Source organism: Nerophis ophidion, linkage group LG02 (assembly GCF_033978795.1).
Source record: "Nerophis ophidion isolate RoL-2023_Sa linkage group LG02, RoL_Noph_v1.0, whole genome shotgun sequence".
In the NCBI taxonomy this organism is placed as follows: domain Eukaryota; kingdom Metazoa; phylum Chordata; class Actinopteri; order Syngnathiformes; family Syngnathidae; genus Nerophis; species Nerophis ophidion.
This window is the reverse complement of record NC_084612.1, coordinates 24362298-24480350: the sequence shown is the minus strand read 5'-3', so window position 1 is coordinate 24480350 and position 118053 is coordinate 24362298. Positions and strand designations below refer to the sequence as shown.

Sequence of the window (118053 nt, the reverse complement as noted above, 5' to 3'; positions counted from 1 at the left end):
TATATATATATATATATATATGTATATATATATATATATATATATATACATACATACAGTGGGGCAAAAAAGTATTTAGTCAGCCACCGATTGTGCAAGTTCTCCCACTTAAAAGGATGACAGAGGTCTGTAATTTTCATCATAGGTACACTTCAACTGTGAGAGACAGAATGTGAAAAAAAAAATCCAGGAATTCACATTGTAGAAATTTTAAAGAATTTAATTGTAAATTATGGTGGAAAATAAGTATTTGGTCAACCATTCAAAACTCTCACTGATGGAAGGAGGTTTTGGCTCAAAATCTCACGATACATGGCCCCATTCATTCTTTCCTCAACACGGATCAATCGTCCTGTCCCCTTAGCAGAAAAACAGCCCCAAAGAATGATGTTTCCACCCCCATTTTTCACAGTAGGTATTGTGTTCTTGGGATGCAACTCAGTATTTTGCTTCCTCCAAACACGACGAGTTGAGTTTATACCAAAAAGTTCTGTTTTGGTTTCATCTGACCACATGACATTCTCCCATGTGCTCTCTGGCAAACTTCAGACGGGCCTGGACATGCACTGGCTTAAGCAGGGGGACACGCCTGGCACTGCAGGATTTGATTCCCTGTCGGCGTAGTGTGTTACTGATGGTAACCTTTGTTACTTTGGTCCCAGCTCTCTGTAGGTCATTCACCAGGTCCCCCCGTGTGGTTCTGGGATTTTTGCTCACCGTTCTCATGATCATTTTGACCCCACGGGATGAGATCTTGCGTGGAGCTCCAGATTGAGGGAGATTATCAGTGGTCTTGTATGTCTTTCATTTTTTGATAATTGCTCCCACACTTGATTTTTTCACACCAAGCTGCTTGGCTTTTGTAGATTCACTCTTCCCAGTCTGGTGCAGGTCTGCAATTATTTTCCTGGTGTCCTTCCACAGCTCTTTAGTCTTGGCAATAGTGGAGTTTGGAATCTGACTGTTTGAGGGTGTGGACAGGTGGGTGTCATTTATACAGATAACAAGATCAAACAAGTGCCATTAATACAGGTAGTGAGCAGAGGACAGAAGAGCTTCTTAAAGAAGAAGTTACAGGTCTGTGAGAGCCAGAGATCTTCCTTGTTTGAAGTGACCAAATACTTATTTTCTACCATAATTTACAAATAAATTCTTTAAAATTCCTAAAATGTGAATTCCTGGATTTTTTTTTTCACAGTTGAAGTGTACCTATGATGAAAATTACAGACCTCTGTCATCATTTTAAGTGGGAGAACTTGCACAATATGTGGCTGACTAAATACTTTATTGCCCCACTGTATATATGAAATATATATGAAATACTCGAGTTGGTGAATTATACTCCTCCCCTCTTAACCACGACCCCAGCAGAGAAGTTAAGTCCCTACCTTTAGTCAAAAGTGATTTATGACCCCCCATAAAACAATGATTTATGACCCTCAAGGTCAAAGGTCAATGATTTATGAGGGGTCAAGTTCAAAGGTTAATGATTTATGAGGGGGTCAAGGTTAAAGGTCAAGGTTAAAGGTCAGGTTCAAATGTCAGGTTCAAATGTCAAGGTCAAGTGGGTGTGGCTTACCCGGAAGAGGGTGGAGTTAAGACCTGCGGTGGGAGTGGTTAAACCAGGAAGAGGGTGGAGTTTTAAACAGAAAGAGGGCAGAGTTAAGACCTGCGGTGGGAGTGGTTAAACCAGGAAGAGGGTGGAGTTAAGACCTGACAGGGAACAGAGGAGGGATCAGTTTTTTTAAGAAAGCAATGTCATCTGAGCAGCATGTGACCATATATTTGATAGTTTAAATGTTTACGATCGTTTGAAACAACTTCCAGATTTCGATGTATTGATGGTTGGGAATGTTACGTGTGGAGATGTGGACACGCACGCACTTCACACACACACACACACACACACACACACACACACACACACACACACGCAGAGGAGGTGGAGCTTTATACGTTAGCGTAAAGACTTTGTTCGATTCGGTCATGATTAGTGAAACGCCTGTTTCGATTTATAAAAATAATAAAACTTACATTGACGCTCCGCCAAAAAGTCGAGTGTTTCTAAATCGTATTCAGATGCCGCCGACCGAATCTTTGCGTGAGAAATGGGATTTGGAAGGGGAGGGATCTTTTGGATTTGTATTCAGATACGAAATGGGGGATATCTGCTTATTTCAGCTAAAAGAAAGAAGAGACGGAAGCCCTTTCTCGATATTTTCATCGTTATCTATCGTGGATTGGGAAGTTTTTGGTGGACACGCACACACGCACACACACACACACTTCACACACACACACACACACACGCACGCACGCACGCACGCACGCACGCACACACACACACACACACACACACACACACACACACACACACACACACACACACACACACACACACACACACACACACACACACACACATTCGTACGCACTGAAACAACTTCCGTACCTCACGAAAACATATTTAAACAGATGGAAAAAACTATCGCAGAACACAGTGTCACGTAGCAACTGGTCTTTACGGTCGTTTGAATCAACAGGTCAGTTTGGGGGACAAAAGGAGGGTTCAGTTTTTACTGACTTCCCATCTGACAGTTTAAATGTTTATGACCGTTTGAATCAACAGGACACGCACGCACACACACACACACGCACGCACACACACACACACACACACACACACATACACACACACACACACGCACACACACACACACACACACACACACACACACACACCATTACCTCTGCTTTACCATGTTATTAGACATTGGTTTAACTCCATTTAAGCATTTAAACGTTAAAAGCATTACACTTGTACGACGATGTAATACCTTTTTTTTTTTTAACAGCCGATGACGACGAAGTGAAAGACGATGAACTTTGCTTAAACGGTCTTACAAAGTTGGAAGATGATTTTCGAGGTGTGTTTAAACCTTCAAATTATTTAATATTATGTGTATTCATTATTTAGTTTCATAGAGGATTTGCCGTAAGATCCTAACGCGATCGTTTTAACACAATCGCAGTCTGGTGAGTCAAATGATTCTCATTTTACAAGAAAAAAAACATGCGGTATACGATACATATATACATATATTTACTTACAGATTTTCCGTTTACATCTCTTGCTCACTGGTCTCCCTTAAAGCTGGCGGGTCCGTCAACGGCCGTTCCAGGCAGAGGAGAAGGTTTGATTGCGCCAAAGACTCCAGACATCGAATCCTTGCTCCGAGGGGAAATCATCGAAAACGACGGTGAATGTCCGACAGGCACCCGCTGTAAGTTTCTGTAAGCTTTTTAAGATTCTCAGGAGCTTTAAAGAGCTCCTCTCATTCCAATGTCTTTCGCTCAAATGAATTTCGCGCCTAAGGGGAATGGGCGGGGACTGATTCCGGAGGTGGGCGGTTGTTTCCGCCAAGCAACCTTCTGGTTGAAATGGAGTGTGGATCAAGATGGATCCCTACTCTATATTCTTTTATTTAACCCAATGTTTTTTAAATACGTGTATAATGCTTTATATCCTATGGGTTGTGAATTCCATCCTACAATATCTTCCAAGGAACCCAAAGAAATGTTACCACACCTCCCGCTTTATTTATTCTATAGATTGCCTGAACTATTTCATAAACTAAATCTTGTCTTGTTTCTGATGCTATGTTTTTTATGCTCATCAATGCACTGTTGGACTGCGAGCACACAACTACTTTCCTTGCTTTGTTTTCCTCTATCCAGTTAACCGCCATATAAATTGCTACCAATTCCCCCGTAAAAACAGATAGTTTATCACTGATTATTTTATTTAATACTATGTTTCCTTGTGGGATAACTGCTACAGCTCTTACCTTTATTTTTTTTTATATAGTTTTTGATGCATCCGTATATATCATATCTCAATCCATTTTTCTATCCGGTAACTATTTAAATTTCTATTCTTTAGTAATTGCATGTTTTCTTTTGGGTTATCAAACATCCACGGTGGTATTGCAGGCATTGGTACTGTAGGACTAACTTTAATATTGTCAATTTTAACTTTATTACATATGTCTCCTATAATCCACCCAAAACTATTCTTTTTTGTTTTCTCTTTTTCTTGGCAGATTGGTAGCACTGGACAAGTCGGATATCCTTGCTTGGATCCTTTTAAAGTTGCCCGATAAACTGCTGAGAGTTGATCTCTCCTCTTGTCCAAAGGTTTTTCGTTCATTTTTACTTGTAATACTGGCACTAGGGTTGATGTAGTAGCTCCACAACATAACCTTAAAGCCTGTGACTGGATCCGGTCTATTTTCCCAAGTCATGTTTTTGAAGCAGATTGGTAAATAATGCATCCGTAATCAATAACAGATGGAATTAAAGTTATAAATATATACATGTATTGTTTTCAACGTTAACCTATCAGCCCCCCAATCATTACCCCTCAAAGACCTCATTATATTTAACACCTTTTTACTTTTCCCCCTATTTTTTTATTTTCCGGAAGGAACACTCCTGAAGGAATAAATAAAGTACTATCTAATCTAATCTAATCAAATCTATTTTGCTGTTGTGGGTTGACTAGTTCATATTTTTATCAAACCATATTCCTAAATATTTAAATACTTGTACCTCTTCTATATTTTCACCTTAGAGTTTTTATTTGGAGCTTGTTTGGTACTTTTGTCTTTGTAAAATGTATGACTTTTGTCTTTCCAACAGAGAATCTTAAACCTCAAGCCGTTCCCCAGTCTTGAACATTATTTACCACTTTGTTAGTTTTTTGATTATTTCTTTTGACTCTAAATAATATACTAGTCTTTCATTAATCTTTTTTTTTTTCCATTACTTTTCCCCAAATTTATAATTTCCTGCCTCTTCCGGGTCTTACCCTGACTTGCATATTGGAATTGTTACCGCTAATTTTCCCCTCTGCCGGTCATTCTCCTTCTTCATATATCCTGTCATATCATTTCAAGACCACTTCTTTGACGATGCCACCTAAGTTTTTGATCATTTGATAACCCGCTAGGTCTTTCCCCGGTGACGTATTTTTAACCTTTTTCAAAATTCGAACCATTTCATTCAAAGAAAATGTCATATCCATAGTGTTGGTAAAGCTATTAACGTTGTCTTCCATCATTTCCCCAATATTTAAACTCATTGTTTTTTCTCTCTTTTGTTTTTCCACATTTCTCAAATTATCATTACCGTGCACTTTAACAAATGTTTTTGCTAAAGGTTCTGCTGTTTCTTTACCCGTGACTACATCTTCTTTGATAAATGTGACACATCATCCTCTTTACCCTTCATTCCTATCTTTACGAATCGTTATATATCCTTTTATTATAAAGTTTAATTTTGGCTTCAGCCCTGTTTCTTGAATACAAATTATACGTGGTTTAGTTTTCATATTTTTAATATATCCCTTTAATTCATGTTCGGTTGCTATCAAACTTCTGGCATTCCACCGGACCATTAACAGGGTGTTGGAATGTGGTAACATGACTCCGTCACGTCTACTCTCCGTAGTACGGCTTGCACCCGGTACCAAGATAGTTCTTTCAACAACTTTGATGCTGCTTTGACAATTATTTTGATCTTCTCAGTCTTATTTTTACTTTCATTTTGTATCAAAGCTGAGTTGTGCTCTCTGGTTTATTTTGCAAATGAACCGACAGAACATGATCATGTACAAGACTCGCCTACCCACAATGCACTGCAGCCCAACGCTCCTGGTCGGATGTTTTTTTGGGGTTCATGGAGAGATGCAGTAAAGAGTGGTAGCCAAGACACACGGTCACACACGGTCACACACGGTCACACTCGGCAATTATTTTGACCTGGGGAGCAGATATAGAGGAAAAAATGTGTCTGGGGGGCCGGGATATCTGATTTTCAGGTACAAAAAACTTCACAATGACACAAAATAAACACAACAGTTAAACCTCACACTAAAAACAAGACATTGACTTGTACGTTCAAAAGACAGAATAGAACAAGTCAAGACCTGCAATGCCATCTACAAAATGTTATGTAAATGTTAGTCATTACACACGCGGCTATGGTTTTGATGTATTTGTTACAGACATGTTTACGTCAAGTAACATCACATGGTTCCATTTGCACCTTTCAACAAATCTGAAAAGGAATATTAAGAAGTAAAACTTATATTTAATCCTACCTCTTCTCCGAGCACACGGTGACCGTACATACGGGTCGAAAAATGTTGACCTAATTCAGCATTTCTCAAAGTGTGGGGAATAGAGACATGACAGGTGGGGCTCGAGGAAAGGGAGGAAATTTTTTATTTTTTATTTTTTTTTTACTATGCTTTCATTTTCTATACACACTGTAAATCACTTTGTGATTCTGTCTGTGAAATCCGCCGTATAAATAAATGTAAATTACTTATTTTTCCTGTAGGCTTTAAATTTCTCGGCAGGAGCGAAAGTTTGACAGACATAGCAACAGTAACTTTTGCAGGCAGGGCTAAGAGGAACAAACTTTCGCGCGGATGGGTAGCAGGCTAATGTGCGAACCACAATTACACAAAATGGATACATTTGCAACTCGCACCTCAAAGGTCTGCGGAGAAACAAAAATATGACGGGTCTAATCAACCAAAAAGTCAACCTAAAAGAAAATATGGCGAAGGGTATCTTGCTCTTGGATTCACGGCAGCGGAGGTGGGGGCAGAGGAGAGACCCCTGTGTGTTCTTTGTCTAAAACGGCTAGCAGCAGACAGCCTGAGACCCAACAAAGCAAAGAGACAACTCGAGACCACACATGATGTCCAATAAATTGTTTTGTTGGGGCGATGGGGGTAGGTGGGCCTTGAGTCTAAAGTGGTGATGACAGAAAAAAAAAAAAGTTTGAGAAGCCCTGACCTAATTGTACGGATCTCACTTTAAACGGCAAACCGATCATTTAAATGTTTTCACTTTGAATATGAAACGAGGAGTAAAATGTACAATATTATCAATTACTTCACAAGGACATGTTTTAAGGATATTGTACAGTATCATTAAATCTAAAATGAATGTGATCACTTTCAGGATCATTTTATTTTTAGCCAGTAAACAACTGTTATGTACTTTTGAATCGGGTTTTCAAAAAAAAAAAAAAGGGAGGGACAATCAAGGATCAACAATGGCACGACTTTCACTAACTTGCATGAGGTCAAAAGACAAGAGATTTTAGACCAATGCTGCTTTGGATCTGTTCCTGCTAAACTAGTAAGTGACTTTCAATGCTCAAATCAGAATAATAATACAAATTTTAGCTACTGGAAATTTGTGTGGTAGCAATAAATACCCACCAGCGCGATACTTTGCAGTTCCACACTGACCAACCACGCAACAAACTCAAAAGAACTGTACAAGGAAAAAACAATGCAGTGACTTCAAACTGCAAATATAAGGTTTGAGTAAAATATGTAGGTTGGTGTGAATGTTGTCCGTCTATATTGACCCTGCAACGAGGGGGCGACTTGTCCAGGGTGTACACCTCCTTCCACCCGATTGTAGCTGAGATAGGCGCCAGCGACCCCCACGTCCCCAAAAGGGAATAAGTGGTAGAAAACGAATGTAGGTTCCTACTGTGGAAAGTTCAGTAATACAGAATCATTGTGGCATTATCGTGTCAGTTGGACGCTATATGCGCTAGTCCTCATGGTAAATGTGGTTTTCCTTTTGGGAAAACGCCATCGCTTTGGTTCACTGGTGCGGCCAATATAAACCAAAACTGAAAGTTCTTAAGTGGGGGTTTAAGTAGAGTTTATAAATCTTGTATCTGTGCCACATATAGCCTTATTTCAGTGTCAACAGTCTCCAGCTTACTTGCTACACATGTTTTGGCTCTGCCCATCCCTGTGCAGTTATTGGACCGACATTTTTAATACTTTGTCTGTTGTTGTAATTACCTACTAGGCCTTCTTTGCCTTTATTTGTTGTTGTATCTTTATGTTAGCAATTGGGACTTTTTGAATGAAATTGTCTGTGGCTCCATGTTAACGAAGTTGCCTGTACTATTTGACTGATGCATTTTATTGATTGATTTATTAGCAGTAATTGCACAAAGGCATTCTTCTTCTTTTAGTTTTCTGACAGCACGTAGGCGTTCGCATCAACTTTCGTCTTTTTAACAAATGGGTAAAGGGGGGATGATGTATGCCGTAAAACTAGTTGGCACATTTAATATTTAATAATAATGAATATTGTAAAATTCTATAATTTTTGTTATTTAAAGGGGAAAACCCGATTCAAAAGTACATAACAGTTGTTTACTGGCTAAAAATAAAATGATCCTGAAAGTGATCACATTCATTTTAGATTTAATGATACTGTACAATATCCTTAAAACATGTCCTTGTGAAATAATTGATAATATTGTACATTTTACTCCTCGTTTCATATTCAAAGTGAAAACATTTAAATGATCGGTTTGCCGTTTAAAGTGAGATCCGTACAATTAGGTCAGGGCTTCTCAAACTTTTTTTTTTTTCTGTCATCACCACTTTAGACTCAAGGCCCACCTACCCCCATCGCCCCAACAAAACAATTTATTGGACATCATGTGTGGTCTCGAGTTGTCTCTTTGCTTTGTTGGGTCTCAGGCTGTCTGCTGCTAGCCGTTTTAGACAAAGAACACACAGGGGTCTCTCCTCTGCCCCCACCTCCGCTGCCGTGAATCCAAGAGCAAGATACCCTTCGCCATATTTTCTTTTAGGTTGACTTTTTGGTTGATTAGACCCGTCATATTTTTGTTTCTCCGCAGACCTTTGAGGTGCGAGTTGCAAATGTATCCATTTTGTGTAATTGTGGTTCGCACATTAGCCTGCTACCCATCCGCGCGAAAGTTTGTTCCTCTTAGCCCTGCCTGCAAAAGTTACTGTTGCTATGTCTGTCAAACTTTCGCTCCTGCCGAGAAATTTAAAGCCTACAGGAAAAATAAGTAATTTACATTTATTTATACGGCGGATTTCACAGACAGAATCACAAAGTGATTTACAGTGTGTATAGAAAATGAAAGCATAGTAAAAAAAAAATAAAAAATAAAAAATTTCCTCCCTTTCCTCGAGCCCCACCTGTCATGTCTCTATTCCCCACACTTTGAGAAATGCTGAATTAGGTCAACATTTTTCGACCCGTATGTACGGTCACCGTGTGCTCGGAGAAGAGGTAGGATTAAATATAAGTTTTACTTCTTAATATTCCTTTTCAGATTTGTTGAAAGGTGCAAATGGAACCATGTGATGTTACTTGACGTAAACATGTCTGTAACAAATACATCAAAACCATAGCCGCGTGTGTAATGACTAACATTTACATAACATTTTGTAGATGGCATTGCAGGTCTTGACTTGTTCTATTCTGTCTTTTGAACGTACAAGTCAATGTCTTGTTTTTAGTGTGAGGTTTAACTGTTGTGTTTATTTTGTGTCATTGTGAAGTTTTTTGTACCTGAAAATCAGATATCCCGGCCCCCCAGACACATTTTTTCCTCTATATCTGCTCCCCAGGTCAAAATAATTGCCGAGTGTGACCGTGTGTGACCGTGTGTGACCGTGTGTCTTGGCTACCACTCTTTACTGCATCTCTCCATGAACCCCAAAAAAACATCCGACCAGGAGCGTTGGGCTGCAGTGCATTGTGGGTAGGCGAGTCTTGTACATGATCATGTTCTGTCGGTTCATTTGCAAAATAAACCAGAGAGCACAACTCAGCTTTGATACAAAATGAAAGTAAAAATAAGACTGAGAAGATCAAAATAATTGTCAAAGCAGCATCAAAGTTGTTGAAAGAACTATCTTGGTACCGGGTGCAAGCTGTACTACGGAGAGTAGACGTGACGGAGTCATGTTACCACATTCCAACACCCTGTTAATGGTCCGGTGGAATGCCAGAAGTTTGATAGCAACCGAACATGACTTAAAGGGATATATTAAAAATATGAAAACTAAACCACGTATAATTTGTATTCAAGAAACAGGGCTGAAGCCAAAATTAAACTTTATAATAAAAGGATATATAACGATTCGTAAAGATAGGAATGAAGGGTAAAGAGGATGATGTGTCACATTTATCAAAGAAGATGTAGTCACGGGTAAAGAAACAGCAGAACCTTTAGCAAAAACATTTGTTAAAGTGCACGGTAATGATAATTTGAGAAATGTGGAAAAACAAAAGAGAGAAAAAACAATGAGTTTAAATATTGGGGAAATGATGGAAGACAACGTTAATAGCTTTACCAACACTATGGATATGACATTTTCTTTGAATGAAATGGTTCGAATTTTGAAAAAGGTTAAAAATACGTCACCGGGGAAAGACCTAGCGGGTTATCAAATGATCAAAAACTTAGGTGGCATCGTCAAAGAAGTGGTCTTGAAATGATATGACAGGATATATGAAGAAGGAGAATGACCGGCAGAGGGGAAAATTAGCGGTAACAATTCCAATATGCAAGTCAGGGTAAGACCCGGAAGAGGCAGGAAATTATAAATTTGGGGAAAAGTAATGGAAAAAAAAAAAGATTAATGAAAGACTAGTATATTATTTAGAGTCAAAAGAAATAATCAAAAAACTAACAAAGTGGTAAATAATGTTCAAGACTGGGGAACGGCTTGAGGTTTAAGATTCTCTGTTGGAAAGACAAAAGTCATACATTTTACAAAGACAAAAGTACCAAACAAGCTCCAAATAAAAACTCTAAGGTGAAAATATAGAAGAGGTACAAGTATTTAAATATTTAGGAATATGGTTTGATAAAAATATGAACTAGTCAACCCACAACAGCAAAATAGATTTGATTAGATTAGATTAGATAGTACTTTATTTATTCCTTCAGGAGTGTTCCTTCCGGAAAATAAAAAAATAGGGGGAAAAGTAAAAAGGTGTTAAATATAATGAGGTCTTTGAGGGGTAATGATTGGGGGGCTGATAGGTTAACGTTGAAAACAATACATGTATATATTTATAACTTTAATTCCATCTGTTATTGATTACGGATGCATTATTTACCAATCTGCTTCAAAAACATGACTTGGGAAAATAGACCGGATCCAGTCACAGGCTTTAAGGTTATGTTGTGGAGCTACTACATCAACCCTAGTGCCAGTATTACAAGTAAAAATGAACGAAAAACCTTTGGACAAGAGGAGAGATCAACTCTCAGCAGTTTATCGGGCAACTTTAAAAGGATCCAAGCAAGGATATCCGACTTGTCCAGTGCTACCAATCTGCCAAGAAAAAGAGAAAACAAAAAAGAATAGTTTTGGGTGGATTATAGGAGACATATGTAATAAAGTTAAAATTGACAATATTAAAGTTAGTCCTACAGTACCAATGCCTGCAATACCACCGTGGATGTTTGATAACCCAAAAGAAAACATGCAATTACTAAAGAATAGAAATTTAAATAGTTACCGGATAGAAAAATGGATTGAGATATGATATATACGGATGCATCAAAAACTATATAAAAAAAAATAAAGGTAAGAGCTGTAGCAGTTATCCCACAAGGAAACATAGTATTAAATAAAATAATCAGTGATAAACTATCTGTTTTTACGGGGGAATTGGTAGCAATTTATATGGCGGTTAACTGGATAGAGGAAAACAAAGCAAGGAAAGTAGTTGTGTGCTCGCAGTCCAACAGTGCATTGATGAGCATAAAAAACATAGCATCAGAAACAAGACAAGATTTAGTTTATGAAATAGTTCAGGCAATCTATAGAATAAATAAAGCGGGAGGTGTGGTAACATTTCTTTGGGTTCCTTGGAAGATATTGTAGGATGGAATTCACAACCCATAGGATATAAAGCATTATACACGTATTTAAAAAACATTGGGTTAAATAAAAGAATATAGAGTAGGGATCCATCTTGATCCACACTCCATTTCAACCAGAAGGTTGCTTGGCGGAAACAACCGCCCACCTCCGGAATCAGTCCCCGCCCATTCCCCTTAGGCGCGAAATTCATTTGAGCGAAAGACATTGGAATGAGAGGAGCTCTTTAAAGCTCCTGAGAATCTTAAAAAGCTTACAGAAACTTACAGCGGGTGCCTGTCGGACATTCACCGTCGTTTTCGATGATTTCCCCTCGGAGCAAGGATTCGATGTCTGGAGTCTTTGGCGCAATCAAACCTTCTCCTCTGCCTGGAACGGCCGTTGACGGACCCGCCAGCTTTAAGGGAGACCAGTGAGCAAGAGATGTAAACGGAAAATCTGTAAGTAAATATATGTATATATGTATCGTATACCGCATGTTTTTTTTCTTGTAAAATGAGAATCATTTGACTCACCAGACTGCGATTGTGTTAAAACGATCGCGTTAGGATCTTACGGCAAATCCTCTATGAAACTAAATAATGAATACACATAATATTAAATAATTTGAAGGTTTAAACACACCTCGAAAATCATCTTCCAACTTTGTAAGACCGTTTAAGCAAAGTTCATCGTCTTTCACTTCGTCGTCATCGGCTGTTAAAAAAAAAAAAGGTATTACATCGTCGTACAAGTGTAATGCTTTTAACGTTTAAATGCTTAAATGGAGTTAAACCAATGTCTAATAACATGGTAAAGCAGAGGTAATGGTGTGTGTGTGTGTGTGTGTGTGTGTGTGTGTGTGTGTGTGCGTGTGTGTGTGTGTGTATGTGTGTGTGTGTGTGTGTGTGTGTGTGCGTGCGTGTGTGTGTGTGTGCGTGCGTGTCCTGTTGATTCAAACGGTCATAAACATTTAAACTGTCAGATGGGAAGTCAGTAAAAACTGAACCCTCCTTTTGTCCCCCAAACTGACCTGTTGATTCAAACGACCGTAAAGACCAGTTGCTACGTGACACTGTGTTCTGCGATAGTTTTTTCCATCTGTTTAAATATGTTTTCGTGAGGTACGGAAGTTGTTTCAGTGCGTACGAATGTGTGTGTGTGTGTGTGTGTGTGTGTGTGTGTGTGTGTGTGTGTGTGTGTGTGTGTGTGTGTGTGTGTGTGTGTGTGTGTGCGTGTGTGCGTGCGTGCGTGCGTGCGTGTGTGTGTGTGTGTGTGTGAAGTGTGTGTGTGTGTGCGTGTGTGCGTGTCCACCAAAAACTTCCCAATCCACGATAGATAACGATGAAAATATCGAGAAAGGGCTTCCGTCTCTTCTTTCTTTTAGCTGAAATAAGCAGATATCCCCCATTTCGTATCTGAATACAAATCCAAAAGATCCCTCCCCTTCCAAATCCCATTTCTCACGCAAAGATTCGGTCGGCGGCATCTGAATACGATTTAGAAACACTCGACTTTTTGGCGGAGCGTCAATGTAAGTTTTATTATTTTTATAAATCGAAACAGGCGTTTCACTAATCATGACCGAATCGAACAAAGTCTTTACGCTAACGTATAAAGCTCCACCTCCTCTGCGTGTGTGTGTGTGTGTGTGTGTGTGTGTGTGTGTGTGTGTGTGTGTGAAGTGCGTGCGTGTCCACATCTCCACACGTAACATTCCCAACCATCAATACATCGAAATCTGGAAGTTGTTTCAAACGATCGTAAACATTTAAACTATCAAATATATGGTCACATGCTGCTCAGATGACATTGCTTTCTTAAAAAAACTGATCCCTCCTCTGTTCCCTGTCAGGTCTTAACTCCACCCTCTTCCTGGTTTAACCACTCCCACCGCAGGTCTTAACTCTGCCCTCTTTCTGTTTAAAACTCCACCCTCTTCCTGGTTTAACCACTCCCACCGCAGGTCTTAACTCCACCCTCTTCCGGGTAAGCCACACCCACTTGACCTTGACATTTGAACCTGACATTTGAACCTGACCTTTAACCTTGACCTTTAACCTTGACCCCCTCATAAATCATTAACCTTTGAACTTGACCCCTCATAAATCATTGACCTTTGACCTTGAGGGTCATAAATCATTGTTTTATGGGGGGTCATAAATCACTTTTGACTAAAGGTAGGGACTTAACTTCTCTCCCAGCCCCAACCAGGACCCCAACCACGCCTCCACCCCACCTCCCGAAATCGAAAGTCTCAAGGTTGGCAAGTATTAGGTAATGCCAACAATCTGTCCAAACTAAAATATTGCTGCGTAACGTACGAATACATTTGGCTAATCGATATTAATAAAGTGTTGCATAATTACTTAGTAAACCATCTTGCAAGAAGCATAAGCAGGAGAAACCTACAGCGTAGGACTCGTCCATTGCCATTTGAAGTTCCTTGGACTAGGAGTAGGATTCGGCTGCGTATCTGGCAACCTCGGTCATGGAGAGTGGGAGGGGATTAAATAATTTTGACCATCATTGCAGTACCATTTCCCAGTACCAATTCCCATTGGGTTGAGTTTTTTCCTGCCCTGATGTGGGGTCTGAGCCAAGGATGTCATTGTGACTTGTGCATCCCTTTGAGACATTTGTGATTAAGGGCGATATAAAGTAAGTTAATTTTGATTGATTGATTGATTTGTTTCTCAGATGTATTTGTATTTGACAAATTCTATAATATTTTAACAAATCATCACCTTTACAGAAGCAATATTGTTTGTTTTATTTATTCTGATGCTCAGCTCATCAGAGCACTGGAACACATGAATCTTGTTTCTGAATGGATTTTTCCTTTGAACCAGATCATCACTAGCGTGCACACTATAGTCTGCCACCTTTTCATAGCATTCCAGTGTTCATGCATGAATCATGACACTTGGACTCTGTCTTTCTCGTTCGCCTTTTCCCCTTCGGGCTCCTGTTCTTGTCCCAGTCTCTCTCACCTCCAGTAACGCTTTAAAGCTGTACAGATGTCTTTCTGCTGTGCCTTCCTCTGAAGTTCTCCATGGGTCACATGCATGAAGATCCAGGTTAACCGACAGACAGATCGGGGAGGTGGGTAAAGAGGGTCATGGTCAAAGGTCGGCATGACATGCATTGGGCCAATCATCCTTTTTTGTCAGGCGACCTCTTAAAGAAGATCTGCTTCTTGATGCCTTATCTATTATATTTCTTCAAATAGTGACTTCCACTCTAATAGAAGCTATGTCACAATGAATCCCCCACTTAACAAACATGAGCACCTCTTTTTTTGCCAACCAAAACAGCAGCACCTACAGAGAGAGGCATGTTGACATTCTTTAAGTGTGAAGTCTTATCTGCTGGTATTCAGATGTTGTAAAAAAGCTTCCTGTGTGAGGACTGTGTGGCATAACGATGCCGGATTTGTTCCTCCGTGGATGCGTCGGCAAGAACACAGCAAAAGGTAAGAAATAATAATTTATTAAACTCAAAACAGGCTAAAACAAAACACTGGTGCTAATAGAAAAAGGCAAACAAATGGCGCTAGCATGGAGGCTAGGAATAACAAACGGAACACAAACACTTGGCACAAAGAGAGAAAACAAAACAACTAGCATGAAAGCTAGGAATAAAATAGAGCTTAGCGTGAGAGCTAGCGAGAAATCGAATCAATAGCAGTCGTCACTAGTTGCGTATAAACAAATTAGGATCCCAGGCAGAAATAACGAAAGGGGCGAGCTTAAATAAGGGAGGTGATTAGTAAAGCAGGTGTGTGGGAACCGAGAGTAGCAGGTGGAAACAATATGAAACCATGGTGACAGAATAAACAGGAAATAAGGAGGTCAAACTACCGAAAGTGATACAAAAATTCAACAATGCAAAAATATGTGAAGATCCGAGCAGCGGATCGCAACGTCATGTGTCGAATAAAAATGTTTTACCATGAAAATGTACCAGGCTTACACAGTATATACCAGTATCATTTCATTGTCAAAATATACTGTAACCTTCCAATAATTTACTGTAAACATTACAAGTATCCTTATATGTCACAGCATTTAACTTCACTGCAATTTACTGTACAAGTAATGTAAATATTAGTCAGTAATTTACTGTAAATTTACAATTGATATTTTTTACCATGTTACCTCATGTACTTGAAAGCGTTGCCACTGGGTTGTATCCACAGTTTATTATTACTAATTCACATAATGTTTGTATAATATTTGCCCCCAAAAAAACTGGATTGTAAAAGACTGTTATAGAAACAAAACATCAGCAACTAGGCCGACCGAACTAAGTTATAGGATTGTTTTTATTTGGAAAATGAGTCAACAATATACAGTGTACTGTATGTAATAATAAAAATGTAAATTTGTGTCTATACAATTACTGCCTCACCCTAAAAGTGCCCCACATTGCTCCTAACAGCCTGGTCCTCTGTTTGCTGTCAAAGAAATAAACATTCCTGGTCATTCTCGGAAACGAGCAACTCCTTTAAAGGGGAACTGCACTTTTTAAAAATTTGGCCCATCCTTCACAATCATTATGAGGGACAAGAACACGTATGTCTTTTTTTTTTTTTTTTTACGATTTTAAAGAGGAAAATAAAACACATGAAAAAGGCCAGTAATAGGAGTTACCTTTGTAGCCTTTAAAGTCCTCAAAAAAACTTCAAAACCCTCTAGCAACGTTTTATAGACACACTGCAAGTAATACACACATTCATAACAATATTTAATATGCTCAGTATTTACCGTACTTTGATCATTTTAATCATTTCTGGGACAAATTCATACCACACATTGATTTCTGTTTCCATAGCAGCGCATGTCTGATTTCTGGCAACACATGTTTTTTCTACTTTTGGAATCAAACACAAGTGTGTTTTCTAATCATGGCAGACTTGGTAACAGACAACCATGACTATTTTTTTCATACATTGTACTACCTTCATTTATTTTCATGTAAAAAAACCACACATTTTTTAAGGCATCGTCATTTTTATTTTTATTTTGGAGTGGTAGCAACTTCCTCCTGGTCAACTTCCTTTGTTTTCACTTTATTTAAGTGCGCATGCACAACACTAAATGGTCCCTAATGTGTGAATGTTGTCTATCTGTGTTGGCCCTGCGATGAGGTGGCGACTTCTCCAGGGTGTACCCCGCCTTCCACCCTGAATGCAGCTGAGATAGGCTCCAGCCTCCCCCGCGTCCCCAAAAGGGACAAGCGGTAGAAAATGGATGGATGGAAGTGCGAATGCAATGCAAGTGACGTCAAGACCACATTGGGGCCTGTGCGTCTACACTGGAGTCGAAAAAAATATCACATTTTACTTGCAGTGTAAACAGTCCGCTGGAAAAAATCTGATTTAAAAATAATCAGATTTGGGCCACTTTGGCCTGCAGTATAAATTGTAGTCTCTGATACACATTATACACTAAATCACAACCAGTACATGCTAAGGTTTTTAATAAAACATCCCAGCTTTTGTGTTATAGGTGACGAAGCAAATAGTTTAAATATATTTTCAGAACATGTCACGGACCAAAAAAAAAAAACCAGCTGCGAGCCAAAATTGGTGGACACTCCTGGTTTAGCTAAAGTACAAACCCTGTTTCCATATGAGTTGGGAAATTGTGTTAGATGTAAATATAAACGGAATACAATGATTTGCAAATCATTTTCAACCCATATTCAGTTGAATATGCTACAAAAACAGCATATTTGATGTTCAAACCGATAAACATTTATTTTTTTGCCAATAATCATTAACTTTAGAATTTGATGCCGCCAACACGTGACAAAGAAGTTGGGAAAGGTGGCAATACATACTGACAAAGTTGAGGAATGCTCATCTAACACTTATTTGGAACATCCCACAGGTGTGCAGGCTAATTGAGAACAGGTGAATGTCATGATTGGGTATAAAAACAGCTTCCGTGAAATGCTAAGTAAATCCCAAACAAGGATGGGGCGAGGGTCACCACTTTGTAAGCAAATTGTCGAACAGTTTTAGAACAACATTTTTCAACAAGCTATTGCAAGGAATTTAGGGATTTTACCATCTACGGTCTGTAAAATCATCAAAAAGTTCAGAGAATCTGGAGAAATCACTGCATGTAAGCGATGATATTACGGACCTTTGATACCTCAGGCGGTACTGCATCAAAAACCGACATCAGTGTGTAAAGGATATCATCACATGGGCTCAGGAACACTTCATAAAACCACAGTCAGTCACTACAGTTGGTCGCTACATCTGTAAGTGCAAGTTAAAACTCTACTCTGCAAAGCAAAGCCCATTTATCAACAACACCCAGAAACGCCGCCGGCTTCGCAGGGCCCGAGCTCATCTAAGATGGACTGATGCAAAGTGGAAAAGTGTTCTGTGGTATGACATGTCCACATTTCAAATTGTATTTGGAAACTGTGGACGTGGTGTCCTCTGGAACAAAGAGAAAAATATCCATCCGGATTGTTATAGGCACAAAGTTCAAAAGCCAGCATCTGTGATGGTATGGGGGTGTATTAGTGCCCAAGGCATGGGTAACTTACACATCTGTGACGGCACCATTAATGCTGAATGGTCCATACAGGTTTTGGAGCAACATATGTTGTCATCCAAGCAACGTTATCATGGACACCCCTGCTTATTTCAGCAAAACAATGCCAAGTCACGTGTTACAACAGCATGACTTCGTAAAAAAAGAGTGCGGGTACTTTTCTGACCCGCCTGCAGTCCAGACCTGTCTCCCATCGAAAATGTGTGGCACATTATGAAGCGTAAAATACGACAGCGGAGACCCCGGACTGTTGAATGACTGAAGCTCTACATAAAACAAGAATGGGAAAGAATTCCACTTTCAAAGCTTCAACAATTAGTTTCCTCAGTTCCCAAACGTTTATTGAGTGATGTTTAAAGAAAAGGTGACGTAACACAGTGGTGAACATGCCCTTTCCCAACTACTTTTGCATGTGTTGCAGCCATGAAATTATAAGTTAATTATTATTTGCAAAAAAAAAATAAAGTTTTTGAGTTTGAACATCAAATATCTTGTCTTTGTAGTGCATTAAACTGAATATGGGTCAAAAAGGATTTGCAAATAATTGTATTCCGTTTATATTTACATATAACACAATTTCTTAACTCATATGGAAACGGGGTTTGTAGAAGTGTGGTGTGTTCAGTGACACTATGGACACGCGGCTTTCTTTTTTTTGTTTGATTAACCTTTGATTTTGCTATACTGTGGAGGTCTTGCTCTTCCGGGTTCTTCAGACCACCAAGGACGGAGAGGACAGTCTTGTTTATCATTGTGAACAATGCTTTATTTTTCAATATAGAGTTCTTCATATGCTTTTCAGCCATTAGGTTGAGTGTCAGTCCTCGCTCTCTCTCGTGCACGTTCTCCCTCATCTTCCCTCTCCTTCCCGGCCGCTGCCTTTAACAGAGCGACAGGTGATTAAATAAACGCGCCTGTTGCTGATATCGAAGCTGGTCCTGGCACACCCAACTTCGCTGCAGGTCGGCAGCCCCCCCCTCCCCATACATATATACTTTTTATTATTATTATTTTTATCATTTATTATCACATAGTATTTGGCTCTTGCTGGTCTCTTATCCCCTCTGTAGCACTTTTACATTCTCAAAGTATAAAGTGCATTCGTTATAAATAAAACTGATAGTTTTATTAATACTATTATGTATGCTTTTACTTTATTTGGCTGTATGGTGGGTTATTTTGAAGTCATACGCAGTTAGAAAAGAACAACCCCAAAAAACCCCACGAAAGTCTGAGTCACCAACGTGTGTTTAGTCGTACTAAAAATGGGACTAGAGTGAGAGTGTATGAAAACCAAAACTTACCTAAAATCAATTTGTACTAAAGCCGGAGAGAATTACAACTGAGTTGGCACTGTACTGAAATAATATCCGGTTTGCTGCATCATACTGATACACAACAGAGACAAAATATTACAAATCATTAGGTAGAATGCAACGCAAACTACCATCAAAGTAACAACTGATTGTGTTTCTAAATGCATGTTAAGAAATACTGTAAATACATCTCTATCTACAGTATACAAGTGTTAACTCCTACCCAACATTGCATTCACATCCTCCAAATACAGACATCACATTTGAAATCTGCACGTCAGCCAGTAATTATACTGTAGTGTATAGAGCGACTGCAGGCCTCTCCATACATCACTTTGAAGTGCAGCATTGGGGGTAAAATGGCCTCTGAGTTCTTCACACAACAGTGACTTCTTCTTGTTCTCCGTCTTGTGCATAAATCAGCGTCATGGCCGTAAACGTCTTGACTGGAAACACTTTGATCAGAGATGACAAAAAAACTAATTAAGAGTTAGACATATTTTTCACATGACTTTTTTAGATTAGTTCATCTCAACTTTTGGTATCCCCTCACCTCACATTTGAATATGATCCAATGCGTGTGTACAATACACGTTTCGATTGGCAGTATTGTTTATTATAATGGTTTGTGCAGTAGTGGTGCAAAACCGATTGCAATGTTCCTAATGTTGTAAACATGAACATTAACTCATTCTTTTTACAACCTTAAACAGGCCTCCTCCACCAGGGGAAATACTTCTGGTAAGATAGTTGAAATCCACACGCACGCACACGTCAGTGCAGGAGGTCACAGCCCTGTAAAAGAGCCGAGAGTGCTTCAGCAGGTACATGTCACCTCATCCTGCTCTTTGATTTGCACAGACACTTCCCTTTAGCATAGGACTGACAAATACACACACATACTCACAAAACCACACTCCTTTTGCTGTGTTCCACAAAATAACATCTACACTGTTTGTAGCAAGAGATGCATGTAATACCACTTTGAATGCTGGTATGTCTAAAGTGAAGGAGTGTTTATATTCATTTGGAGCCCTGCCTTCATACATTATTTGGTATTTTGTAGTAAAATAGGCCTCCTCAATCTAAAGCACATGAAGATGCTCTCAGGAAGAAGCAGGACTTAACACAGAAACCTTAAATATTACAAATGAGTCCCAATCTCCATTTAGCATGTCACCGCCAAAAAGGAACAGGATGTAGAAGAAGGAGAGCACACTGCAGGGTCACACTGTTAATCAATCTTTATCTCATACCTCTCATACTGTACTTCAAAAATCATCAAATAATATTATATGTCCACAACTTATTATTTGTACTTGTTTTTTGTTTAGTTTTTTTTACTCCATAGAAAACTTCTCATTCCATGTTAGTATTATTAATTTACTTTATAGCATGGATTTTTATAGCATGTTTATATACTGTGTATAATATACTGATTGATTGATTGATTGATTGATTGATTGATTGATTGACACTTCTATTAGTAGATTGCACAGTTCAGTACATATTCCATACAATTGACCACTAAATGGTAACACCCGAATAAGTTTCTCAACTTGTTTAAGTCGGGGTCCACGTTAATCAATTCATGATAAAATATGATATATATTTATGATATATTTTCTGGACGTGATATATTTATTGATATATTTATTGAGTCTCCGATTGTCAGGCACACATAGCTTTTTGTCATTTTTAATGTTTGTATAGTCATGTTAATATATATGATAGATTACTTAGTGTTGTGATCCGGCTTCCGGATCACACATCTCTAGCATGTTTGTCTTTTTTGTATTGTCCTACTAGGTTTTGATCATGTTTTGGACTCTACCGATCCCGTTTGTTAGCGCACTTCCTTATTTACATTCATCACCATGACAACTTATTTGCTCCTCCTGCATGGCTCATTCACACACCGGTTTGTAATTATGTTTTCTGTATTTAAGCCCCTCTGCTACCTAGTTCGCTCTCGCCAGTATGTTTGCACCTGCAACCGTTACGTGAGTGGTCTCTGATTATTTTTCTGCTTGCTAAATGTAGCTTGCCTCCGCGCGCTGGGCTCGCGCTTTATGGACTTCGAACTCTGTCTTCTGTGTATATTAGCATTTAGTTTTCTGTGCTCAGACACGCCTTTGATTTGCTCTTTTGTACCAGTGTTCTTTTGTAACTTCATATTAAAAGGCTGTTCATACCTTCATTCCTGCCTGCTGTGATCCTGCGCATCGAGAGGCGACACTCCCCGCGCATCCACGATGCCGCGCAAACGTAACACTTAGCTCTTCATTTGTATGCATTTTATTCATTTTACAAAAGAAATGTATATTTAAAAAATAAATACATAAATACATTAAAATAGCTAATAATAATAATAATATTAAAAGAATACAGGTCAATTATAAATATTTGAATCCGGAAAAAAAATAATTTTTTTGTTAAAAATGAAATGTGTTTTAAAAAATCTAAGAAGATCATATTTTTGCTCTTAAAAGGGAGGGGAAATTATATTTGGTTACATTTGGTATCCAAAGTGCTGCAATAGGGGAAAAAAGCTGCGGCACATTCTAAAATAAAACACATCCTGGATTAGAATATTAAACAGAAAAAATAAATAATAAAAAAATGTATCTATGATTATTACAGTGATGTTGATATTTTAGTGACTTTAAATATTAGTATTATTAATACAATATTGGTTTAAAATATCTACAAAAAAGTCACTTATATATTTTTTGGTACATGTTTTTTTTCTTCTAAAACATAAACTATGTATGTATTTTAATCTTTGAAAATTAGATTTTAGCTCTTTATTGGACAAGGAGGCATATTTGGTGACTTTTGTGCAAGTGTCCAAATGGCGGTCCGGGGGCTATTTGTGGGCTGCAGTATGTTTTTCATTAGCACGCATGCTGAATTAAAGCATCACACAAAAAAAGAAAGACAAAATTGAACTGAACTAAATCCCCCCCTAAAAAAATTAGACCTGAAAACCAAAATGGCCAAAAACTTGTGTGTGTTGTTGTATGTGGTCTGTGATGATTTCTGTGTATACATTACTTGCCAGATATGGTAAATTTGAGTGTGCTAAAGCCCGCAAAAAAATTTTAGTTAGTGGAATAATAATGTAAGAACAGAATAATTACAAGTAATTAAATATGTCTTGGAGTTTAGTATTTAGTATATATTACACTAATTACTAATAACACAAAGCTAAATTGTGGAGGTTATGTTCGGATAATTTAGCATGTACTGATTGACCTAAATGTAATTGGTTTTAGTATTTTTAATGTACAAAATATATCTACAAAGATGTTATGAAAATGGCCCCCACATCCTTAAATTTTTCTGTATGCCACCCTTGTCGTATAAAGTTTGGACAACCCCTGCTCTAGTGAAACATTCAAGCAGTAGAATCATGTATCTCCTCCTAGCCCATGATTAACGTCAAATATTAATTTAGACTACTTACTTAGGTCAAAATAGCATGTGCTAAATAGCGTGGGCAAACTATAAAATTATAAGCCTGATTTACGAAAGAGAGCTAACGTTAGCAGCTAACGTTAGCATGGCTAACGTTAGCTGAGGCAGGTCGAGTTGCATTTAGCTGCGTGCTTTACATTATTGGCCTTTGTCACTCCTCCTCGTCTCTCATTCTCACGGAGATGGAAAACAAGCCTGCCTTCTTACAAACGTCACATACTCTCGGACGTCTAGCGTCATAGCTCTCGCCAATCAGAGAGAGAGAGATGGTGCGAAACTTATCACAAATGGAGGAAGAACAATAAATGCCCAACATAGAGAGCAGGGGGTCCATCATCTGGCGGTGGTTTGGCTCCAAGTGGGAAGATATTCAGCAGACAACAGCAATGTGCTGTTCAATGTACATACTATGACGATTAACCTGTGTGATGATTGTATTATGCTGATAGTATATATTTGTACCATAAATTGATTAATGTGGACCCCGACTTAAACAAGTTGAAAAACTTATTCGGGTGTTACCATTTAGTGGTCAATTGTACGGAATATGTACTGTGCAATCTACTAATAAAAGTATCAATCAATCAATGCAAAGTATGGAGCAGAAGTGTTACTACAAAAAGGTAGCAACACCATTAATTTGTTCTTTCATTTAAAAAGTCACCCGTGAGAGAATCAAGAGTATTTAATGAATACAGTTTTGGTCAATTGACTTAGTTGTGATTTCCCTCTCTGCATGAAAGTTTAAAAGTAGCATACAGTATATTAATGCAGTATGAAGAAGAATGTTTTAATGTAGACACATAAAATCATCATACTGCTGTGATTATATGCATCAAGTGTTCATTCAAGGCCAAGGTAAAATATCATAATATATATTGTATATCGCAATATGGCATACAAATATCGCAATATTAATAAAAGCCAATATCGCCCAGCCCTACTGCATCATTATTTTTGTTAAATAGATGTTTGTACCTTAACTGGGTTCCAGAGGCAGTTTCTATCTTTCGGGAAGTGGAGTTTAATCGGGAGTTTATTCCATTATGCATCTGTAGTCGAGTGCTCGCATGTGAGCTCTGTTTTCGTAGCTCTGTTAGCTCGGTAATTTGGACAACAGATTGTTGACAGAATAAAGTTAGCGTCCCGATGAAAAGGTTAAATCAAGGCTTGTGTAGTTGTGTCAAATTTTATGCACTTGTGGGAGTTATTTAGTTTGTTTAAGTTATTCTTGTCTTTCTCAGACAGCAAGATGTAGGCTATGAACTAGTTAGCCTTATCATAGCTTCCCGTCACTCATTAACTCAGCTGAAACTCTCTATAAAGATTTGGGGAACCAAATAGAAAAGAGTGCTACTGCTGCTGAGCCATCTTTGGGTGCTCCAAGTTCTGTGTGGAAGCATTTTACAGTCAGTGTTGCAGATGTAAACCAATGCGGTATGTAATGTGTGCAAAAGTCAAATCAGCAGAGGCAGAGATATCAAACATCTGTCAACATCTACAGGCATCGTCTCCTGTGACTGTATGCCAAACCCCCCACCAGCACCAAATCATCATCACAGCCCTATTTTGCCCCTGCAAGTTAGCTTCCATCAATTATATTAGCTGCAAAACAACTACTGTAACAAACACTGTGGGAGAAATGCTTTGCCTTCCAACAGAAGCTATCCAAACTGTTACTCCTCGACAACCTTGTTCTGCTTACATGACCTCAGTTTCATTTTTTGGCCACAACTTTCCACTCTCTCCCTCCATTACAAACCTTGGGGTCAGGTTTGACACCCACCTCTCCTTCGACAACCATATCAACCACATCTGCAAAACCTATTTCTTTCACCTCTGTAACATCTCCAAATTCCACTTTTTCCTCTCCTCTCCATCTGCAGAGAAGCTTGTCCATGCTTTTCTCTCCTCCAGGTTGGATTACTGTAACTAGATCTGACCAATCTAAGTCTATGAGCACAAACTGATAAAGCCTACTCGGATGAGCAGCGGAAACGTCTTGTAAGACAAACCAAACAGTCCAGTTGCGATCGATTGAAAGCCCTGAGATGACAATGACCTGGATGAATGAGGACATTCATAGACATTACTGTAGCACACTCCTTATCTGGGTTCTAGGCAGGAACCTTCCAAAGCTCCAGTATGTTAAAGGGGATCATTATCACAATTTCAAAAGAGTTAAAAACAATAAAAATCAGTTCCCAGTGGCTTGTTTTATTTTTTGAAGTTCAGTCTCGGAATATCCCTAAATAAAGCTTTAAAGTGCCTTATTTTCGGCTCTCTGCGAAGACACTGGCCATCTCCCTGTGACGTCACACAGTGCTGCCAATGTAAACAAACAATGGGAATACCACAGCAAGATATAGTGACATTAGCTCGGATTCAAACTCGGATTCCAGCGACTTAAGCGATTCAACAGATTACGCACGTATTGAAACAGATGGTTGGAGTATGAAAATATTGAAGAAGAAACTGAAGCTATTGAGCGGATAGCTATTGACGCTATTCATAGCCATAGCATGGCCGAAATAGCTGCGTTAGCATCGCCGGTAAAATGTGCGGACCAAACGATCAGGACTTTTGCATCTTTTGACACTGGAGCAACTTAAATCCGTCGATTGGTAAGTGTTTTTTTCGCATTAAATGTGGGTGGAAGGAAACGTAATATAGTTGCAAATGCATCTGCAGGTTATCCATACATCTCTGTTCCATGTCTGCTTTAGCACCGCCGGTAAATAGCATGTTAGCATCGATTAGCGTAGCATGTTAGCATCGATTAGCTGGCAGTCAACATCAACAAAACTCACCTTTGTGATTTCGTTGATTATCGTTGCAAATGTATCTGCAGGTTATCCATACATCTCTGTGCCATGTCTGCCTTAGCATCGCCGGTCAAATGTGGAGACACTCTGGCACATTCAATGGGGGTCTGGCGGCAGACACTTTGGCATCTTCAGGCCAGTGGTGCAACTTCAATCCCTCCCTGTTAGTGTTGTTACACCCTCCGACAACACACCAACGAGGCATGATGTCTCCAAGGTTCCAAAAAATAGTCAAAAAACGGAAAATAACAGAGGTGAGACCCGGTGTTTGTAATGTGTTGAAAATGAAAATGGTGGGTGTGTTACCTCGGTGACGTCACATTCTGACGTCATCGCTTCCAGCGCTATACACAGAAAGGCGTTTAATTCGCCAAAATTCACCCATTTAGAGTTCGGAAATCAGTTAAAAAAATAGATGGTCTTTTTTCTGCACCATCAAGGTATATATTGACGCTTACATAGTTCTGGTGATAATGTTTCCCTTTAAGAACACCACTGCCAGGGTCCTGATGAGAGTGTAAAAGTATGAGCACTTCACCCCAATCCTCTGCACCCTTCACTGGCTCCCCATCAACATCCGCATCGAGTACAAGGTCCTCCTGCACACCCACCACTGTCTGCCCGGTAATGCCCTCCCTTACATCACTGACCTGATCACACCACACACCTCAGTTAGGACCCGGTCAGGCCAACAGCACCGTCTCCACGGACCCAGGACACGGCTCAAGACCATGGAGATAGAGCTTTTGAAGCTGCTGCTCCCCGTCTGTGGAACGCCCTTCCTCACCACCTCAGGGCCCCACAAGCAGTGGATGCCTTTAAAAGGGACGGCGTGGCGCATTGGTAGAGTGGCCGTGCGCAACCCGAGGGTCCCTGATTCAATCCCCACCTAGTACCAACCTCGTCACGTCCGTTGTGTCCTGAGCAAGACACTTCACCCTTGCTCCTGATGGGTGCTAGTTAGCGCCTTGCATGGCAGCTCCCTCCATCAGTGTGTGAATGTGTGTGTGAATGGGTAAAAGTGGAAGTACTGTCAAAGTGCTTTGAGTACCTTGAAGGTAGAAAAGCGCTATAGAAGTACAACCCATTTATTTATTTATTTATTTAAAGAAGGGCCAAAAACCCACATAAAAAGAGCTTGTAGATAATTTTTAATATTGTTATATGATGTTTTTACTCCGTAGCACGTTGAGATTTGTTGTTCAAATGTATAGTGCGATACAAATCAACTCTATTATTTGTATTACATATCCTATATATGACAAAAACTTCATGAAATATGCATTTTTGAGTCTTGAGCAGAGTAGTGCAGCTCCCTCCCATGCACCTTTAGCGGTAAAAAAAATCAAGCACAGCTTTTTCTCATATGCCAATAAAACGTAGTACATCTCCTGACTGTTTACATCTCCTGTACATCTCCTGACTTTAAATAAGGCGGTCTGCACCACTTAAGAATTGCACACGCGGTGTTAGTAGATTGCATGCAGCACACTCACTAATATTACACACTTTTCTATATATTACACACACTGTTTAGCAAGAGGTATATGGATCTTAGTAAATTAGGCCCTGTCTGTACTATTAGCGATTTACTAAGACTAGGTATACAATTTATAACTGCTGCAGACCGCCTTATTTACACAAGTTTTTCCATGTACTACTCCCTGTGGCCATGGAAATACTCACTTTCCACCACAGTCACCTGTTTGCCATTTTTTTCTATTAGCAGTACACATCTATTATCTGTAATTGTCACGATCCGTGACTCGGATCGTTAATGGTTTTGCCCTATTTATGTCTTTGTTCATGTTTCGTTTCTGGACTCTGCCGATCCTTGTTTGAGCACTTCCTTGTTTGTGTTAGTCACCATGGCAACGTATTGTGTTCTTCCTCACGGGCTCCTGTCACACACCTGTTTCTAATAATTATTTGTGTATTCAAGCCCACCTGGTTCCTTAGTTCGTCCTCGGTCCATTACTTGCTTTTCGCAACACGTCACATTTTGTATCCTTTTGCCCTCGATTATTTTGTGCTAAGTTCCACCTTAGCTTCACGTGCGTGTGGCACGTCGTTTAATGTTTTCTGTTTCCTGCTACGTTTTTAGCATTAGCTTTCCGTGCATTGGCACGCGCTTTGTTTTTCCCCTTTTTTGCACCAGTGTTCTTTTGTTTTATTATATTAAAACGTATTCTTACCTGCAATCCTGCTGACTGGTAGTGTGTGCATCCACGAAGTGGCAACTCCGCGCAACAAGTGCGCCGAACGCTTGACAGAATGGACCGAGCCAAAAGCCACTTCGCACTCCTCCAGCCCCAGCAAGAACAGGTGTTCCTCTCCGATGAGGAAAAATCGGAGATCTTTCGGGAGCTCCGAGCAGACTCTTGTCCATGGGAGAGCGAGGACGACATTGAGCTGCCGGAAGAGGATCTCCCAGCCGAAGCAGTGGAGGCCTGCGAGCTATTCATGGCGAGGATAGCGGACGCGGAGGAATGCTTTCGCTCCCAGTCTCAAGCCACCCCGACATTCCCCTCAGCGCGCTACACGCCGCGCGGTGACGTCACACCACCCAGGAGGAGAGCACTCCAGCGGCGACCAGGCGCCGCGCAGGGTCGTGCACAAAAGGAGTGCAGGACTTTCCCCTCAGCAGCGACTGCCAGGTGCTTTCCATGTGGCTTTTCCTCCCCGGCACCTGCTGTAAATCTGCCTGAGGGACGCGTGCGACGCACAAGGCCAGCTCCCAGGCTTCCAAGCGCCCACCCTCCCACGCCCTCGACTGCCTCCAAGCTCGCACAAACCTCTTCCATTGAGGTTGCTGCCTGCCTTGCCGCTGGCTCCGCCCGCGTCAACAGACAAGCCACCTGGCCCAGTGCCAGCACCACGTCAACCTCCAACGCCAAGTCCACGGCTAAGGCTAATCCCAGTACCGGCACCACGCCAACCTCCCACGCCGGCACCACGCCAACCTCCCACGCCGGCACCACGCCAACCTCCCACGCCAGCACCACGCCGGACTCGACCTCAAAGTCTAGGTGCAAGCCGGCCTCCGAGTCCGAGTCCAGGTGCAAGCCGGCCTCCGAGTCCAAGTCCAAGCCGGCCTCCGAGTCCAAGTCCAAGCCGGCCTCCGAGTCCAAGTCCAAGCCGGCCTCCGAGTCCAAGTCCAAGCCGGCCTCCGAGTCCAAGTCCAAGCCGGCCTCCCAGTCCGAGTCCAAGTCCAAGCCGGCCTCCCAGTCCGAGTCCGAGTCCAAGCCGGCCTCCCAGTCCGAGTCCGAGTCCAAGCCGGCCTCCCAGTCCGAGTCCGAGTCCAAGCCGGCCTCCCAGTCCGAGTCCGAGTCCAAGCCGGCCTCCCAGTCCGAGTCCGAGTCCAAGCCGGCCTCCCAGTCCGAGTCCGAGTCCAAGCCGGCCTCCGAGTCCGAGTCCAGGTCCAAGCCGGCCTCCGAGTCCGAGTCCAGGTCCAAGCCGGCCTCCGAGTCCGAGTCAGAGTCCAAGCCGGCCTCCGAGTCCGAGTCAGAGTCCAAGCCGGCCTCCGAGTCCGAGTCAGAGTCCAAGCCGGCCTCCGAGTCCGAGTCAGAGTCCAAGCCGGCCTCCGAGTCCGAGTCAGAGTCCAAGCCGGCCTCCAAGCCGGCCTCCAAGCCGGCCTCCAAGTCCAAGTCGACGTCCAAATCGGCCTCCAAAACGACGCCCGAGTCCAAGACGATGTCCAAGTCAACGTCCAATACGACGCCCGAGTCGACGTCGATGTCGGCGCCCGGGTCCACGCCGAGCATCAGGTCCGGAACCGCGCCGGGCGCATCTCCCTCCGCGTCGGATGTGGGTGTGGCCGTGCCCAGGTCGTCCTCCTCGCAGGGCGCTTCCACCTCCACGGGTGTGGCCGTACCCCGGGCGTCCTCCTCAGCGGGTGCTTCCACCCCCACGCCGGCCACGGTGGTGGCCCTTCCCAGGGCGTCCTCCCCGCAGGACGCGCCCTGGCCCTCGTCAGCCACGGATGTGGCCTCTGCGGGCCCGCCCACGCCGCCGCCGCCTGTGGTGTCCTCGGTGGATTCGGGACACGGGACTTTCCAACCTTCCACCGGGTCCTCCCTCCGCCCTCCCTTCTCTTTTGGACTGTCTTGTTGTGGGGGGGGGGGGGGGGGGGGGTTCTTTGTACTTTGGGGTTTTTGGGGCATCTGGGATCTCCCCCTTGGGGGGAGGGGGGTAGTGTCACGATCCGTGACTGGGATCGTTAATGGTTTTGCCCTATTTATGTCTTTGTTCATGTTTCGTTTCTGGACTCTGCCGATCCTTGTTTGAGCACTTCCTTGTTTGTGTTAGTCACCATGGCAACGTATTGTGTTCCTCCTCACGGGCTCCTGTCACACACCTGTTTCTAATAATTATTTGTGTATTTAAGCCCACCTGGTTCCTTAGTTCGTCCTCGGTCCATTACTTGCTTTTCGCAACACGTCACGTTTTGTATCCTTGTGCCCTCGATTATTTTGTGCTAAGTTCCACCTTAGCTTCACGTGCGTGTGGCACGTCGTTTAATGTTTTCTGTTTCCTGCTACGTTTTTAGCATTAGCTTTCCGTGCATTGGCACGCGCTTTGTTTTTCCCCTTTTTTGCACCAGTGTTCTTTTGTTTTATTATATTAAAAAGTATTCTTACCTGCAATCCTGCTGACTGGTAGTGTGTGCATCCACGAAGTGGCAACTCCGCGCAACAAGTGCGCCGAACGCGTGACAGTAACACCTTTTCTGCAATAGATAATCGCAATGTCGACAACAAAAACTAGTTTTAGCTGTTCTGCAAGAAAAGACTGAACCATCACAACACATCAGCGCATTCATGCATCTGGAATCATCCAAATGCAAAAAAATGCATATTGCAATACGTTTTTACAATATAAGGTATATTATAACAATGGCCTGCGATGAGGTGGCGACTTGTCTAGGGTGTGCCCCGCCTTCCGCCCATGTGCAGCTGGGATAGGCTCCTGCATCCCCCACCCCGACCCCAAAAAGGACAAGTAGTAGAAAATGGATTGATATTATAATAATACATTTCTTAAATTAAAAAAATATTTTGCATTAAAAAAAATGCCAGCAGACACCAAAACGCATCACTTCATTTTGTTTTAATCATCCCCTTAAAGTACCAGTAGAGTGGAAAAACAAGTTGACTTTTTATGCTTGTATTTCATTGTATCTATTAAACTATATTCAATTGTATTTACAAATCCACAAAATTTGTGAAAATGCCATCTAAACATCACTAAAGGCCACAAAATCATTCTGCCATTTTTAAGATTACGGAACAAATATCCTCGGCAACTTCCATGGATTTTACGTAGCTGACTTAACGCTTCTGCACTCTGACCATATTATCAGATCAGTCGTACTGGAAATACCCAGAAATCGGAAAGAGATGTGCTGTTTATCATTCACAATCTTTATGTGAGACAAGAACACATATGTCTGGCTTTTTTTAGGCACTCAAAATCTTAAATAAATAGCTAACTATTCATTCAACAGATCGAGTGTCCTCTATTGCGCCCATTATACCCGTCTGAAAACATACAGAAAGCACCAACAATACTCCCATTGCATGTCGTGACCTGAAAATTAACAAAATATGAGTGTTACTTTATTAAAAGCGCCGATGCAGACAGACTATTTTAGTGGCGCATTGATAGCAGTGAGCTAATGCTACTTTAGAATGCTATTGTTGACACACTGAGCCGACGGCTGCTTCTGTTTCGTCTCAAATGTGTAATAGTAAATTGTAGATTATAATTCAGGCATCTCTCACATGGTGGTAGACAAATGTGGCCATGGACATATAGGCTTGTCAACTTCGACATCTCTTGAGATGGTTGAAAAAGTCGTAGTTCCGCCAAGATTTTTTCAACCCTTTGTGAGTATTGCAATTGAATCTTCTAAACAGAATTATGTGAGCGTCCCTTCAATCTGCATCCCAGCAGGAGTGTAAATATTACAATAAGTGTTTGTTTTATTATGGTTTATTATGGTTAGTTTGTATGTTTAGCACCTAGCAATGCTGCTGATGCTGTAGTGTTACAATAAAGCTGCATCCGTTTAGCACTCGGCTTGTAAAACTTATTGCTCATCCTCCTTGTGTTTGGGCTCAAAAACATAAGGTTCTGGATCATAATTTGTCCCAAAGTAATCGTTGTTGGCTCTCACAAAGTCTGCTTGATTAGCATTGTTGTTGATGGGGAAAGGATCTGTGGTTCCTAACACTACGTCACGGAGCACGTGACTGGCTTCCTCATTAACTCTCAAAATGGCTCGGGGAATCTCCATGAGATTGTTACTGTGTTGATCATATCTATTTTATTCACAAACTTTCAAAGTCTTTTGGTGTCATACATCAGATATATATGATAATAGCTTCAATATTGAATGACGTCATTAAGAACATATCCCCGAAGGAACATCTCATAATCCTTGGTGACTTCAATACGAGAGTGGGAGCTGACCATGACTCATGGCCTTCCTGGCTTTGACACTTTGGAGTTGGCAAAGTCAATGAGAACGGGCAACGGCTACTGGAGTTGTGTTCCTACCATAACCTTTGCATGACCAACTCCTACTTTCAGATGAAACCACAGCACAAGGTGACATGGCGTCATCCCCACTCAAAGCATTGGCATCAGCTAGACATGATCCTGGTCTGACAAGCCAACCTCAAATTTGTGCTCGTTACTCGTAGTTACCACAGCGCAGACTGCGACACCGACCATTCACTTGTCTGTTGCAAGATCAAGCTACAACCAAAAATGTTTCACAACTCCAAACAGAAAGGCAAGCCCCGCATTGATTCCCCCAGCATGCATCTTCCAGAGAAAGTAGAAGAGTTTGCCTAGTCCCTCAACAACACCCTATCTGAAGAACACCAGCACTACTCCGCCTCAGAGAAATGGGGCCGCCTCAGGGAGGCCATTCAGAAAACAGCCCTTGCAACCTTTGGGAGGAAGATCTTCAAAAACAACGACTGGTTTGTTGCCAAGTCCAGCGAGATGACCCTTGTCATTGAAGCAAAACGTGCTGCCCTTACTGAATACAAACACTCCCCAAATGAGAAGTCCCTGCAATCACTGTGAACTACAAGAAGCAAAGTGCAACAGACTGCAAGACATTGTGCCAAAGAACACTGGCAACAACTCAGTGAATCCATCCAGTCTGCAGCTACCTCAGGTGACATCAGAGGGATGTACGAGGGCATCAAGGCTGCTCTGGGCCCAACACAGAGCAAAACAACCTCCCTAAAGACCACCAGTGGGGAAGTTATCACTGACAAGGGCAAGCAGATGGACAGATGGGTATAGCACTATTCAGAACTCTACTCCAGAGAGAATACTGCCGTCGCCTCAGCCCTTGATGCCATTGAACGATTGCCCATCATTGAGGAATTAGATGCTGAACCAACACTTGCTGAACTTCACAAAGAGATCGACAACTTACGGATTGGCAAAGCACCTGGTACTGATGGCATCCCCCCAGATCTCATCAAGCGCTGTAAAGACACACTTCTGCAGCCTTTGCATGATGTCCTCTGCTAGTGCTGGAAAGAGGGAGCCGTGCCGCAGGACATGAGAGATGCCAAGATTGTCACCCTTTACAAAAATAAGGGCGACAGGAGCGACTGTAACAATTATAGGGGCATCTCTCTCCTGAATATGGTAGGAAAACTCTATGCCCTTGTAGTGCTTGTGCGCCTTAAGAAACTTGCTGAGCGTGTTTACCCGGAATCTCAATGCGGCTTTCGCACCAAGCGCTCTACAGTGGACATGATATTCTTCCTACGCCAACTTCAGGAGAAATGCAGGGAACAACAGAAGCCCCTGTACATACTCTTCATTGACCTGACCAAGGCTTTCGACCTGGTTAGCAGAGAAGGGCTTTTCAGCATCCTACCCAAGATTGGATGCCCCCCAAAGCTCCATAGTCACATTAGATCTTTCCATGACGACATGAAGGCAACCATCCAGTATGAGTAGCATATCCAACCCATTTGACATTAAGAGCGGAGTCAAGCAGGGTTGCGTCCTTGCTCCTACCCTTTTCGGCATCTTCTTTGCCCTGCTCATCAAACAAGATTTTGGTACTGCAACAGAAGAGGTATATCTACGTACAAGATCTGACGGCCGACTTTTAACCTAGCCTGTCTTAAAGCAAGGACCAAAGTCCGGGACATGCTCTTTGCTGATGATGCTGCTGTCATTTCGCACACTGAACAAGAACTCCATTGCCTTATGGACGGATTCTCCCAGGTTTGCAAAGACTTTGGACTTTCCATCAGCCTAAACAAGACCAATGTGCTGATTCAGGAAGTGGACACTCCCCCAGCCATCACAATCGATAAGCACCAACTCGAAATCGTACACCAATTCACTTACCTGGGATCCACCATCAATGACAATCTGTCCCTTGATGGTGAGATCAACAAACGTATCGGCAAAGCTGCCACAACCTTAGGGCGCCTCACAACCCGCGTCTGGGAGAACCGAAAGCTGACAACTCCTACCAAAATGTCAGTGTACAACACCTGCATTGTCAGCACTCTTCTCTACGGCAGCGAAACATGGACAACATACTCCAAACAGGAGCGCAAACTGAACACCTTCCACATGCGCTGCCTTCGCCGCATCCTCGGCATCCATTGGAGTGACAAGGTGACGAATGCCTAAGTCCTCCAACGCGCTGGTATTCCTACCATGTTCACGCTGCTCAGACAATGCAGGCTGCGTTGGCTTGGCCATGTGTGCCGTATGGAGGATGGACGTATGTCAAAGGACATCCTGTATGGCGAACTTGCCTCTGGCAAGAGATCTGTTGGCCGGCTGAAACTGCGTTTCAAAGATGTCTGCAAGCGGGACATGAAAGCCCTGGACATAAAGACTGAACATTGGGAAGATGTAGCGGCTGACCGCAGCAAATGGCGCAGTGTCCTTCACAAACAGCTGAAGACTGGCGAGGAAAAGATCTACGCCACAGCCAATGAAAAAAGAACCAAGCGGAAGACAAGCAGTTGCGCCTTCCAGTCAATATATAGAAAATAATATTGCTGAATAGACTAATATTTTTTATTTCTGACAGGCCAAATGTAAATGGTATACGTGAATGGAAGATTCTTAGTCTATCGACTGTCTTTACAACACAGTCACCTCCTTTCTCACAGCCGTGTAATCTTATCAGTTTGCGCGTACTCTTCGGACATGTTAAATAAAGATGCAAAATACCGCACGCAGACAGTTTTAGCTTTGATAAATCTTATTGCGCATGCTGAATAGTTATACTGTATTTTCACCTCCAGCTCCCAGTAATGTGTTTTTTCTGATTATCAGCATATTTTCTGCATATTCATGAAGACAGACACACTACATGGATTGCACTCCTTATTCTGCTCACTTTAGAGGCACAATCCATTGCGCACAAGTTTAGTACATAATCTTTGTGTGTGCTATCAAGTTTGCACGTGTTTAAGTACAAATGTTCAAAAGTTACTTAAGTAACCTGAGATTTCCGTGCATCATTCCGTCATTGATGAAAACACATTCCAATTTCCCTAGTAGGCCTACTAGTATTTTCCCTGTAAGTCATGTGACTTGTATTCTTCAATAGGAATAACACATGTTATTTAAAGCAGCCACTACAGAGGGTGTCCCAAATGAGACGGTGTGTTTGCGTGCGTATTAGGAGGTTAGTTAGAGGATCATCTCCTACCGTCAATGAGGTGTGAAGCCTGGATTTGTCATGTACGCCTCCCCCCCTTTCTCCTTTTTACACCAGCCCAGGTGTCAAAGCCCCCACTGAGGTGACACTTTTCACCGGTCCGGGAAAGACACACACATACCAAAGGCTGGAAAGCGTCTCCCCTTATCATATCAGGTCACAACAAGAGCAAACTACACGACGAAGTAACATGTTGGCTTTTAGCACTCACTAATAGACTGATAGTCTTGGAGCTGCTCCGCGATGGAGACATTCCCTGATCGTTTATCTTGGACTACCTGATTGACTTCTGTTTTTAGGAAGCTTGTCTCACCCTGCACATCCTCCTCCTTTTCTTTCACTGATAAATATATCACGCAGGTTGCCGAGATTGTGTGTGCGTCCGTGCGTGCATGCGTGCGTGCGTGCGTGCGTGTGTGTGTGTGTGTGTGTGTGTGTGTGTGTGTGTGTGTGTGTGTGTGTGTGTGTGTGTGTGTGTGTGTGTGTGTGTGTGTGTGTGTGTGTGTGTGTGTGTGTTCTTGTATTTCTGTCCTTCTTGAGACCTCAAAAAGGAAATGTACCTTGCATATGATGTACTTGCACATGGTTAACAAGTTAGGACCGAAATCATGGCCCCAGTACAGAAAACCATTGCATCTAAAAGAGAATGTCTCATTTGCACCCCTGGTGGTGAAATGTATCAAAAATAGGGTGGTCCAAAAAGGGAGGGATTTTTCAAATAGACCGTGTGTCGGTTTTGAAAGGGCTCCCTCTCTGGTCAACATATGAAATAGCAAGTGTGTGTAAACATTTGAAGTGCTCCCCCTCTGGCCAACATATGGAATAACAAGTGTGTGTAAGAAATTGAAATGCGTCCCCTTACGCCAAAATGAATATCAAAAATAAAATAAATATCTATATAGAGACATACTGTAATAACTTGAAGTAAATAATGAAGATTAAAAAACAATTACAAACAAAAACTAAAAACTATAAAGATAACTAAAAGCTTATCTTTTTTACTTTTACATAGTATGTATGTATTATTGATGTTGTAAATACAAATCTTTAAATATCGCGAAAGGGTGGTCCTAGAAGGTATGCATTTTTCGGAGGTCTCAAGGAGGTAAGAAATACAATATTCTGTATGTCTTTGTGTGTGTGTGTGTGTGTGTGTGTGTGTGTGTGTGTGTGTGTTTGTCTCTTGTTTACTTGCGAACACATTCTTCGCTAAAATCTTAAAACGTTACATTTATGAAGTCTTGACCATTCAAATATACCGAAAAGGTTCTCAAAATCAATTTTCATAAGTAATGCATCAAATTCAACGGTTTACAACATAATGCACCCAATTTACATTGTAGTAACATAAAGAAGTGCAACACCTGCATTTTCAAATAACCTTTGCGATGTGTAACAGGTTATTACAGAAGGAACAAAATAATGTTTTAAAGGCATCAAAGACAGAAATGTTTTTGCCAGACATTTTCCTTTCCAAATAAACCTTAATGACCCTGATGAGAGCATCTACGCAGCTCCCCCTCCCATCGCAGACAACGTTTGATGTGTCGACACATGGCCTTCTCATGTAAATGATATTTAATGCAGGGATGTTAAAACACTCTTCACACTCGCCTGGAGTCTTTATGTGGTTACCATTTAAAAACTATTCAAATGACCCTCTATTTAAATTCCAGCCATTGATCATCTCATCCCTGACTGAAGAGCTTTAGACATTATTGTGATCAAACAAGTAGTCATTGTGGAGCTATTATACTTTTAATACATACTTCTAAACAAGTATTATATGTTCACCTACTCCAGTATTACTACCAAAATGCATACTGCTGTGATGATAGTTTTATATAGTTTTGACAAGCAATATTCACCTAAAAAGAAATTCCTACTGTCACCTGTTGGCAAATTGAAATATATGCATGTGTGTACTGCTGTGTTCCACGAGACCCACGCATGATGAAGTGTTAAAAAAAGAGGGCTTGCGTCATCTAGCGTAGACTGGATAGAATTACAACACATAACTTTCTACCAAAAGGATTATACTTCTGTTTTAAACAAGGTGATGGTACGAACTCAAAACGAAAAATAAGCCTTATGTCAGTGGTTCTCAACCTTTCTTCAGTGATGTGCCCCCTGTGAACGTTTTTTTAATTCAAGTACCCCCTAATCAGAGCAAAGCATTTTTGGTTGAAAAAAAGCGATAAAGAAGTAAAATACAGCACTATGTCATCAGAGTCTGATTTATTAAATTTTATAAAAGTGCAAAATATTGCTCATTTGTAGTGGTCTTTCTTGAACTATTTGGAAAAAAATGTATACAAATAACTAAAAAACTTGTTGAAAAATAAAGATTTCTACACATAGTAGTCATCAACTTAAAGTGCCCTCTTTGGGGATTGTAATAGAGATCCATCTGGATTCATGAACTTAATTCTAAACATTTCTTCACAAAAAAATAAATCTTTAACATCAATATTTATGGGACATGTCCACAAAATAATCTAGCTGTCAACACTGAATATTGCATTCTTGCATTTCTTTTCACAGATTATGAACTTACATTCATATTGTGTTGAAGTATTATTCAATAAATATATTTATGAAGGATTGTTGAATTGTTGCTATTTTTAGAATATTTTCAAAACATCTCACGTACCCCTTGGCATACCTTCAAGCAGGGGCGTCACTAGACCTAATACTGTACTGGGGCACACCTGGGGCACAAATAATTCATGTGAGCGTGCAAAGCGCGCAAGCAAAAACATTTTTAGCACTTATTTATCATAAATAGTGCTTTAAACTATGAAATCATATCAATTATGTTGTATGGATCTTTGATTAACCACCTGAAATTAACTAATGCATTTGACCTACTTGTGCACTTTTTTACTCCAGACTTCTAAACTGCTACTGGTAAAAGCAAAAAGGAAGAGCAATGAATCTTTTTGAAATATATATTGCAGTAATCATCTGCAAATTTAACATCTACAAAAGTAAAACAAAAAATAAAGCACCCCTACATCTCTGGGTTCTTTTATATTATTTAATTTCCATTTATGGCAATGTGGCTAATCCTATTTCAGATACACAAAACTATAAAATATACACAAAACAATAAAGCCACAGTAGTAGAATAAATGAACAACTGTTGTGTGTCTGTTCAGGGAATCATTTTCTGAGAAGTAAACTGTAACGTCTCGTTTTCATTTTTGCAAAGTGGTCAATCACTCTGGACAGACATGGAAATATTACAGTAACTGTTATACGGTTGACCAGTGGTTCCCAACTGCTGGGTCGTGACATAAAAGTGGATTGTGTGTCATTTTCAGTGAGTCGCAGTCAAATGTGTGCATGAAAAAAAAAAAGTTTAGGGAGAAAAAAATCAAATTGTGGCAACAAACCAGATTATTTTAGCCTTTTTTCTAGTGACTATTAGTGAGTATTTTAGCAAAAGGCAAACCGACTAACAAGTTGGAGGAGGACTCAGGACAGACATGGAAATACATTTTTAAAAAATCTAAATGGGGCAACAAAACCCGATATTTTCAGTCATCTTTCTGAAAACAAATACAGAAATGTTACTATGTTTTCTGGAAACAAAACCAGATGCTTTAGCTGTATCCATTTTTCTGGTGACAAAACAAGATTATTTTAGTCAAAGTCACACCGATTAACAAGACAAGTCTACTGTGCTATTTTTCTGTGAAATAAACTTGAATGATTTAAAAATTTGGCTCACAACTTGATGATATGGAAAAATGTTTTCTTCCTGAAGATAAACCATTTGAGAAGCACTCAACTCACACATGCTTACTCCAAATCATCATTGATGCAGAAGCAGCAGACAATAACCAACATTATGTTTCATGTTCATTGGAAATTCCCCCGACAGCTCGTACAGCAAATTAATATGTTTGTCTTGATACAAGGAAGAACGTTAGCTAACTTAGCATCAACTTAAGACAATGATGTTGCCTAGCTAGCTAGGACTTCACTTACATCTCTCATTCCTCGCTGCTTCTGCTCTGCTACGGGCGAATAACTTTCTGATATCCATCTAGGAGTTACAGTTTGAGTCAAATCAAAATCAAAATAATGTAATTAACAAATTGTTGTTGGCTAACGTTACGTACCTCACGCAGTGATTTGCATCGCCTCTCTTTCTCTCAACCGAAGTCTCGATCCACACGTGAATAAATTACCATATTAATTAGCCATGTGCTCATTGTTAGTGGAGTGAATACAGTAGCAATCAATTACCATACTAAGTAGTATGTGCGCTGTTGTCTATGTTATGTAGACTTAAAAATCTGAAGCGTTTTTTTTTTTATTATTGGTGAAATTTATACTGGTGCACTGCAGATCAACAGTGGGGCACGTGCCCCAGTGAAATATGTCTGGCGACGCCCCTGCCTTCAAGTACCCCCAGGGGTATGCGTACCCCCATTTGAGAACCACTGCCTTATGTTATCCTAATGGCAGCAGACATTATACAGATGTTTTACTATGTTTGTTGTCTCTCGTGAAGTCTGCAATGAACAATAATCGGTGATGTCGTCGAAGGAAAATGCAAACGTGATGCACTTTTTAAATGAATGTGCCGCCGTATTCTTAAAATAATTAAAAATTACGTAAATATTAAATGTTATCATAAATGTGCATGTTACTACATTAAGTTAGGTTAAAGTTAAAGTACCAATAACTGTCACACACACACTAGGTGTGGTGAAATCTGTCCTCTGCATTTGAACCATCCCCTTGTTCACCCCCTGGGAGGTGAGGGGAGCAGTGGGCAGCAGTGGGGAGCAGCGGTGCCGTGCCCGGGAATCATTTTTGGTGATTTAACCCCCAATTCCAACCACTTGATGCTGAGTGCCAAGCAGGGAGTATTGGGTCCCATTGTTTATAGTCTTTGGTATGACTCGGTCGGGGTTTGAACTCACAACCTACCGATCTCAGGGCAAACACTCTAACCCAGTGGTTCTTAACCAGGGTTCGATCAAACCCTAGGGGTTCGGTGAGTCGACCTCAGGGGTTCGGCGGAGATCAAAACACACCCTACTCTTCGTGTAAATACAAAATTCTCCCTGTTGGCATTTTACGGATACGACAACAGCTGACTGATTTGCAGGTGTGTAATTTGTTGTGAATTTATGCACTGTCTTAGTTTTGTTGTTTGAACAAAGTGATGATCACGCACGGTTCATTTTGTGCACCAGTAAATTATACATGGTAACACTTTAATTATTTGCTTATTAACATGCAAATTAGTAACATATTGGCTCTTAACTAGTCATTGAGTACTAACTAATGCCTTATTCGGCATGGCCTAACCCTCTAACCATGACCCTAACGCTAACCAAATAACTCTAAATTAAGTCTTTATTACTTAAAATATGTTCCCCCTAGTGTCCAAATAACCCTTTTAAATTAAGTCTTTGTTACTTAAAATATGTTCCCTATACCAAAGTGTTACCAAAAACATACAACTTTGTCTTGAATTTGAAAAATAAATACACTTTATTTTTCACTAAAGAAGGGTTCGCTGAATGTGCTTATGAAACTAGTGGAGTTCAGTACCTCCAACGAGGTTAAGAACCACTGGTCTAACCATTACATACTGTATGCCGGTATACTTACATCATGTATATAAAATGTTGTTGGAAGTATTTGGATGTTTTTTAAGCATTTTATAGGCAGAATAGAGCGACTCTCATTGGCTCCATTTTAAGCAGACTTTTGCTCACATTTATTTACAAGTTAGAATGCATATAAAAAAGAAAAATATGTGTTCTTGTCTTACCTCAGGATTGTGAATGATAGGCGACCTTTAAGAGAAAAATCTGTTGGAATTTACAGTAATTTGTTGGGAACTTAGAGCACTGTGATTACAGTATTTTACTGTGAAATAATTGCTGTGAATTATAAGGATGTACATTTTTTACAGTCACTTGCTGTAATGTTAGAATCAATTTTGATTGTTTTTACCATGAAAAAATATTGTTAAATGCTGTGAAATCCTGGTATTTTTTTTACAGTGTAGTGCAGTTTGCACACTGTTTTTATTTTTGTGCATTTCTTTTGATCCTATGAAAGTAATTCATTCCTACAAGCTCCTTCCTGTCTGTCCGATCAGGAAGTACTGTACATTGCATTTGCACTCATTCACATCTTCATTTATTTATAGCCCATAAACCGTAAACCTATCCCAACTCTCCTCTGCTTTCCTTCCGGTGGAGATGGACCTTTCAGCCACCCTCCTCCCGCATCCCTCTCTTTGCCTCCCTGGATGTGCCCTCCCCCTTCTCTCTCTCATTGGGTGCTGTGTGGGGAGATGCTTGTGGTTTCTGTCTGTGATGTCTCCACAGCGTATACAGGCTTACTGATGCAAAACAACTGCAAATGGATAAATAGAAAGATAGATGTATGCATGTATATAGATACGTAGATCGATCATACAGTGATATCTGTTGGTTTGTGTTTCCAGGAAGTAGAACCAAGCCCCTTGGACAATTTTTACACAGTCATTGCAGGAGTGGAACAGACTGCCATCACTCATTGCTAAGGTGAGAGAAAGTAAGCCAAGATTATTTTCAAACTTGCAATATTCACTCACGACTAAGATGCATTCCACCTCTGCATCGCAGATAAGGCCAACCTCATACTAAACATCTATTCACAGAGCCTTATTGATTAGTTGGCGGATCCAGGTGTGGTGGACAGCTGTGTCATGCTTGTAAAGTAGAATTGTATAGTCGGTGTAAAAGTAGCATTTAAGAGGGGCTAAGAGAGAAGTGGTTGTAAGAGGCAGCAGATAGAGAATGCTTTTTTTTTCAATTATTGATGGCTTTAAGTGTGAGAAACTGCAGTACCGATTAGTGAAAGAATAGGGCCGATACAACTTTTTCGCTTCCGATACAATGCCGATATTGTTACCTTGAGTGTTGACGGATAACGATAATGATCCTATACGATACCAGCAGGAGTCATAGTACACACCTTTAGTGTTTTATAATGTGGAATGTTAGAAAAGGTGTTATCATGTGATATTAGTCAAACATAGAACAATGATTGGCATTGAAAACTAAACAAAAAAAGTGGAGTGTCATTTGTGTTTTGGTGACACCAAGTGGTCACAATATTTCATGAAGTTAAGATCATGACGCAGTAAGATGAATTATGCGGACACGTTTGTTACTGTATACTTTCTTCTGGTGTGGAGACTTTGTATCTATAGATATGCAGCTATATGTATTTAACATTTGCTTGTATCTACAAATGTTGTGTGTTATAATACAATATTGTACAATTAAGGAACGCATTTATGTACGTCTAGCTTGTGTGCTATTGTGTGCTTAGCTGTTGTATGGCCGCTAGCTCCAAGTAGCCTATAGCCGAGCATGTTTACCTTTTGTAAATTACTTGACTAGAATACAAGAAGGACCAAACTTGTGTGCAAATTGGAGGACACTTACTGTAGATTTTAACTGGCTGCCCAGCTGCTTATAATGGATATTATATCAGGCATTATAGATGCAGGCGGATATCCTCCTATACTGTGGTGCGGTTTAGCTCGGTTGGTAGAGTGGCCGTGTCAGCAACTTGAGGGTTGCAGGTTCGATTCCCGCTTCCACTATCCTAGTCACTGCCGTTGTGTCCTTGGGCAAGACACTTTACCCACCTGCCACCAACGTTGGTTTGAATGTAGCTTAGATATTGGGTTTCACTATGTAAAGCGCGTTGAGCCACTAGAGAAAAAGCGCTATATAAATATAATTCACTTCACTTCACTACTGATATCGGTCCGATATCTGATATCAAAATCTCATCAAGGCCAAACCAAAAATCTAACAAATATTATCAGCGGTCTTTAAAAAAAGTTTGAATGTTCACCATACTGTATACAGTAAACTAAAAAATTGATATTTTTGCTATTCATTGTTGAGTTTGAAAAATAGTCCATTTAGGCATAAAAGGTGATAATTTAGAGTGTGTTCACATTGGTTTGCCCTTGTTTTAATAAACTCTACTTAGTTTGTTCTGCTGATACGGTTTGTTTGGCCAGAAGTGTGTCGAGGACCAAACCAATGGGTAAAGTAATACATGTCAATCTGCCAGAAAAGATGCATGTGTGTGACGCACACACTTAATGCAACTAAACACCAAACATGATATCATCGAATGTAACCCCAACCAGGCGATGCATAGTAACACCCAACCAAAACAAAGGTTCAAGAAATAGGAGTTCTATATGTGTAAATACAGTGGTTGAAGTTGAACATACCGCTTATAAAAGTGTCATAAGTCAGCAATAAATATTATTTTTACATTAATTGCTTTAAATTCTTATCAACATTTTTATTAATGTTACGTTATTCTATGTTTTATCAAAAGCTTTTACCAAAAAAAAATACCAGGTTTTTGTAGTTATGGGAATTTGCAAAATATGCAATAATCGAACAAAATAAGTTTTAGAGTTTCAATAACTCATGACACCATTGATATTGTGCATGTGTCAGTGTGCGTGTGTATGCTATTGCATAAACAGTAGGGGTGTGGGGGAAAATCGATTCGAATACGAATCGAATTGTTTACGTTGTGCAATTCGGAATCGATTCTCATTTATCAAAAATCGATTTTTTTTAAAATGTATTTTAAATTTATTTTTTTATTTTTTTAATCAATCCAACAAACCACTACACAGCAATACTATAACAATGCAATCATATTCCAAAACCAAACCTGACCCAGCAACATTCAGAACTGCAATAAACAGAGCAATTGAGAGGAGACACAAACACGACACAGAACAAACCAAAAGTAGTGAAAGAAAAATTAATATTATCAACAACAGTATCAATACTAATTATAATTTCAGCATAGCAGTGATTAAAAATCCCTCCCTGACATTATCATTAGACATTTATAAAAATAATAAAAAAGAACAATAGTGTCACAGTGGCTTACACTTGCATCACATCTCATAAGCTTGACAACACACTGTGTCCAATGTTTTCACAAAGATGAAATAAGTCATATTTTTTGTTCGTTTGATAGTTGAAACAAATTTACATTATTGCAATCAGTTGATAAAACATTGTCCTTTACAAATATAAAAGCTTTTTTTTTTAAATCTACTACTCTGCTAGCATGTCAGCAGACTGGGGTAAATCCTGCTGAAATCCTATGTGTTGAATGAATACAGAATCGTTTTGAATCGGAAAAATATCGTTTTTGAATCGCGAATCGAGTATCGAATCGAATCGAAAAAATCGATATATTATCGAATCATGACCCCAAGAATCGATATTGAATCGAATCGTGGGACACCCAAAGATTCACAGCCCTAATAAACAGTGTATGTATAATTGCTCCAAGATCATTTTCATTACATTTGAGTGTTTGAATAGCAGTTTAACTCATTAACGCTGATCAAAGTTCTGAAAATGTTGCTCATGGTTTTCTGGCACTTTCAGGTGGTTGAGGAATGCAATTATCCCCCAAAAATATTATCTTGCTTTTCAACTGGCAAGAATTAGATTAATTAGGTTTTTGTGGAAAAATCATAGTAATATACCTGGATTACAGTCCATTTCAAAATAATAGTTATAATGGGAGTCAGTGTGGTCAAAAGAGTTCTTAAGAGACAATTGCATACTTAATGTTTATATCTTATTTTAAAAGCGTTGTTATAAAAAAAAAACATGCAATTTTACTTTTTTTTAAACTTGAAAAACTCCCTGGTAAAAGATAAGACTGCTAACTTTCAAACTGAACAAACATAATCATAAGAAACACATGTAACAGCCACCCATTTTGGGCCCTAAGGGTACACAAGGGTTAATGAGTATGCCTATTAATATGGATCAAATCCGGACCACATGGAGTGCCTGGAACTTTAAATAAGCGGACATAGTTTCCGCATGGCCACTGCAATAGATGATAGTGTGTGAGTGCCATGATCTGTGTGGTGGCAAAAAGCGGAGATATATATATATACTTTATAATTTTATTTTATATTAATGTACACATATTGAAAGTGACATTTCAATGTTGATGATCTGCATTGATTAGAAAAAAAAACAGAATGAAGATTATGGAAAGTAGAAAATATTTAGTTTATTTTCACTACATTCCTTGTAATACACATTGAGGCTTCAAAGTGTGTTTCATCTGATAACTCAATTAATCGAAGAAAATAATCGATAAAGTACTCAAATAATCGATTGCTTTAGCTCTGGTCAAGTACGCCAAAGTTGTCGGAAATGCAGTCTTGACTCAATGCAACTTCGCAACTTCTCAGCTGGTAAAATGTAAGATACTATAAAATCTGTGTTAGGTGGTCAGACAATATACTGTGTTGCCTTGTTTATCGCTGTTAATTGGTACCAGACATGACATGCCATGAGTTTCCATGAAAGCGGAAAATCATTCATTATAAATCACATTTTTTCAAAGTGAGCTCACAAAAAACGTATTCACATTTAATATACATCTTTGAAAATGATGACAGACATCTAGACATGAAATAACACCCTTCAGTCACCTTTACACTATTTTAATCCAATATATTAATGCTCTTCTGATTGGTTTGTTCTCTTTTAGTGGACAATACTAATTTAGTGTTGATATTTTTAGTTTACTTAGCCATTTTTATGCTTGAAAGTGCTTAATGTGTGTCAAAGTTAGTTTGTGACGAACCCCAAGATGCAGAGATGGAGGCAGGTATGGAGTGAGAAAACATGATTTAATAAAAATACTAAAACAAGACCAAATCAAAGAGGTACAACAAAAAGCGCGTACGAGGGGGATCCATCCATCCATCCATTTTCTACCGCTTATTCCCTTTTGGGGTTGCGGGGGGCGCTGGCGCCTATCTCAGCTATAATCGGGCGGAAGGCGGGGTACACCCTGGACAAGTCGCCACCTCATCGCAGGGCCAACACTGATAGACAGACAACATTCACACTCACATTCACACAAACAAAAAGGCCTAGCGTGGAAGCTAGCAGATATCGAGCAAGAAACAGAAGTCGTACTTATAATATGAAAACAAACTTGGAAGCAGGGAACAAAAGACAGTAAGCTACAAACCACTATCAAATATAGCTTACCGCAACGCTGCATTGACACGATATGATACGACACGACACGACAGGTAGCAACGACAAGTAGCAACGACAAGCAGTAATGACATTGACAGGACAGGAGCGACAGGTCACAACATAATGCGACAGGAGCGACGATACATGACAATAATCCAGCATTCGACTGGAGGACAAAACAGGTTCAAATAGGAGTGGGCTGATTGAGAACAGGTGTGGCCAGGTGCCAATCATTCGCAGCTAAGGGGAAGCAGCGCTCAGGGAGAAAAATAGGAAATGACCAAAATAAAAGCGCTGTCAGGAAACAAAGACATACACAGAGGAAAAACTAGAACAAAACCAAACTGTCAGGCGAACCTGACAATGTGCTCAATTTATGACCAAAACGATTGTAAAATATGCCTTTTAAAATTCTAAAATAGTTTTTAAAAATTGTGATGTAGTAAAGCCGCAATATTTGAAGCGCGATGTGGCAAGATACGATTGTACATGTCACATATACGCCATCCACTTGAAATGAAACTTCATGCATATGCTTATCTTGACAAACACACCCGTATAAAAACTAACTAAACAGCACAAATTGTCTTCATTGTGGTCCGGACCAGAGTATTGTAAAGTGTACCTACTGTATCGTACTACAGGTAAGAACACACTCTTAAAAATGCTGTATTAGACGCGAACCAATATTTTTGCACATTAACAGTTAAAGGGAAACTTAACTTTTTGGGGAACTTGCCCATCATTCACAATCCTTATGAGGGACAAGTAGACCAAAGTTTGGGGTTTTTTCGGATAATTTGTAGTAATCTGCTAATTTTAAGGTGGCGAACAATGCAGCTAGTGCCACTAAATCACTTTTAAAATTCATCCAAAAACCAGCAACAATACTTCCTTTACATTCTGTAACCTGTATAATAACAAAGCTGTCGCGACTTTATTATTGTAAGAGCGAACACTGACGAACTCTTTTTCTAGCATACTAACAGATCGCATTGTGATGGCATGTTACGGCATGCTACGGCAATTAACCATAAAATAGCGTTCAGCCCAGCAGCTGAATAATTTTTGAGTTTGTAATTCACAACACAATGTGATTGGACGCCAAACTGTACGGAATAAAAAACATGAACAATAATATTACAGTGTCTGTAAAGTATTAGCCCACATTACATGTTTTCTTTGTACACTGCCAGCTCAACAGTTTATGTAATTGTAATAACAATAGCATGACGTGTTGCATGTAACATGATCAATATTGTAGTGACTCACTTGATGGACTGTTTGGTTTGTGTCTGTTTGGTCAACCTAGCCGGGGAAGTTTTTTCCAGTTGATTTGGGGTAAGCATGCCATTTATGTCGGCATAGCTTAGCTCTGTGTTACACATATACGCCGTCAAGTTACGCCAAGATCACTTCAACGTGTCACTCTCTTTTCATGCTCGCTTCTATAACCAGTAGTTCAGCCCTCATTTACTCAGCTTCAAAAATAAAAGGTTGTGAATCCTCATTTGTCCCAAAAAAAGTTGCCTTTGTGGTCTGTTACCAAGTCTGCCATGATGAGAACACACAACACACGTGTTTGTTTCCAGAAGTAGGAACACACGTTTGTTGCCGGAAGTCATAAGTGTGTTGCCATGGTAACCGAAATAAATGTGCTGCACAAATAACCAAAATGTGGTAAATATTGTACATACTACATTTTGTTATGGATGTGTCTGTTACTACATTATATATAGACTTAGAGTGTGTATTTAAAACATTGATGGAGCGTTTTGAAGTTGTTTTAGAGGACTTTGAAAGTAACAATGTTGACTTCCGTTTTTTGGTCATCTTTAGATTCATAAAAAAAAAACGTGTGTTCTTGTCCCTCATAATGATTGTAAACTGTAGGCAAAATTCCAAAAAAGTACAGTTCGGCTTTAAAGTTTTGCCTTAAAAAAAACATTTTTTTAATATTAGCATCTCCTAAATTTAATTAAAACTTTATTTATATTTTCCTCAAGCTGCTACCACTCCCCACATGTCTTCTAGTCCTAGTAGAAGCGCCATTGTACTTTGAAAACCAGTGGTCAAATAAATACCTTACTGAACAAGCCTTTTGCCGTTTACGTATTCATCATTGCTTAGCTTTTGGATTTAACTCAGATGTTGTATTAATGTCCAAATACTGTACACATATCAAATTTACTGTCATCACCCAAAGGCATAACATGGAAAGTTCTTGCAGAGCTCCCACACTACGAAATCTTGTGTTGCAGACAAGACAAAATACAGTTACAAAGTTACAGTTACCTAATCGAGAGATCAGGTTTTCAAGCGCGTAATATCGGTGTGTTTCCGGTTTCTCAAAAGCCAAACATGTTCAGATTAAGGTATGTCCATGGATTTTAAAATGAAATTAAAGGTAGTGTGATGGAGTAGTGGTAGGCAATATCAAGACATGAACCATGTTTTTTTTTTCTTTGCAGGGACTTATAACACAGTCAATCAGCAAGGATCTGCAAGTATACCCGTCATATGATCTCTGGTCAGCCATAAACTATTAGAGGCAGAATGGGAGAGAGAGCTAAGCTGCACTTTATAGAGAGTCAATGCAACCGAGGGAGGAAAAGAGCATATCATTGTGTTCTGATGGCTGCATCCATATTGTGTATTGTAAGGGGGACTTAATGCTATCACTGGATGGGTTCACTTTCATAAAATGAGGCGATAAACATTAATTAGATTTTCATTAACGCGCAAAAAGTTCAATGTATATCAGGTATGTGTTGCATTGCAGGGCTAAGAACACGCATCTTTCTCTATTTAGAGACTTCCCAGTAAACCTGACTAACAATCGAGGAACTTAAGGAGGCTGTCGCTGGCCATGTACTCCCCTCAGAGCCTCCATCGATGGGGCATCACTCACAGCGAGAGCATGGAGCGCTTAGCCTACAGCCAAGGTAAGCTTTCACTATAATGCTTTCAGTATTGTGTGACATTACACAGGTCTATGAATTTCCTCTTTCATCCAGGTCATTGTAATCTTAGGGCATTCAATCGTTCGGAACTGGACTGTTTGGTTTGTCTTAGAATACGTTTTACTTCTCATCCACCCGCCTCGGGAAAAGCTTTATCCCTGCAGCTATAGCCGCCCTAAACAGCAGGCCTGGCCGACCTGTCTGACAAGCCTGTAAATGCGTTTGTCATGTATAATGTCTTTTTGTTATTTTTGTTTGTGATGTGTAATGTCTATTGTTCAAATGTACGGCAGTGAAAATGAATTTCCCCAACGGGGACGAATAAAGTTAAAGTACCAATGATTGTCACACACACACTAGGTGTGGTGAAATTTGTCCTCTGCATTTGACCCATCCCCTTGATCACCCCCTGGGAAGTGAGGAGAGCAGTGGGCAGCAGCGGTCCCGCGCCCGGGAATCATTTATGGTGATTTAACCCCCAATTCCAGCCATTGATGCTGAGTGTCAAGCAGGGAGGCAATGGGTCCCATTTTTTTTTTTATAGTCTTGGGTATGACTCGGCCGGGGTTTGAACTCACAACCTACCGATCTCAGAGCGGACACTCTAACCACAAATCTAAATCAAATCATATCAAATCAAATCAAATCAAATCAAGTCAAATCAAATCAAATCCAAGCAGGCTTTATCAGTTCTTGCTCATTGACTTAGGTTGGTCACTTTCTTGTGGTCTACATAACATGTAATGGTGGTTCTTTGGTGAAAATGTTGCATAGATTATGTTCTACTGACTGTTTTCAAACGGTCTCTTCAGGATGCCAAATTTTGTGGGCGGTCTTATTTACATGCCTCCACTTTTTATATATTCAAAACTATATGTAAAGTCCCAGTGTCTATGCACACTCTCTAATGTGACTATTGGTATTATCCTGTGTGCATGCACTGGGAAGGGGTGGGGGGTGGTATGTGCGCTTATTTCCTTTTAGCGCAGATTAATGTACCGCCTTTGATGTTATACCAAAACGAGGCATCTGTGGCTATTACAGCCTAGCTCCATAGGAAGGGTCCCCTCTGGCAGCCCAGACCCACTTGAGAGATCCGGTTTTCAAGCGCGTAATATAGGTGTGTTAGTCCGGTTTCTCAAAAGCCAAACATGTTCAGATGATGGTATGTCCATGGATTTTAAAATGTTTCTTTACAGTTGAATTATTTGAAAAATCTGACTAATTTAGAGCATGGAAATGTAGTCACTGGCTAAATAGTGCAAAGCACTTCGGGGAAAACTTTGCCAAATTTGGTTATACTGTTAACGTCACAAATAAGAAAAATGTCACAAATTTTGAAAATTTCTGATGGCTTGTTTGGAGAAAGTATGAAGGTAGGCAAGACTGTTTTATAAATATCTCCACCATGCCTCCACGGTTTGATTTTAAATTGCAGATTACAAATGCACAAAAACTGGTACAAATAGATTAGAAAAGTTGATTTTGCATACCAAGGTCTCCTTTAAATATAATTATAATGCCATAAATAAGCCCTATTTGAAAGCAACAACATTTTTAATACAGCAGGTACGCTTAATGTTGTACACATTTGTACTTTACATCACCTTGTACTCTTTTTAGTAGTATAAATTGGGGACGACGTGGTTTGGTTGGTAGAGCAGCTGTGTCAGCAACCTGAGGGATCCTGGTCCGATCCCTGGCTTCCGCCACCCTATTCACGTCTGTTGTGTCCTTGAGCAAGACACTTCACCCATGCTCCTGATAAGTCATGGTTCGGGCCTTGCATGGCAGCTCCCGCCATCAGTGTGTGAATGGGTGAATGTGAAAATAGCGTCAAAGCGCTTTGGAGTACCTTAAAGGTAGAAGCACTATACAAGTATAACCCATTTACCATAAATGTATACTTCTGACCTCTTAATGACCAATATTGCACTTTTTTTTTTTTACTTTCAAGACTTAAATATCTATGGACCAACTTCAGATCCATCCAATGACATAACTTTTTTTTTTTTGCTTAATGAAAATGTTCAAAGTGGAATGTTTGATGTAATTAAAGCCCTAAATTAAAAACATTCCTAACAACATTTTTTTTGATTTATTATAATTTTTTTTTAGCAATGAGATTAAAAAAAACACATCAGACTAAAGGTCACAACAATACAAAAGGCCCCCACTCATAAAACTGTTAAAAATAAGTCATGTATCAATATATCATATTTTTCCTTTCAATGCTTAAATCTCTAGATCAACTTCAGATGATTGAAAGTTTTTATTATTTTATAAGCAATGCCAGTTTTGAAGTAAAAACAACTGGCTACATGGCAATTGTGTGTTATCAGTATCAATATTGCAACATTTTCTTTTTACATTACACCTGTTTGTGCTTTTATTACATTTTTTATGCTTTTTTTGTAATTTCATTTTTGAAAATGTTAGCGTGTGAATGTGAGTGTGAATGTTGTTTGTCTATCTGTGCTGGCCCTGCGATGAGGTGGCGACTTGTCCAGGGTGTACCCCACCTTCCGCTCCTATGCAGCTGAGATAGGCTACAGCACACCCCGTGACCCCAGAAGGGCCAAGCGGTAGAAAGTGGATGGATGAAGGGTGTTGTGGGCCATAAAAAAATCAGCTCTGAGACGCAAATTACCCATGGGCCGCACTTTGGACACCTCTGCTTTAAACTATACTCTTTAAAACTATTAAGACATTGAAAAAATATTTTTTTTAAATGTCACCTTGTGTGCAATGATGACTAATGTTGCGTGTTCGCGGGTCATTCAGCTAAACAAGTAGAGAAATACTAAAATATTACATGGATAGATTTACCTAGAAGAATACTGTATCTACCCACAGCAGCTCCTAACATTTATTACAAATATGTATTTATTTTTGCACCTGCAGCACAAATCCTTTGAGTGGCATTTTTTTTTGTAATAACACAGAAAGCAAATACACTATATTGCCAAAAGTAGTTGGCCACCTCCTTGACTCACATATGAACTTGAAGTGCCATCCCATTCCTAACCCATAGGGTTCAATACGATGTGGGTCCGCTTTTTGCAGCTATTCCAGCTTCAACTCTTCTAGGAAAGCTGTCCACAAGGTTGCAGTTTGTTTATAGGATTTTTCCACCATTCTTTCAAAAGCGCATTGATGAGGTCATACACTGATGTTGGTCGAGAAGGCCTGGCTCTCAGTCTCCGTTGTAATTCATCCCAAAAGTGTTCTATCGGGTTCAGGTCAGGACTCTGTGCAGGCCAGTCAAGTTCATTCACACCAGACTCTGTCATGCATGTCTTTATGGACCTTGCTTTGTGCACTCGTGCACAGTCATGTCGGAAGAGGAACGGGCCCACTCAAAGCTGTTCCCATAAGGTTGGGAGCATAGAATTGTCCAAAATGTTTTGGTATCCTAGAGCATTCAAAGTTCCTTTCACATGAACTAAGAGGCCAAACCCAACTCCTGAAAAAAAACCCACACCATAATTCCTCCGCTGAGCCCTCTGTCAGTTTACATGGCCTACAACTTTATAATAAAGCCGACAGTTGACTTTGGAATATTTAGGAGCGAGGACATTCCATGACTGCATTTGTTGCACAGGTGGCATCCTATGACAGTTCCATGCTGTAAATCACTGAGCTCCTGAGTGCGGCCCATTCTTTCACAAATGTATGTAGAAAAAGTCCATCCATCCATCCATTTTCTATCGCATGTCCCTTTCGAGGTCGTAAAAGTCTCCAACCCTAATTAAGTGCTTGATTTTAAACACCTGTGACCGGGCCAATTGATTAGAACACCTGATTCAATCAATCAATCAATCAATCAATCAATCAATCAATCACTGTTTATTAATATAGCCCTAAATCACCAGTGTCTCAAAGGGCTGCACAAACCACAACGACATCCTCGGTAGAGCCCACATAAGTGCAAAGAAAACTCACCCCAGTGGGACGTTGGTGACAGTAACAATGATGACTATAAGAAACCTTGGAGAGGACCGCATATGTGGGCAACCCCCCCGCCCCCCAACCCCTAGGGGACCGAAAGCAATGGATGTCGAGCGGGTCCAACCTACTGTGAAAGTTCAATCCATAGTGGATCCAACACAACCGTGAGAGTCCAGTCCAAAGTGGATCCAACACAGTAGCGAGAGTCCCGTCCATAGTGGAGCCAACAGGAAACCATACCAAGCAGAGGCGGATCAGCAGCGCAGAGATGTCCCCAGCCGATACACAGGCGAGCGGTCCATCCTGGGCCCCGACTCTCGACGATCGGATTCTGATGATTCTGATCATTCGGATGGGCGGCCAAATACTTTTGGCAATATAGTGAAGTGATTTTCAACCTTTTTTGAGCCGCGGCACACTTTTTACATTTACAAAATCCTGTGGCACACCACCAAAAAAATGACACTCTAACACAGTATATAATACATATAGTTTCTAAACGTATTTATAGTCACCTAGTGTGAAACCTGGGCCTGTTTCGATTAACACAAAATGGATATCCTCTTCCTAAACCGCTCTCAGCAGAGCCGGCCCAAAGGCATAAGCGAACTAAGCGCTTGCTTAGGGTCCCGCGGCCACCAGGGGGCCCCCAAAAGCAATTAACAAAAAATTCTTATTTTTTATTTTTTGCATGTACGAGTCTGCACTCTTCCTGTGACTGTTGCATCTGCAGAGCAGAGCTTTTCTAAGCTCAAATAAATAAAAAAAAAGATTTGAGATCTGCCTTGGCTCAAGAAAGACTGAGTGGACTGGCAGTGATTAGTATTAATAACAAAGTCGGCCATCAGATTTCTTACAGTGATGTCATAAATGACTTTGCCTCCAGAAATGCCAGGAAGCACAGGTTTTAAGGAGTGGGTGTAGTGGTGTGGGTGGTGAAGAACAGAGGAACAAAACTGTGATGTGATGGTCAAATGTGTGAATTAAGGTAGTTTATTTAGATTTTTCCCCCCCAAATTTTTTGCACATTGTTATGTACATTTACATGGTTTTAATATGTAGTAACTTTACATTTCTTTATAAACTGTTATGTTACCTTGTTTCTGGTAACTCTGTTCATTATTATTATTTAAGTATTTGCTTGATATTTAATTTAATTATGTTGTTTTTTGTACAATTGAATTTGTTCCTTTTTATACATATTTAAGTGATTTTATTGTTGCACTTTATTTTTTTTCTTGCACTACGAATTATTTTTGCACATTGCTGTTTCAGGTTTTTGTTACCAAAAATAATAAAGTGAATCAGAATCAGCTTTATTGTCCAGTTATGTTTAACACACATGGAATTTAACTTCAGTAGACTGCGCTCTCGTTGTACAAAGTAAACATTAATTTGAACAATTAACTAAAAATATAAACTAGTAATTAAAGACTAACATGTACAAGACTGATGAGACAAGATGACACTTTTACTGGAAATACAAAGCTTTATCACTTGGACTGTTCAACCCCAGTCCACTCTTGTAGCTGAATGTTTTCTACATTTTAAAATTAGGAACCATATGTGGCACTCTGGACATCATTTGTTCATTCATTGGTATTATTTATGTTCTTAACAGGGCCACCACCATATCTTTATAAATGACATGTCATTTGTGAAGACATGCCAGGCTGACAATAGGATAATGTAAACAACACTGCCAGAGCCGTAATGAGTTTATAGTAGGTGTGTGAATGATCAACAATCAATATTATTGGCAGAAATAGAGGGCCCCCAAAATCAAATTTTGCTTAGGGCCCCAAAGAGGCTTGGGCGGGCACTGGCTCTCAGTCTCTCTCTGTTTTTAGTTTTTATCGCAGTCAAGCTTGAGAAGCTCAGCTCACATAGATATGTGGTTGAAAACAGGAGCAATGTCAAAATGGCTTAATTGGCCAGAATGGGGAACTCCTTGGCAAAAGACAACCAAAAACTGTCCAAAGGAAGATCAACAAAGTTTAGCATTAAACCCCGATCTTGTTTCAGTTCAATGAGTATTTACATTTTCCCTTCTCAAAAACTTCTCCATCACTGTCACCCAGGGGCACCGAAAAGGGGGGGGGAGACGGATTCTAGGGGCCCATGATGGAGGGGGGCCCATAGAGGCCCCTAAGGATGATGAAATTATATGAAATTATGTGTTGGGGGCCAGGGGCGGTTCTAGGCATGCTTATATGAGGGGCAGTCAGAAATGTGAAGGGGGCATCATGTGTACACATCATGCTCCAGCACTTTTTTTTCTGTGCTTATAGTAACAATGCTTTCTTCATTGAAATGGGTCTTTAGCTATGTGTCCAACCCCAACCTGGACTAGTGGATTGCACTTTGTCAGGCCTCTACCTTCAGACCTCTCCAACTTGGGTGTCCCACCTGAAGACTAAGCTCCTGCTGGTATAGCTCTTACGGTCACTGAGGCACGCAAACCCCCTGACCACAATAAGGTGGCAATCCCTCAGGGGGGGAAACATTAACAGCGCTGCCATATTTCCGACAGGGGAAACAGAAGCAGGCGTCTCGCACCACAGAATACTCTAGCCATGGTCGTGTGCGGTACCAGGCAGGATTGAATGATCGTAATGTTGTACCAAATGCACGCTTTGGGTAGCCACCCAGTATTGGCTGAGATGGTGCGTTGCCATTTAAGTCACTTGGTAGCTGAGCAGGCTGCTTTGGGGGAGCGCTTGTTGGGGGGACGGAGGGAGCTGGTGCAGGAGAAACAGTGCTTGCTGGTGCTAAAGGTGCAGTATTGCTAGCTGCTGTCCCTGATGTACTAGCAGTAGCATCATTGCTACTACTACATGCAGGAGCAGGACTAGACTTTTTAAATGCTCTGAAAAATGGATGCATTACAGAGCATTAACTTTCTCTTTGTGAGCTGCTGGAAGCTGAAGCAGAAAATAAGTAAGCTTGAACAACAACAGAAAAAACCTGCTGTGATTACATGAAAAAAAAACAACAACAGTACAGGACTACAGCCTTGGGCGGGGCTTTACGTAGGGGTCTGGCAGACACAGGTCACGTGTTTTCAGTTTGTCACACGCAGTGGACGTGGGCACTCATCTGGGCACAAAATTCATTCACTCCAATGTATGTGTGTTGCCCACTTGCTTGTAAATTGATTAAAACGGCAGTGTTTTTGTTTTTAGGTGTCTTGGTCATATCACATGAAACTTATAATTTGTTTATTACAAAATGTAGACCAAAACATTAAAGGTTGACTATGTAGAATTACAAGAAAAACAACAGAAAAAGAATTCCAGCAGTCGATTGCCAGACCGTTGCTAAGTAAAACGGGCCGTTGCTAGGGACTCCGCTCTGAACAGAGGACGGCAGAGGAGGACTGCTAAGCAAGATATATACCTTATGTTTCATTTTTACCCTCATTAACAGCATCATAAATGACTTGTAGCTTGTTACAGGGACAGTGGAGGCTCTCTGCCTTCCAAACCACTGCTGCTCAGAGCCTCCGCTGTCACTGCTCTCGTCAAGTTGTAAAAAAAAAAAAAAAAAAAAAGAACTCGGTAGCACCGAAAGTCCGTGACGATAAACGTGTTTATGACGGATAAGACTACACAAATACACCCATCCTAACAAGTATATGATAAATGTAGACAACTTTTCCTTTTCTTTTACTTTCATACTGCAACAGTGATTGGATGTTTACTGAGAGCTGAGGGGTGTGTGCAGGCGTGTGTCTGCTGCGCAGCCTGTGGAATGTTGAATACACGCACAGCGGAGGGAGGAATGAGAGGGAAGCCGACACTACTATATCGTGTGTGTCCCTTTTTCGGCTGATTTTTCCGCTAGTGCAGATAATTTTGTCAACTTGTAATGTAGTAATTTTGTGAGTTTATTAAAAGTTGCTTTCTCAAATTTTGATTTGAGGGGGCAAGACATTTATTTAAGGGGGCTCTGCCCCCTCTTGCCCCTGCGTAGAGCCGGCCATGGTTGGGGGCCCTGTAAAGATTCTTTTCATGGGGCCCAAAATCCCTAGCGGTGCCCCTGCTGTCACCTGCTCGCCCCCTCTTGCTGCGATCTCACACTGTCACTGTCACGCAGCGCTAACTCGATTGTCTTTACAGGTATTTATCGCCCTCTGCTGTCACCTACTGAAATAGAAGAGTATTACATTATCTGCCGCACTTTATTACAGCAGGCACCCGACAATGGTTAATTAGGAGATATTACATAATTTCCCACGGCACACCTGACGATCTCTCACGGCACACTAGTGTGCCGCAGTACACTGGCTGAAAATCACTGATATAGTGTATGTGGCCCAATCCGTGGCCACATTGCATGTTCGAAATAAACTCAAACTCAAACATTTATGTTTGCAAGTTCCTACAGTCTCGCGAGAAAGGCCTTGCCCACGCCGTGCGTTTCCGACTGTAACCAGCGGGAGGCGGTATAGCGGCAACAACAGCCATGACGTAGTGTTTCCTTTTGTGTGTCTCGTGAGTGTGTTGTTGACGCCGCCCCTCCGGAGCAGCAACGGACACCGCCACTAGCGGTCTGACGGTCACATCTGGCCGGGTATATACGCGTCTCCACCGCGGCAACATGTGCGGAACAGAAAACATTACCGAGGAGAAGCAAGAGCATTGTTTTGTGCCGCTATTTGTACGGGTGCTCACTATGTAGACCTCCGACGCCTAGATACTCACCTGTTATTAATTAGCCGATGCTATCGCCGCTATTTCTAATATACGGCTGTCATCGCGGCCGCCGGGTGAGCTAAGCGTCGAGCTAACCCGTATAAGTGAGCTTAAACCCGGGCTAAGTGGCGCTAGACCATCGGCTAGCATAGCACGAGAGGGGACCAAACATGGCATCTCCCGCCGAGCACGACCTGGCTCTGTCTGAAGCTGATAGCAGCAAAGATAAAACGCAGGTGTTTGGAATATTGAGGTTTCAAGAGGAAAAATCTAGCGGCGTGGATAAACCCAACATAAGCGGCACAGTGAGAGGCGGTGGCGGGGGAGGAGATGGACGATGGCAAGCTCCCATCTTCGCGTTAGCCAGGAAAGCATCCGAAACCATTTCAGGGAGCATTCATGTCCTGCCTAAAGTGTCAGAGAACAGAGCATCCATGCCTGGCGAGTGGACCGTGCAAGGTAGAGTACCATGTCGATCTGCTAACATTGGCTAACATGACCACACATAACCGAGGGCACCATGAGACGTTCATGGACAAGCATGGCCAAGGATGAATATGACAGCCAACATTACGTCATACTTCCAAATGTGCAGCCAATCTGGCTACTGTCGTCTAAAGCAGTGGTTCTCAACCTTTTTTTCAGTGATGTACATTTGTTTAATTCAAGTACCCCCTAATCAGAGCAAAGCATTGTTGTTTGGAAAAAAGAGATAAAGACGTAAAAAACAGCCCTACGTCATCAGTTTCTGATATATTTAAATTCTATAACAGAGAAATATATTGCTCATTTGTAGTGGTCTTTCTTAAACTATTCGGAAAAAAAGATAAAAATAACTAAAAACTTGTTGAAAAAAAAGTGATTAAATTATAAATACAGATTTCTACACATAAAAGTAATCATCAACTTAAAGTGCCCACTTAGGAGATTGTAATAGAGATCCATCTGGATTCATGAACTTCATTCTAAAAATTTCTTCACAAAAAAAGAAATCTTTAACATCAATATTTATGGAACATGTCCACAAAAAAATCTAGCTTTTAACACCAAATTTTGCATTGTTGCATTTCTTTTCCCAGTTTATGAACTTACATTCATATTTTGTTGAAGTGTTATTCAATAAATATATTTATAAAGGATTTTTGAATTGTTGCTATTTTTAGAATATTTTTAAAAAATCTCACGTACCCCTTGGCATACATTCAAGTACCCCCTGGGGTACACGTACCCCCATTTGAGAACCACTGGTCTAAAGCAGTGTTTATCAACCTTTTCTGAGCCAAGGCACATTTTTTTCATTGAAAAAATTCCGAGGCACAACACCAGCAGAAAACAAAAAAATTAAACTTTGCAGCCGATACTAATAGCAAAAAGTTGTTGTCGCAATGATATGAATTCAAACCATAACCAAGCATGCATAACTATAGCTCTTGTCTCAAGGTAGGTCTACTGTCATGACCTGTCACATCACGCCGTAATTAATTTCAAAGTTTTTGGTGTTTTCTTGTGTGTAGTGTTTTAGTTCTTTTCTTGTGCTCCTATTTTTGGTGGCTTTTCCAGTTTTGTTGGTATTTTTCTGTTCCAGTTTCATGTCTTCCTTGAACGCTATTCCCCGCACCTGTTTGTTTTCGCAATGAAGACTATTTAAGTTGTGCCGAAGCTATCCTTCTTTGTGGGGACATTGTTGATTGTCATATCATGTAAGGGTGTACTTTGTGGACGCCGTCTGCTCTACACGCTGTAAGTCTTTGCTGCCATTAAGCTTTAGATACCTTTTTACCTGCACTATGCCTCCCGCTGTCATCTGTATATTGTGATCACGACAAACATCTACAAAGCAATTAGCAGCATACGCGGCTGAGCTCTAGACAGTGCAGACGCTTAACAACGCCATACGGATTATAATTACTAGTTAGCAAGAAATATTTTTAACCCAATTAGGTGAAATTATATAATCTCCCACGGCACACCAGACTGTATTTCACAGCACGCTAGTGTGCCGCGGCACAGTGGTTGAAAAACACTGGTCAAAGGGATGCGGTTGTGTTGCACCCTTTATTACAATGCTATTGTTGTTGCTTGGGTTTTCAAATGTAGTGCGTGTCGTTCTTTTGCTCTATAGAACATTGCATTATAAATTCACAAAACGTTCCATTCGATTAGGATTATATCACGAGTATTTGCTCAATTGAAGAAGAAATGCGATGAATGAATTTTTATTATTGCTGTCAAAGTTGACGCGATAATTAGTTAACAAAACTTTCTTTTAACGGCACTATTTTTGTAATAGTGTGTTTAACGTGCGTCCTATGTGACCCTCAATCCATGCCTAAACTGTGGAAAATTGGCAGCGTTTCATCTGATGTTGAGTCAAAGAAAGGGATAAGGAGCATAAAAAGACAGAGAAAAATGCATGTCAAGTTTAGCTTTGATGCCTTGGCAGGTCACTCTCTCCACATCCCCAAATTATTTCCATCCACATCGCTGCAAGTTATCACCGGCGTTTCTAACTGCTGGCAGCAGTGTTGCCAAGTCCGCTTGTTACAGTACTTTTTTTTTGTTTGTTTTTTTTCAAAAGTCGCTTGCAAAGTCACAAGTTGTGTTTTATTGGTCTTGCTTGTCCAGTCCCCACGATAACCTAAAACATAACTGCGTGCGTGTGTGTCCATTTATGTTGAGCTGTTAAAGAAAGCATAATGTTTAACGAACATCTGCATAAATTAAACAAATTCCCCAGTCCCATGTTTGGTGTACATTTTTATAAGTTTTACTAATTAAAGATGAAACGTTATATTTGTGATTAATTATGAGTTAACTGTCGATGACATGCGATTAACCGTAATTAAATAGTTTATTACTTTGACAGCCGTTATTATTAGTAATAATTGCCTTTTGATATGTGATAATATTGCTTATTGTTACACAAACTGGTTATGACTTCATATTTGTTGAATGTATGTTTTCCCTCCTTAATACTGATTTATTCTTGTAAAATACATTTTTGATCTTTAACTCTCGAACTTTTTAAAATTGCAAAAGCAGTTATTTTCAACAAATGACGACTTTATTCTCTTACTCTATCAACTTGCTTGTAATTACGTCTTCATTTTAGTAATTCTGTAACTTAATTTACCTAACAATTTTTTTGGGGAAGGAAGCAGCCAAGATTGATATTTAAAAACGTGTACTGTCTTTTAATACTGATAGATATCACACAATGTTGCATGCACTCAAATGTTTTCCTCATAAGCAGACATTACAATTATAAAATGTATGCATTTCATATTAAATATACATTTTTGTCCTGATATGTTTTACATGTATTTTTGTATGATTCCAATCATTTTAAACATTTTCTTAGGAAAAAAATCAATCCAATTGCATGTCATACAAATCGAAGACAAATCAAAAAGCACCTTACTTCTGAATGTGCAATCTTTTAAAAACTGGGTTGTGTAACTTATGCCTATTTCTTTTTCCTCAACATTTAACCAAAGTAATGTTTCCGAAAATATACATTTGTAACAATCTATAGCCTGTGTAATATGTTTTATGAAAGGAAGTATATGACATCATCATACTTGCTCATTTGACAAACAGCAAAGACAAGTCATGACGCATTCAGCCATACCAGCCAGCCATGCTTTACGGTGTATCCTTGAACTAAGAGCATATTCTTAATGACAATCTTCTCTGTGGTGCAGCCTTGCGGGACCCCATGACCATGGAGCGAGCCAACCTGCTCAACATGGCCAAGCTAAGTATTAAAGGTCTGATCGAGTCTGCTCTGAGTTTTGGAAGAACGCTGGACTCGGACTACCCACCACTGCAGCAGTTCTTTGTTGTCATGGAGCACTGCCTCAAACACGGTCTGCGAGGTAAGGCTGTCAGTCATGCCGCTGTGGCTCTGAGTGCGTGTAGTGCAGTTCTCTCCAAATAAATGGCATGTGTCTATAGTGTCTCATTGATATTTTTTAGTGAAAAAGTCCTTTCTGGGATTTAATAAGTCTTTGTGGGGTCCTCTGGAGCTCGTGGAAAAACTGTGTCCTGAAGCAGCAGAGATTTCAGCCTCAGTGCGAGATCTGCCAGGACTCAAGTAAGGAATACTCACGGGTGCACAATATGTGTTTTTAACTAATATTCTTGAAAACATGCCTTAAAGGGTTCAGAACTCATGCATGATGGCATTTGGCAGATGTATATTTTTTTAAGGATGGACATTTTTACTACTTTTCTGGACCTACAAATGTGGAAATGTGTCTGTTTCCTTTTGTGTTTTTTGAGTCTGCCTAAAAATGGAACAATTAAAAATTAACAATTTCTCTGCACTCAGGACTCCTTTAGGACGGGCCCGTGCGTGGTTGAGATTGGCTCTCATGCAGAAGCGGCTGGCCGACTATCTGCGACTACTCATTTCTAGAAAAGACCTGCTCTGGTACTTGCAAGCACACACACAAATTAACAAACATGAGTGAGTAGTTTTCAGCATGGTGTAGTGTAGAGAAAAATAGTGAGTTGTTCTGCTGCAGTGACTTCTATGAGAACTCAGCGCTGATGCTGGAGGAGGAGGGGGCCGTCATAGTGGGTCTGCTGGTGGGCCTGAACGTAATTGATGCCAATCTGTGTGTCAAAGGCGAAGACCTGGACTCTCAGGTAACTAAATACGCACCAGACAGTGTTGCATGTGTCCTCACTTAATCTTCTAAACCATCTCAAACCACGCTTTTTAGATTGTTGCTATTATTTCTGTTGTGAATGAAGGCAGACACATGTAATTAATTTTGCCATGACGTTTTTTTTTTTTGGCTGTGTTAAAATTTTGGGTTTTTTCTAACTCTTGTGAATATCATTGATATTAGTGAAATAGATAACCCTTTCAATTTAAAAAAGGCAGTATCCATCATACTTGCTAACCCTCCCGATTTTTCCGAGACACTCCCGAATTTCATTGCTCCTCCCGAATATCTCCCAGGGCAATCATTCCCCCGAATTACTCCCAATTTCCACCCGGATAACAATATTGGGGGCACGCCTTTTAACGTCCTCTTCAACTTGTCGTCACATCCGCTTTTTCTCAATACAAACAGCATGTCGGCCCAGTAACATAAAATATGCAGCTTTTACAGTCTCACAAGTGAATGCAATGCATACTTTATCAACAGCTTTACAGATCACACTGAGGGTAGCTGTATAAACAACTTAAACACTTTTACAAATATGCGCCACACTGTGAACCCACACCAAACAAGAATGACAAACACATTTCAGGAGAATATCCACACCGTAACACAACATAAAGACAACAGAACAAATACACAGAACCCCTTGCAGCATTAACTCTTCCGGGACGCTACGAAATACACCCCCGCTACCATTTATGTGATAATTTTTTAATAACCCATGAAACAAAAATGTGTTTTTGGTCCTTTTCTAAAACTAAATATATTTGGCATGGGATTCTATGGTTTGTCTTTTTACTTTATCTTTGAATCTTTGGGGATACATGCTGTCCTTTACAAACGTGAAAACACACTTTTAGAGAATGTGCATGTTTTGTAGTTGAATATTATTGTGCCTGTGGGTAAAATGAAGTGAATTATATTTACGTAACACTTTTCTGTAGTGACTTAAAGCTCTTTTACATAGTAAAATGCATTCTCTAAGTTACATGTAAACCAGTGTTGGTGACACTTGGAGCAGGTGGGTAAAGTAGTTTGCCCAAGGACAGAGCGGCAATGACTAGAATGGCGGAAGCGGGGATCGAACCTGGAACCCTCAAGTTGCTGGCATGGCCGCTCTACCAATCGAGCCACTCTGCCCCATTTATGGAGTTTATTGTTGTTATTCTCGGGGCATTCAACTGATCAGTTGACTGTTCAGTTTGTCTTTGAAGACGTTTGGCCTCTCATCTGAGTAGTTTTCATCAGTTCATGCTCATAAATTTAGATCGGACTGATCTACTGTGAGTGCTTGGTGCCAAGTTTCTAACTATTTGTCCTCTAACAGGAAGCGAAGCGTTTGTACATTAAGGAATGCCTTCGTTCTTATGTGGTGTAAAAAATAACTTGTCCGTCAACAAATCTTAACACTGGAGTCATTCATACTCTTTATTGAACTTTATAAAATCTTTCAAAAACGGTATCGAATTGTTCTGTTTTTAAACTATATCGGGTTTTTTTCCGCATTGTAACCAATGTACCTAGATGCGTATTAAATCGTCCATCACAAAGAGATGTACAATTCTAGAACGCTCAGATTTTAGGGTACCTTCACCCAGTGCGAGCATTTGGTTAAAGGCGGGCACTGACAGACTTATGTCGAGAGGGAAAAAAATGCACATCTTTTTCTGGTAGAAAAGGGTCCTTAGTGAATAGTCCTTAGTCATTGTCATTGTCTATTTTTAGGTTGGGGTGATTGACTTCTCCATGTACTTTTTAGGTTGGGGTGATTGACTTCTCCATGTACTTAAAGAACGACATTGATGATTACAGGAGTGAAGAGAGGTACATTTTTATATTATTTTATCTCCCTCTTCTATATAAACTCTGTTTTAAGGCCCCCCTTAAATTACAATGCCTGTTTCCATGACAACAGGAACAGCCAAATAGCATCCATCCTGGATCAAAAGAACTATGTAGAAGAGCTCAATCGGCAACTAAAGTAAGACATTTTTCTAATGAAAAATACACTTTATAGGTAATAAAAAGAATCATTCGATGTTTTAAATGCTGTCCAGTTCTACAGTTCATGGACTTCAAGGCAGAGTAGACTCTCTGGAAAAGTCCAACTCTAAACTCATAGAAGAGGTGAGACTCACTCTTAGGGTGTTTTGTGTTCACGATGGAGATGATCAGTCTTTGTGTTCTTTGTGTGTGTTTGCAGTTAGCTATAGCCAAAAACAACATCATCAAACTACAAGAAGAAAACCAGCAACTGAGGAGTGAAAACAGCATCATTATTCTGAAGGCACAACAACATTTAGAGGTACACTCACACACAATACCACATGACTTTGATTGATTGAGGATGCATTAATTGTATGATTGATTATTGAGCAGTACGATATAGAACACGCTAATATTAGTATCTTGTTGGTTTCCCATACAGTTGTCTCAAGGTGACGTGTCCCTGGAGCGAGACACATACAAACAATCCCGTCAAGGATTGGATGAGATGTACAATGAGGCACAAAGACAGCTGAAGGAGGAGTGTCAGCTAAGACAGGTAAAACAACACCTCGGTGTGACCTAAATGTATGTGTATCTTGTGTGTTCATTGTGTGCTATTATTTTCAGGATGTGGAGAACGAGCTTGTGGTCCAGGTGTCAATGAAGCAGGAAATGGAGTTGGCTATGAAACTTTTTGAAAAAGATATTCATGAAAAACAGGTACAGTATATCACACGTCGGTTGTGTGCAAAAGCAAATGTGGCGGGGTGGCGGCAAAGCGTGGTAGCAACTCCGGACACGCGCTCGACCCTTCCCGCATGCCGGACACTTCGTCAGCTATAGTGCCTGCCGGGCTCCCGGCGGCGGCGCGCCACACCGGCCGCAAACGGCTGTAACAAATGCACATCAAAAGATACTGGTATGGCGGGATTGTGTCAAATATATATATATACGTACGTATCTATATCTTTCTAAAATACTGTACACCGATATCAACTCTTATACTGACCAGCCTTGCACATGTGATACTAGTGAACTGAAGTGAATTATATTTATATAGCGCTTTTCTCAAGTGACTCAAAGCGCTTTACATAGTGACACCCAATATCTAAGTTACATTTAAACCAGTGTGGCTGGCACTGGGAGCAGGTGGGTAAAGTGTCTTGCCAAAGGACACAACGGCAGTAACTAGGATGGCACAAGCGGGAATCGAACCTGCAACCCTCAAGTTGCTGGCACGGCCACTCTATCAACCGAGCTATGCCTAGTGTTTCGTATTTAAAAGTATAAATAATAAGTGAAGTGGATAAAGAATAACCACTTTCCCAGCATAGGAACTGTTGACCCCCTCGTGTAGTGTTGGTCGCTTGTGTACAGTATATTTCCATATATATCTTCTGCTTAGCTTTCAAAACTTCAGTTTTTTGTTGGGAAAGCCAGTTTTTTTCTTCTTTCCCAGCAACTTACCGGTTCCGTTTTGTTTGTGTCGCAATTTCTGCCTCCGTCCGCAACACTCGTGTGTGATCTCATTAAACGAACGTGGCGAGTTTCATTCATGTTCCGGGATTGAATGAAATAACTCGACACAGATGGATGGACATAGAGAGGACAGAAAATATATATCAGCCAAAATATCCAAACTTTGTGTCAATATTTTGACAAATAGGAGACATATTATACAAGTAAAGAAGAGGAGGCAGCCTTCTCATACTTTTTGTAACATCAGGAAGAAATAATGTCAGCCAGTTTGAAAAACGTCTCACCAATAATCTACGTGAAGGAGCCTAGAATTGATTTGATTTAAATGTTGGCAATATTTCAGAATTCCTCACGAGGAAACCTTACAATCTATTAAATCCATAAACTACCACCAGATTTTATGAGATTGGGTAAATGACGTGTTATTGTGATGTAGAGAAATCTCATATTTTTGCCAATTTTCCCAAAAGATTTCCCAAACTTTGGAATTCAAATGTTGATGCTCCTCTGATCCGCAGTATTAGACACATGTAATAAAGGTGCCTGTTAGGGCTCCGTGGTGTACGTGGTATGATGGTAGAAACAATTTAAATTTGGCTACAGTAGAGATTTGTGCGCTCCCGTCATACAGTCGATAGAGCTGGGCCGATAAAACTAAATCAATATATATAGTGATAGGCACATAACCGATATTCTTATAAAATCCGTTTGATAAACTTATGATATATAGTTATTATGGGTGCAAAAAATCGATTACTGAATGAATCCCGATTCTTATTGTAACTATTCTTAATCGAATAATTGTTTTATTTTTTATTAAAAACATAAATAAATACAGATTTTTAATTTTTTTTATTTTTATCTGTTTTCTCTAGCCACTCAGGAAAATCATATTGTTGATGTAGATGCCCAAATCTGCTGTACAGGTTATACTTCTCTTGTTGCCTTGTTTGTGTTTATTTGACATTATTAATTATTTGGGTAGAATTTTATTTAAACAAAACCATTTTTTTAAGGAATATAGAAACATAAGATTACAATTTAATTACACACAGTTTTACATTTCTTTTCAAGTCACTAAATAAGCGTTTATCACTTGCAACTTTTAAAAACAGTACATTTGTAAAACGAAACAGTTAAATTAATTCTCACATTAATAAATTAATAGTGTGCAAAACTGGAAAATAAGTGCCCTAAAATAAAGGATCCGGTCGAATTTGTTAGTGAGGTGGCTCGCTGCAGTCAGACAAATTTTGGAACTGTCTATAATATTCTGTCTTGGTTGACAAGACTCTGCAGCATCGCGTGGACATCGGGGGCGGTACCTCTGGATTGGCAGACCGGGGTGGTGGTCCCCCTCTTTAAGAAAGGGGACCGGAGGGTGTGTTCCAACTATCGTGGGATCACACTCCTCAGCCTTCCCGGTAAGGTTTATTCAGGTGTACTGGAGAGGAGGCTTCGCCGGATAGTCGAACCTCGGATTCAGGAGGAACAGTGTGGTTTTCGTCCTGGTCGTGGAACTGTGGACCAGCTCTATACTCTCGGCAGGGTTTTTGAGGGTGCATGGGAGTTTGCCCAACCAGTCTACATGTGCTTTGTGGACTTGGAGAAGGCATTCGACCGTGTCCCTCGGGGACTCCTGTGGGGAATGCTCAGAGAGTATGGGGTACCGGACTGTCTTATTGTGGCGGTCCGTTCCCTGTATGATCAGTGTCAGAGCTTGGTCCGCATTGCTGGCAGTAAGTCGGACACGTTTCCAGTGAGGGTTGGACTCCGCCAAGGCTGTCCTTTGTCACCGATTCTGTTCATAACTTTTATGGACAGAATTTCTAGGCGCAGCCAAGGCGTTGAGGGGATTAGGTCTCTGCTTTTTGCAGATGATGTAGTCCTGATGGCTTCATCTGGCCGGGATCTTCAGCTCTCACTGGATCGGTTCGCAGCCGAGTGTGAAGCGACCGGAATGAGAATCAGCACCTCCAAGTCCGAGTCCATGGTTCTCGCCCGGAAAAGGGTGGAGTGCCATCTCCGGGTTGGGGAGGAGACCCTACCCCAAGTGGAGGAGTTCAAGTACCTAGGAGTCTTGTTCACGAGTGAGGGAAGAGTGGATCGTGAGATCGACAGGCGAATCGGTGCGGCGTCTTCAGTAATGCGGACGTTGTATCGATCCGTTGTGGTGAAGAAGGAGCTGAGCCGGAAGGCAAAGCTCTCAATTTACCGGTCGATCTACGTTCCCATCCTCACCTATGGTCATGAGCTTTGGGTCATGACCGAAAGGATAAGATCACGGGTACAAGCGGCCGAAATGAGTTTCCTCCGCCGGGTGGCGGGGCTCTCCCTTAGAGATAGGGTGAGAAGCTCTGCCATCCGGGAGGAGCTCAACGTAAATCCGCTGCTCCTCCACATCGAGAGGAGCCAGATGAGGTGGTTCGGGCATCTGGTCAGGATGCCACCCGAACGCCTCCCTAGGGATGTGTTTAGGGCACGTCCAGCTGGTAGGAGGCTACGGGGAAGACCCAGGACACGTTGGGAAGACTATGTCTCCCGCTGGCCTGGGAACGCCTCGGGATCCCCCGGGAAGAGCTAGACGAAGTGGCTGGGGATAGGGAAGTCTGGGCTTCCCTGCTTAGGCTGCTGCCCCCGCGACCCGACCTCGGATAAGCGGAAGATGATGGATGGATATAATATTTTATTTACAATAAATATATAGATTATTGGCGTTTACTATTCGATTTTATAATTGTCCTTGTCCGTATTGCGATGCATTTAAAAATGTTTTACAAACCCCGTTTCCATATGTGTTGGGAAATTGTGTAAGATTTAAATATAAACGGAATACAACAATTTGCATATCATTTTCAACCCATATTCAGTTGAATATGCTACAAAGACAACATATTTGATGTTAAAACTGATAAACATTTTTTTTTGTGCAAATAATCATTAACTTTAGAATTTGATGCCAGCAACACGTAACAAATAAGTTGGGAAAGAAGGCAATACATACCGATAAAGTTGAGGAATGCTCATCAAACACTTATTTGGAACATCCCACAGGTGTGCAGGCTAATTGGGAACAGGTGGGTGCCATGATTGGGTATAAAAGCAGCTTCCATGTAATGCTAAGTAATTCACAAACAAGGATGGGGCGAGGTTCACCAATTTGTAAGCAAATTGTCGAACAGTTTTAGAACAACATTTCTCAACGAGCTATTGCAAGGAATTTAGGGATTTTACCATCTACAGTCCGTAAAATCATCAAAAGGTTCAGAGAATCTGGAGAAATCACTGCACGTAAGCAATGATATTACGGACCTTTGATCCCTCAGGCGGTACTGCATCAAAAACTGACATCAGTGTGTAAAGGATATCACCACATGGACTCAGGAACACTTTATAAAACCACTGTCAGTAACTACAGTATGTTGCTACATCTGTAAGTGCAAGTTAAAACTCTGCTACGCAAAGCAAAACCCATTTATCAACAACACCAAGGAACGCCGCTGGCTTCGCTAGGCCTGAGCTCATCTAAGATGGACTGATGCAAAGTGGAATAGTGTTCTGTGGTCTGACGAGTCCACATTTCAAATTATATTTGGAAACTGTGGACGTGGTGTCCTCTGGAACAAAGAAGAAAATAACCACCCGGATTGTTATAGGCGCAAAGTTCAAAAGCCAGCATCTGTGATGGTATGGGGGTGCATTAGTGCCCAAGGCATGGTTAACTTACACATCTGTGAAGGCGCCATTAATGCTGAATGGTCCATACAGGTTTTGGAGCAACATACGTTGTCATCCAAGCAACGTTATCATGGACGCCGCTGCTTATTTCAGCTAAACAATGCCAAGCCACGTGTTACAACAGTGTGGCTTCGTAGTAAAAGAGTGCGGGTGCTTTCCTGGCCCGCCTGCAGTCCAGACATGTGTCCCATCGAAAATATGTGGCGCATTATGAAGCGTAAAATACGACAACAAGACCCCGGTCTGTTCACCAACTTAAGCTGCACTGTAAGAAATTTCACCGTTTAATTACAGTAACCTACTGGCAGCTAATGGTTCCAGTATAAAACTGTTTTTCTACAGCACACATACTGTGATTTATCACTACAGTATATTACTGTAAAAGGTATCACAGTACTGTGCTGTATCAAATATACGCTTCACAGTTTAGCGGCATTACACTCGTATTTCAGTGTATCTACTGTAATATGCATGACAGTTAATTACAGTAAAATAATTGTAAGCACTATAGACTGAGCTTTACAGTATAATGCCACTAGAAGTTAATAAGTTGAACTTTTAATTTTTCAAAATCAAAACCTCTGCAATCTGCTGGCATAAAAATTACTGGAGAAATGGCCTTGCAAGTTAATGCTTTTATTAACCAATTATTTTTAAGCGCATCAAACACATTCAATGTACATTGAGTGCATTCTTCTTTTTTTCAGTGAAGCATTTTAACATTTAGAACAATGTTAAGCAACTTTAGCATCAGAACAGTCCATAGAACTAGATAATCAAAATGAAAATGTCCATTTAGATATCCTCCCACCAGGACACACCCAAACCCCCAAACATAGTGCCTCTGTTGCACCATCCGAGAGAGCACACACATTTTAAATTAACATTTAAAACAATGTTAAGCAACTCCTGCAATCGGAACAAACGATGGCATCAGAGAACGTGGTTCCTACATCCAGATAACGATCAAAACGCTCAAAATGAAAATGTCCATTTGGATATGATGTAAACACCCCCCCGCCCCCACACACACCTCCATACATAGTGCTTCTGCTTCACCGTCAGAGAGGGCACACACATTTTCAAAGAACATTTTTAACATTTAGAACAAAAGAAGTTGGGATCATGTGCAATAGAAAAATTTGTAAAACAAAACTGAACTGCACAATTTACTAAACTAACTGAACATGAGATACCCAGTGTTCAGTGGTCGGGCAACATAAAGCCCCACCAAAGTCTGTGAGAATTTTTATAAGGGTGGCTACGTGAGGATTTACTGTTGCTGCCTTTTTCTGGACCAGCTTCCTGGTCTTCTTGGACACCACCTTTCCCTGGCTAGCCTTTGTTCCCCTCTCAGGGTTAATGCCGATGATTCGCCTAAAAAACAGAGAAAGCATATAAGATATTCTGTCGTGATTGAAGATTACTTGCAGTCGATACAGAACTCCCCTCACATTGTTAATTTATGAATATGCACTGCACAAATATTCATATCAATTTTAGGATATATGTGAGCCTATACCATAACCACAGCTATAGATGAGTGAATGCTCTAAAACCCATTAAGACAAATTCAGAGAGGAAGGCAATGCTAAAACCTCCCAAATCCCTCTCTCTATTTAAGTATTTCTCTCTGTCTATCTTTTGCCATCTGTTGATAGCACATTTATAATTCCTTCATTGGCATGGATACTTCTTTGACACGTTTACATATTTACCTCTGCCTAGGAGGTTATGTTTTTGTTGATGTTAGTGGATTTGCAAAATTTGGAAACAGCTCAAACGGATTTTGTTCATATATTCGCACAAGGTGGGTATCCAGATAAAGAACTCCTCTCTGAGCTGCAACTTTATCGTGGTAGAGGAGTTTGCGTGTCCCAATGATCCTAGGAGCTATGTTGTCCGGGGGCATAAATCCCCCTGGTAGGGTCTCCCAAGGCAAACAGGTTCTAGGTGAGGGATCAGACAAAGAGCAGCTCGAAGACCTTTATGAAGAAGAAAAAGCATGGACCCAGACTTACCTCGCCCGGACGCGGGTCACCGGGGCCCCCCTCTGGAGCCAGGCCCGGAGGTGGGGCACGATGGCGAGCGCCTGGTGGCCGGGCCTGTTCCCATGGGGCCCGGCCGGGCACAGCCCGAAGAGGCAACGTGGGTCACCCCTCCAATGGGCTCACCACCCATAGCAGGAGCCATAGAGGCCGGGTGCAATGTGAGCTGGGCGGCAGCCAAAGGCAGGGCACTTGGCGGTCCGATCCTCGGCTACAGAAGCTAGCTCTTGGGACGTGGAACGTCACGTCACTGGGGGGGAAAGAGCCTGAGCTAGTGCGCGAAGTCGAGAAATTCCGGCTGGATATAGTCGGACTCACTTCGACGCACAGCAAGGGCTCTGGAACCACTTCTCTCGAGAGGGATTGAACCCTCTTCCACTCTGGCGTTGCCGGCAGTGAGAGGCGACGGGGTGGGGTGGCAATTCTTGTTTCCCCCCGGCTCAAAGCCTGTACGTTGGAGTTCAACCCGGTGGACGAAAGGGTAGCCTCCCTCCGCCTTCGGGTGAGAGGACGGGTCCTGACTGTTGTTTGTGCTTATGCACCAAACAGCAGTTCAGAGTACCCACCCTTTTTGGGAACACTCGAGGGAGTATTGGAAAGTGCTCCCCCCGGGTGATTCCCTTGTCCTACTGGGAGACTTCAACGCTCACGTTGGCAACGACAGTGAAACCTGGAGAGGTGTGATTGGGAAGAATGGCCGCCCGGATCTGAACCCGAGTGGTGTTTTGTTATTGGACTTTTGTGCTCGTCACAGTTTGTCCATAACAAACACCATGTTCAAACATAAGGGTGTCCGTATGTGCACTTGGCACCAGGACACGCTAGGCCGCAGTTCCATGATCAACTTTGTAGTTGTGTCATCGGATTTGCGGCCTTATGTTTTGGACACTCGGGTGAAGAGAGGGGCGGAGCTTTCTACCGATCACCACCTGGTGGTGAGTTGGCTGCGATGGTGGGGGAGGATGCCGGACAGACCTGGGAGGCCCAAACGCATTGTGAGGGTCTGCTGGGAACGTCTGGCAGAGTCTCCTGTCAGACAAAGTTTCAATTCCCACCTGCGGAAGAACTTTGAACATGTCACGAGGGAGGTGCTGGACATTGAGTCCGAGTGGACCATGTTCCGCACCTCTATTGTCGAGGCGGCAGATCGGAGCTGTGGCCGCAAGGTAGTTGGTGCCTGTCGGGGCGGAAATCCTAAAACCCCTTGGTGGACACCAGCGGTGAGGGATGCCGTCAAGCTGAAGAAGAAGTCCTATCGGGTCCTTTTGGCTCATAGGACTCCGGAGTCAGTGGACAGGTACCGACAGGCCAAGCGGTGTGCAGCTTCAGCGGTCGCGGAGGCAAAAACTCGGACATGGGAGGAGTTCGGGGAAGCCATGGAAAACGACTTCCGGACGGCTTCGAAGCGATTCTGGACCACCGTCCGCCGCCTCAGGAAGGGGAAGCAGTGCACTATCAACACCGTGTATGGTGCGGATGGTGTTCTGCTGACCTCAACTGCGGATGTTGTGGATAGGTGGAAGGAATACTTCGAAGACCTCCTCAATCCCACCAACACGTCTTCCTATGAGGAAGCAGTGCCTGGGGAATCTGTGGTGGACTCTCCTATTTCTGGGGCTGTGGTCGCTGAGGTAGTTAAAAAGCTCCTCGGTCGCAAGGCCCCAGGGGTGGACGAGACCCGCCCGGAGTGCCTTAAGGCTCTGGATGCTGTGGGGCTGTCTTGGTTGACAAGACTTTGCAGCATCGCGTGGACATCAGGGGCGGTACCTCTGGATTGGCAGACCGGGGTGGTTGTTCCTCTCTTTAAGAAGGGGGACCGGAGGGTGTGTTCCAACTATTGTGGGATCACACTCCTCAGCCTTCCCGGTAAGGTTTATTCAGGTGTACTGGAGAGGAGGCTACGCCGGAGAGTCGAACCTCGGATTCAGGAGGCACAGTGTGGTTTTCGTCCTGGTCGTAGAACTGTGGACCAGCTCTATACTCTCGGCAGGGTTCTTGAGGGTGCATGGGAGTTTGCCCAACCAGTCTACATGTGCTTTGTGGACTTGGAGAAGGCATTCGACCGTGTCCCTCGGGAAGTCCTGTGGGGAGTGCTCAGAGAGTATGGGGTATCGGACTGTCTTATTGTGGCGATCCGTTCCCTGTACGATCAGTGCCAGAGCTTGGTCCGCATTGCCGGCAGGAAGTCGAACACATTTCCAGTGAGGTTTGGATTCCGCCAAGGCTGTCCTTTGTCACCGATTCTGTTCATAACTTTTATGGACAGAATTTCTAGGCGCAGTCAAGGCGGTGAGGGGTTCTGGTTTGGTAACCGCAGGATTAGGTCTCTGCTTTTTGCAGATGATGTGGTCCTGATGGCTTCATCTGACCGGGATCTTCAGCTCTGTGTGAAGTGTGAAGCGACCGGAATGAGAATCAGCACCTCCAAGTCCGAGTCCATGGTTCTCGCCCGGAAAAGAGTGGAATGCCATCTCCGGGTTGGGGAGGAGACCCTGCCCCAAGTGGAGGAGTTCAAGTACCTTGGAGTCTTGTTCACAAGTGAGGGAAGAGTGGATTGTGAGATCGACAGGCGGATCGGTGCGGCGTCTTCAGTAATGCGGACGTTATACCGATCCGTTGTGGTAAAGAAGGAGCTGAGCCGGAAGGCAAAGCTCTCAATTTACCGGTCGATCTACGTTCTCATCCTCACCTATGGTCATGAGCTTTGGGTCATGACCGAAAGGATAAGATCACGGGTACAAGCGGCCGAAATGAGTTTCCTCCGCCGTGTGGCGGGGCTCTCCCTTAGAGATAGGGTGAGAAGCTCTGCCATCAGGGAGGAACTCAAAGTAAAGCCGCTGCTCCTTCACATCGAGAGGAGCCAAATGAGGTGGTTCGGGCATCTGGTCAGGATGCCACCCGAAGGCCTCCCTAGGGAGGTGTTTAGGGCACGTCCAACCGGTAGGAGGCCACGGGGAAGACCCAGGACACGTTGGGAAGACTATGTCTCCCGGCTGGCCTGGGAACGCCTCGGGATCCCCCGGGAAGAGCTAGACGAAGTGGCTGGGGAGAGGGAAGTCTAGGTTTCCCTGCTTAGGCTGTTGCCCTCGCGACCCGACTTCGGATAAGCAGAAGATGATGGATGGATGGATGATGGATGTTAGATTTTGGTGGAAACCCGGATCACTGTCTGGATCCAGTATTTTCTTTTTAAGGATTCTGTCAGAGACCCCACTGTTATAAGCTGTGATAGAGGCTAAGAGCCAGGAGTAGTCCCCAGCGCACTATAAAATAATTTCCTACCTAAAGTCATATCTGGACACACCAAAATATCGGTGCCAGTGACCCTATTGTGGTGGTCTGCACTCTTCACATGCTTTTCTAGTTTGTTATGTAGTGTTTTGGAAACTTACCTACTGTAATACAACTTAATCCGTTGTAATGCATGCCAAAACAAAAACCAAAAGGCAGGGTATCAAAAGAGGGAGGGCAGAGACGGATTCATTTTCTTCACTTGGCTTTATGTCCATTTCAAAGCACAACCCGCCTCATTTTGGTAACCATGTTGGTCGACTGGATTGTTCAGACCGGTTGGAACAAGTTGCACAAAGATGAGGTAGCTGTGGTTTGAGATGCTGATATGTTTGACAGACTTAGGTCTGGTGGCCAAAAAGAATTACTCTAGATCAAAAAACATTTAATGTGGTAATAATTCATTCACTCTGAATCCAGCATCACACTTTGGATGAACATGCCATCTTCAACTTGCTATCAAAAGAAATATTTGTAATAAGAAGGTCCACAAAGGAACAGAAGAGTCATTGATTTAAGGCACAAAATTGGGGAAATGACATGTAAAATTCCTGAACAGAGGTGAGAAAAGGGGCAAAATATCCTAACAGTATTTAACAGTATCAAGAGGATTTACCTTTGAACAAATTCCAATGTCCGATCACCTTCCTCTTGGTATTCCAAGTTAAACACATAGTAGGTGGCAAGAAGGGCAGCAAGCCTTTAGATGAAGCTAGGTTGGACGCCTTCGCAGATGACATCACCTTCCATGCTGGTCATCTAACGTTTTATTGTGACTTTGTCACCAGCAAGTGGAACAGTCAAGAAATACAGTTTATGTTCCTAAACAGTATCCAATATGGGTAGCATTTTAAAGTTATTTTGTATGGCCACCTTACACCCAAAAATATATCGCTTTCTCTTTACTCTGTTTACATCTAGTCTCCCAAGGCAGTGTTTCTCAACCTTTTTTCAGTGATGTACCCCCTGTGGACATTTTTTTAATTCAAGTACCCCCTAATCAGAGCAAAGCATTTTTGGTTGAAAAAAAGAGATAAAGAAGTAAAATATAGCACTTTGTCATCAGTTTCTGATTTATAAAATTGTATAACAGTGCAAAATATTGCTCATTTGTAGTGGTCTTTCTTGAACTGTTTGGATTACAAAGATACAAAAAAAAAAAATTTTTGAAAAATAAACAAGTGATTCAAGTATAAATACAAATTTCTACACATAGAAATAATCATCAACTTAAAGTGCCCTCTTTGGGGATTGTAATAGAGATCCATCTGGATTCATGAACTTAATTCTAAACATTTCTTCACAAAAAAAGTTATCTTTAACATCAATATTTATGGAACATGTCCACAAAAATCTAGCTGTCAACACTGAATATTGCATTGTTGCATTTCTTTTCTCAGTTTATGAATTTACATTCATATTTTGTTGAAGTATTATTCAATAAAAACTGTGATGAGGTGGCGACTTGTCCAGGGTGTACCCGTCTTCCGCCCGATTGTAGCTGAACTAGGCACCAGTACCCCCCGAGACCCCAAAGGGAATAAGCGGTAGAAAATGGATGGATGGATTATTCAATAAATATATTTATAAAGGATTTTTGAATTGTTGCTATTTTTAAAATATTTAAAGAAAAATCCCACATACCCTTTGGCATACCTTCAAGTACCCCCAGGGGTAAGCGCACCCCCATTTTAGAACCACTGTCCTAAGGCACTGGTTCTCAAATGGGGGTACGTGTACCCCTGGGGGTACTTGAAGGTATGCCAAAGGGTATGTGGGATTTAAAAAAAAAACTTTCTAGAAATAGCAACAATTCAAAAAATCCTTTAGAAATATATTTATTGAATAATAATTCAACAAAATATGAATGTAAGTTCATAAACTGTGAAAATAAATGCAACAATGCAATATTCAGTGTTGACAGCTAGATTTTTTTTGTGGACATGTTCCATAAATATTGTTTATGTTTAAAACATTATTTTTTTGTGAAGAAATGTTTAGAATGAAGTTGATGAATCCAGATGGATCTCTATTACAATCCTGAAAGAGGGCACTTTAAGTTTATGATTACTTCTATGTGTAGAAATCTTTATTTATAATTGAATCACTTGTTTATTTTTCATCAAGTTTTTAGTTTTTTCTATATCTTTTTTTTCCAAATAGTTCAAGAAAGACCACTACAAATGAGCAATATTTTGCACTGTTATACAATTTAATGAATTGGAAACTGATGACATAATGCTGTATTTTACTTCTTTAATCCTATTTTTTTCAACCAAAAATGCTTTGCTCTGATTAGGGGGTACTTGAATTAAAAAAATTTCACATGGGGTACATCACTGAAAAAAGGTTAAGAACCACTGTCCTAAGGTGTACTGCTGCAAATCATTACTTTCCAATGTTCGAAATGACAAAAACAACAATGATACAAATACATCTAAAGGAGAGCATAATGTACATATGTTTAGGACAAACAGACTTATGTTCTGCGCTCCATGAGACACTTACCTAGCAGTATCAGTCGTGGACTGGTCGGGAGGGTCAGTGTCCGCTCCACATCGCCTGCAGTGGCAGACATCTGTAGAAAAAATAGGTCACCATGATGACTTGTGACAAAATATAACATGGCAGTTTGGACCATCATTTAATTAAAATTCAAGAATGCATAGTGCTAAACTTACATCTGCAAGGAGTATCAGTGCACCTCTTCTTTCATCAAAATAGGCCATCAACAGCTGGATGATATGAAGAGTCAACTCCCCATCTTCATCCACAGGAAGGGTAGACTGAGCATTATGGTTCATAGCTTTTTTTCTCAAATACAGCTATACTCAGTCAGGGAAAGCACACTTAAACGATGCATTGGGCATAAAACTATGACTTTGCATGTGTCTAACATACGCAAACACATTGCTGCAAGTTGTAGCACATATGTTGCAAGTTATCTTTTTTTTATAATCACGCTGACAAAAATGACGAAAACTTACCTATGTGATGCTGTGTGGCGCTATGTAATTTTGTACATTATAAATATATGTATATAAAGCAATTCTAACAGAAAATGACACATCAAGGTACAAGTGACCTTAACTGCACGGGAATTACCTTGTTATCAAAAAGAGACCAGTAGGATGGATGTAGCTCCGGCGGCCAGGTGATCGTGTAGCTGGAGGTGGATCGTCCATCCATGAGTACTTGGCAACTTCAGACTAGTTAAGATGTGCGGAATGATACTTGAATATCAATAAAAAGGAGTGCCAGATCTTAATGCTCTAAAATTGAATTTCAAATCAAAATGTTGATACTTTGATCGTACATGTTTTGAGGTAAAAATATCAACAGCAACACAATGGGAAGTACTATTGAAATCTTGTATAAATGACACGGTTTAGTTGGAACTACTTTTTCTTCCGCCTGGGTACGTGTTATGCGTGAAAGCAGCAGACAGCGCGAAAAGGAGCTCGGTCTGACAATTGTGGGCGGACCCAAGAAACAAGTCTGGAAAAATACTGTATTATACTGTAGGTTGTGCAGTAGCTTACTGTTGGTCGATATTTTTTGTAAAATGCAACACAAAAAACAGTACTTAACTGCATTTAAGAAGAACAGTATATAACTGTGATTTTTTTTTTGTATTTTTACAGTAATTTTTTACAGTGTGTACATCAAGCAAGAATGGTAAATAATTCCACTTTCAAAGCTTCAACAATTAGTTTCCTCAACTCCCAAACGTTTGAGTGTTGTTAAAAGAAAATGTGATGTAACACAGTGGTGAACAAGCCCTTTGCCAACCACTTTGGCACGTGTTGCAGCCATTAAATTGTAAGTTAATTATCGTTTGCAAAAAAAAAACAAGTTTATGAGTTTGAACATCAAATATCTTGTCTCTGTAGTGCATTCAATTGAATATGGGTTGAAAAGGATTTGCAAATCATTGTATTCCGTTTATATTTACATCAAACACAATTTCCCAACTCATATGGAAACGGGGTTTGTATTTGCGCCGCCTCTAACAGTAAATATCACTGAGAAATGGTAGGGACACGCTAACAGCAAATTAAGTAACGGTATCAACGATCATGTTTGGTTTCGCCGTCTTTTTGTCTAACTGTGGATTCTCTGCATAGAGTGAGAAGAGAAACTAATACCTAATCAGTGGCCTTGTGGTTAGAGTGTCCGCCCTGAGATCGGTAGGTTGTGAGTTCAAACCCTGGCCGAGTCATACCAAAGACTATAAAAATGGGACTCATTACCTCCCTGCTTGGCACTCAGCATCAAGGGTTGGAATTGGGGGTTAAATCACCAATAATGATTCCCGGGCGCAGCCACCGCTGCTGCTCACTGCTGTCCTCAGGTAAAATGCAGAGGACACATTTCACCACACCTCGTGTGGGTATGACAATCATTGGTACTTAAACTTTAACTTTAACTTGATTTATCAAGTCAATAGCAGAAACTTGTCTTTTAGTTTTGTTGGTTTTAATGCAGACAGTGCAGCAACATCCTAAAACTTTCAATGTGTCAGTTTAACTTGTAGCTTCCCAAATTAATCTGTGTAGTGTTCAGTAGCTTGTCCCAATACAAGAGGATAGAGAAAAATAAGGAGCTTATTGACTATGGCGCGGACTACAATGGCGGATGCGCACACATTTTCCGGACTTTCGCAGATACACACAACAGCAGATGCCAGTAGGTAAGAAAAGTTGTTTTTTCATAATATTGTGAAACAAATAGCCAAACAATGTCTCTTAATAGGTTCCGTTTTTGGGTCCTTATACACACACCACAATAATACCCGTGTGTTGAAGCACAGTAAGTCTGACTGCGATTGCCGTAATGCTCCGAGTTCCATCAAGCGGTGCGGCCTTATAGCTTACCAATGTCGTACTAAAACACTTTGACAGATTTTTGAGCATTCTAAATTCTATATTCTCAATATATTCTGGGCTTGCTTTCTTATGGGTACTTGCTAACGTCATGTATATTATTGAACAGAGTTCAACCTGCAGTCCACACTTTTGTGTGTGACTGACATCTACTGGTCACACTTATCATTACACCATGTACCCAAAAAATGCTTCGAAGTCAGTAAGCACAACCAGAATTAATCCATACATTAGGCGCACTGGATTATAGGGCGCACTGTCAATTTTTGAGAAAAGGAAAGGATTTTAATGTTGCCTTATAGTCTAAAAAATACTGTACCGGTAAATACATTTTGTTTGTACTTATTTGTGCAACTGTTCTGCACCATTAACAGGACACACTGATTGGGTTGAGACACCAACTGGATGAGGTCAAAGCCATCAATGTAGAGATGTACCAGAAGATGCAGGTATGCTACACACATGAGTGGATGAATGAAGCACAGCTGCCAACTTTTACGGATTCTCCAGAACTCTTCCGGGAATTGAACTTGTCTTTTGAATTAAAAAAAACTCCCGGATTGCGTTTTTGTGAGGCTAAAAAATACTCAAGTTTGTCAGTCAAATTGTGTAAATAACAACATAAATATTGTGTCAATGTGGTATGTTATTTCTGTGATCGAAGCAGAATTACAGACAAGCATAAAAAAAATACTTTTTGACTAAACAGTATTGTTCATTTGATGAAATTAAAACATAAACGTCTTGCATTACATGTACAAAATTTAATAAAATACACACGCTAAAAGTCTGGCCCGTAGGTCTTTAGCTTTCTGAAAATATGACTCCCATAACAGTTTTTTTGAATACTCAGTAAAACGAAAATTACATATATCCTGATTATCTTTTTGTGTTTTATAATGTTTTTGAAATGTAAACTGATGTGTCTGGTTAGTTTTTATTACAACATGAACTTTTGTATCCGTAACACAGGTATATAATTAATTCTAAAACTCCCATACACAATAAGTTTAATATCAGATGCATTACAAGTGCATATTATTATTATTATTATTATTAAATATTAAGATTCTGTTAGAAATGTAAATAGTGGGGGAGGCAACTATTTAACTCTACAGCTGGATTTTAAGATAAAATAGAGATGCAGTACTAAGTTCTAAGTTAAAAAAAAATCAAAACTAAACATTATGGTCACTTATTTACTAATATGAGGGGGTTGGAGGAAGCTCTACAAGATTGCCCATCCATCCATCCATCCATCCATCTTCTTCCGCTTATCCGAGGTCGGGTCGTGGGGGCAACAGCCTAAGCAGGGAAACCCAGACTTCCCTCTCCCCAAGCACTTCGTCTAGCTCTTCCCGGGGGATCCCGAGGCGTTCCCAGGCCAGCCGGGAGACATAGTCTTCCCAACGTGTCCTGGGTCTTCCCCGTGGCCTCCTACCGGTTGGAAGTGCCCTAAACACCTCCCCAGGAAGGCGTTCGGGTGGCATCCTGACCAGATGCCCGAACCACCTCATCTGGCTCCTCTCGATGTGAAAGAGCAGCGGCTTTACTTTGAGTTCCTCCCGGATGGCAGAGCTTCTCACCCTATCTCTAAGGGAGAGTCTCGCCACACGGCGGAGGAAATTCATTTCGGCCGCTTGTACCCATGATCTTATCCTTTCGGTCATGACCCACAGCTCATGACCATAGGTGAGGATGGGAACGTAGATCGACCGGTAAATTGAGCGCTTTGCCTTCCGGCTCAGCTCCTTCTTCACCACAACGGATCGGTACAACGTCTGCATTACTGAAGACGCTGCACCGATCCGCCTGTCGATCTCACGATCCACTCTTCCCCCACTCGTGAACAAGACTCCTAGGTACTTAAACTCCTCCACTTGGGGCAGGGTCTCCTCCCCAACCCGGAGATGGCATTCCACCCTTTTCCGGGTGAGAACCATGGACTCGGACTTGGAGGGGCTGATTCTCATTCCGGTCGCTTCACACTCGGCTGCGAACCGATCCAGTGAGAGCTGAAGATCCCGGTCAGATGAAGCCATCAGGACCAAATCATCTGCAAAAAGCAGAGACCTAATCCTGCAGTCACCAAACCGGAACCCCTCAACGCCTTGACTGCGTCTAGAAATTCTGTCCATAAAAGTAATGAACAGAATCGGTGACAAAGGACAGCCTTGGCGGAGTCCTCCAAAAGAGAGGAACCACCACCCCGGTCTGCCAATCCAGAGGTACCGCCCCCGATGTCCACGCGATGCTGCAGAGTCTTGTCAACCAAGACAGTCCCACAGCATCCAGAGCTTTAAGGAACTCCGGGCGGACCTCATCCACCCCTGGGGCCTTGCCACCAAGGAGCTTTTTAACTACCTCAGCGACCTCAGCCCCAGAAATAGGAGAGTTCACCACAGATTCCCCAGGCACTGCTTCCTCATAAGATTGCAAACACCAAAATATTGGCCGCTATATTATAAAGGGAAATGTTTGTCTTCTGTCAGACTTTTAAGTCTAGAATTCCTGTCTTGTAGTCCTCTGACGAGGAGATGAAGAAGAAGAACAACATGATCAGCCGTCTGGAGGAAAAGACCAATCAGATCACTGCAACTATGAAGCAGCTGGAGCAGAGGTGAGCAACATTTGCTGTCCTGACCATGCATTAACTAATCAGCACGGGAAAGTCATTCATCCTCTTCTATCTCCTCAATTATTTTAGTGTATTAAAGCTTGTAAATAATAATGCAGTCACAAAATAATCTTCGTAACAAATGTGACTAATAAAATAATTTATCTTAGGGGTGTCCAAAGTGTGGCCCAGTGGCCATTGCGATCGGTATTTTATTGGCCTCGACACACTACAGACACGTCCCGGAACTAAACACAAATAAAAAAATGGAGCCGGCTCATATCCCCCTAAAAATGGGACCTGATAAACAAAATATTCGACAACCTGTGTGTCTCACTTAGAGGTGGCAATCTTTGGGAACTTCACAATTCTATTATGATTACGATTCAAGCGCCATGATTCGATTAAAAACGATTATTAATGCATTTGTTTTTGTTTCACTATATATGCCTTTATCACTTGCCACTTAAAAAATATATATATTTGGAATAAGAAGCAGTAAATTAACTCCCACATTTATTAAATTCATGAAAATGAAAAGGTGCCGGTATAATCTCTTGCTGAGTTGGCTTGCTCCAATCAGACACATTTTAAAACTGTCTGCATTGCTTTTTTTTTTTTTTACAAATAATTTGATTATCGATTATTGACGTGTAGTAATCGATTCTATAATCGACCACAGAGCTTTCCTCCAGAAGGTCTTATCTTTGTCCATGTGATGTCAGATGAAACAAAAATGTAGATGTTTGGCCACAATACCCAGCAAAATGTTTGGAGCACAAACAGTGAGGCCTTCAATCTCAGGAACACCATTACCTACCGTCAAGAATGGTGGTGGTAGTTTTTTGCACTGTGCCTGTTTTGCTGCCGATAGAACTGGTGCTTTACAGAGAGTAAATGGGACAATTGAAAAGGAGCATTACCTCCAAATTCTTCAGGACAACCTAAAATCATCAGCCCGGAGGTTGGGTCTTGGCCGCAGTTAGGTGTTCCAACAGGACAATGACCCCAAACACACGTCAACAGTGGTAAAGGAATGGATAAATCAGGCTAGAATTAAGGTTTAAAATGGCCTTTCCAAAGTCCTGACTTAAACATGTGGACAATGCTGAAGAAACAAGTCCAGAAAACCAATTAATTTAGCTAAACTGCACCAATATTGTCAAGAGGAGTGGTCAAAAATTCAATCAGAAGCTTGTGGATGACTACCAAAAGCGCCTAATTGCAGTGAAACTTGCCAAGGGACATGTAACCAAATATTAACATTGTTGATGTATGTATACTTTTGAACCAGAAAATTTGGTCATATTTTCAGTAGACCCATAATAAATACATTAAAAAAAACTTCCTGAATGTTTTTGTGACCAAGTATGTGCTCCAATCACTTGGTCACAAAAAAATAAGAGTTGTAGAAATTATTGAAAACTCAAGACAGCCATGACACTATGTTCTTTACAAGTGTATGTAAACTTTGACCACAACTATATATATATATATATATATATGAAACAGACTTTTTTGTTAACATGGTAAGGTGTTCAATAAAAAATACAAGCATGTTTAATACTTGTATCATGTTGTAATTGTATGCATGTTCAAAATAAACTCAAACCATACCCATAACATAAAATTCCTTTCTTTCATGAAGACAAAAATATAAGTTGGTGTATTACCTGATTCTGATGACGTTCATTGATTGGAATCAGACACTATTCACAGATGTGCTGATAACTTCCACATTTTCAAATTTATATTGTGGAGGTGAAAAAGTCCTCATTTTTGTCCAATACCACATGATGGTTTGTTTTTGACATTATATTTGTCCAGTTTCCATATTTCTTTACACACTTTACAAGAACTAAATTGACAGGAAACTCCGTAGCTTCTTAGCTTGTGTGCACCAGCTTTTTGGGATTCTTATTTTGGTAGCGCTGGTAGGATGGAGCAGGACTTTTATTGTGAAGACAAGAACTGTGCGGCCGGTCTTTAGGCTCTTGATGGCATGTACGGCGCGATAGTCTGTTGAACTATAAAGTGTTTCTCGCCATCCTGTCAGTCGTTTTTTTTTTCATAATACTGATCTCACAAGATTCTTGGGTGCTGCGAATGTCAATCAATTGACAAAATTGACGATTGCTAATTTTTAGATCTAGTTTTTTAATGCCTGACTGGTAATCGACTGACACACCCCTCCGCAATTGACCGGTAGCTAAAAATCTACGTAATGGGCACCCCTGTTGTATTGTTTTTAGTATCTCTAGTGTACTGAATTGGCTTTTTTACAGGAAGTTTTAGTTCCTACAACAAAGGCCTTGTTCACACTGCAGGTCAATTTAGATTTTTTCGTCCATGTGCGACCTGTATCAGATTTGTTTTTGTCAGTGTGAACAGTGCAATTCCGTATTTTTCATATCCGACCCAGGCCTCTTTGTATGTGGAACTAAATCGGATATGTAAACGATGCGTCCTCAATGTTAACGCTCCCGCACTCAGGTCGCATTCATCTGACCAGAACCTCATCATAAAACAATAGATATCGTAATTATTCGGCAAATTACGGTTATAAAATAATAAATTGATAACCGAGCAGAAAACAAGTAAAAACAACATGCTTAAGGAACTCACTGGAAAGTTCCACCACTACTGTCTCAAACTGCTCTTCAAGCAGTCATCGAAGCAAAATATCCTGTAAAACTGTGAGAGCCAAAATACTTAGAATTAGAGTTGTGTTTACCTTTATAAACACTGCATTGTAGCTGAGATAGGCGCCAGCGCCCCCCCGCGACCCCAAAAAAGGGAATAAGCGGTAGAAAATGGATGGATGGATGGAACACTGCAGTGCATGCAATGTCATGTCCGCATACAGGTAATGTTGCATTCACATTAGAAATAAAAAAAATTTGTAATGTGGACTGCCACATAAAAAGATCGGATTTGACAAAAAAATCTGAATTTGATATCTGACCCTGCAGTGTAAATAAATGAAATAAAAACACAAAACAATATGATTTAAAGGTCATGCTTCGAAGTCCGGCTGAAAACTTTATAATCCACTGTAAATACCAAGCATACGAAATTTCCGCGAAAACGCCTAAATCTGCGTTTTTAAAAATCCATGTTTGCGTCAGTACTGTTTTTTATTCTTGCCTAAACGTTGCACTGAATTTCAGGACAGGGAAACAAAACAAGCTTGCGATTTAGCATTATCTAGCTAGCTTACTTATTGTCGCCTGCTTTGCTCGCGAAGCCACAATTTTTCTGTACGTCGCCCTCTCTGGAAAAGGTTTGGACACCCTCTGTTTATCCAATTAATGCTATTTTATATTCAGGCAGTCCTGACTCTAACCTTGCAGAGAAGATCAGGAGGAAAATTATTTGGATCTTCATTCCAGTCACTAATTTCAGGGTTTCTCCCAAGGAAAAGGGCCACAAGTGTCCTATCACCTGTGACGGAATGACAAAGATTTCCTGAACTGAACAGCATTTTTCATGGCTGTATAACACAATCAAGTCATCTCTTTGCTCCCCTGAAACAATCCAAACGTTATCTCCAGTTAATATTAAATATTGATGTTCATTTTTAGACAATTTTGTTCGTCTCGGTTGTTTTGTTTGCTTGTAAAGGGAGAATGTTAATAGAGTACCATTAGATTGTCCAAGTGTACATAATGTTGTGGTCAGTGGGTCAATTCTACATTAAACAGCATTCACTGTCCCATTTAAGTATCTGTCTAGCGCTTACATTTGATTTCCTGGGAGAAATTAATGTTCATCTAAGCTAATTCAAAGAATGTCGACCACTGTATGATAGGTTTAGTTGGCTCAGCTTCTTGCAGCAGCTGTTTGCTTCATGAGAATTGTTCCTCACTGCATCCAACCTTAGTGGGCACCTCCCATACCTCTTTTCTTCTCTCCCAGTCACCCACCATTTAGTTTAAATTGCTCCATCATGTTTGTGATCGGTTTTGAATATTTTTCTCTGCTGCGACATTGTACTTAATTGTACTAATTTGACTCCTCATGTTTTTGCTGAGCTCAAAGACAACCAAAAGTTAATGAAGATGACAGTGTGAAAAATAAGGGCCACTCATTGTCTTACTGACAACTTCAGCACTTCTTGTCTTGAGTGTATTTAGGGCCAATTAGAATACTGATGTATTGACATCCTTTCTTCCTTCCTTCCTTTTATTTATTTTCCTTTTCCCCCTTCTTTCACCCTTTTTTCCTTTGCTTTTATGTCATGAATATCACCCATTGATCCATTTCTACCCACATTGCCTTGCGTTCGGTACCTGCTCCTTTGCGCAGTGATAAAGATCTGTTAAGTCAGACCAGAACATTGGCCATGTCGTTTGTCAAGTGTGCCAGCACAAACACTGAACACCAGTACAAGCTCGTCAAGGACATCTCCTTCTGAGCACAAATTCACACACAGGGATGGACTGGATGAATTAACACAATTTTATTTAAATAGTTCACCCTTTTTCTCTTTTTTGCCAACATGATTTTTGTGGGGCTGCAGTGGATTGCGCAGTTTGTAACCAACATATTGCCTCTCATTTTCTGTCATTGTCACCTACACCCTTTGTAATTCAAACACCTGTGAAAACACTCCAAATTTTACTTGAATATAGGCCTGGGCCGATAAAAAAAAAAATTGGTGGGCAATATATTCTCTGTCAGAATATTGCAGCTAAACAATATTATTTTCCTCACTATTTTTAAGACCAATGTAAGTACTAATGCAATCGTAGTACTTAATGATAATAATAATGCAAGCAACCCTTTTGAATGCAACAAACTTATTTCCTCTTCTGTATTTTTTAACTGGTAATTGGAAAGTCAGTAACTACAAGTATGCAAACATTAAAAATGCACTCTCAGTCTCTGTTAGCAAAAATTGCACTTAAATAAATTCTGAAGGGCTGTCTTTGACTAAGGATTTCAATAGTCGAATCTGATTTGTTAGATTTTGCCCAGAGTCGACTAGCAGTAAGTGGTGTGTTTTTTCTTTTAGGAAAAAAAATGATTGTGAAGATAGTGTATACTGACTGGTCAGGGGGTTTGGTGTCTATATAACATCACGTGATGTCCATATACAGCATTCCGTGATGTTTCGCTACCCCGACTTGTCTACATGCATAAGGTTCCCTTGCTGACCGCACTATGGACTAGACTCTCACATTATTGACTGTATCCGCTCGGCATCCATTGCACCAGTCCCTTCCAAAGTTTGTCCTTAAGCCCATTGGGTTGAGTTTTTCTTGCCCTAATGTGGGATCTGAGCCAAGGATGTCGTCGTGGCTTGTGCAGCCCTTTGAGACATTTGTGATTAAGGGCTGTATAAGTAAACTTTGATTGATTGATGTAAATCTAGCCCTTATGAGGTGATTCTTTCACCTTCTAAAACGAATACAGGCTTTCAATAAAGTGAACAAAACAGACAATTTTCAACTTTTTCCACATCAAAAAAAGCTAATAGACTCTGATACACAAACACAGTTTAGATTGGATTGATCGATTAGAGAGCAGGACGCCACAATTAGGTGGTCAGATTCCCATAGTTTGCACACTCGTCACAGGATTTACCGGGGGATATGTTCGGGTGCCTTTTCCAAGTCCACAAAACACATATTCACTGGTTGGGCCAATTCCCATGCACCCTCAAAGATCCTCCCGAGAGAATAGAGCTGGTCCACACTTCCACGACTGGGGTGAAAACCACACTGCTCCTCCTGAATCAGACATTTAATTATCCAGTATAGCCCCCTCTCCAGTACGCCTAAGTTGACCTTACCGGGAAAGCTGAGGAGTTTCATCCCGCGATAGTTGGAACACACCCTCCGGTTCCCCTTTTTAAAAAGAAAAATCACCACCCCAGTCTGCCCATCCAGAAAAAACGCCCCCGATGTCCACACAATGCTGAGAATCTCATCAAACAAGACAGCCCCACAGCACCCAGAGCCTTGAGGAACTCTGTGCAAATCTCAGCCTCCGAGAAGATTCTTAACTACCTCAGCAACCTCAGCTCCAGAAATAGGATAGCCCACCACAGAGTCCCCAGCCACTGCTTCCTCATTGGAAGACATTTAGGTGGCATTGAGGAGGTCTTCGAAGCATTCCTTCCACCAATCCACAACATCCTTAGTCCAGGTCAGCAGCGCACTAAGGATGGTGGTCCAAAATCGCTGCACATATGGACACCTTAATGTTTGAACATGGTGTTTGTTATGAATAATCTGTGACTATCACAAAAGTCTAGTAACAGAACACCACTCTGGTTTAGATTCGGGTGGCTGTTCCTCCCGCTCACGCTTCTTCAGGTTTCACTGTCGTTGCCAATGTGAGCGTTGAAGTCCCCCAGTAGAACAAGGGAATCATCTGAGGAAGCATTCTCCAGTACTCCCTGTAGGACTCCATTAAGGGCGGGTACTTAGAACCATTGTTTTGTGCGCAAGCACAAACAAGAGTCAGGAACCATCCCCCACCCGAAGGCGGAGGCAAACTACCATCTCGTCTACTGGGTTACACTCCAACGTACAGGCTCTGAGCCGCTGGGCAACAAGTATTGCCGACTCTAGCCAGTCTTTTCTCACAGCTGGCAAAGCCAAAATAGAAGAGAGTCCTGCCCCTGTCTAGAAGACTGGTTCCAGAGCCATTGCTGTGTGTCGAAATGAGACTGACTAGATCCAGCTGAAACTTCTCCACCTTGCGCACCAGCTCAGGCTTCTTTCCCACCAGCGAGGTGACGTTCCACGTCCCAAGAGCTAGTTTCTGTAGCCAAGGATCAGACCACCAAGGGCCCTGCTTTTGACTTCCACCCAGTTAACAAACCACCCAACCTCTATGGCCCCATGTATGGTTGGTGAGTCCTCTCCAGGCCCCATGGGGGCAGGCTTGACCACCAGGTGCTCGCCATCGAGCTTCACCTCCAGACCTGGCTCCCGAGGGGTGCCCCAGTGAGCTGCGCCTCTGCGAGGGAAAACTATGTTCCTGTTCTTGTCTGTTTGTAGAAGTCTTTGGGCTCCCTGTAGGATCAGTGTCAGAGCTTGTGCCGCATTGCAGGGAGTAAGTCAGACTTGTTTCCAGTGAGGGTTGAACTTTGTCATCAATATTGTTTACAACTTTTATGGACAGAATTTCTAGACGCAGTCTGGCGTTAAAGGGATTGGCTTTGGTGGCTGCAGGATTAGCTATCTGCTTTTTGAGGTTGATGTGGTCCTGCTGGCTTCATCTGGCCGTGATCTTAAGCTCTCACTGGATCAGTTCGCAGCTGAGTGTGAAGCGACTGGGATGAAAATGAGCAATTCCAAGTTCAAGTCCATGTTTTTTGCCGGGAAAGGGTTGAGTGCCATCTCCACATCAGGGTCTTGTTAATGAGTGAGGGAAGAATGGGTCGTAAGATCAACAGGCAGATTTGCAGTGATGCGAACCCTGCATCGAGCCGTCGTGGTGAAAAAGGAGCTGAGCCGGAAGGGAAAGCTCAATTTACCAGTCGATTTATGTTCCTATCTTCACATGTAGTCATGCGCTTTGGGTTATGACCAAAAAGACAAGATCACTGGTACAAGCGGCCGAGCTCAGAGTAAAGCCGCTCCTCCTCCACATCGAGAAGAGCCAGATGAGGTGGTTTGGGCATATGGTCGGCTGAATAAAGTAGCTGGGGAGAGAGAAGTCTGGGCTTCTCTACTTAGGCTGCCGCCCCTGCGACCTCACTTGGGATAAGCGGAAGAAGACGGATTGATGGAGATTGAATTGTTTAGTGAGGTCATCGGCTAAGACATCAAACTTGACTTATAGAAGTAGCAAAAGTGATAAAATTTCTATATGTGAACCTGCAGACGGACCTGCGTTTTTTTTCTCCATTAGTTTATAGACTAATCTTGCTCATTTTATTGAAAAAAAATATTACCATAATGGGACACTTGGCTTTGCAGTTATTTTCCCTCTTAATGTTTGTGACATTGCGTTGCTTCTCACCAATGAGGCTTTGTGGTTGGCATACGCTTGCAGTCTCACTTCCAACCACATAGACAAAGATTGTGGATGATAATAAGGTTCACTTCCTTCATTTCATTCTGCTATAAACAAATGCACTCAGGTGCTGAGAGGGGTGCAGAGTTAACTGTCTTTCACCTTTATTAGAAGTAAACGGCAAAGTAAACAAACCCATGGCAATTTGAGTTACTTTTCATTTGGTTGATTAATTGACTTATTATCGGCCGAGGCCTACTTCAATAGAATGTGTGAAAATCCCTTTGTCAATTGTTTTTTTCTTATAACTCATGCCTTATCTTTCTAGTAGTCACTTTACACATAAATACTGATTTTCAATAATGATTGAGCCCTGCCTTTGAGTTTATCTTGAACAGCCCGGTGGTTTCAGAAAAAAGTAAGTGGAAAATAATACTTTTGCCACTACAACTTGTGTCTGAGGGCTCTGTGGCCCCACACAACAGAGAAAGGACAACGTCAAATTGAAGGAACATACATTCTTTTTTTCGCTGCACAGTGCCTCTTTGACTCAGCTGAGCTCTACTTGCCTCAGTTTGGGGATAACAGCTTTCCCCTTCAAAACAGTAAGGTAATTAGAAAAACCTTGCCACCTTGAACACATGATTTAGAACAAAAACAATGAAGGAGACTCTTTTTATTCCCAGTGTGTTGGCCTTTGTAAGGAGAGGCAGGGTGATTACAGCTAAGGCACAGCAACAGAGTTGGCACGTGTGTTTATTTTTGTCATTTCTCATTGTGTATCAAACTGAGAGTGAGCAGCAGTGGTTTACATCACTTATAGTATAGTTTCTGCTCAGCAGATGCTAGAAATAGTACCCGGTAGTACCTTGAAACGTATTGTCAGTCGTGTCTTGGAGAGCCTAGTAGAGTCCAGTGCAATGGACAAGAGACAGAAGTCAGACTCTATTTAGTATCACTATCAGGATAATAAGACAAATCGGGATGTCAAAACTACAGGATTAATATAGATTAAAAATAAATTATATATAATTGTGATTACCGGTAGGCTTCACAGTGGAAGAGGGGATAGTGCATCTGCCTCACAATACGAAGGTCCTGAGTTGTCTGGGGTTCAAACCCGGGCTTGGGATCTTTCCGTGTGGAGTTTGCATGTCCTCCCCGTGAATGCGTGGGTTCCCTCCTGGTACTCTCTCTGGCTTCCTCCCACTTCCAAATACATGCACCTGGGGATAGGTAGATTGGCAACACTAAATTGGCCCTAGTGTGTGAATGTGAGTGTGAATGTTGTCTGTCTATCTGTGTTGGCCCTGCGATGAGGTGGCTACTTGTCCAGGGTGTACCCTGCCTTCCGCCCGATTGGAGCTGAGATAGGCACCAGCGCCCCCCGTGACCCCAAAGGGGAATAAGCGGTAGAAAATGAATGGATGGATGTGATTACAGGTAAACGAAATGAATCCCCAGCAACCCTGTGATTATTCTACCGGTAATTTGAAAATGTCGTTGTTTGGCAGCCCTAAATACCAGTTTATTCACATGTTAAATTGTAGATCAGTGTGCTGTATTAAATATGAAATTAAATAGGAAATGCATATACAGTGGTATGACAGCACAGTCTGTGGGATCAGGTGCTTATAGATCAATTTTATCTAAATTGATGAAGCTTGTTTAAACACCTTGACTGTCTTAGTTTCACGTCCAGGCGTAATATTGAGCGATGGAAACTAAAATTGATGGTTCTTATAAACTGTATATATAAAATACATCCTATAATGCCACTGTCGTTTACCACCTTGTCAATAAAGTTTGGTGTTTTGAAAGTGCTGGTATGTTTTGAAGTGGCTCATGTGAGGGCAGTGTAGATGTAAGTCACTTTTCCATCCAGTCTGGTTTATCATTTCTTTGCTCGTTTTTGTTTTTAGCATGTGTACCATCTTCATCCTTCCGCGCTGTTATCCACCCATCTTCTTTCCATGTCTTGCACATTCCTTTTGTTCTTTTTTTCCTTTTGCCTTCCTCCTCCTCACTCCTACACCAGTTATTTTCCCTCCATGGTCCTGAGTTTGTCCCTGGTTATAATGGTGCAGATTACAGGAGGCCGAGAGTCACCGCACGTCTGCTGAGGAAGGAACCAGGCGCTTCAAGATGGACTTCGCCAATAAGGCTGACAGCTTGCAGCGACAGATCGACCACCGAGAGAAGCAGCTGTAAGCTGAGCGACCACCATTAAACGCACGTGTCCTTGCTGTCTTAATGTTGTAAATTCCTTTGTGCTCATGATTCTGTTTGTTCCCACAGCCTGCAGCTGGAGACAGACCTAAAGATAGAGCGAGAATGGAGGCAAACACTGCAGAATGATCTGCACCGGGAAAAAGAGACGGTGTCTCAGCTTAGGACACAAGCACTTCAGATTAACGGCCTCAAGATGGTAACAAAAGTCTGCATGAAGTATTATCATAAGCACAAAATAGTTAATCAGCACAACCTAATGTCATGTGACATATTTCACTTCATTAAGGAAGCAGCATCTCGTTGTAGGGTTCCTAACACAATAACAGAAACACATACATTACAATAAAACACAACAACCAAACAGCGCTATCACTTCCGTAGCCCTCCACATTCCACTCGCTCGCTCACATACTGTACACATAATCCATTGCAATGCAATACAATACAACATCAGGAGTAAAAGAAAACAACTGCAAATTTGGAATGGAAATTAACAACATCCTATGATCTAAACCCACATCGGAGCAAGGGAAAAAAAACGAATGGTGAGAAGGAAGAAACCTTGGGAAGAGATCGCACAAATAAGGGCCCCACTTACAGGGTGACGAGCTGCAATAGATGTCAGGGTTATTACTGAATTTTTAAATTCTTATCGTTGAATTAGTAGATAAAGCAGGAGTCCAGTTAATTGGGAAACCAACTGATAGTCATGGGGTGGAGTGTATATTCTTCCAGGCTCATCCAGTCAGCTACGTAAAAGTGTCCATAGCTGTGCATGGAAGAGTGGTCCAATGAGTGGGCCTTCTCGAGTTGCAACTCGGGTCAGCTAACACCTCCAGACTGGAGAACTGGAAATGAACTGTAGCCACCTTGTATATAGAAGAAAAGGGGTCTATTTAAAGGCTGGAGTATATAAATTAGTTTTAAGGCGGGACTTGAATGAATACTTAGGTAGCATCTCTAACCGTTGCTGAAGGGCATTCCAGAGTGGGATAAAAAGGGCAAAAGTGGGAGAGAGGTGTGTTAAGATGTTCTTGTATCAGATTTGTATATATTTGTTTGTAAGTGGGAAAATACATTTGTATTAGACTTAAAGAAGGAGGATGATTATTCCACTCAGATGGGCTTTGATTGAATGACTTGGGACCTATTTTTTTTATGAGTCATGTCTTGAGAGTATTTTGCTAAACCAAAAGCTGGTCTAGGTACGGTGGGACATTTAAAGTGTAATAGGGATGTAACAATACATTTTATATAAGTTATCATTATCGCGGTATTGTTGAATGTGCTCAAAAGTTAAACTCACACTGGAATCTTTTGACCAAGTTATTCTTTTGAATAAGGTTCAGACAGCAGTGCATTTACATAAAGTTTAGTTTAGTGTATGCCATTTCTTAATGGGGAGAGAAGTTGTTTTTTGTTTCCATGTTAGCATTTAAGCTTGCAAGCTTGTGCATGTCAATCTGTGAGTTTATCAATAAGCAGTTTTTTGATCACTTTAATCAAAAACTAATACCAACAGTTTCACTGCAGTTATGATAATTACCCTTTATTTTTACAATCCTGAAGTGTACACATTTAAAAAATAAAACGGGACCCAGTGAAAGTGACACCTGGTTTTAATGTCACTTTGGTGACACAATTGTGAGTTTTGAAGGGACATCTCCAGACAAATCTGCACAAGGAGTTACATAAGAGAATTGAGGATAGAGTCAGCGGTGTTTTGGTAGACATCAGCATAATTAAGTATGAGAAGTAACAATTGTGAAATTATTATTTTTCAAACTTACAATTAATTGGTTTGTAGAGAGAACCCAACCAGCCATAAATGTCTTATAACAAATAAAAGTGTTATATGGTTTGAAAGTAAGATGTATTTGAATACATGAACTTGTTCCATCGCTAAATATATTAAGCAACTCTGGTAAGTAAGATGAATTACATTTTACGTTAAACACTATAGTACATGATTCTTTCAAAACAACAACAAATCTGCTGTTATTAAAATTGTATTTTATTTGTGATATATCAGAAGTTAAATGGTATAAAATAACAGTGTTATGTGGGCATGGAGATAAACATGACAGAATTAGCACAGATGAGGCATATTATTAATAAAATTAGAAAAATGAATTGGGCCTAAAACCAAACCTTATGGAACACCACAATCAATGAACATTTGACTTTCAAATCTATTAACAGAAATATCGATATGTATTGTGGAGATAAGAGTCAAGTCAGAGGACAGCATTTTATATACAGCAGGGTTAAACAAGTATCTAGTCAACCACCGATAGTGGCAGTTCTCTCACTTCAAATAATGACAGAGGTCTGTAATTTTTATTATAGGTACTTCTACTGTGAGAGACAGAGCGTGGAAAAATCCAGGAAATCACATTGTAGGATGTTTAAAGTATTTGCAAGTCATGGTGGAAAGTAGGTATTCGATCAATCACAAAAGTTCAGCTCAACATTTTGTAATGTAACCTTTGTTGACAATGATAGAAGTCAAATGTTTCCCGCAGGTTTTAACCAGGTTTGCACACACTGTAGCTGCTATAGTATTTCAGCTCATTATCTGCATAATAGACACCTGACCACAGCCTCAGTTGAACTCCAAACTCCACCATGGTCAAGATCAAAAAGCTGTGGAAGGACACTAGTAACAAAATTGTAGACCTGCACAAGGCTGGGAAGACTGAGGGGGGGTGTCTTTTGTTCAGTTTGTATTAAAAGGTTTACAGTATGTGATGGTGATAGTGAGAACAAAGATAAAGAGGTTATGTTATTGTGCTTATAATTCGTATTCATTTGACAAACATGATGAAACTGTGACTTCATACAAATAGTTGTTTAAATGTAGAAACGTTTACAAATGCTACAACTCTAGAGGCAGATTATTTGTAATAACTGATGTTTTTTGGATTTTTTTTTTTTTTTAGGAGTTCCATCGCCTCCAGGATGAGAACTTCCAGTTGAAGAGTATCTGCGAGGACCAAGAGCAAGCTCTTGAGGAACTGGGCTCTAAACTTAGCGAGTACGTCGTTTTAGCGTTTACCAAGGCCAACTAAAGTTCAAGTAAAATGTCTTTACTTCGTTGCATCATTTTGTCAAACAGATCCAAAATGAAGATAGAGGATATCAAAGAAGCCAACAAAGCTCTTCAGGTAAAGAAGACATGATATTTTTGGTATATACGCTGATGTGCACAAACTATCTAGGGAGGACAGGTGTGGTTGAAGGATAAGGAAGTCAAACACTGCAAGCTGTGTGAGAAGGAGTTTTCCATGTCAAGGCGCAAGGTGAGAACATTCCTAATGGATCCTGATGGAGCTTTACTTAATTCCTTCATGTTGCATGTCCAGCACCACTGCAGGAACTGCGGTGAGATCTTCTGCAACAGCTGCTCCGACAACGAGCTTCCCCTGCCCGCGTCTCCGAAACCAGTGCGTGTGTGCGACACCTGCCACGCCCTCCTCCTCCAGAGATGCTCCTCCAACCCCACCTGAAGGTGACCTCCAGCTGCACTAACAAGGTGTCTGATTCTTTTACGACTGTTCTCCACAAAGGCACATTTTTGAAAAGTCTCTTACTAGTGCATCATCAAAACATCTTAAACTTGCTGTCTTACCTCAAGTAGTGGCCGCCGCTCTAATGGCTCAATTACTAAATAATTAAGGTAGACATGTCCTATATTATCTCTATGGGGAAATAGCTCTCCTGTGTCACAGTAGATGTGCAGACTTAGCTTCTCTACAACAAATTGATCAAAAAAATAATTAAACTTGCTGAGTTTTTTTTTCTTTACTTTTATTTGAATCATGGAGAGGTTATTTTTTTAAGCAAGATTTTTTTTTTAACTCATCAAATTTGGAGTTAGATGTTTTTCATTGAACAGAGACAAGTTTACACTGCCTGTTCATGAAAAGGTTGGATTTAAGTAAGCAAATACTTAAGAGTACTTTTTTTTACCTTAATTGATCTATTTGTACAATTAAAGGTAATCCCTCCACCTGGTACAGTTCGCGGTGGATTGATTACACCTTCTTTGCTACTTTGAGGAAATGCAGTACTGCATTTTTTTTTTAATCTTACAAATTTATCATCAAACTGCATTTCACCAACATGCACATTAGGGGGCACAACTGCACTCATTCAACTTATATTGACTAGTATTAAGAGTGCATGAAAATATCACATAAGCAGTGGGATTCATTTCTAGTAGTCAGCATCTTTTAGTGGATGTCACAACATTGTGGGATCTTGCTGACTTATTTCCCCACATTTTAGTTCTGTGAATTGCCTGTTTAAACATGATACATTCACACCAACTCAGCAGGCATGATTATTTTGTAAATGACATAACGTCAGAGCAGAACTGTGCCACCTTGTGCCTGTGCCCAACAAAGGTTGAGTACCAACATTTTGTAAACTCAATTGAATACTTGTACGTTTACTGTTTGCTGCTGTCATATGTCAATGTATTCACACGATATTGGTGGTGCCGCTTGAGCTCGTGTAAATCCCCTTATCTCATGGTGCCAAAATGAGCTATGTACAGGTATTTATCACTTTGGTACATACAATATAAGATGATGAAAGTCGGTTTAATATTATGTTTGAGGCCTCAATAGTAATATGCTGCTTCAAGGACCAACAAACACCATCATGTGTTGTAATCATCTCTATTTCTTAAATTAAATTTTTTTGCAGTTTTTTTCTATATAATTGTATTTTTATGAATACTTTTGTTGACACTTTTAAGTCTACATGGTAATCTGCACATTCTGCTGTTGTGCATGTACAGTTTATACTTTTTAAGTATTTATTTTAAAACTGATAATCTGATCATATTCTTACTGCTCACTGTAATATAATCTAGTGATTGTGAAATACAATCATGCCTCATTTTATGTACAGAGTTGCTCTTATTGAGTCCCATTTCTCAGTAGAGTTTGTACATTGTTTTGTTATTAATACTGTTAAAGTGGGTGTTAATATTTGATGACATTGTTGAATATTGCCAACAGTACACTGCCTTTGTGGTAGTTATGATTAAATCAAGTTAAAAACACAAATGTTGTTGCTACTTCCTGATCCCCCAATGGATGTTATTAGAATTGTCAAACAATTAAAATATTTAATAGCTATTAATCAGTTTGTTCGTTAACTCAAAATTGTGATATCTTAAATCATTAAAAAGTGTACCGTAGACAGATAAACATTTTTTAAGATTTTAATACAATGACTGGACAATTAGTTTGCTTTAATTAAATGTTTTTAGACATTATGCTTTTTTAAACAGCTCAACACAAAAAGGACATAAACACACTTTTAATGACAATACAAAAATGCCTGCAGTGCGTTGGTGTCTTGCCAGAATTTGTATTCCTGCGGTAGAAGCACTTGCATTCCAAAGAGGAGATACATTTCTTTGTTTAGATATTAGTTTCACGCATTAATAACACAGATGTGTATTGTTACGAACATGCTTTGACTGTCAATGTTATGTAATGTAATCTGTGCTATTTCTACCTGAAATTCTATACATTGTAAACGGTAATGATATTCACCTCTCTGCGTGACTTAAGTATTAACCTTCTGCATTAATAATCTAATTCTGCCCGCTAAACATTTATGTAATTGCAGACTATCAATCAGAACATGTTATGAAAGAATATCCACTTTATTTAAATCTGCCAGAAAATTTCCAATTTCTATTCTTTATCAGTTATACAAAACCCAAAACCAGTTAAGTTGGCATTTTGTGTAAATCGTAAAACAGAATAAAATTATTTGCACATCCATTAACGTATTCAATTGAATAGACTGCAAAGACAAGATAGTTAGCGTTCGAACTGATCGACTTTATTTTTTCCAAATATTAACTCATTTGGAATTTGAGGCCTGCAACATGTTTCAAAAAAGCTGGCACAAGTAGCAAAAAAGACTGACAACGCTGAGGAATGCTCATCAAACACTTATTTGGAACATTCCACAGGTGAACAGGCTAATTGGGAACAGGTGAGTGCTATGATTTGGTATTAATGCAGCTTCCATGAAATACTAAGTCATTCACAAACAAGGATGGGATGAGGATCACCACTTTGTCAACGAATGCGTGAGCAAATTGTCCAAAAGTTTAATTACATTTCTCAACGAGCTAATGCAAGGAATATAAGGATTTCACCATCTACAGTCCATAATATCATCAAAAGTTTCAGAGAATGTGGGAAAATGACTGCACGTAAGCGGAAAGGCTGAAAACCAATATTGAATGCTGCGGACCTTTGATCCCTCAGGAGGTACTGAATCCAAAGCAGACATCAGTGTGTAAAGAATATGACCACATGGGCTCAGGAACACTTCAGAAAACCACTGTCAGTAATTAGTTTGTCGCTACATCTGTAAGTGCAAGTTAAAACTCGACTCTGCAAAGCGAAAGCCATTTTTTAACAACACCCACAAATGCAGCCGGCTTTGCTGGGCCCGAGTTCATCTAAGATGCACTGATGCAAAGTGGATCTGACGAGTCCACATTTTAAACTGTTTTTGAAAACCGTGGCTGTTGTGTCCTCTGGATCAAAAAGGAAAAGAACCATTCCGAGGCGCAAAGTTTAAAAGCCAACATCGGTTATGGTATGGGGATGTATTAATGCCCAAGGCATGGGTATCTTACACATCTGCACCATTAATGCTGAAAGGTACATGTAGGTTTTGGAGCAACATGTTGCCATCCAATAAACGTCTTTTTCATGGACGCCCCTGCTTATTTTAGCAAGACAATGCCAATCCACGTGGCTTCGTAGTATAAGAGTGCGGGTACTAGACTGGTCTGCCTGTAGTCCAGACCTGTCTCCCATTGAAAATACATGGCGCATTATGAAGCCTAAAATATCACAACGGAAACGGAGACCCCGGACTTTGAACATCAAGCAAGAATGGGAAAGAATTCCACCTGAAACGCTTCACAATTCGGTCTCCTTAGTTCCCAAACGTTTACGGAGTGTTGTTAAAAGGCGATGTAACACAGTGGTAAAAATGCCCCTGTCCCAACTTTTTTGCAATGTGTTGCTGCCATTAAATTTTAAGTTAAGGATTTGCCCAAAAAAATTCAGTTTCTCAGTTATAAGTTTAAATATCTTGTCTTTGCAACATTGGTGGGCTGTGCGTTTCTCACCTAAGCCTTCAGTGATGTCCTACTTAAACTCTCAAAACCCCATAATTTATGTCACCACATGGACACGGTTGGAGATACTATACAGAAACAAATTTGCATGGTACAGGGCATTGAACCTCCACAACAGTGTACAAAAGGGTGTATTTTTAGGTGCATTTAACATTCAATAAACCCGCTTCAGCAATTAAAACATCTTATGTGGTACTGTCAAAATTAAAAGAATTGTATAAAACAAATGAAGCACCCCTCCGACGCCGTATAAGACAGTGGTACCGTCGTAGTAGCCGGTTGATTCGTGTGAAAGTGGCGGGGAAACCATTTTTCCGCCGGTGTTGTACCAAAATGTGTTTGCCAGCCAAAAATGTATTTCCTTCGTGGGAGCACACACCACTTGCTAAACCTGCATTGCTAGGTGTAAGACAAACACTTTTATCTGTGTAGTTATTGTACCGGTGAGTTTGTTTTGGTTTTCTATGGTTCGTATGGTTCCGGTGCCACTTCCTGCTTTCGCGACTTGGGATTGGATACTCACTTGGAACTCCCAAGTGAGTATCCAATCACAGCGTTAGGCCAGCTAGCAGGTCTTACTGACAAAATGTGATCTGATTGGCTGTTGCAATTGTCCATCACCTCTCTGTGTCCATTCACTTTGTTGAAGGCTCTGGGCAGATTTGGTACAGCATGGCAACACAAGCTAGCTGACTTCTGTTTGGATAAAAATTGTAAACTATGAACAACAGCACTAGAAGGAGCATAAAATGGCATGAAGAGAATGACTACTTTTAGATATATAGGGAAAGTAAATAAAAAATAACTGGTTATGTTAGGCCAGCCTGACAGCACATCACTGCTTTGCAGTGTATTCAATTGAATATAAATTTAAAAAGATTTACAAATCATTTTTTTTTTATTTACGATTTACAAAACATGACAACTTTTGGGTGTTGTACTAGAATTTTTTTGGTAGAAATCACAATACATTACAAAACATTTTTGACAAAGCATCCAATCCATCTACATTCTGTAGATGGACTGGATGGATGTAACTATTACTGTGAAGCGAAGTGTGAGATTGATTTGAGGTGTCTTGACGACATGAAAGTTTCTGATTAAAGAGTGACGAGACCTCCTGCCCCACTGTCTTTACTTTCTGTTGAGCTTCTATACCGTCTTACTAAAATAGTTACAGTAACATGCAACATCTTTATGTCCTTAGTTTTGATTGTCATTAAACTAATCCAAACACGGATGTCAAGCTTGTTCGACCTCCGAATGGATGCTCGGCCGCCGGCTGTTGCTCCAGCAAATCGTGTATTTAAAAAATATAAATAAATTGTAAGAACTTGTCATTACTTTGGACCTGGTATTTCCATCATGTACCTTTTTTTTGTCCATTTCTAATCGTTATTTTCCTGCTTGTGGCTCAATACTTTATCACATTAACTTTGACAACCCTAACATTACTTAATGCAAAATGTACATGCAACCAGAAACATGACAGGTCAGTTACATATAAAATTTATAAGGCCAAATGTACAACAATTGCATGGATGTCCTACAGTTGAAATACAGACTTCCACTTTCATTCTTGGTCATCAAAATACAACAACTAACTTAGATTCTATCATCAACTGGCAAAGATTAATAGTTTAAAAGAAAACACAAATTTGTTGAACCTTAGGAGCAAACCAAATCTGGAATCAGCCTTAAACATAAGTAGCCAAACAAACAAAGGCTTCTTGTTTGAAGAGTTAAAGAAATAAGTGATCCAAGGTGACAGTGAGTGGTCCTGACATTGATGCATTACATTAAAATGTGTTGATTATTGTAAGGTTCACTCCCCCAACAGGTGGAAAAACAGAAAATTCCTAGTACATCAGACGTAATGATGTCCGTCTTCGTCTCATGCAGTGTCACGATTGCAACAAGGGCAAACATGTTTGAGGAAAAGTGCAACTGCTTCAGAATTGGAGGTGAAGGCATAAATGTCAGTTGGGCTCACAAGTTTGGGAAAAAAATGTTGGGGGGAGGAACGATAGGAAGTAATGAATAATATCAGTATAGGCCTCGCAACCCACTGATTCGTGAGCGTCCTCCTGAGTTACCATAGTAACTTCCACGACCTGAGACATGCCAAAAGAACCTCAATTATTAACAAACAGAACACTAAAATATAATTTTAATATTGATAACGATAACTTACTCATTTCGGTTCCACTGGCTGTGGAGTTGAGAAATAATTCGATGTAGCGATGCTCTGTAGAGAAAGTAGGCAATCAGTTTCATGGATTAATAACTTGGAATGGAAATCAAAAATCGCTCATGGTGTATGCCAAACTAATCGCTTATTGGCTCCTATAAGCACGAATGACATCATCACACACGGCACCCAAGTGGCGTAAACAATTGAGCTAAATTTCCCGAGAAACAATTATAAAGTTGTAAAATTTGCAAAGTTGATATTTCATCAAAATGGGGATATACCACCAATATGCAGAAACATTGGCATAACTTGGAATCAATTCAATTTTTCTTCTCAACTAAACAAAGTTGATGCCAATCAACCAGTTTGGTGTCCTTATTTCCAAATGATAATTGACAAGATAATCAAAGAACTGAATTGTTCTGGAATTGCAATCTTAAAAATCTTATTAATTCCCACCCTGATGATAATTGGATGAAATACGAGAAGTCATAGGACATACGCATGTGGTTCTTGTCTTTGGACATGGCGGCAACTGCATCGTCATGAGAGCGGAACTCTACATCCGCCTCTCCTGTCAACTTGCCATTTGGAGCAACATCAATGTGGACCCTCATTGGGTTCAAAGGCGAGAAGAACTGCAAAGGAAACAAAGTGTAATCCAGCATCTGGTAAGACAAGGAAATGTGTGTGAGTGCATGCTTACTTTAGCCACGTCAACCTCGTTAGCCCTAAAAGGCAGACCCCTCATGTGGACAAAATGGCCCCCATGGAAGGCTGAGTCTCCGTCTCCCAGACGACTGAGACTGTGGCCTCCCATTCCTGAAGTAAACACAATTAACATATTGGAGAATGCACTTGTATGTGATAATAGCCGAGAAACAATCACATTTTCTTATTTAGCTTTGATCACTTTGACTGGTGTGTAGTAGAAACTTCTGAATGGACAACACACTCAATCTAGGTGAGGACTACTGCAGGTGTTCCATACAAAGTGTGCTTCACCTCTTGAGCCACGTTCTTCTCTCAGTCGTTCGTCAAACATGCAGTTTCCAAAGCTGCAGGAACTGTTCAATCCGTTGTAGCCATCAAAGCTGTGGCCGTAACCTGGGCAAGCATGGCAAGGCTCAGTAGAGAAAGCACAGCAGACCACTGAAATATTCTAATAAAGAACAAAGCTGGGGTCCATGTATTTCATGGGTCAGACCTGGACCTATATAATATAAAAGTATTTCGATTTTTTTCTTTTATGTTTTATTTTTTTAACCGACAGAAATATTAGACTATCACATTATTGATAGTGATGCACCATTTATTATGATTGACTGTACACACTTCCGCTTACGATCCAAAGGGGATCTGCTCATTTAAATAACTGCACTTTTTTGGAATTTTGCCGATCGCTCACAATCACGTCTTTGTTTTGTTTTTTACGATTTTAAAGATGGTAAAAATGCTTGAAAATGCAACTAATGGAGTCAACTTTATAGCCTTCAAAACCCTCCGATATGTAATATGTTCAATATTTAGCGTATTTTGATAATTCTAATCATTTTTAAAACCGACTGATTTATACCACACATTGATTTGTTTCCATAGCAGCACACGTCTGACTTCTGGCAACACATGTTTGTTCTACTTTCGGAATCAAACAAGTGTTTTCCAATCATGGCAGACTTGGCAACAGACAATGAAGATGACTATTTTTGGACAAATGAGAATTTACAACTTTATACTTTTGAGGCTAAATATACTGCTGCTTATAAAAGTGAGCACAAAGGAAGAGTGAGACGTTGGAGCAGAAGGAACCCAGGAAAGGGAGATAAAAGCGATTTTGACACTATAAATATAGAACTTGAGTTCAAACTATTTCAACATAAATGCATTGCGTACACAAAATCAACAGGAACCGTCCCCCGGCCAGCTGGGCCAGACCAACAACTGTTCGAGTAACTCAATTTTAATATTGACCATGATACACGCAGCACGCCATATTGTATTACAACTACAGTACATACGCTCTGGGTTTAGCGCAGCTGTGTACAAAAAAAACGTGAAATGTGGGCTAATACTTTACAGATACTTAAATGATTGTTCGTTTTTCAGTCAGTGCAAATTGGTGTCATATTGCAGTGTTGTGCATTACAAACTCAAACGCGTTTTGTGTTGTTATAGAAGCTACCTTATCTCTCGCCGTACTTAGATTTTATGGCTAATTCCAAAGCATGGTGATGTGTTACTACAATAGAAAAAGATTTCCTCAGTGTTCCCTCTTACAATAACAATGTCGCTACAGTTTGGTTATTATACAGGTTAGGGAACATAAATTAAGTATTGACAGTTTTTCAATGTATTTTTAAAGTGATTTAGAATTAGACTTGATTGCTCCCAATTAGCTGCAATGCTAGCCACATAGAAAGAGCTGATTTTTATATGTTAGAAAGCAAAAAAATAAAGACCTCTTGTGTTCTTGTCTCTGATTGTAAACGATAGGTCGTTTTTTTTTACTCTCATCTTTGAAATCTTTTACTGATTTCAGCTCGTTCTATCAATATTAACTTTTTGACCACAGAGCCCAACTTTTCCACGAGAGAGGGGTCCAATCAAATATTAACATTGAATTAGTAATTTTACTCTTGACTTCATTCATATTCAATATTTATTTTTAACCAACTTATAGTTTTTAACTTTATCAAACAATATGAAACCTTCGGCCCTTTTCCACCGAAGGAACTTTTACAGGAACTTTCCCATTTACCCAGGTAAATAAAGTTGCCCCTGTGTTTCCACCAAAAATTACCTGGGTAGATTTGGTTCTTCAGAACCTCTCTTAATTCAGCAGAGGAGCTATGCTTCTATGTTTAGATAAGTTTTACGCATAAATAACACTAAATGTTCATTGTTATGACCACGCTTTCATTGTTGAAGATGTTTTTTAGGGTAACAGGGGGCTGGAGCCTATTCCAGCTGTAGTTTGTGATATTTCTACCTGAATAAATGCTTCTGATATTTTGTACATTACATGTTGTACAAATCAATGGTCTTTATATTGCTGCTTGGCAATGTTTGAACCTTCCCAATTAAATAATGAAATGTAATATTCAGTCTGGTATGAATTTTGTAATTGAGGACTCAACCAGAGTATGTCTATAAAATGATTTACACAATATTTCAGCATTACCTTTGACATCCCTACTTTAAACTACATGCAGTTTATTGTTGTTTATTAGTTTCTACAAATTTGATTTTGATACGCAAAGCTATGAGAAGTGGATGGACTTTTTTAAACATATTTAGAGGTGAGTAAGCTGGACTCAAAGTAACGACCTGAGCGGCTTACTACTCTTGAGATTTGATTGGATACCTGTGGAAAATAAAATAGGGAGCACATGAGCAGAACAAAGGTAAATAACATCAAATATTAATTACTTTATTACATGTTGTAGTCAGTAACAATCAATTTTGGGTAGCCTCAAACCAAGTAAACAGAATGTCTAACAGGCTAAAACAACGTGTTTGTGTTGTCGGAGTGATAAACCCTGACATTTATTATTTATAGATTGTTATTTACAGCTGAAATTAACCCAAAAGATTTGCCTGACCCTCATGATTTCATCATTTACTGAGAGGATGACTTTCTCACTGTTGGACATCGCGGACAAAAAGCCTGACGTTTTTAAACAATTTGGTACATAATATCGTTTTTATATATTATTGCTTTGTATTTAATTTACTTAGCGAAAGAACGGTGACCTAATATTCTCTGTTTATTTACACAGTATCAGTTTAGAAATATGGCCAACTAGTCCTCCATTCGTCGTCAGCCTAATTTGTAAAAACTACCCTGAACTGTGAAATGCGGTGGAAACACAAACCAAATACTTCTTCAGTAACCTATAGATCCAGGAACTAGATGTTCCAGGAACAAAATGTTCCAGGAAAAAACTGTTCCTGAACTTTTGATGGAAAAGGACCTCATGTGTTAATCAAAGATTATCAAGATTTAGGTCAGGCTGATTACAAAATTAAATACTTAAATAAGAAAATCTCATTTCAGTAGGCCTTTAACAATTATACTGCAGAAGGGGCTCATACAAACCAACGAAAAATACATGTACATACAATTTCAGTGCTAAAATAAATTCTAACTAAAATTATAATACATAAAAATACAAACCCTGTTTCTATATGAGTTGGGAAATTGTGTTAGATGTAAATATAAACGGAATACAATGATTTGCAAATCCTTTTCAACACATTCAGTTGAATACACTACAAAGACAAGATATTTGATGTTCAAACTCATAAACTTTATTTTTTTTGTGCAAATAATTAACTTAGAATTTCATGGCTGCAACACGTGCCAAAGTAGTTGGGAAAGGGCATGTTCACCACTGTGTTACATCACCTTTCCTTTTAACAACACTCAATAAACGTTTTGGAACTGAGGAAACTAATTGTTGAAGCTTTGAAAGTGGAATTCTTTCCCATTCTTGTTTTATGTAGCGCTTCAGTCGTTCAACAGTCCGCTGTCGTTTTTTACGCTTCATAATGTGCCACACATTTTCGAATGGAGACAGGTCTGGACTTCAGGCGGGCCAGGAAAGTACCCACACTCTTTTTTTACGAAGCCACGCTGTGTTAACACTTGTCTTGCTGAAATAAGCAGGGGCGTCTGTGATAATGTTGCTTGGATGACAACATATGTTGCTCCAAAACCTGTATGGACCTTTCAGCATTAACTGTGCCTTCACTGATGTGTAAGTTACCCATGCCTTGGGCACTAATACACCCCCATACCATCACAGATGCTGGCTTTTGAACTTTGCGCCTATAACAATCCGAATGGTTATTTTTCTCTTTGTTCTGGAGGACACCACGTCCTTTGTTTCCAAATATAATTTGAAATGTGGACTCGTCAGACCACAGAACACCTTTCCACTTTGCATCGGTCCATCTTAGGTGAGCTCAGGCCCTGCCGGCGGCGTTTCAGGATATTGTTGATAAATAGGATTGGCTTTGAATAGTAGAGTTTTAACTTGCATTTACAGATGTAGCGACCAACTGTAGTTACTGACTGTGATTTTATGAAGTGTTCCTGAGCCCATGTGGTGATATCCTTTACACACTGATGTCAGTTTTTGATGCAGTACCGCCTGAGGGATCAAAGGTCCGTAATATCATTGCTGACGTGCAGTGATTTCTCCAGATTCTCTGAACCTTTTGATGATTTTACGGACTGTAGATGGTAAAATCCCTAAATTCCTTGCAATAGCTCGTTGAGAAATGTTGTTCTAAAACTGTTCGACAATTTGCTTACAAAGTGGTGACCCCGCCCCATCCTTGTTTGTGAATTACTTAGCACTTCATGGAAGCTGCTTTTATACCCAATCATGGCACCCAACTGTTCCCAATTAGCCTGCACACCTGTGGGATGTTCCAAGTGTTTGATGACCATTCCTCAACTTTATCAGTATTTATTGCCACCTTTCCCAACTTCTTTGTCACGTGTTGCTGGCATCAAATTCTAAAGTTAATGATTATTTGCAAAAAAAAAATGTTTATCAGTTTGAACATCAAATGTTTTTTTGTAGCATATTTAACTGAATATGGGTTGAAAATGATTTGCAAATCATTGTATTCTGTTTATATTTACATCAAACACAATTTCCCAACTCATATGGAAACGGGGTTTGTATGTTTAACTGTCAATATTTTTTAAAGTGCAAATGAAACACAGCTTCACGATTTCAGTCTTAATTTTTGTGCTTAGGAAACTGAGTTTAGCTCTGTAATTCTGTTTTGGAAAAGTGTATTACAACTCAGTACTGTGCTGCCCATACGGATTACAGCTGAGAAACAAAAATGTTTTGGCAGCTGTATGGTTAAACACTGACATAAAGAACACATGTAGTGCCGCTTTTGGGCCCTTGGGTTGCCCAAGGGTTAATTCTGATTTGACAGTCAGCGGTTTGTTACATATACTTACTAATACTAATTCTAAACATATAGCCCATTCTCAATCACAACCGATCCATCCATCCATTTTCTACGGCTACATTCAAAGATTGTAAAATTTCCACTAGCATCGGTAAGCATGTTCTATCTTAAATCAAACGTATATAAAGTCTCCCAGCTGCATGTTGATCACACTTCAAGGCAAAGTCCTTACCTACTCCATAGCCGCCTCCACCCCTCATGTTGTCCCCCATAGAGCCACCACGTCCGGGCCCAGAGTTAAAATATCCACCCCTGGGCCCCTCCATTATGGGTCTGTCATAGGGCCCAGGTCTCTGGCCCCCCATCCCCCGCCGGGGCTCATCGTAGAAGGATCGGATCTCAACACGACTGCTCTTAAAGATCTCTATATATCTGCAAGATGAGGGTTAAGGAGCAGGCAAGAGGGTTTAGAGGAGGACATGGCTCATGTTCGACAAGTCACATAAACAAAAAAAAGAGATAAGCACAAGACATATAGACCTGCACAGTTAGGGTTGTTTTAACTTTTTATACCTCCAACTCACCCAACAGCCTCCACTATGCCCTGCTAATCCCCCCCCCAATTAAAGAATGACTGGTATGATGTTCTAATACAATACATTAGGTTTTAGATTTGACCAATAAATAAAAACAAATTCAACCCATAACAAATGATTGTAATTCTAGCAGACCCTCCAACATTACACATTCCCCAGTATAGACTACATAGAAGCAGCCCGTCCCCTTTGCAGTCTGTCCCACCTGTGCCCTATTCTTTCCTTGTGTTTTCCCCGAGCCTTTTCTGCTATCTCCTTTGAGGCAAACTGCACGAAGGCTTCCCCTGTGCTCCTCCCCTGGTAGTCCATTGGCAGAGTTATCCCATTTGGCACGATTCTCAACCCTTCAACCCAAGCACACAAATACATAAGTCGGTAGGCAGACAACACCTGCTTAGAGCTTTCAGGTGGAGGACATGACATTTTATCAGCGCCATTACAATCTCTTCAAAATAAGTACAGTTTCTGACATGACTATTACATGGAATAAGCCTTCAACACTGGCCTGGAGTCAGTAAACGCCACAGAAGAGGTCAATTGTTGTATCTCGTGAGAAATTTACAGACTGGCCACAACCTTAGGCACTTTAAACTGAGCATTCTTACTACTTGGTAAAGACATCACTAGCCTGGAGCTCATTCTGCAAGTGTACCTTAAGAAGTGAGTGTAGTTTGGGATGTCCAATTCTTTATCAGACTCGGGCGGCTCAGTCATTCCTCTCGAAACAGGTATGAATGTTGCATGACTTTTGGATGTAAATTGAGCTGACCCCAGATCAGTGTCGTGCATCATTTGCTTCCCCTGATCTAACCAAGGCCAGCCTATTCAATTTTTCTTTTGCATAGTTCATAAATACTTTCCATTAACATTCTAACATATTAAAACAAGGTTATATCTTGTCAACATACTGCAAGCACAGACAGACATGAACACTTGTATGCACACATGCAATCCTCCCTGTCACAGCAAATTAAATATTACAAAGCTGGGTAAGTTATTGTGAGCCTATGAAACTTGTGTATTTTAGGCATTCAGGCATGTGTAGTTGAAGAGTGTTGAGATACATTACACATATGTTGCTAAACAATGTGTGATATAAAAAGTGCAATATGAGAGTGGGTTAGGTGTGTGGTTCTTGTGACATTGTACATTCTAAAATTTGTACCTGAAAAGAATTGAACTATTTCTTCCTTGCTGCAGCCAAAAGGCAGGCCTCTGAGTCTCAGCATGCAGCCACTGGAGCTGTCATAGTCCTCAGGGCCGCTACGCTTCAGCACCCAGTCCATCTCGCTATGGTTTGACTTGAATACTAATTTACAAACACACAACAGTTATTTACAGATGAACTAAATAACAGTACATATAAAAACAAGACTAAGCATAAACAATAAAACTTGTTTGAACAAAACAGATTGACAGTGATAGAGAATATAACCTATACTGCAAGTTGGCAACAAGCGGACTTTAATGATACAGTGAGAATTCACAGCTTTGTGCAGTATTATTCAACAGAAGAGATTTTATTTTTAAGCTTGTATGATAGTTAAAAATATAAGTTCGGACCTGACTGTATAGTGGTTAAGACATTGTTTTGATCTAACAAATCAGAAATTAACCAATGTCAAAAACCGATTGGGTGCAAATTTTGAGTTACAATATACTGTACAGTGGTACCTTTACTGTTGAGGTCGAAGGCTATAGTTGCCATGATTAGTTTTTTATTACTTTTTGGTTAAAACTTAGCAAATTTATTTGGAAAAAAGATTGCTAAATTGGGGTGGAATTTGTGTGCAAATTGTTGGATTTAATGTGTTGGTGAAATAGTGTGTACTGTGCCTTTAAGAGGCAGTGACAGCTATCATACCACAAGTAATACATTTGAGTTTGGTTTGGGTTGGGTTTATTGGTGGTGAAATGAAGAGAGTAGAGGCAAACCAATTTCTTACCGCACTTTGTTTTACTCTTGGAATTAAACCTCGCTCATCTGTTTTGTTTGAAAATTGTGGAACAAGTGTGAACAGCATCACAAGACTATTGTTGCACTACTGAAGTCCTACTGAGGATAAAGACGCGCACCGTTGAACTCAATAGAGACAACAGGCGAGTAAAAAAAAAAAATCAAAGGTTTATTTACAACCTCTACATTAACTAGCAACTAATTATGAGTATGAGCTGTCTCTGCCTTCTGTTTTGCTTTAGGTTAATAGCATTTTCACCGTCGGTTGAAGTAATAATTGTAACAGTGCTGTGCAATAAAAAGTTATGTTGTTACCTGTTTGTTCCTGCTTTGTTTAAAAGAGAAACAAACATAAGTGTTGGTTAAACAGGTGACGTATAGGCCTGGGCTGAGATTCAATTAGTTAATTTAAACAACGATAAATGAAAATGTCAATAAGTTTTTCAAGCATCGATAATTCGTCTTGTACATTCTTCAAAAACATTCACGCTTTTTATTGCTTTCAGCAGCTCTGCGCACGTTTCTGCCATAGCGGAATGAAAAAAGGGTGTGAATTTTCTTGTCCTCATTACGTGTTTATGCGAAGAGGCAGGGGCGCTGGCCCGCTAGCTAGCATCACACAGTGCAAGTAGTAAGCATGTACCAGCTAACGTGGACAAAATTATCACAGATTCAAATGCCACCGCACCAATCTGGCAATATTTCAGTTCAAACTTTTGGAACAAGATGAGCCTATGACTGGCTCATCTTGAGCCAGTTTGCCGAATGTGCACGACTACAACAAACCTGCACGGCCACCTAACCACACTCACTGTGGCGTTGGGGGAACAAGCCATGGGAGTGCTAACAAAACAGTGCAAAATTGTGTACCTTCACAGACAGCAAAAGTCATGCTGACATTTAATGTTATTAAAGTAGCATCTCTAAAAAAAGCTGCAAACTTTTGTCATGTCATGTTGTTTTCTCACTCAGAATCTGCCAGTCTTAATAAGTTTTTGTTTTTTGCATATGAGTTGTTAATACATCTGCTTATATTAGTGTTTGACTGCACGCTACAAAGTTTGTTTAAAAAAGGCAGCAGAACAACAAATTTATCCCTGGATCTGAAACCTGACCCTCTAGTTGAGTGCGTGAAATTCTACGCTTGATGAGGCGAACAAGACTGCAACACACAAATTCCGGCTAACAGGCAGTTTACAGTAGTAAATCATTTACACCAGGTATGTATGATGATACCATCCATGATGAGAAAGCAGAGAAGAATGATCATTAAAGCAGGCGCACTGCATGCCGCCTAGATCAGTGAATGAAAAATCCTGCCTTTATCCCCTTACTGAATTGATAGTATTCTCAATATTTTACTTATTTATTTGCATACAATGTACAATACATTTTTACTTGCAGAATTATTTTATTCAAGACAGAAATGTTAAGTTTTCACTCTATTTATCTCAATTTTGGAAGTTATTATTATTTGCATCCAAAGAGAAATGCTATTTTTGTTAACAGAATTATTTTATTCAATACTGAAGAACTGCTTCCCAGAGGAAACTATTCATTTACTACTTAGAAAATGATTCCATAAAACGTATGATTTATATGTGGTGTAAAAAGAACAGCATTATTCAAATGTGATTACTCCAAGAGTAAGATGCAGTGTAGTGTATGCAGTGCCCATTCAAACTACTAGTCAATCAAAAAGAGAAAAACTTGTTTTAAACTTCGTTTTTCTCTGTCATTTGTATTCATTGGTTTCTTTAAAAAGTAGGGGGGTGGGGGGGGGACAATTTTTGGGTGAAAATTTGGAGATTTAATTTTTCGGCCTTACAGCACAAACCTACAATACTTATACAAAACTATTGTAGTTTGTAGTACATGCTGTTGTAATGTTTATTGTCTAAATCTTTGCGTCTCTTTTTTTTTAAAAGGTATGTAACATTGCGGTATTATTTTGGTAGGGCCGAGCACGCATTCTTTTTCTTTCTTTCTTAGTTTATTTCAAACATGAACACATTTACAATACAATAGACAATTTAATATCACCTCACATCATGTCCGAAAAGGAGTAGGAAGAAGAAAAGCTAATTTAGTCCTACACCTTTCCCACGTCAGAGCGCCCACAAATATATATTCATTTACTGACCCGTTTTACAGCAAAATAGTAAAATGACATCTGTGAATGAGTAATACAACAGTTCTGTAACATGTAATTAATTAATTCAGTCATTACCAACATACTGAGATGAAAAATATCTTATTTTCAATAAGGTTGAAAGTTTTTCTCATAATTCTTCTTCTTTGTACTTTGTAAGCACTATTAATTTGTACAGCCTCTTAAACTGGATCATATCACTACAATGTTTAACTTCTTTACTTAATCCATTCCATGATTTAATTCCACATACAGATATGCTAAAGGTTTTAAGTGTTGTACGTGCATACAAATGTTTTAAATTAGATTTTCCTCTAAGGTAATATTTCTCCTCTTTAGTTGAGAAGAATTGTTGTACATTCTTTGGTCGCAGGTTATAATTTGCTTTGTCCATAATTTTAGCTGTTTGCTATTTTATGAGATCATTGAGCTTTAATATTTTTGACTCAATAAATAAAGGTTTTGTATGTTCTCTATATCCAACATTATGTATTAAAATTGTTTTAAAGCGTGATGGCACATCATTTCAGAAGAAACAAAACTAGTTTAATAAAAACATATCAGGGGTCATTGAAGTTTTGAAAATGTTTCTTACCCTCAATGTATCGGTGTCCCATGTATTTACGATCTTTAGCAAGAGCATTCTTGAAATCCTCGGATGTTTTTAACTCAATAAATGCTTCTCCGTTGGGACGGCCTTCTTTTGAGTAGGTGAAACACACCCCATTGACTTTCCCTATGATGTCGCAGTCTGCAGAGAACATTTACATTTCCTTACATGACGGTCAAGTCCCAACATATTTTGTACTTAAAAATATATATATATTTAGACATTGATACCATGATATCTGAAACTAAACACAACCCCCTAAACCAGTGGTTCTTAACCTGGGTTCGATCGAACCCTAGGGGTTCGGTGAGTCGGGCTCAGGGGTTCGGCGGAGGTCAAAACACACCCGACTCATCGTGTAAATACAAACTTCTCCCTATCGGCGTTATTACAGATACGGCAACAGCAGAAGTCAGACTGATTTGCAGGTGTGTAATTTGTTGTGAGTTTATGCACTGAGTTGGTTTTGTTGTTTGAACAAGGTGATGTTCATGCACGGTTCATTTTGTGCACCAGTAAAAAAAAACATGGTAACACTTTAGTATGGGGAACACATATTCACCATCAATTAGTTGCTTACTAACATGGAAATTAGTAACACATTGGCTCTTAACTAGTCATTATTAAGTACTTATTAATGCCTTATTCGGCTTAGGCTTATTATAACCCTAACCAAATAACTCTAAATTAATCTTTGTTACTAATATGTTCCCCGAGTGTCCAAGAAATGCTAAATTAAGTATCTGTTACTTAAAATATCTTCCCCATACTAAAGTGTTACCAAAAACATAACTTTATCTTGAATTTGAAAAAAAAGGGGGGTTCGGTGAATGCACATATGAAACTGGTGGGGTTCAGTATCTCAAACAAGGTTAAGAACCACTGCCCTAACCACTCCGGCAAGGTTAGATGACTCTTTAGCCACTGACGGTGATTATGTATATATTTTTGTGCTCACCAGAGAAGAAACTGGCCACCTCCTCCTGGGTGCAGGACCATGGAAGTCCTCTGATCCTGACCACATAATCGTCTTCGGTCAAAGACATCCTGACACACTGGAACGACAGCAGTAAGTAAGTGATCGGACTTCAAAACGTACTCTTTTTGAGGAAGGAAGTAAACATTAATAGCAACCACATGTGTCATGTCCAGTACCAAAAGTAAAACGTCAGTTGCGAAAATAAGCTGCTGTCCCGATATTGGCGGATAATGAATATGCTAGCTTCTGCGAACAAAACATTCGAAATGATTGCAAACTGGAAAAACAATTGCCTCTAACAACTGGTAACCACACAAGTTCCTACATAAACCACAACAATAACAACGCTCAAAAGTAAATTACGTATCCTTTGAAAAACACACGAAAAAGAAGATTTTAAAAGCCGCAACCAGCCCAGGCGAGCCTAGCATGACATGCTAAGGTTATTCTGACGCGCTCACGTTAGCTTGATAGCATTAGCGGCTAGCTTCCGATAACTCTTGTCAGCGGTCAAAATACACAACGCGACCTCGCAACATTTTTACGAAGTAATGCCTCGTCACCCTACACCGGCATGTGTCACTAAGCATAAAAGTAATCCCAGTACTGCAAATACGTTTAAAATGACGAAAGTGTCGTACAGTCGCCTCTAATCACCTCCCCGGTCTCGAGCCTTAGGTGACACTGTCCTTCTTCTTCTTCTTTTGTTTTTATGGCGGTTGGCAAGCAACCTTCTGGTGTGCATTACCGCCACCTACTGTAATGGAGTGTGGACCGAGGTGGATCCCTACTCTATATTCTTTTACTTAACCCAGTGTTTTTTAAATATGTGTATATTGCTTTATATCCTATGTTTTCTGAATGCAATCCTAATATACCTCCCACTTCTAACCTAATATTTTCTTTTGCTAACTTATTTTCCAGTAATTCTCTTTCTCTATTATATTTCCTACATTGTATTAATACATGGTCAACATTTTCTATCTGGTGGCAAAAATCACACAGCCTTGTAGTATGTTTGCCTATCAATTTTAGTGAACTATTTAGATATGTATGGCCTAATCTCATTCTAGTAATAATGTCTTCTTTCCTATTTCTACCCCCTCCTCTCATTACACCTACTTTCCTCTGGACTTTGTAAAACTCTCTACCTTTTGTTTCCTTATTCCAATTATCCTGCCACTTTTTATTGTGTTCTATCTTAATCATGCTCTTCACTTCTTCTTTACTGTGCTTAATCTCCATGTTTACTTCTGTTTTAGTGGTTGCTTGTTTTGCGTACCTATCAGCTAACTCATTTCCCTCAACTCCTACATGAGCAGGAACCCAGGGAAATGTTACCACACCTCCCGCTTTATTTATCCTGTAGATTGCCTGAACTATTTCATAAACTATATCTAGTCTTGTTTCTGATGTTATGTTTTTTATGCTCGTCAATGCACTGCTGGAGTCCGAGCACACGACTACTTTCCTAGCTTTGTTTTCCTCTATCCAGTTAACTGCCATATAAATTGCTACCAATTCCCCCGTAAAAACAGATAGTTTATCACTAATTCTTTTATTCAACACTATATTTCTCTGTGGGATAACTGCAGCAGCTCCTACTTTACTATTTATAGTTTTTGATGCATCTGTGTATATCATAATATTATCAAAAAACATTTCCTCAATCCGTTGTTCTATTTGGTAACTATTTAAATGTCTATTCTTCAATAACTGCATGTCTACCTTTGGGTTTTCATACAACCACGGTGGTATTGCAGGAATTGGTACTGTAGGGCTCACTTTAATATTGTCAATTTGTGTTTTTTTACATATATCTCCTATTATCCACCCAAAACTATTAATTTTTTTCTTCCCTTTTTCTTGGCAGTTTATTAGCACTTGACGGGTTGGATGTCCTTGCTTGGATCCTTTTAAATTTGCCCAATAAACTGCTGAGAGTTGATCTCTCCTCATGTCCAAATGTTTTTCATTCATTTCTACTTGTAATGCTGCCACTGGAGTAGATTTAGTAGCTCCACAACATAATCTTAACGCCTGCGACTGGATCCGGTTTATTTTCTCAAGTAGTGTTTTTGAAGCAGATTGATAAATAATGCATCCGTAGTCGATAACAGATCGAATTAAAGTGATATATATTGTTTTCAATGTCAACCTATCAGCCCCCCAATCTTTACCCCTCAAAGCCCTCATTATATTTGACACCTTTTTACTTTTCTCCACTATCTTGCTGATGTGGGTTGACCAGTTAATATTTTTATCAAACCATATTCCTAAATATTTAAATACTTGTACCTCTTCTATGTTTTCTCCATAGAGTTTTATTTGGAGCTTGTTTTGTACTTTCCTCTTTGTAAAATTTATGACTTTTGTCTTTCCAACCGAGAATCTTAAACCCCAAGCCGTCCCCCAGTCTTGATCATTATTTACCGCTTTTTGAATCTTCTTTTCTATATGATTTGTATTTCTACCTCTCTTCCACATCACTCCATCATCAGCAAACAATGCCACCTCCACTAACCCTTCCACTTCACTAAAAACTTAATTTATCATGATGGAAAATAGTACTGGACTTATTATACTCCCTTGTGGGGTCCCATTTTCCACTTCGTATTCTCTGCTATATTCATTCTCTATTTTTACTAATAATGTTCTACTTGTTAAAAAGTATTTTATCCATCTGTACATTCTTCCTCTAATCCGAATCTTATTTAGTTTCATCAGCATCCCCTGTTTCCACAACATATCATACGCTTTCTCTATGTCAAAAAATACCGCAATTATACTTTCTTTATTTATTTGTCCCTTTCTAATTTCCTCTTCCAGCTGCACTGCTGGGTCATTTGTGGTTCTTGCTTCGCGAAAACCACTTTGGTAGTTTTTTATCATTTCTTTTGACTCTAGCTTGATGCCTTTTATATTGGATCATGTCTTGGAAATTATGTGTTCTTCTCAATATTCTAAATGCTCTATTCCGTTCTTGTATTGCATCTGTACACTCTTGTGTCCACCACGGCACTATCTTCCTTCTTCTCCCTATACTATTCCTTGGTATGCTCTGTTCGGCTGCTTCTATTATGCACTTTGTAATATCTGTATTTAATTG

General features: G+C 40.3%; 2 protein-coding genes across 8 annotated transcripts; one reads left to right on the top strand and one right to left on the bottom strand.

Annotated features, from left to right (window-relative positions):
- Positions 1-42052: 42052 nt before the first annotated feature.
- On the top strand, positions 42053-102511 carry rufy2 (RUN and FYVE domain containing 2). 5 transcript variants are annotated; one of them, XM_061880014.1, is made up of 20 exons: positions 42053-42244; positions 49596-49728; positions 62099-62272; positions 62373-62490; positions 62728-62829; positions 62924-63047; positions 64833-64897; positions 64989-65054; positions 65131-65200; positions 65277-65378; positions 65502-65618; positions 65690-65782; positions 80879-80953; positions 83027-83124; positions 93183-93302; positions 93394-93523; positions 96270-96364; positions 96446-96494; positions 96549-96629; positions 96693-102511. In XM_061880014.1, the coding sequence occupies exons 2-20, from the start codon at positions 49653-49655 to the stop codon at positions 96834-96836; spliced, it is 1899 nt and encodes a 632-aa protein (XP_061735998.1). In that variant the 5' UTR covers positions 42053-42244; positions 49596-49652; the 3' UTR covers positions 96837-102511. The 5 variants fall into 5 exon arrangements, with proteins under 5 accessions (XP_061735998.1, XP_061736006.1, XP_061735981.1 ...); XM_061879997.1 differs by lacking the exons at positions 42053-42244; positions 49596-49728 and adding an exon at positions 58164-58853 and having other exon boundaries at positions 62906-63047; XM_061880006.1 differs by lacking the exons at positions 42053-42244; positions 49596-49728 and adding an exon at positions 58165-58853.
- hnrnph3 (heterogeneous nuclear ribonucleoprotein H3 (2H9)) lies at positions 102010-115738 on the bottom strand. 3 transcript variants are annotated; one of them, XM_061880051.1, is made up of 11 exons: positions 115602-115738; positions 114924-115020; positions 113951-114106; positions 110412-110555; positions 109452-109590; positions 108883-109082; positions 103716-103817; positions 103417-103532; positions 103213-103348; positions 102711-102764; positions 102010-102630 (listed from the first exon to the last, which is right to left on the bottom strand). In XM_061880051.1, the coding sequence occupies exons 2-11, from the start codon at positions 115009-115011 to the stop codon at positions 102563-102565; spliced, it is 1203 nt and encodes a 400-aa protein (XP_061736035.1). In that variant the 5' UTR covers positions 115012-115020; positions 115602-115738; the 3' UTR covers positions 102010-102562. The 3 variants fall into 3 exon arrangements, with proteins under 3 accessions (XP_061736035.1, XP_061736027.1, XP_061736044.1); XM_061880043.1 differs by having other exon boundaries at positions 115586-115720; XM_061880060.1 differs by having other exon boundaries at positions 115561-115611.
- Between the last annotated feature and the right edge of the window lie 2315 nt (positions 115739-118053).

Bases quoted from the DNA above. Each gene is read 5' to 3' on its own strand.
- rufy2 (XM_061879997.1), top strand. From the start codon at position 58,565: ATGGCATCTCCCGCCGAGCACGACCTGGCTCTGTCTGAAGCTGATAGC. The intron at 58,854-62,098 runs GTAGAGTACCAT...TCTGTGGTGCAG, and splicing joins TGGCGAGTGGACCGTGCAAG to CCTTGCGGGACCCCATGACC. The intron at 93,303-93,393 runs GTAAGCTGAGCG...TTGTTCCCACAG, and splicing joins GACCACCGAGAGAAGCAGCT to CCTGCAGCTGGAGACAGACC.
- hnrnph3 (XM_061880051.1), bottom strand. From the start codon at position 115,011: ATGTCTTTGACCGAAGACGATTATGTGGTCAGGATCAGAGGACTTCCA. The intron at 103,818-108,882 runs GTAAGGACTTTG...ATGCTTGCCCAG, and splicing joins TGGAGGCGGCTATGGAGTAG to GTTACGGCCACAGCTTTGAT. The intron at 103,349-103,416 runs GTAAGCATGCAC...TTTCCTTTGCAG, and splicing joins ACGAGGTTGACGTGGCTAAA to TTCTTCTCGCCTTTGAACCC.